Raw genomic sequence first — 121,896 nt, 5'->3', positions numbered from 1 at the left:
CATATATATGTATACATGTATATATATGTATGTATGTATATATATATATATATATATATACATATATATGTATAATGTATATATATGTGTATGTATATATATATATACATATATATGTATACATGTATATATATGTATATATATATATATATATATATATATATATATATATATATATATATATATATATACACATACATATATAATAAACTGAACAATGGAGAACAAAAATGGTGAACACTGTTATGAATATAATTAAAAAAGCAATGAATGATGAAAGATTTATGTTGAAATCATTCTCATTATGTACAAACATGTTCAGCACCTTTCATATATTCTTTCAAAAATACAATAATTAATCCCACTCGACTATAAAATGATGAAACTTTATGCTCATCACTCATCATAGTTCTATCTTTACAACAAATGGCTAAAAGATGCAATAATGATATCCTTCTACAAAACATAACAGTTCATATATGTTAAATAAAACTTGATCCAATGCCTCATCATACCTCACATTCAAATTAAAACAAACACCATTTCCACATGGCACCATATGCATGCATAGGAAAATTCAATTTTACACAAGTAAATATAATTGATGATACATGAAATTCTTCACAATGAAGACAGTAGGCACATAGGAATTCTTGTTCTAGATAAAATTATATTTCACAAGAATGTGATAAATGATTTTTCAGATAATTTTCATGGGAATGTAGATGTATCTTAAGTTTGTTTTATAGGAATGTTTTTCAATATAAAAGAAGAAGTCAAGAGATATCAAACTTAATGGCAGTATTTTAAACCCGACAAAACAATATTTCTCCACTCGTACTATTATCACTCCAGTGATTTGAATTTTGGGTTTCCTTATTTTTTAACAATGCTACTTCAGTATTTTATTTCTTTATAATCCATGGTACTATTTCATACATTTCATTACTGATGGCATTTATTAGGGCTTATTAAAATGGACAGCTGGAATAAATCATAATAAAGGCTTGATCCAGAAGAGCACTTCATTGAATCCTAGCAGTAAATTCAATATTTTAAATAGCAAGAAAAGAGAGAAAATAAACACAATAATGACATAATTTAGACCACCAAAATACGCAACATGTTAATCAATCTGACCTCTCTGAGCTAGGACATTTAAAAGACACTTTTATGCGTATGGTTTGAGCGCATTTGAATTTTGTAAATAACTGCATTTCTGAAATATTCACGTGGCCATCCATCAGCGCCTTTTATATTTTTGTTTCATAGAATTCTTGAACGCATATTTTTTGTAGCAAAGGCACAGATGACCTTGTGAATATTTCACTAACAAATTTATTTTAAGTATTCACACGATCACAGGATGAGCTTTTAGAAATTGTTTAATTCTACACATTGATTAATGATCAGGGATGAAGTATGGCCATAAATTCATTCAGTTATAATTCACTCATTTTTTGGTTAAACCAAGTTGTATTTCATGTACCACGATGTTGAACAAGTGTGGATGAAGTGGGCTACCGTAATAAAAAGCAATGTCATTTATACCTGAATCATTTCTATTTTGGTGAAAACTATAAATTCCTTTCCCCTGTAATCATGCTTCTGTGCTATAAAATCAATTAAAAATAATTTATCGAACATTCATTAGCATTATTATTCCTGAGGCTGAAATTTCATACTGGGTCGACACCATTCTCTAAATAGTGTATTTAGTGCTGCACTAAAATGAAATGAAATTCTTAATTTATAAGTCATATTAACTTTCAATCTCATAGCTTGCTGCAGTGAAAATATCTCATTCTTCGAAATGAAGCACCATATTATGTGTTCCCTTGAAAGTGCATGCAATCAACAAATTAGGCTGGACTCGGGCATCATAAAGCAGTCCAGCGCTTGGACATTATCGTGTGGCCAAGACTTACACAATGCCACTGTGATGGCGAACAAGCCTTCATCCTAAGTAAAATAATGAAAAGAGGAGTTCAATCCAATTGCTGTGTTGTTTCAGTAAGCACCAGCAGCTTGGATTACTTACAAAGCAACACAACTATAAGGCATCAGTTGGATATGCCACGATCTAGTTTTTCAAGTTTTCATGGTGATTTTGAACTATCTGCTATCTCTGTCAGCACCAAAAAGAGGAAGAAGTCAATTTGTTAACTAATCTTCTTTCCTAATGTTTCCTTCTGATTTTTCGGGTACCAGATCTCTCTCCTCCTGGTAAAGGAGCCAGTGCCTGATGTGTGAATGTCAAAAGCCAAAGAGTTGGGCAACCTCTAACCTCTTATATCAAACCAACCTCGAGATTGACAACTGCAGTTGGTTGGTTACAGAGAAAATCATTTAAATATTTCTTCTGGCCTCATATTCCCTAACATTATTTGGAAATCTTTACAACCGGTTTGATAAATCAGATTACATTTTATTGCACATCTTTGGGGACTAAATTTCATAGATTCTTAAAGAGAGCCGTTTAAACAAAGAGTGAAGAAGTGTCGATGAAGCAATTCTTCAGGTTACATGTCTCACATACAATCCTTGGCAATGTGTGTCATGAGAATAAAGTAAAAATGTAATCATCTACAAGTGAAAAGACTAGAAATATTTGAAGCGATTGAAATGAAAAATAAATTGTGGAGAGAATAGTATGGACCACTGAGCCTAAATGTAACAACTCTGTGACGGGAAGTCAGTTTGGATTGTTTCGACATTGCAAGGACTCCGTTCTTATATCTTCCGATTAGGAAACGTATTTCTCTTTTCTACCACTTCTAACCACTTATATCCTATTCTTTACTGAGGTGTAACTTTCAAAAACTTCTAATCCTTAGCTCATTCCATCTTTGATTCATGGTCTCTTGGCATTTGTCAACCAGCAGAGAGCTCAGAAACGCCAATTTCATATTTTCAACTGAGTATCAGATCGTTTATCAAAAGCTTCAAACATCTGAACACACGATAAATATCAAGATTAACATAAAAAGAGACGTTTCAGGCGTGATATCAAGATTAACTAAAGCAAACCAAAGCGTCACTTTGATCAGAGAATTGCCAAATGGCTGTGCCGTTGGCAGTCATCTAAAAACTTAATCTTTCGTAAATCATATATTTTCATTACAACATTTACCTCCAAAAAGTAAAACTTTTCCCAGGCTGTAAATCACAACCTTAATTTAACATTATGTAATGAAGGATATTTCAATCTCGTTGAAGTTTTAATGTTCCACTTTGATTTATGTACCTTATTCCAAAAACTTGTAAGGCAAAAAAATGAAATAAATGTTAAAAAGTAAATTCTAAAAAAATTTAAAAACCTTGAGTGTGTCATCAATTTATTTCTTGTGTGGCAAATTAAACCAACCATCAAACTATCATCACCTATCAAACCAACCTTTGGGTTGATTTAATTTTTCAGCTCAAATTTTTTAATTGTTCATAAAAGCAATTTGATCACGCATGACTTCTACTTGATTTCATTGCCAATGAATGATAACAGTCACCTTCATACAGGCGTATGGGCTTTGGATAACCTGACGTATAGTCGTAAAAGTGGTCGTTTTACAAAAAATAAATGGCCACAATAAGTTGTTCAAACCTACGTACAACTATGCTAAGGGTATACATAGAGTTTCATGGGAAGACAAGTACTGAGGTTCTATTTTGAGGGTGTCCTTAGAGCTACCTTCATCCTACTTTCTGTCATGAACCAATTGATCCAATGGGTTATGCCATTAAACACCAATTCGTGAGTCCTAAGATCACATCCGGCCTTGGTCATGGATGTTGAGTTCGTATCACTCAGTTGAGTGACCTCATCAGAGTCACTGAAATAATATGATTACCAAGAATTTTGAACGACTTAAATTTCCAAATCAACAACAGTGTTTCTAAGCTAAATCACATTTTCTTAGTGGAACTCAAACACTAGGAAAATAAGTCTCGGAATGTGCCAAAGGAATTGAGTCCCTTTGTCGCCCACTGGAACTCTTCATCTATGCTTAATGATCATTAGCGATCATTTTATTTAATGCTGATGAATCAAAATTGAATCATGGCCTTGGGCAAAAAAATAGAAAATATCTCAATAGAACACACACTCACATTTTGAATTTTTCAATCTATCCAAATCGACCTATGATCAATCAATTACAACACTCAGTCACAGAAATTGTCAACACTGCTCATAATCACCTAAAAAGTTCCCCAGTGCCCAGCAATTCCAGCAAAAACTGATCCTTTTCAAAGGAATGAGGCCATCGCCATAATAAAGGAAATATTTTTCCAAAATAAGCATTTTTTTAGATTTCCTCCTGAGTAAATATATTATGAAATATGGAAAATACAATGTATTTTTGTACTGAAATCAGCATTGGGAACTTCACCAAGAAGAACATCAAGACACATTGAATTCAGTCAATGGCAATTCCTACTAACCTGCCTCAATCCTTTCACCAGATCTACACTCACCAAACTTCACATAAACTGTTCATTTACACATTTCCAGCAATACCTTTAGGCATTGACAGTGATTTAGTTCATTTCATTTTCTTCAAAAGACATTTTCTGATACAACCTACTGTATAAAAAGATCAGTATATTTTTCTTCCCTCAAGCTGATACTGAATTTCTCCAAGGGTTCTCTGCCTGAGCAGTCAAGAGCCATGAGGCCATCACAAGTGTGGTCTGCTCCCTTGCAACATCACATTTCTGAGAGCCATTGGGTACTTCAAATCAACAATGAAAACTCCTGTTTCACATCAATATGTCACCAGGGATATGCATCGGTTGACATCCATAGTACAAGTGAGAGTAACCATCCCTATATTATTATTTTCTAGCCAAATATCTGCTTACAAAAGAGACATTCTTTCACCAAAAACTATTCCTTAGTTCCATCTTTTGTAACTGATAACATAATTCCAAACGATGCCTGGGCATTCGAACATTTTATGGCCACTTGGTGATTTTCGCTCTCACATTTCACCTTATGCAAAGAAAATCTGTCATGGTTCGTGCATGAATGACGCTAGGTATTTTCTCTCCACTGATTTCGATGAAAATTGATTACATCCCGCTTAAATTAGCACCAAGCATAGGTTAACATTTTTGCTCCCAGCGCAAATCAGATGAGTGTTCCTAACACTTTGTTTTTTTATCACTGTGAGTGCCCCTACCAAGTGTTGTAAATATGGACGTAATGTGAGTCTACACTTTGACCTATTTTTTCCAGCAATGAAAACAGAAGAGCTCACACGTGGTGCACCTGAAGTCAATCCGTGACAATGGCAGACAAAAATAAAACCAGCAAGGGGTACAGTCAGAGAAAATGATTTTTCCGATGCGAATCTTGCACTTGAAGGCAGGGCAAACTGAAAAGATCATTTAGCACACCCACAAGCTGGCAGGCCTGAGACCTCCTTCTGGAAGCGCACCATCCAACGGCTGAGAGACTCAAACTTGCACAACGCCTCAATGCTTCAACTAACACACAATTCATCTAAGGAGCACTTTCAAAACAATTAACCAGCTGTTTTTACACCATTTGGGCAAAATCATAGAATAATAATGGAGAAGACAAATGATTATTAAATTAATATACTGGTGAACAGGAGAGACATTTTGTAATTCCTCATTCCCTTCAAATAGGAGGCAGAGTAAGGAATCCAACTAAAATTTCTTTCACAGCAATAACACAGAACCTGGGGACTAACAAAACCACACTTTGTGCACTACTGAAGACAGTTGATTCCATAAAAATATTGAACACACATTTTCAGTAAATGAAAATTTGAACATGGTGAGGATGAGAAACTGGATCAAGGGCAACACAAAACAAATGATTTTTACACACAAAGTGAAAAAGTATTGCTGATGGCACCTTTATGGGCATGTGGAAGACTCCCAAAAATGAATGAATAAATGTTTCCAAGCAGATCTCCACAAATAAACATCCACATCAAGGATTTTTCATAGGCACAATGAAAAAGTTTATCAACACATGAGAACAACAAATATACATCCTCATTAATATAATAGCCCATATACCATAGTATCACAAAAAACATTTTGGAAGCTTTACAACAATTGTAAAAATCACCAGTAACAAACCACCCACAGCCAGACTTTGTTCAGATCATCTCCCCAACAATACTCATCAAAGCACTCAGCACGATCAGCCAACAGTCAGCAGTACGCCCACATCAACTGGAACAACCACTTCATTCATTGCGGAGGATATTTTTTAGAAATGTGATTTCTGAGCAATTGTCAACTCTAATTTTGTATAAAATAATGTGTGGGTGCATTAGCATTTGTAAATGCAGAGCACAGCACTTCTCTATCCTATAGTCCTCCAAACATTTAACAAACCTAATTGGTGAATGAGCACTTACCACGCTTGCCTTCGGTCTTCCTTTTGGACGGATTTCAACAATTGGGGATTAATGGAACATTGGCATTAGTACCTTGTCCAGAGTCCATTTTCATCTCTTCTATAGTAGCGAGGGCGATTGTCAGGGAAGATTGTAACGGCTGGAAATGGATTGAGCTGAACATGTCGCAGAGTATCTCTCACCTACAAAAATAGAAAGTTTTTCGAAAAATGAAACACTAGTGCAAAGTGCAGGAGTGGCAAGTGCCTGTCCGTGTATGTAAACCCTGTCCTCCTTCATTAAAAGTAGGTGCTCTCGTCCATGAGAGAATGTCAAGGTGACTGTCAAAAGCTTCCATTGACAGAGAAGTCAAAAGCAGTTAATTTCAAAGAACCAAATGCCTTTCATGGTAAATACGCATTTATTTTGAAGAAAAGAAAATGCAGACCACTCTTCCATTTCAGAAGGTTATGTTGCAAGCAAACTGGCACGTCATATACATACATCCCATGCAACCTTTCGATCAGCAAGCCACCACAATAACGACAAAATTAATCTTCTGGACAAAAATATATTCCTCCTGAATGCATTAATTAATTCCATTTAGTCGTACAAACACCAGAGGTTTAGGTATAATTCCAAAATTCAAATCCTTAGTTTAATAAGTCATTGATTACTATGCATGTGCTAATACTCTGCCAATTCACTCACAACCAAAATGAAAAATTTTTTTAAAATTGAAATTTATATAATATAGCTGTTGATGAAAAAAGGTAACTGCAGGAATCTTCCCATTTATTCCCCTGCAAAAATTACTGGAGTTTAAAAATCTTGTACATTTGAAATTAGCATCTCAGAAACAGCTCGAGGGATAACTGGGATCAGGAGATGCAGAGCGGCAATGGGATGCAGAAGATGGTGATGGAGAGGAGGGAAGCGAGGAAGGGGGAGGAGATTAATGGACATGTCCTTTCCAATTTAGGGAGGTGGGAAGTATGCAAAGCTAAAGAATGAATTGTTGCAATGCATAGTGCATGGTTTCAGGATATTTTGCAACATGGTAGCCTGGGCTATGGACGGCATTAGTGTGCAGTGCCTGGGTACATTGAAAACCTAACCCAACTCGGTAGATTACTGCTGATAATAATTTACATCTGTAATCTCATTCTACATTGGTCGAAAATTAATTTTTCCGTACATCCCCATTATTTAACTAATTTTAGTGTTCCCAATGACACATTCCCAGTTTCATTACTTAATTCACAATCAGATATGATTTAGATGATAATAACTGGAAAGAACATTTTCAAAAGCCATGTTTTAATTCACCAGAAAAACCTAATGGTTGACTTCTTTGCATGAAGGTTGCTGCTGATGAAATTAAGTGGAAAAGCATAAATTTTGCAAGGAAACCTTGTACTTTCAATGCCCATACATACCTGAGACACAAAATGAGGAGGTTCAACATCTGGGGTAGTAGAGAGGGTCCGCAATATAAATTCATCAGTTTGCTGAAGCCAGAGGTCTACCCCCCTCATTGGTTCATAGTTGAATGGGCCTATTCTCAGGAGTCCCAAAGAACAATCGTATATATCCAAAATCTAAGAGAAAGTAAAGTAAAGGGTATAAGCTAGCAAAAGCGCAAAGTATGTGCAGCAACTTTCATTTCATCTGTCGTTGGCTGTTTAAATTCAATCAGCCCTTTTACCTGCCCAAAAAACAGGACTGGGCACACTCTTGAGAAATATTGCACAAAAATCAAATTTTTAGAAACTTTTATTCAAAGTGTAAATTATGGCTATTTTTATGCAGTTACAGTGACTCTTGTAAAATAATACCACAACATACACACAAATATTATTGGAAACTTTGAGGCATTTCGAACAGAGCCCCATTCCTTTTACACCAATGTTAGGTCATCTGTGGTCCTGCTTCGGAACTCAAAAGTGAGAAAGAATAGACCTAATAATTAGGGGTTTGAATCTTACCCAAGAATAACATTTTCTTTACCTCTAATTAAGTAAACAAGCAGAAATTTCATTAAAAACACAAAAATATATGTTTAACATTTAATCCAACAAATGTTGAAAGACAGTAAATCGATTATTTGGTTTAAGGTGAAATTGGAAAGCCACAGGGGTCTGAAAATATGATTTGATCCATTGAATTATTATAACTTGGTAGTGATTCATAACACTGTTATCCCATTAGTAAATATTTAGGCAGGAGTACTGTATTTCCTGGTCCATGAGATGCACTTCTTTCACTCCAAAATGCACCATAAAATCAGCCTGTGTCTTATGGGCTCGGGATATGTACACAGTAATGACTTTTACCTCTAAGTGCAAGCCGATTGGAGAGAGGGAGAAATACTTCCTATTTGGTATTCTCCCCTGTATCAGGCATAGAAAATTGATGCCTTGATTAAAAATTTCAATAATGTCACTGTTTTGATTCAGTAGCATGCAAGAGAGTTTTATTATTTCATTTAAAGTGCTTTCTAAAAAAATTCACAAATAAAACATGCATTTATACAACGTAGCACGTTTGGTGACATGGTAACTTAGTGTCAATTAAAATATACTAATGTTTTAATACCTGTAATTCACCAGCTACATATTTCATTACATGCTTATAGAAGTGGAAAATAATGTTTGACAAGGCAGTAGTGGTCCTTAAATATTATGAATACCTGCTGTCCTCCAGTGAGAAGTCTAGCATTCCTCAACTCCTGATCGGGCCCTTTGTCTGGAAAACTTGCAGGAAAAATTTCTCCAGTTTTCACAATAACACCTGTACAGAAAAAAACTTACAAGTAAGATCAGCAACTACACAAACCACACTTTGTACACTTGTTATTAGTGAGGTATTATGGTGCAGTCTTTATGATTTGCCAAGAGGTTTTGAGTCGGACAATTCACCAACTTAATTATTGTTTTGTAAAAATGAAAACGTTTGAAACCAGAGTAGCATTAAATCACCACAAAAGATGATATCTCAGGGTAAAAATACTAATGAGAAGCGACAGGTTCAAAGCCATTTTTTTTATATTCTCTGATCAATATATTAATCAATTCAGGCTGTTATACACAAGGCCAAGATTTGGAAATTTCAGGAATATTTTGTCTATGGGAATGCAAATATGATTTCTCACTTGGCAAAACCCAAGAATGAATTTGCATTTCTTTTGTTTAATAGCATAAAAACAAAGTGCATAAAAATTGGTCTCTTAAAAAAATAACACCTGCTTTAATAGAGGATCAAAGCACAAACAGCTCATTGGAGATAGGGCACTCAGTTCTCACAGATGCACGTATTTAATATTTCCAAGCATGACACAGACATTTTGATTGGTGCTCAAAATATCAATGATTTAATGAAATATTAAAACAGAGGAATTAAAGAGATTTCCAAAACTTGCATGCATCATATTAAGAAACGATTAACAATTTAATACACATTACCTTAAGCAACATCTGTAATTCCATTTCTTGTAATTAGTCTAATATTATTGCTTAACTCTATGCATTGTTTCAAGTTGGAACCATACACACTGGCTTCTCAGAGAGTCAGTGAAGATAACTAAGGATGTTATTTAAATAAGTAAGGGCTAATATTATGGCACAAGGTTAAACTTCTCAGCCAGCTAGTCATTAGATAAGTCAACAGACAATTCAATTCAAAAGACCATGTTATAACTATTTAATAAATGTTAAATACAAAAATGTGGGATATCAAATTCTTAGTTAAGGTCGTCAGCAGTGTCTTAGGTTCACATCTCATGCCACAGAACTTCCTCGGTTAATCTTGATGACTTAATGTGCATTTGAGGACTACAAAATATCAAGAAATTTCAAAATGAGCAAGAGTATAATTTTTTCCAATAAAATGCCATGATCATCTTTTAAGTGATTAAAAAACACTAATTTATAACACCAATAGAACGATAATATACATCATTTCCTAGAACACACTGATAAAGAAAACTGTGACTATGATTTGTCAAGAGGTTTTGAGGTAGGCAATTCATTACTTAAAGTAAAACACAAGTTTTCCCCCTGATATAATAAGCAACAGCTATTCACTCAATTTACACATTGTACATATTTAATGCTGATTACAAAAGTGATTTAATCTATTTTGTTGCTGAATAGCAACCTACGAGGGCGGTTCAATAAGTACCCGTGCTTGACGACAAAGGGCGTTCCTGAGGGAAGTTTATGTTACCATCGTGTGCTGCCATCTATCAAACATTGGTGAAACAAATTTCAGACTGAATTAAAGGTTAGTTTGGATTTGGCAGCCATTCGAGTAAGACGTGTTTCGTGGTTTTCGCTAAGATGGAAAAAGAGCAGTATCGTTCGGTAATTCGCTTTTTGTTTTTGGATGGGAAGAAATGCGAGGAGATAAAAGCAAAGTTGGATGCTGTTTATGGGGACACTTCGCCATCTATGACCACAGTTAGATATTGGTTCAGCGAATTTAAACGTGGGCGAACATCTGCTTTTGATGAGGAGCGACCAGGACGCCCGGCAGACGTGGTTACCAAGGAAATCATTCAAAAAGTCCACGCCATGATTCTCGCTAATCGACGAACGAAAGTGCGCGAAGCAGCAGAGGCCGTGAGGGGCGTGTCGACCGGAACGGCAATTAATATTTTACATGATAAGTTGGCGACGAAAAAATTGTCGGCCCGATGGGTGCCGCGATTGCTCACGGTGGACAAGCTGATCCGGAGTTTTACCCGCCAAACTATATGAACTACGTTATGAATTGCTGCCGCACCCCCCGTATTCACCCGATCTGGCTACCTTCGACTTTTTCTTATTCCCTAACATGAAGAAATGGCTCGCGGGAAAAAAAATGTAGCTCAAACAAGGAAGTTATCGCCGAGACAGAGGCGTATTTTGGAGAGTTCGACAAATACTATTTTTTGGAGGGGTTAAAAAATGGCCGGAACGTTGGGAGAAGTGCATCTTTCTAAAAGGGGACTATGTGGAAATATAGAAAAAATGTTTTTGAAAAAATGGTTTCTTCATTTCTAACATGGGTACTTATTGAACCGCCCTCGTATATATTTTATAACCCATCAATAAAAAAAATCCATTTAGAAATAATTATTGCAAAACAATGCACCAAGTTACAGGCAATAGAAAACCTACCAATATATTTTATAACCCATCAATAAAAAAACTATTTAGAAATAATTATTGCAAAACAGTGCACCAAGTTACAGGCAATATAAAAACATATTTCCCTCGGTTTATTGTGATGAATACATAAACTGGAATGCTTTTGAATCTTTTCATGAATTACATGGAAAAATCTTAAACATGATCTGATGCTCTGAGACACACAATAATTGCATCCAGACACAATAATTTTAAACATCAATGTTAATATTAAAAATTAGTTTTGACATTCAGCATTAATTTTCCTATGAATACATTACATCCAATTTCGGCAAAATATTTAGTTTTTGGAAAGATTTGGCCTTAGAATATCCAACTCCTTATTTTAGTATAGTCACATATAAAGGCTGTACATACAATACAATAATCATAAGAATTTACCAATGCCATATATAATGGGCCAATGTATGCCTCCTCTTATTGTTGTGTTCAATGAACAAACACAAGCTAAAGATAGGTCCACTTCCACCGGCTGCTTATGGAAGGCATCTGAAAAGAGGGTACAGCTTCATTAGCAGTAGTCTACCAGATTGAGTACGTTTTCAAAGGATACACTACATCTAAGCACTGACTAACATGACACAGAATACCCTTACAACTCATACTACATATTTTGGTAACTTATTATTTGATTCTACATACTTTCTACACATTTCCCTTAATTCTACCATAAATAACTATTCTTTACATTGCTTTCTCAGCATACTGCCCTCTATTAACATCTTCAGCATCCTTTCATTGCTTCCCAGTGCCTCCTCCTGCATCCACTTGTCTTGCTTATTTTTAACGTCTCCATAAAGCCGTTTTTCTTCCCCGACTATTCTCAGAATTTCATCGTCAGTTTTTCTTTCCATCCATTTTATTTTCTCCTTTCTTCTCCTCACGCACATACCTCAAAGGCCTCCAATCTACGCTTACCCTCCCACATCGATGACAAGTTTCTGAGCCATACAGAAATACTATACTAAAACTTCACTTGTCTTTTCATTAAATCTTTAATTTAGGTGCCCATCATTAACTTCTGTCTTTTTGCAAAGGCTCCTTTACCTAATATAATACTTATTTAAACTTGAGCCATTTAATGGAAAAATTGCCCTTTCTATTTCCCTTTGGTGTCATCATGCCTCAGATTACTCTTTCTCTTGGGCCAGGCAGCATGTGATACTAGAACAGTAAGGCCACAGGCATTCAATCGGGACAAAACACATCAAATAACCATGCTAATTGTTGCAATATGATGAAAATAACCATTTATCACAAATAAATAAACTCTGTGTAAGACATTTAAATGAAATCAAATCTTGAGACCGGATGAGATATGGAGATTTTTCTCATTAGAAGCAATTGTTTCAATATTCATTACTCATGTAATTTGAAAGAATAAGTAGCAATAAATAAATAAGACTAGCATAATCAATAGGCTCATAATGACTTTCCAAAAATATCTATCATCAGAGTCACATGAAAAAGTAACAATGTTCTAATTTACTGATCATTTGGATTCCGATATCTTTTCCTATTTATCGAAGCCACGACCAGTGTTGTGGCATCCAAAAGGGTAGGGCAATCAGCTACCAACCAAAGGTCCCACCACCAAAACCAAGGAGATGGCTTTGAACACGTAAAGCACAAAATCAGGAAATCTGATAAAACAAGCTATATGCTATTTTGGGGGGGTGGGGGGGAGAACTTCCTAGGAAATCACAGGTGTCACAGGGAAATGAACTATTACCCTCCCCCCTCCACTCTGAATTTCACATTTACAGTAGCATTCCTGCTCCTCCTAGGTTGAAGAATGTGATTTCATGTAATGATGGAAGCACTTATTCATTAAAATGTATCCATGCTTGTAGTTACATGCCAGAAATACAAAATCTTACACCGTATACTAAGAAGGGATTGGGAAGATTGAAATGCAATACAGTTCACCCAGTAGTTTACTGGTCGTGTGAAGATAAGAGCAAAACAATGTACTTCCTGACATGTTGAAACATAAATGGGTTGCATGAGAGCATATTTATGCTTCCTTTTTCAAGGGTACCAATGCAAAGCCCTCCTTAACACTAAGGGTAAAAATTACAATTGAAAATACTCTTAAGCTGTAGGTTGCCTCCCCTAATAGCTAGCAAAAAATAATGCTAGCTCTTTATCTCTAAATAAATTGAATATTAAAAATGATATGCTCACGCAAAATAGCAGCCAGGAGCTCCTCAGAGTAATTCCTTGGATCAGAGAAGCCACCAACCAGTGAGAGTGTTATCCTGCCTTCAGGGAAACCCACAGAGAGCTCCTGAATCTTGTGTAGCATTGCTGGAATGCCCTCTTCCATGCCCGTGCCATCCATGTGTGCCAAACATATGGCACCTGAACCTGAAACAAGAATTATTGTCACAGGGATAGATCTGAGTCAAACTTACCATTCAAGGGCTATTCAATACAATTTGGTTGCAGGCTGGCTATCCAATCAGCAGAAATAATAGGTACAAGGAAACTCGGTGAGACCCCATGACCCCCACCCTCCAACTCATGAACTGACTTCTTCCCCCTACGGCAAAAAAACCATTTGCACCTGGTCCATTTGGTATTTTTTTAAACTGATGCCAGAATGAAACCCAGGTTGTGAAATAAATAAAACTGTGTGAACACTAATTTTTACAGTGACATTTCACAATGAGGAAGTTTAAAAAAATTAAGTACAATACAAGTAAGTTTACCTAATGACATTGACCATTAAATATTTTGACTAGGTTCGGGTTGGACAATATTCTGGGAGACTTAAAATGATGCACGGCTGACTCAATGGACACCTGAACATCATAACTCAAACAACTTGGTTAGCCGACTAATACCTATAGGTGTACCACCTAATCTATTAAATCAATCAATTAAAACTCCTGAATAACCTCCCAAAATAACAAATGCTAACTGCTTCTTTAAGAACATCTTCCCTATTAAAACTTGGATTCTGCATTCCTAAATTTTGTGTCTTCCAGTTTAAGATTTACTCAGAAATCCCAAATTTCTAGTTTCTTATATAGCTATTTCTGGAGAGGTAGATATAAAAATAGCGGCCCCAGAGTAATTCCAGAGAATCACACCACCTCCAGACCTAACATGTGGCGAAGACACATTAGGGGCATCTGCAGACCTAAGTTAATGACATCTCTTACGTAAAATGAGTGGAAGACAATCTATCTTAATTCTACTATTAGGCATTTAAATATTAACAAAAATGTAAGTTTTCCATCAAGGATAATACAACATTGTTAATGGATTCAAAATGTAGTAAAACAAAGTAAATTCAGATTCAAATCAAACACTAAATAAAACAAAAATGAGCAATTGAAATTTAAATGCCAGAAGGAAGATTTGGATGCGAGACTTGAAAGAAAAAATTTGGATTTGATCAAATTTGGATTGAACCGATCCTTGTCAAAAAAGAATTAATATAATATTTAATTATTCAACACTCACCTGTATGCCTTAATACCATAACGATGCATATTGTGAAATCATCAGAACCGAAAATGGAAACGTTTTCTGAAATAAAAACCAATGATCTCAGTTAATTGAATATAAGTTGTAGTTTGTTATACTTTTGAAAGCAATAAAGCACCACAGTCACTCAGCATTTCACTCTTTTGCCAGTGATTTCACTAACTTGTAAAAGCTGAGCAGCCAAAGCTCTGTGTGCTTCAAAGGCTTAGTGCCTTCATTACTAACACCTATGCTAATAATGCACCTTACTCAGTCATCAAGAAAATAAAATGTAGCATTTCACTGTATGATAAATTAAAATAATCTTAATTTTAAGATCTAGTAACTCAATCATTTGAAATGGTAAAATTTAAAAAAAAACCACATTAAATCAATTAACATGCAATTCCTTTTAGAAACATATGTATTGTATAGAAATGAAATTATTGACTTGGTAATTCCACACACTTTATTCATGAACACGACCCAGGTTTCGACGTTGAAAGTCATCTCCAGGTGTTAGAAGCTTCTATGAGGACCACCTGGTGATGACGTTCAACGTCGAAACCTGGGTCGTGTTTTTTAAATTAAAATGTGTGGAATTACCAAGTCAATAATTTCATTTTGTTTCAATATCTTATGTAAATTCCATAAAGTTACACCGCAGACAATAATTTTTTAAAACTATGAGTTCTTATTGAAATTAAATTTATGCATACATTTTGAAATAAAAAAATGAGTTAAATTTTACACATATATTTAGCTAATATAGTGACTCATGCAAAGTTGAGAGTCTGAGAGGCCGTGAAAAATCTTTCAAATAAATGCTAAAATTAACATTCAAATCACTGCATATTACAAAGAGATCTTACTGTCATGTGGAAGGGTGATGACCATTTCCCTTTGCTTCAAATACAAGAGGCCAACAGGGCCAATTACTTTGACGGGCATTGAGAGGAATTGTGCTGCCGTTTCCTTGTACTCTGGGTGTGAGTCTAAGAGGGTGTGCGAGTCAATGGGGAGCTGACTTGGCTGGCCCCCATTTGGGTGATGGCTCGGGTGTGCCACACCACCAAGGCCATCCACGCCAGCCGAGTGGTGCTGTCAAGGCAAATTGGTAAATGACATCATACAGCCATTTAAAAAACACAGACTTAATAGCTACGCAAAAGAGCTATACCATCAACTGGAAAATATTCCCTTAGGATAACATCTAAGCTCATCCGTACATATTATGCATTGCTCTTAATTACATAAACCCAAGAGAGATGGATTATTACATAGATGAGCAACAGCCATTTGGGGCAACATGAATTCCTACACTTTCACTGTTTATGGGTTAGTTCAGGAGGAGATGAATAGATACAAATGAGTTGAGAAAAAAGGAAGGCAAAGCAAAGAGTTGAGAAAATATTGGAGGAAAATAAAACAAAAAAGGAGAAGGAACTGAAAGAGGTAGGTGGCCCCAAAAGAGCCCTATTGAAGAGATGGAAGAATTCATATTTCAACAAAATGAGGTTTTCCAACATTTGTAAACCATTTTCCAAATGATAACCTACATAATAATTTTTACAAGCTTACATAATAATATTACCTTTCATCAAAATAAAATTAGCTATGTTTACAACATTATTATGTTTCTTTACACCTTAAACCAAAAAAGTAATAAGTAATGCGCACACCCAAGATTCCACATAATTGAACTTACTGGTCATTATCATGGCAAGTTAAATGTTAGTTTTCAAAATTAAAAAGTAAATGTCACATATTAGTTAGCAGTAGTAGATAGTTCAGGACTGTGCATCAAAGTAAACTATTCCAAAATTGACATTCCTTTGAAAATATGGAGATGTTCCTTAGAATATAAGCTTCCACGGGTAATATTAATTGGTAAAATTAGTCTTACAGGTGACAATGTGCAAACATATTAAGATCAACAGCAAAAAGTTGTTGATATTAATACTTTTATGTTGTTTTACCGGGAATATTATTTTACCAAAGGGACAATCCATTATTTTTCAAGGCATTATTCCGCAAGTAACAGCCTTTCGAGTTAGTATAGCGGTGACTGTTGCCCCAGGATTATGGACATCCACGGAAGAAATACCCAAAGACATGAATCTTCAACTACATCACACCACGGAAGCGTACACCAGGACTTTTCTTAGCTTTCACACTTCTAAAGCATTAGAAAAGCAGTTGGGAAATTAATTTGCTGATTCAGTAATCTTTCCATAAAAATGGTAAATTAATCATAGAAATCGATTGTTTGCTGCTAACACCAGAAGTGCTAGAGAGATCATTTAGACTTTTTGCATTTCATCTCATCCCCCCCAATAACAATTCATAGCAACATTTGATATTGCATGTCTTTCAACGAATTCTAATCTCATACGCACAGTTTAAATCATTTTTTCTCAGTTTATGACCACGCAAAACATTTGCTGATGCACTTTAGAAAGTGCTAAAGAAATTATTTTGACTGCTTTCACCAATCATCCGATTGGTAAAAGCAGTCAAAATGATTTGGCATTTAAGAAATAAATGGACAAATTACCACAGTAACGATAACGCTGCATTGGGCCTCTTGGTTGTCAAGTAATCCAACAACCAGGCAGTGCAGTGAGAGTGCCAGCACATTTCCTACGAACATATCAAAATTTACACGCACCACACCATACTTCAATTTTATCAATAGGAAACAACACACAACAGAAGACTTCGTGATTTCCTGCACTGATATGTTAACCATGATTATCATGTGCATATTTTGAATAAGTCATGCAATTAAATGCAATATATGTCTTCATGGGCAGGACTTACGCAGTCACAAAGGCACAATCTTTTGAACTAATAAGACCCCAACATTTCATTTTCACTAATCTTCTTGGAAGCACTTGCCACGACATGCCCCACTTCTCTTGTTTCTCACATTACGTTCTAACACTAACGGAATTGCTACTTTTTTCTGGAGTAGGGATTCAGCATTCAAGGGCATTCGAACAACGCAACTAGTTTTAGCATTTCAGTTAATGGTTCGTTTCTTCAGAATTTTGACTGATTGGCTTCAGATTCTAAAATAAAGAAAGGAGCTTTGTAGATCCTTAACTCTGACCCTTGAGAAACACCTCCTTCGGACAGAAAAAACAAATTAATTTTTTTAACCATGATGTATACAAGAGGCTACCAGAGACCGGGTCAGTTCCAGCTTTGGCTTCAATAGCAATCGAATCAGTGCCATATTAATGGCTCCCCATCAATTTCCATGCCATTCAACTTCACACTTCCGGATTCATTGTTCACGAAACAATATAATTTTGAATAATTTTCTGCACAAACACTTTCAGGGACTTTACTGCACAAATCATTATCCACAAAAATTCACCTCTGACTCCAAAATAGTGTGTATATTCTATTGTGCCACTCACCCCATGCGTGTCAAGCTGTGTTTGGTGACCGAGCACTGGCCCATTGTGATCCAACGTCATTCCTAGAGTGGACCCACAAGCTGCCCCGAGGGTTGTGCCGTGGTGGAATGGGGAAGCGGGTGGAACCTGTGTGGGGTGCAGGTGGTGCGGGGGCGATGAAGAGGAAGACGAGGACGATGATGAAGGTAGGTTGCCACTGTTGGTTCCATTTTGCGCACCACCACTACTCGCATTTGAGTGGGCACCTTGACCCGGCAGGAGGCCATTAGTGCCCCCGGAATATCCTCCCAGCACCAAAACCATGGTGCTCTCAAGTATTTGGAAATCTACAGCAATTTCCTGAAAGAAATATGTGCTCATTTTAGTAATTACATCACGATGTGCTTTTGATGACATCATGTTCCAAAATACATGGCATCATGCTAAATTTACTCATTTTCAGCCACTGCCACTATAGCATGGAAATGCCTGCAGAAAGCATGGTGAATTTTAAGGTAGATGCAAATTAAAAGACAATATAATATCATCATAGTTAAATTTTACTTAGGACAGAGAGCACAGTTGTCCAACTCATGGCTTCCATTAATTGCCTCGTAATGCAATGCCTATCTAGTGCGACCTGTCCCGAACCACTCCGCTAACATTCTTCACAACATAACCGCGTAGAACTACCTTAAATGCCAATATTATGAGACTAAAGAAATTATATCTGTTCTCATTTTTAGTCAAAATATGTGAAGTCCATGTGAGCTATTCGGGGAGCATCTATTAACCTACTAACATCATTCCAAATGGTAAGTACGTAGTAGAGTAGGCTAATGCCGACACTGGGCTGCTCTCCACCCTTAATCCTTTCCTATCCTGATGGTGCAAATGCCCTTAGTTGTCCATAGCCTCCCCTGAAAACTAGTACCACTAATGGCACCGTGTCTAACAGAAATAACACAACAGTGAAGAGGAAACTATGTACACACTGGAGAAAATAAACTGTAACAAAATACCAGTAATGATTAAAAGAATCCTTCATCTATATCCAAGATGAATAAAATTCACTAAAAATAATGTTGTAATAGTATTTAATTACACTAAAACACTTGATTTTTTATGCAGGAAATCATGATCTCCATAAATTGACTGTTTTAGGAAAACACTTTTTTTTAATTTTCTACACGGACAGCATTCATCTGAATATTTGTAACGTGGCCTTAGCTCCCTCGTCCAAAATTATAACCGACTGATAACATTTCTTTCTATTTATCAAATCACTAATATTGTAGCAGGTTTTATTTTGTCCATACAACCTATTAGTGCAATTTTTTTATTTGTGCCACTGCTGGGGGTTAAACATATGAAAAACAGTTGACGCAGAGCATTAATAAAGAAAAATAATATTACTGAACAAAATCTATCAATACCACTATACAAGTCTTCTGTTGTAAAATACCATAACCATATATCAATTAAAAAAGTAACTTTCTAAAATAAGATACAGGTTAATGGTTTGAAGCCTGCCACTAACTCAATGACAGAATGGATGCTAGAACTCAAAAAAGCCTCATGGGTCCAAGTCAGCAGCAATGAGAGTCAGCCACATATGAAGTCATGTGATCTTTCCATCACTCATTAAATAAAAAAACACAACTCAAGAGACATTAATTAAACTTCACATGATTGAGCTATTATTCGTTTATGATGCTTTAAAGTTTACAATTATCCCATTTAAAATAATATAAGGATCAACAAAACCAGCTTTGACGCTTGGGGGTGATTTTCGTGCTCAACCGAGAAAATAATAGCCCCAAATCTCGCCAGTAAATTTTTGAATAAAAACACGAGGAATTTGGCGTTTATTGAATTGAATTGAGGGAATTCTCGATGGCAATGTGCAAATACCAAAACGCTAAATTGCTTCGGGATAGCAAAGAAAGAAAACTTCAGTGAACGGACGGACATAGAAGAAGCAATTGCGAGATGCGCACGACTGCCGAGGTCATTTCCGCCATCGAGGATAGGGCAATGATAGACAAGAGTGCGTGGTTAGGGCGAGGGGAGAAGAACTCGGGAGAGGTGGGTAGGTAACTCGACGCAGACGCTGTCGACGTATCGCACGTCTTCACACATTCATCGAACGGCCGGTGTGTTTGCTGTGATCTGCAAAATCTGCACACGAAAAGCGCATTAAATACAACAAATCAAATCCTGGATATTGAACCCGGAACCTCAGCTTTGAAGGCATACCGGTCACCGCACCAAATGAAATAATTTTGGGCCAAGAATACGCGACGCAACATCGCATTGGTTCCCGCTGCCAACTTATTCCGGCAAATGGAGAGAACTCACCCGACGAACTGATTCCGCAGAAGCGCCGACGGTTCGTTCGAGAGGGTAAGCGGCAGTGAAGGAGGCCTCGGTGGGGATTCGGCGGGCAGGCAATCCGAAGAATGGTTGGAAGAAAGGATGGAAGGCGGGGGCGGGTGATCCACGTCGCCGTTTGCCCGAATGTTATGTGGACGCGCGGCCCCGGAAAGGAATAAAGTATCGCACGAGAAGGACGCCGGAGGAGAAGGAGAGGGGGCAGGGAAGAGGAGCATCGTAGGAAAAAAAAGGAGAGACGCAGATATGAAGAGGCAGGGTTATCGGTTCCAGTCGGTGTCGAAGAAGCGTGGGAAGAGGGGTGGGATGACGGGGAGGGGCGGGCCAAGCAGTCGCGTCGAAGATAACGAGCTGCCCAAGAGATGCGATCGAGCTCCTCGGACGGCATCGGGGGCGCAATCACGGACCGAGAAAGCCAGCCAGCGATGAACAAGAAGCACAGAGCAATCCAAAAAGATCCAAATGGCAAGGCCGGATGGTGGGTACAACCTACCGTCCGGAACGGTATGCTATCCGGGGCCCCGATTTTGAAAAAGCAAACACTTATCAGTTGGTGTCAGACCTAAAAAGCATTCGAAACGACGTGTCAAATCTTTTCATTTATTGGAAGAGGGCAGGCAAAGGGGCATTTCCACGTGGGGCACCAAACTACCATGAGTAGGCCCGAAACAAGAGCCTTACCTAACCAGTTATTTCGAATACGTAACAAGACATTCAGAAAATTGGTTTATGGAGACCACGCTAAAGCGGACACTACACACTGTCCGCCTAGTTCATATCAACGCTTTCTAGGGTAATTTTGGAAAACGCTGGGAAACCGTTGTCGCTTGACACGAACGAATGGAAATCATTGTGATTGATCTTCGGCTGAGATTTGAGGGTACACTTAACGAGGAGGGAATTCGATGACAGGGAAGTTGAGCATGGCTTTACAAAAGAAAAGGAACTTTACTTTATAAAGAAAGGATCAAAAATTTAATATGGAGCATGGTTTTCGTGAGGCACGGAAACAAGTTCATTGAAGAAAAATGAGAGGCGCAGATTGAAGGCTTTTGAAATGTGGGAGTCGAGACGGATGGAAAAGGTGAAGTGGACAGAGAGAAAAACAAAAGAGGAGAGAGAGAGAGGTGATATCTGGGAGATATCCAATGGAGGCTTGGAAGATGGATGCAGAGAGTATTTAGATCGGCAGTGGGATGCTGAAGACCGATTAGAGTGAGGACGTGAGGCAAGCGAGGAAGGAAGTAGGCGGGATCGAAGAAGGGTTTAATTTGGTGTTATGTTTAGTTAGAAACAATCGTTGTTCAGTCAATTTCCATCCAAAACCTACCATCACAAGTGGAATATCAATTATGACAATGATGGATAGTTTTGGTTTAGGAGGGCGCCGAAGTGCGACACTCATTGCTAAAATGAGAAAGTTAATGCATAGGAATATGGAACATAATCAGGATGTCTTCGTTTAATATCCTGTTTGGAAATGGCGCTAGTAGAATAGAGATACACAAAGTAAATTAAATTACTACAGAATTTAATATTTTCACGGAAGTATAGCCGTCAAGTCAATATATGAACCAGACTGCACAAACACGGGAAGGGGATGGAAATTGGATATGGGCTACGATAAGACACCACAGTCCCATAGGGTTGCCTGTTATCGACAGTGCTTTCTCACTGAAGCGCTGAGAAGACGTCAGACGTGGGAGAGGAAGATGCAGGCAACATATTCGAGTCACATTTGTAGACGATGAAGCTCTGCATCAAGCTATCAGGCCGAGGTATTGCGGTCGTTGTCGGATGGTAACTCAAAGAACTGCGGGAGATTCCGCGACAATTACTTTAACAGAGCCATTCGCCATTATTCATTCAAATGCAGAAATGAAGGGCACGAGGACGCCAAATTCCAGCTTAATTGGTCAAAGCACTCGATCGGAAATCGAGAGATTCGGGTTCAAAACCCGAACAACGCGAATGACTTTAATACTTTAAAATTCTTGAATTCTATTCTAGAAGGCATTACAAAATCAGCGAAAGTAATAAAGGAGAGGGGAAGATAAATCATCAGAAAACAAAAGGAACAAGATTCTCAAGAAAAATGAGGGTTAATTTAAACATAAGGAAAAGGTAAGTGAAGGCAGGCATGGCGGGTAGAGCGTTGCGTGGATCCGGTCTTGGAAGGAAGAGGATGAGCGTAGATCGGGGGCTGGTGATGTGCAGGTAAGGAGAGCAATGGAGAGAATGTCGGACGGTGATGAGTAATGGAGGAGTGCTATGCGACGGCGACGGAGTGATACGAGGGCGGTTCAATAAGTATCCGTGCTTGACGACAAAGGGCGTTCCTGAGGAAAGTTTATGTTATCATCGTGTGCTGCCATCTATCAAACAACGGCGAAACAAATTTCAGACTGATTTAAAGGTTAGTTTGGATTTGGCAGCCATTCGAGTAAGACGTGTTTCGTGGTTTTCGCTAAGATGGAAAAAGAGCAGTATCGTTCGGTAATTCGCTTTTTGTTTTTGGAAGGGAAGAAATGCGAGGAGATAAAAGCAAAGTTGGATGCTGTTTATGGGGACACTTCGCCATCTATGACAACAGTTAGATATTTGTTCAACGAATTTAAACGTGGGCGAACAACTGCTTTTGATGAGGAGCGACCAGGACGCCCGGCAGACGTGGTTACCGAGGAAATCATTCAAAAAGCTCACGCCATGATTCTCGCTGATCGACGAACGAATGTGCGCGAAGTAGCAGAGGCCAGGGGAGGTGTGTCGACCGGAACGGCAATTAATATTTTACATGATAAGTTGGTGACGAAAAAATTGTCGGCCCGATGGGTGCCGCGACTGCTCACGATGGACAACAAGCTGATCCGGAATTGTTACCGCCAAACTGCATGAACGACGTTATGAATTGCTGCCACACCCCCCGTATTCACCCGATCTGGCTCCCTGCGAGTTTTTCTTATTCCCTAACATGAAGAAATGGCTCGCGGGAAAAAAATGTAGCTCAAACGAGGAAGTTATCGCCGAGACAGAGGCGTATTTTGGAGATTTCGACAAATCCTATTTTTTGGAGGGGTTAAAAAATGGCCGGAACGTTGTTAGAAGTGCATCTTTCTAAAAGGGGACTATGTTGAAATATAGAAAAAATGTTTTTGAAAAAATGGTTTCTTCATTTCTAACACGGGTACTTATTGAACCGCTCTCGTAGTTATAGATATGTAGATAGATATTGATTGATTGATTGAACCTGATTATATGACGTCTAAGCGTTGAATCTAGTAGTAAGAAACTAAAGAACAGTTGAAATATACATTGAGTTCTTCATTTTATGAACATGAACTTCCACAAAGTTGAGCCTGAGCCTAATTGAATAGCTAGATAGAGGTTGGGCGCAATTGGGACCTAATGGTCCCTTCCTTCATCAGTGACGGTGGTTGGGAGAAATTCGAACATACAGAATGAAGCGATAAGTACTTATAATGGGCGACTACTCGGTGAAATAGTTTTCCGATGCCGTCTTAAATCTATATAATCGGCAATCATAGGTGGTCAACTGATTAAAAATACGCCAAGGACCACCTCCAATCGCACGGATGTCCCTTAGCCTTGCACTACTGTCTCGTTGAGTTCTCCATACATTCTACCAGCCTTCATGCCGGCCAAAAGCCTACTTCTCCTTCCTCTTCCCTGCTAACCTAACCGTTATCCCCTCCGCATTATGGCCAGCTAACCTTTCAATACTTCCTCTCCCACCCAGTTATCCTGCCTTCTTCGAACTTTACCTATCGCCTCCCTCTCTTTTCCCCCGATTTGAAAAAAATTCGTCCTTTGTCTTCCTCTCGGTAAATTTCATTTTCTCGATATGCCTCCGTCTATAACTGTCATCAATGTCCAATAATTATTAAAAGTGTCGGCAACCATTTTTTTTCCCGACCTGACTGTACGATACGTCGCAGCTTGCTCGCACCGCGTACGCTCGTTGGTGAAGGGTTTGGCCTTCTACGCGCTCAAAGCGCCTTCGAGCGTTCGTCCACGCTAGATCGTGTTTTTAGTGGACCCCGGTCGAGTGACTCGGCGCAAGCGCAAAATGCCGCGAACGATTGAACAGCGGTACGCCATCAAATTTTGTGTAGGACTGTGCGAGAGAGTATGGAGGACGAGCCCCGCGCTAGACGGCCGTCAACGTCTGGAACCGACGGCAACGTGCAACGTCTGCGTGAAGTGCCCAATTCAGACCGTCGGTTAGGTGTGCACATGATCGCAAATAGTATTGAAATTGATGAGATGACAATGCACACACCGATATCACTGAAAATCTGGCGATGAGAAAGAACTGCGCTTAACTCGTCCCGAAGCCTCCCAGCCACACCTGCTTCAAGGTAACCGACTATCTGACGAATAACGACATCGCGACGATTCCCCAACCCCCATACAGTTCCGACTTGGCGCCAGTAGACTATGCCCTGTTCCCAAAGAAGAAATGCTCCCTCAAAGGACACCGCCATGGGACCCTAAGTGCCCTCAAGTGCAGGCGGGACCTTCCGGATTCCGCCTACCAGGGGGCCCTTCGAGTCGTGGAAAAGCCGCTGGCAAAAGCGTGTCGACGCTCAGAAGATGTACAGTTGAGAATTTTGAGGTGTTGTAGCCTTAAATATATGTCTATTCTCCCGGTACTTCTCATACAAACCTATTAGTTCTTTGCTGGAGAAAATATTTTCTTTAATGCTTCCAGTAATTAGCCCATTCCACTCTAACAATTATGAATTATTTGTGTACCAGCACAATAGCTTAGTTCTTCATTTATTAAAAATTCCATGGCATTCGGCATCCACACTTATTTTTGGTTGTTTTTTAATGATCACAAGATTCTTCATTAATTCATTTCACAACCTTTATTAAGTTGTTTACTTGTCATTAAATTTCAGAATTAACCCTTTCCTAAGCTACCGTTTCACATTAGAACAATGTAAAATAATCCTCATACTCATATCCTGGTATACCGCCGGATATAAAAATTATAGAGAATTTCCATTTGATTTTTCCCATGACCTCAAAATCATATTACGCACCGCAATCGAACTTGAGGAGATGGAAATTAATCTCCCAAGTTTTATCCTTATATTCAAGTAATCCTTGTCATCTTTAGTCCGCATACACGAGCTTACCCGCCGATAACATGTTTTGTTATCATAAGTTTCGACTGATCAGTTCTTGCGCGACAGAATATTTGAAATTTACGAATAAAAATGACTAATTTACGTCATAAACTACAGTTGAAAGACGAATGATCTTCACAATTAATTTCACTACTGAGATCGAAAAGCAAGCCGACCAATTACCCTAACATCAAAATTTGGGAAAATCCTGGAATGGCTGGTTAAGTTAAAATTGGAAGAATTAGTCCTAAACCGCTACGATTGAAAATAAATGGGTTTTCGCCATGAACCAAACACTAACGTGGTCACCAGCTGAGCAAGTAACCAAATTATGACCTCCAGAGAAAACTAAAACCATGTAGGGGTTTCCAGTACTGATTTTGAAAAGGCATTTCATTCCTTGTGGTGACAAATTCTACTTGTATTACAGCCAGTAAATACCCATTGTTTTTGATTGGCCCCCTTAGTTCGAAACTATTTACGCAATGGAATCGTAGCTGTGAAAACCGAAGGTCCTGAAACGATTAAGATATTAACCAAAGGAGCAACCCAGGGTTCCATACTAGGTCCGGCCATTTGAAACAATGGAATGAATGGGTTTTTTTCTGGATCAATCTACCGATTAACTGAGACAAAACCGCCAATGTGCCGATGACACTTCATTTATAACTCTTGCTAATAGCATATGGGAACTAGAAGAAAAAACTAATTGATGCAGGTAAACTCTTTCCTCGTGTTGATTCAGTAAAGTAAAACTAAGTTCACCTCCCCAAAAATTTGTTTTCTCCGGATTGTAAATTCTCTAAAAAGGAATCCAATAGTAAAAATATATGGCATATCCCTCAGAGGGATAAATGAATATAGAAATACTTGTGGATTGTCCTAGATGAACAACTATCGCTCAAGCAGAATGGTGCCCCAAGAGTGAATCAAAGTATGAGAGGTCCTTTTAGATAAGGCATAGACTCTGCCAAACTAACTAAGGCAGCCTGCAGAATTTGCATGCCATTAATTATAGCATTGGCCTGCAGATGTGCTGCTAGGTAAATGGGATGAAAAAGTGAAGGAACGATGTTTTCTTGCCCTAGTCAGGCCCCACCTAGAGTATGCTGCCAGTATATGGGATCCTCAAGAGATAAATTTGATTTTGGAATTGGATCGAGTTCAGTGGAGGGGGGCTGGATTTGTCAAAAATTGCTATGACCAACGCAGTAGCCTAACTACCTTGCTAGAAAATTTAGGCTGGGATTCCCTTACACAGCGGTGTTTACAATATAGATCAAACTTATTAAAAACATTTAAAGATGGGTCCTTTTCCGATGACATCAAGAACATAATTCGAACCCCAACGTATTAAGGGCGGAGGGATCATGGATATAAGATTAGAGAGATTGACTGCAAGTTCCTCCACTAGTCGGCTTGACATAATAAATATTAACCTACAAGATAGCAACTGCGCATGGTTATACTAGTATATAAATACATTTTTTTTTGCAGGTTCCCCCCACCTTTCCCCATCCATTTGAAAAACCCTAACCCCCTCATCCCTTACCCTTTCCTCCTGGTGCTGCACCCCCCGCCACACACCTTTTTAGTGGCTCGCAGGGTATCGATGTAGATGTAGATATATGCAGGTGAACTTTGGTGGAAATAGCAGAGTAGTCTTAAGGAAAATGTTCAAAGCCCAAAGGACTTGTTTAATACGTGTTACAAAACAGCTTTGCACAGTGCCTGCTCAGCACATTAATTCTGAGTGAATGAAAGACAAACTTAGAAATCCGAAATGGACATGTAGCATAGAATGCCTAGGCTTGGGAAATTGGAATAAACTGAAACAAAATGGAATAATTGCTATGAATATCTGACAGGAGGACTGAAACAAGAGCCTTATAGATAAAAAAAATGCCAAGAAATATTTCCATTAGTCAAGAATCCAGGTTGGATATCAGCATTCCTCTTTCCAGAGAAAGCACATAAGCCCTAACTGGACATGGAAATTTTGCCTAACACTTGAAAAAAGGGAGATAAAAGACTGCAGAGAAGAAGATAATCCAAAATAGGATAATATTCTGCTCAAAATATGACCAAATCAGACAGAATCTAGGCACAATTAACTAGACACACAGAAAATGGACAACATCTAAAATGTCTTTGCTATCGACCCTATGAATGAGCAAAATGAAAAGTACACACTTCAGCTTCCTGAACATGCTGAAATTGCTGCTCTACAAAGAAAACAAGTTACCCACTATCAGTCTCTATTCTGATAATTCAACTGCATCTTTCATAATTTGCTTTTCTTTGCAAATACTGGCCTATTACAGCAGGCTTGCGGACAAAACAGTTCTCATTATCTGTAACCCTTGGTGAATTGGCATTGCTACTAAAAAATATTTAACCTTATCCTTATTCTTTATCTGCGGTTATGAGATGGCCCGGTAGATAGAGCATTCCTTAATGACTGGAAGAACCACAGCCGAATCCCAGATGGCACATCTACATACATGTCTCGTTATTTCATTGTACCAAGTCCAGTTTTTCTGGATGCTTAGGGATACTGTAGGTGGCAAAGGAAATTAACCTCCAGGTTGATTACAGTTGTTTTGCCCCTAGTTTCTCCTCATATAATTATTTGTACGTCAATGATTACATTTGTCTTTAATGCATAGAATGACACCTTTTTTACCACCATAAAGTGTGTAAGCTTCATGAGGCAAATAGGCAACACATACAATAAATGATCAAACATCCTTGAATGTCTGTCAGATTAATCACATGGGAATTGCCAGTTATCCAGGTTTCTGCAAACTGTTGCCTCCAGGATGCCACAGCTGCTAACTGTTGCAGTTACCTCTTACAATTCAGATACATCCACTGCCATATTTTATTCTTCTAAACCATTCTTCATACCCCTCTCCTTCAAACACAATAATAGCTCATTACACTGCTCCTGAAACTATTACGGAGTGTTGGGATCATGAAGGTGTGGTGGTAATTCTACTGGCTTCCCACCCACAGGGCCTGTGTTCAAATCCTGGAGTCGGCAGATATTTTCCAGTGGTATCCTGATCCCTACTAGAGGTGCTTTGTGGAGAGCATTTTGAGTGAGTACGACATCTGTCGGATGGGACGTTAAACTGCAGACCACTTGGTGCCTTCTGACAAGAGTAGGATAACGCTGACGCCAGGTTTCTCTCCATCCTTCCTCCTTTCCCATCCATCCCTTCAAACACCAATGACCGCAGCAGTCTCCTCTAAATAGTCCTATCTATTACCAATACGGAACAATCATTTTCAGCACAAATTTTGAGGTTTTACTCAGTTTACACTATTTCCAAAATATATAAATAATTGATGCTATGCGTTTGCGTCAATCATGATATGGCGACGTACTGAGTCGAGTACTTGCCTCCTGGCATCAGTAACAGGGTTTCAATGCAGAAGGTTTCTGATGGCAACAAAAACGCAATGTGAGATTCTCACAAATATTCTTAATATAATTATTCATCTAAAAAATATTTATTCTTATTATTGAAAATAAAAAGTTTACTGATGACCTTAATACACAAAGCAATATTTTTATTTCCATGAACCACTGAGATAAAGCTTAGGTCTTATTTTCAATCTTCCCACTGCCAATAATAATAATCCTTGTGGCTGTTCTTTGTGACGTATTTTGCTACAGAGCACACCAGGAGGTGTGGCATAGATGTGCCATTGGCGTCATACATATAAGTTAACAAGGTATTGAACCAAGTGTCCCACACAGGAGGAGGATACGGACTGATACTTTATTTTTGGGAAGGATATTAGCCGCAGTAAACTCTGGATGTTCTCATGAAGCAAAAATAATCAAAAATGTGGAATATGGTCATGATATAAACGAATGCAGCATACATGACTTTACTTTTATTTTACAGGCGGTTAATTTGCCTTTTTTTTGGGAAAGGAAAGTATATATTTTCCATTTTTCTAGAATTTTTATGAAAGTGGATTCATAATTTTACAAGAACTCAGAACTATCTGATCAAGTGAACAGCAGAACATATTTTCCTCAGAAAACCAAAACATTCTCATAGCCAGAGAAAAAAAAACAAATGACTGGTGAAGGATGAATTTTAAAAAAGAATTGCTGACACACATTCATATTTGTCAAATGGCACTGATCAAAAGAATCCATTGTAGATGGCTAATGGCTTATTTATTGCACAGCAAAAGTAAGTAGTATTTCGCTTGCCTTAAAGGAAAATATGTAATTCCCAGGGCTAATGAATAGGGGGGGGGATGATAATTGGATTAGTGCATGGATAGCACTAATCCTATTATCACAAATATGTTTAATCAAAAAATTAAATACTATTGACAAATATTGATCTCCCTGGGAAACCATAACCGGCACAGGGAAAGGAACTGGCCCCCCTACCCTGATGTCTGAATTTCACATGCTGTCGGGCTTAGTACTGGGTGAACTCTGCCATTACCTACTAAACGGACCTTCGGTGTAATTCTTCCTTATGAACTAGACATTTAAATTAGTGTACCCCGAGGTTAAAATTTTATAACAGTGATTTTTGAAATATTATACACTGCGATCACATATAATTATATTGGATCAACTATGCGATGTATCTGCTTCATTTATATCACAGTGTTTTCAATTATATTTAAATTTGCTTTTTTTATATTTCTACTGAAATATATGTATGGTGATAAATGGGTAACTGCCTGCTCATGTACAGGGTGCGGAAACGTAACTTTCTTTTTTCAAATTAGGAAACATTTTGAAAAAGGAAGTTATGTTGCCACACCCTGTACAAAACTGTGGCATTGCATGTAACTAATATATAAATTTACTAATACTTACGAATTCTTTGATGCCCTGATGACTGAAGTCATTTGTAATACATAAATTTCTTAGTCTGGCATAAATTAGCAGAATTGTTTTATCAAATACGGAGCAATGCATAGCTATTGACCTAAAACACAACATTCTTCCCTTCTACAGTTGAATCCAAAGTCTTCAAATGACTCAATATGTCAATTATTAAAAGTTAAAGCAGTCGCCAAAATTTGTTTTATGATTACTTATTATTCATGGTTACTTTTGAGGAAAATTGAATTGCTAAATTTCATTCACTAAAACCCACAGCTCTTTATCAAAGGAGTCTCAATTTAGATTAGTAAAATACACATATTACCAAGTCAGGATCAAATTATTTAAGCAAATCTTTGTTCATAAATTGGCACCCCATGAGAATTCACCTGCCTTAAAATTTGCCATTTTATTAATTATAATCACTCAAATGAAAGAGTTTGTCAAGAATTTCACAAAAAAATATACATTAATCAAGAAATACCTGACTTTCACTCAGTGAAAACATCAGAGGCAAATCAAACTATCACATTTTGTAGGGTTTATGATGTTATTTCAATGGTAATTGTGATCAGATTTATAAATGCAAGTGAAGCGTTCATTATTTATTTCCCTATTCTAATGATTACAAAGTTAATTTGTTTTAGTTTTCAACAGCCAATAGTTATAGAATGATTCCAAGAAACAGCAACAAATTAACAATGGACAGAAAACTCTCCTGACTAGCTCCTTAATAATCTACACAAATTGATACCATGCCAGGCCTTCATGCTATTGCTACTGACCTGACTAACTGGATCAGTCAGCTTAGTTAGATGGGTGATTAAAGTAGTCACACATTTACTGTGACACCAATAATCAAAAAATAAATTATTTTTACAAAATATAATGAATACTCATAGAAATCTAAACATTAAAATCCACAGTTATCAACTTGAAATTTAGCTTGATAAGTGATGGTAGAGTTCACCCAACATTAGCCTGCCGGCATATGACATTCACTCATTAGCAGGGTATTAAGGGGGGCCAGTTCCTTTCCCAGAAAGATGTGGTGACTGAAAAATCATACAGCTTGGGTGAAGTTGATGGTGTCTAGGGGCATCACATGAGATCAAGTCAGGGCCCTATGGCCAATAGCCCAGCACTCTACCCAATGGACTACCACATCTCCCTAAATATTCAAAGAGCAAAATAAATATCAGAATCCAATCATTCACTTATTTTGAGCTTTTTTGTAAAATAACCACTCCTTTTTCATACTTTTTTGCTGGTAATGATTTGAGCCTGAAGCTCAGCTTATTAGTCATAAAATGTTGGCCAGAGGATTATCCATGGAAGTTTTTGTTTTAAGTGGAAGTAATGCATAACTCCAACAATACACTTTGTATTTCCATATTAACTATTCATTCAAACACTTTGGGTTTCAAGACATAGCGTCATCTTCAGGTCACCTCCTGTTGATGCTGCCCATTGAAACTTAGCCCTTTCGAATACATATTTAATGCGGAAATAAAAAGTGTATTCTAGGAGGATAGAAAATTTTAACAGTCCAAAAAAACCAGGAATTAGTATGACTTCAAAAAGAAGCTGCCATACTCAGTATTAATTACTCTCTGGGTAATGAGAGTAATTTTATTATCCACCACAGCAGAGGAAAATTCATGAATTGAGCAGATTTTAAGTTTTGATGGAATCCTTTTGCATTCACTTAACGTGGATAAATATTATTTTCATGCAAATTGAATGCATATAAATGAAGAAAAATGAACTTACTAACAATAAAAGAAACCACCACTGTTGACAGATGATGACCAGCTGCCTAGTGTCCACCACCACCAACCACCAAACATGCTGACCACGCACCTGCTACGCGCAAAAAATATATCATTAATATTGCTCACAACATTACAACTAAATTGATACGAAGGTGATAAAAAACAAGAAGAGAAATACACCATCAAACAACAAATTTGAAATTCAAATCCTTAATACTAATTTTTCAGTCATACATAAAATACAAGCATTCCATGTGACCTCATTCAAGATTTACCATAGACAGTTTGCCTTCTCTTGGTCTATCTAAGAAACTCATTGCTGCAATTAACTACAATAATACTAACTTCAGCTGCAGTTCAATTAGCAAAAAGATTTATGCTGGGCTCGTAATTGAGAAGAAAGAAGGGGAAAATGCATGGAACACTAACAAAATCCAATTCAAAAGGAAACAATATGGTTCTCTCCTCCTTTGCAATGCCCAGCCTTTCATTGCTTGTTCTCCTTTCCAGCTATGTCACCTCCTTCACACCCACATTTCAACAGATTCCACAATCAACACATCTAGTTTTATCTCTCGCTACATATTCTCTAATTTTCCTGTCCCCACATTGTCCTAATTTTTCAATTTCCTATTCTAACTGTTTCGGTCTTCTTCATTGTAAGGAGAACAATTTCACCATGCAAAGAAGCTTTCACGAAGAGGAGCGAGTTCATGACAGGGATGTTGAGGAAGAATGTTAAGAACAGGCTTGTCAAAACTTCCATATGGAGCATAGTTATGTACGGTGCGGAAACATGCTCATTGAAGCAGAATGATAGACGTTGATTGGAGGCTATATGTCTTTATTTGGGCAAAATTGAGGCCTAATGGTCCCTTCCTCCATGTAACTTAACATTGTTTTATATATATATATATATATATATATGTTATATTAGGTATAAAATTTATAATTACATGCATATATACACATTAATACATATAGACAGACACAAATTCATTATACAAAGATTTGCACATCGAAAAGAAAGGGAAAAAATATATACATACATCCATATATACTTACATATATAAATTACGGATACACCTACACATATACCCAAAGTAGATGACGGTGAAGAAAGAGCACAATTACACAAGGAAAGTCTAAGCAAAGAATGAGGTTTGTGGGAGAAGCTATAGGGAGCATGGCATAGCTCACCTAGTAAAAACCCACACAGGAAAACACCCACGAGGGAAAAGGGGGGGGGGGGTTGAAAAACCATTGAAAACCCTATCAATTAGAGGAAATGGACCGTAAGGAAAACAATTCAGGAGGTACTTGGTATGGTGATGGAGGAGAGAGGATTGTTGGGAGAAATCATAAGAAGACAGGACAAATGGATGAAGAGCATATTGAGCCACAGTGATATGGTGAAGACTGTGATAGAGGGGAGAATGTTAGACAAACGAGGAAAGGGGAGGAATATAATAGGGATTTAGGACGGGATGAATGGAGGAAGAAAGCATACAGAGATGAAGAAGGGCTTCATTGTAGAGTAGGAGGTACTTCGACCATTTTGGTCCAAAACCAAGTTGGATGATTTCGGAATTAATAAATTTTTAATTTTCCCACCAACTTGTTGTAACCAGGAGTCTCTAAAGCATGACTAAACTTAGACCCAGGGGTAATAAAGGCAGTTGAATACTCTATCCACTAAGCTATACAGACAAGAAAGTAACTAATGCCATTCAAATATTACCCTATGCCAATGCATGCTTTGTGTGGAAATGTGCATTTGGGATGGAATTATTTCTCAATGATGGTGAATGCATAAGTGACTAAATTAAGTAATCAATTTATTATTGGGTGCCCATTTAGAATAAACATGTATTTAAAAATCCCTAGTCATGCAAATGAGTATGGCTCAATAACATATAATTTAGAGCAGAATGATTTTTCACAAAACAGGAGAGCAGAAGGTACTCGATACGGACTTGGAATTGTTGTTCCTCGGCAAAGATTAAGTTTTGAAGACACAACCTCAATGAAGGCCAATATTTTTGAAAACAGGAATAGGGAATTACCTAAGTTGTGATGTCAGAACATCAGCATTATTGAGAAATGAATTTGGAGACCTTAATACACCTGCTTGTGCAAGAGTCTTGCAGCTCATAAGTACCAAAATATGTTTGGTCAGGGAAGAAATATCAACGTCACTTTTGGTAAAAGAAGGATGGGGCGTCACAGACTAGTATGTTATACTTTCAATCACAAACCAGAGAGTCCCAGGTTCAAGTCTAGTTGATTCCTTTAGATATTCGGTTTTGCCCGGGGTTTGTCATTTCCTACTAATAAGAACTTTCTAGGGGGGACACCGGCAGCAAAGGGAAAGAGAAGCACCTCAACAGAATGCATGAATTCCATGTGGCATTGCTCTTAGTGGCTGGTTACCTCTCTCCTCAACAATCCAAAAATAACCTGGGACCAATTCTCAAACCCACAAGACAGTTTACAAAGGCTAGTAATTTGCACACCCAGTCTGCTGATACTAATAACCAGTGCAACACTTTTTACAGCCTCCAATGCACACTTTGAGAGCATCTTAAAGTTTCATATTATTTTGAGGACTGTTTCCAGAGGAATTGTGAATATACTTGTAGCTCTGAGAAAGAGGCCCCTGGTTGAATACCGATACATATGTACATGGAGATCAGTTTGCCACGCATACGCACATGTATCCAGCGTACAGACCATCTAATTAGAAATATACATAGAAGTGTATCTGGTGGACTAATAAAATATTTTAAAAAGGGGGATTGGATAATATGATACGCGTGATCATATTTCAGCCTTCTTTGCGGGTCAAAGCGGAATAAAATAAAGAAAATTGAATGGTATTCACAAAAACATGATCAAGTCATACTTCTTAATATTTTCTCCACATTCAACTTATCCAAAGGCCCCATTCATATTTAAAAGTCCCTTCAATTTCTGGATGGCATTTTGTGACAGAGGTTCCCAGATTAAGAAAATTGGCATTATATTTTATGATTTATTTTGATAATTTAATAGGTGTAAAGAATTGTTACCGAATAAATGGCACTTCAGTGGCATTTTCATACCCACATTATTTAATTACTGATTACAATAATATATGAGAAAAATGATAAGATTAGTATAATAAATATAAGTATATATAAATAGATAAGTATTTGAAAGAAAAAGCCAAAAGAAAACATTTTTTACATTTAGTGTCAATCATGTTAAGACCTGTTTCTTGAAATCTGTTTTCACTGGCAACAATACATTGTACTAAAACCAAGGATTGGATTTTTGATAGGTGTGTGTACAGCACACCAAAGACTTGAGTCCTGATCTGGTATCGGTAAGTCACACTTCCGAATGCAGGGAGGGGTTACTTTCCTGACTTTGCTTCTAGTTCTACAGGAAGAACTGATACCCCCAAGTCCATACAACTTGGACAAAGCTGAGGATGCCCGGGGACATCACCCATAAACAAAACTGGAACCTCTAGCCACTAACTTCATTGCTCTATCCAGGGGAATACCACCGGTCTTATGTACTACATTTATTAGCTATCTCAATGGACCTTCTCGGCTCGGCATCTTAACCAGCTGCTCGAATAGCCAATCCACATGTGGAGGCTGCTAAATATGTAAAAGAACAATACACAAAAAAATTCCATTCCCTTCTTACACCTTTAACATTCAAGTCTATTTACATTAGGTAAATGGAAAAATTAAACTGAAACACATTAAAACAAATATTTTTGTGATTCTAATGGTAGTTGTTTGACACTTAAGCATTTTTTCGTCGAGAGTGAGATACATTGGGGCAAAAAAGGTACATTAGAATTATGCAGTAGGGAATGTTCATTCAATTACTTGCTGCGTTATCCGATGACAAATGGAAATCTTTTCGCCTACTAAACACCATACCCCATAGCTTTACATTCGTTGGAAGCGTCATTAATTTTAAATATGTAGAAAAAATGTGACCGATTTTAAAGTATTGCTCGTTCTTCCTTCAAGACTAAACTACGAAAAGTCATAAATCTTCTAATTCATAACCATACATAATCATGGCATTAAAAAAAAATAATTGCTTTCACTTTTTGCAGCTAAATAGGAAAACTTTCAACCGTATATTTAATAGTTGAACGATTATTCATGAAGCAGAATAAATTCTATTAATCTGACAACAAGAATTTAGTAATTTCTCTTCTAACGCCAATCACTTGCTGATAATTTCGGGACGGTTTGGAGGGGAATACACCGAAGAATCTATCCTATACTGCAATAAATCACTCTGTTGAACCAACCCATCAGCACCTTAACTTAAGGAATACTTCAGCTGAGAAATAAAAGTAAAATAAAATATGAAACGAAGGGTAACCACACTTCTTGTGGGAATGGAAGACTAAAACCTAAATAATATTCCATATTAAGTAATTGTATCCATTGTATTGGCAGAAACCTACAAATTTATCTTAAACTGTACGCCAAAATTAATCTTATCTAGTTTCAGATTTTCTTTATACACTCAGCTATTTTTTATTGTTCATCTAGGAAAACATTCCTCTTTTAAGAGTGGTGCCTAATTATTCAAATTAGGATGCTTGACCTTCACTGTTGATAGGACACAAGAATTACTACAACTTGTATCACATTCACAAATAAATAAATATACATATATACCGTCCTTTTATCACATTCACGTATCATTTACCATAACAGACTTCTATTTTCTCAGGATTAAGCGAGTTTCGAAGAAATAATGCGAACTATGTGACCCTTAAATAAAGAGCTAACATTAAAAAAAACCCTATTGTGAAAAATCAAACTTACCGCAGAATGACATATTCCTTTCGAATAATAACAATAGAAATATCATTACGTATCCCGTACTTCGAACTTATCCACCTCCGTCCACCGACAGAGGTCACAAAGCTCTGTTGTGCACTATGGCGACTAACAACATTAGTCAAGAAGTAAATAAACATCTAAAAAGTATAACTAACTTAATACCTTAAAGCAATGTTGCAATAATTATGCCGAAGCAGGTTTCTTTTTGGCAGAGAAAGAGCTTTTCAGAAGGATCGACGTGGGAGAAAAATCTATTTCCTATCCAACAGGTGTAATCACGAAATTGGCCATAGGCATTCCGTTCATGAAAGTTGAAGCCAACTTGCATTATGTAGTACGCCAACTTGTGTGCTGTGTTATTATAACAGCTGTTTTTCCGGTTTCATTTTTTTCCTTGAATTATCAGAAACAGATGAGGTGGCGGTTAACGCGTGCACCAACAACGAAACCGGGTTAAATTATTCTTAGTCGTTTATTTGTTCCTAATGTAGCCAGTCATTTTGAGAGGTGTTTTTATGGATATGGTGTGGAAACGTCAGTCAAAAAATCAGTGCGACATGTAGGAAGGTATCGAGGGTCGGCTCTTTTTGTTTATAACGCCAACAGGAAACTGCATTTCAAAATGGGTATAGGGCATATAATGACACTAGCCAATAGTATTATTGGAGTTAGTGTGTTAGCAATGCCATTTTGTTTCAAACAGGTAATACATTGACTGACATGCATCTGAAAATTTTCAATCAATCGCTTTTGCACGATAACAAAATTGTAATTCCTCACATTTTTCAATTGCAGTGTGGCATCATTCTATCAATATTAGTTTTATTGCTGAGTAGTATTATGACACGACTTGCCTGCCATTTTTTGCTTAAAGCAGCAGCTGCTGCCAGGAGGAGAAACTATGAATTCTTAGGTATTTATTTAAGCTGTAAATGAAAGAAATACTGCTGTTAAATTTATGATGTAGTTTCGATTTAATTCATTGACGACCCTTTATTTTCAGCATTCCACGCATTTGGCCCCAAAGGGAAACTAATGGTGGAACTGTGTATCATTGGATTTCTCTTTGGAACCTGTATTGCATTCTTCGTCGTAATGGGTGATCTCGGACCTGCCATTATATCCGAAGTTCTTGGAATTAACAAGTCACCGTCCATACGCTCTAGTGTTCTCATAGGTAATGATTTGGCAATATTTTTCCCCTTGTGACATTTCTTCGGGAGAAGGAAGTCGGCCCATTCTAGATACCATAAAGAATGAAAAGTATGGGCTTCTTTAAGTGTGATAATTGCTGTAAACCTTCAGTTCTGGTATTCCACTCTTAAAGAAACGACGATAAATATATTTGGCATAGATTAAAGGGTAATTCGTTTCAGGAAGAAAAGCATATAAATTAATTGTGAATAGAATTTCAGTGAAAGTTATGGTATGAATGCTGTTCACAAGTGTGCCTTCATATAATAAGAAATGAGTTGAACTGAAACAACAGATGTGGATGCATTTGTGATTACTTTAAAATATGTTACATGATATTTTCATCCTATGTTTATGATAATGAGGTCCTAAACTATGGGTTTGAAGATCCTTAGTTTGAACCCTGGTGATGACAAAATATTTACCTGTTGAATGCATCTGTTTCTGATTCTTCTTGAAAAAGAAAATGAGAAAAAAATGACTCTCAATAGCAAACTATTTCACATCGCAGGTAAGGGTTACAAGTTTCATCGGAATGCACTTCTGACTCTGATCAAGAGGATCAATTTGACATAAACTACTGTAACTGTGTGTGAGAGTCAAGTTCTCAAAATCAGCCGCAGTAGTACATTATGGCTTGGAAAGTAATATGGCTTTAGTCTCTCCAGAAGATTCAGCCTTGAATTCACAGATATGATACTTGTCACTGTATCCATGTGGCATCCTTCATGATATTCTTTCTGGTATCATATTCCTTGGGAAAATTAGAGCCATTGAATCTCCCTGTTCAGATAACAGGGATAGAATGCTGGTTAGGGACATGGACTGTGAGATTATTTAAATTGATTGGGAAGCTGGAAAAGGTAGTGATATGTAGGAAGGTTGGGGATAGACATACTATTGATCTACGGAATAAAGTGAGCTAGAGGATTGAGCATAGAATGCAAATGTAAAACAAACAAACCTATGGCTGTGAATTAAGAAATGTATTCAGGAGACCACCAAAAGATGATGGGAGTTGGCATCAAACCGAAGAAGGAATGAGGAAAAGAGTGAAGTCATGTTAACAGTGTGAGCAGGAGGAACATGAGGAAAGATCGCTGCAGCCGCAGATAGTAAAAATGTTGATGGCAGAAGTAGTGGAAGTGCTACTCTTGGGTAAGAGAGCATGCACCAGGTGACCATGGATGATGATGCACTGAAAGGAGTGGATGGAGGAGGAGAGAATACAAGGTATGAGGATGAGGAAGCCCTCTGCTATGAAGTCAAGCCATTCAAGAATCAAAGAAGAGTGGATTGAAAGTTTTCATGAAAAATTGATGGCAAAATGAGAAACACTGGCTCGTTGTGAAAAGTCTCATCAGTGGAAGAAGAACTGGGTGAATTGATGTCGGAGATTTGAATGGCAATTTGCAGATAAAAAATGAATACTGGCATGTGCTGTCAACACACCGGACAAAAATAGGAGTGCGTTAAGAATCAGTGATTATGTATTTGAGTGCGAGGCATCTGGAAGGAAGAAATTATTGAGTGACTTGGAGGTAAAGACAACAAGCTTGAAATGATGAAAGGCATCTCTCTCCCAACAATCTTCAATCACCAAATGTGATGATGGATTTATGCTTGATATGCAAAAAATATTGCAGTTCCACCCAAAGATGAAATTTTTGGGTTGAAACTGAGCAATAAACATTTTTGTGGCCTTTGGTATCAAGTTAAAAGGTAAAAGCTAAATTTGATTAGTATTATGGTTAAAGCATTGGATATTGATTTTAAAACTCTGCATTGTTATCGTTGAAACCCAGCCTTCCTTGTAGTATGTCTCTTGCCTCCCAGATGGGCAGTCTAATATTACATATTATGTTCCTTACATGCCCTCAATTCCTCTAATACATATTCATACTGGAGATTAGTTAGGACTTGAGGATCATTTGTCCATAAAGGTAAGTTTAATATACCATTTTGTGAGTTAGCATTAAATCAGCTGACTGATAAGAGGCAAAATAGTCTCCTCCTTAGGGTTTTTTTTCTAAATTCATTTGCAGTTCCTGACTTCTTCACATCCTTGTCTGTATATAATTGACCCATCACCTCTCATTATTACATGTATTTGTATGGTGTATATGGTTGTGCCAGTTATTGTGCTTTTGGTGAACTATCATTTCTGAGACATAGGAAAGAAAAACACCTACCGTTCAATACGAGTAAATAAGTAAGAGTAAAGTTTATTTGGCAGTGTTTTAATATTTGTGTGCAATGGCAGATTGCTTTTCTTTCGCATGCCATGAAGGAGTTCCTCCAAGTTACGCCATCCACAATCGGGTATACATTTATATAATTTCTGTAATTGCTCCCTCTCTCTTATTCATCCAAACTATTCTGTATTTATTTGAAATATTGCTTCATTTATTAGTCTGGCTGGCGTGTGCCATGGGAATCAAAAAAATAAAAACTAAAGATAATAATTTTTATGAATGTTAACCTGATGAAATAAGGGGCATGATGGTGGGTAGAGGCAGAAGGACCACATCAACTGAAAATTGGGTCTCAAGGTCACTCTGGGAACAACAATGCATTTGCACTTGCACTGCGGTATTTCACCTGGAAGTATTGATTGAATTGAGCCCTTACAGCTTGCAGTATTGAATAAATAAAATGACTCCAATAGCCATAAACAGTTAACCTTTCAAAACAAAGCACAAATGAGGTTAGTCGGCCAATGCCACAAGTCAAGAGGATGGGGTAGGGGTAAAAAAGGGAGGGGGCGAGAAAGGTGAACACGAAAACACATATTTCAGCCACAAGGTAGCCCTCTTCTAGCATTCTTTCACTCACATATCACTTATGGCATTAGACTTTGGGGGCATGCATCTGATATTAAGCTAATCTTTGTGATGCAGAAAAAGGCTACCTTATCTAATTCTTGTCCACTTGAACACTGTAGACCTCTCTTTTTAAATTTAAAAATTATGACTCTACAATTTATATATATTCTATTCATTAGTTCATGTAAAAGAAAATACGAGTATGTACTCCACTAGGGCTGACGTTCACAGCCATAACACCAGAGCCAAGTCTAATATGGATTTTCCATACTGTAGGCTTGATAGGACTTACAAAGTTGAAGGTCTACGTATCAAATTGTTTAATATGCTTCCAAAATCTGTAAAGTCATCGTGAAATGTAGTGTTCCGCAGGGTGCTGCGTGATTGGCTTACCTCCAATCCTTTATACTCAATAGAGGAGTATTATGAGCTCGACTTTACTAGCCTAAAATTATAAGGTCTAGCGTGAGTAGAATACTAGGTGTATGTATGCAAATATTTTCAAATAAGTATTTTATGTGATTGTATATTGTGCTCCATACTATATTATCTATGAACAACTGTATGTTCCTAAATGACGACATCTACCGTATGCGAATATGATTATAAGATGAATAAAGTGTATTATTATTATTAGCCCTCACTTCAACTTGTGTTGTGGTGATGATTCACCTTCAGTACGCTGAAGAGGGCTACTTTGTGGTCAAAATATGCATATAAGTATGCACCTTTCTCATTCCATCCCTTTTTTACCCTTTACCACATCCTCTGACTTGTGGCGTTAACCAACTAACCTCATTTGTGCTTTGTTTTGAAAGGTAAACTGTTTACGGCTATTGAAGTCATTTCATTCATTCACCTGGAAGTAATTGAAAAAAAATATTCCAATAGAGAAGGAAATACTCATTTTGCAAGCAATTAAGCACTCTGAAACTCTGCTTGAGAATTACAGATAATATGTGGTGGGACTATAAGATAAATGAAAACCCTGCTTACGAGCACCTCATTCAAAGCTAATGTGCGGAAACAATTCAGTAAATAGAAAAATGTTGCTTTTGATCGAATGGTGCTTATCCTAAGTTCAAGGAACTCAATAAAACATAAAATTTGTTAATTTCCTGTGTATTTCCACCATGTGGAAAGCCTTATGATGCCGAAAAAATTAAGTTTTATGGTGATTTTCTAAGTGCATTGTAAACTTTTCTCCTGATCAGGTTTGGCTTTGCTGGTTGTTTTACCCTTGGGACTTCTTCGAAATGTGGATAGCTTGAGCAGCTTGTGTACAGCGACCATTTTATTTTATTTCTTCCTTGTGCTCAAAGTGAGTAAATGATATTTACATTTTTTTGGTCATGTTTATTACTCCGTAGTGTTGCTCGGTAAATTTATGAGTTATCAGCTTATTGGCGATCAATCAACAGTGTATTCATCGGGTTGGCCACTAGGTTGAAAAAATCAGGTGAAGTCTGGAATTACTCAATTCATTCAAAATTATTCTGCAAAAATGGAAAAGAGAAACAAGTTTTTTTTTTAATTTGTGTGATTGATGGGGAATGTCATTCAATCGTTGGCCATTTTTCTTAACAACAGGATATTATGTATCAAGGTCAAATCTCCCCTTTGTGGAGAGTTCGTGGCACCCTCATGTACAATGAACTCTCAGATACTTGTGCCTCACTTTGGATCTTTGTCATTCTTAATACTGAGGATTTGAAATGAAAAAATTAAGATTTTAATTCTACATACACTTTACTAGGTTTCGGCATAGGACCTCATCATCAGGTCATGTCCTACGTTGAATTCTAGGTCGTCTTCTAAGTGAAGTGTGTGTATAATGACAAAGTTACTTCCTTTATTTCAATATGTTGGGGATATTCTATGAAGTTATGCCGTAGACACAAATTTCAGTCTGTAATGATGTGCACACAGTTTTTAACTTTGTGAATTGTCTGTTGTTTGCAGATGATATTAAAATTTACAATATATTCTATTGTTTCAGGCTTCACTTGGTGGAAGTATTTAATATCCATACTAAAAAGAAAGACTCGTACTTTTCCACAGATTTTATTATATGGTACAACGCGTTTCACCGACTTGCGGCATCATCAGGTACAAATTTGCAAAACAGACAGAGCAAGAATATATACCCTCAGGACAGAGTGGGGGCGGGGAGGGTTGGAAGGATTTGAGAGGGGTGGGGGCTCGCAGGTGCGTTGATGGATTGTTTTGACCATTTCCAGGCTAATTTCTCGGAGAGGAGTGGGGAGGGGTATGGGAATAATTGCTCATTACAAAGTGTCGTGTTGGGGTTTACCAAGTGCCTTCTAATCTCTAATTGCTCGAGAGCGTCCATTTTTAATCCCTTTGGGAGTGTGTGTAATATCTCTGGGACAAAGTCACTGCTGTGGTCGAATTCTAGTAAATGCTTGGCGAAGAGAGAGTTGTTATTCTGATTTTTGTGACACCTAGCGTGTTCCTTGACTCGTAACTTGATATTCCTGACCTTGATTCTGACCGACATGAACGATGTTGCAATCCTCGCATTTCAGTTTATAAATGCCTGATTTGAGAAGGCTATCCTGGGTGTCTTTTCCATTGGCTAGAAGTTTGGAGAGGGTTATGGGTGGGTAGAAGGCTGCTTTGAGTGAGGTGGGTAGGCAGTTGGAAATCCTATATGAAAAATCTCCCAGAAATGGGATCGAGCACCACTTAAGATCCTTAGATACTGCGGGCTGTGATACGAAAATGCTTTTTATGGCCATTGCTTTTTGTTTTTTCCGTAGTAATGTGTCAACTAGTTTGGGGTTGAATCCATTGTTGGTAGCTATATTAGTGATATTCACGAGTTCAATTTTGAAGTTTTTGGGGGAAAGGGGGATGTGTAGGAGGCGGTGGATCATGGAGTGGAGGGCTGCGTGTTTGTGAGAAAAGTGGTGTGCGGAAACGCGTTGTACCGTATAATAAAATCTGTGGAAAAGTACGAGTCTTTCTTTTTAGTAAAAAATTTACAATGTTATTTTTGATTCGTGTGATGTGGATCTACAAGTTAATATTAAAACTCTTTTCCTTTGAATGGTCTCTTTGTTAATATTGAAAGAAAATATTAATTTTTGTGTCGGGTACCAAATGCTGTACCATGCATGATTAATGGTTAAGTGCCTCTGGTGTCTGAAACTCCTCACACTTGAGATATTATTGGACATTCCCATGCACCACAATCACAAGACCATGTCAGACTTCATGTAATATTCTGCACTTGGATGCATAAGTTCCAGTCTTCTTTAACAAATAAATAGTGGACCAGTCAATATTGGTTCAGCGGGAACGGGAGGAAGAGAGGCAAGTGAAAATTTGTGGAAATAAGGCGATTCAGAGCAACTGTGCCAAATAGTATGAGGGAGAGGCACTGCCAAGGATGGCTCTTTGAATTAGGAAGGACTTGAGTGTAAATGGGCGAATGAGAAGAGAATGATATGTGAGGGATGCATTCCTGCTCTTCAGTTTGTTCTGGCAAACTCCTAGCAACCTTACGCAATTTAATCTGCCCATATGCTCTATTGTGTATGTGCATTAGACCAGAATCCTTACCTTTAACTTTTCAAATTTTTCTTGTATCAGTCAAGATCACCTTTTATAGTATATCACCTTTTGTATACAATTCTATTACTTGTGCATTGTTTTTATTTTTTGTGAAAAGATGATTCAATCTTAGGGTGTGTAGCAACTGAGAAGCAATATCCTGGGAATTCAGGAGCTGGGAAAAACTGGGAAGTTTTAGAAAAAATGGTGCATTCGCTACCTCCAATATAATAATTTCAATGGCACAGGAGCACAAGATGTGTTAATTGGGTGATTTCCTATTTTATTTGAAAATTAAAGTCCGGAGAGATTTTCAGGTCTCTCCTTAAAAAATTCAGGATATTGGTATTATTTGGTATTATACATATAATTACATATAATTGGTATTATACATATAGATAGAGATTGTTCAATAATTATGGTAGTTATTATTATCTCTCCTGCAAGGGGTACATTTAAGACATTTTTCCAGTATTATCTGATAAATAAATGCTATTTTAGTGTGGAAGAGTTTCTGAGGTTTTCGGAACACTGAAACAGCTGATTGTTTGTGCTATGACTTGTCCTATATTACTTTGTAAAGTCCTGGGACCAATAAATATTATTATTAGTATTGAGGGAAAAGAAAGCTGATTACATGGTTGTATTGCATGCACAACCTGTTGCTTACGTGAGCATTTTGGGGATTAAGTTCCCCAGGTTACATAATCATATGCAGTAATTCAATTATCCTCTGAGGAAAGTGCACTCTGTCCCAGAAAACTGTAAATTTAGCCCAGCATGCTGTACTAAACTGGAATGAATTTCAGATGCTTTAAAGTGATGGAAAACACTATTTTAGATCATGTTTTCTATTTCCATTTTTTATTTTTCAATTTTAGGTAGAGCCTCAATTAAAAACAGAAGGCTAGTTTAAAAGTTATATGCAAAGTCAGAGACATGGCCCTGGTGGTTGTTGAATTTATTTTCAGTTATTAGTATCTCTTGAAGGACCACACACCAAGTTCTGACCAGGTCATTCTATTATCCTATGTTTTGTATTTGTTTGAGTAAGCAGGGTGATTACATGAAAAGAATAAAAGAACATTCCTGTGTTGGTCAAACATTTTATGGAAGACAAATCACTAGAGGAGACTCAAAGAGAAACTTGATGTACTTTATGGTGAATCTACAAATTTGATTAGAATGGTTTATTAGTAGTCTCCAAATTTTTGGAGTGGTCATATGAACACTAAAGATGCAGAATGAACTGGATGCCATGATGTGGTCACTCCGTAAATCATTTATAGAATCCATGATACAGTATTGGGTGGTAGAAAAGTGAAAGCGTTTGAGATTACTAATGCTGTTGGCATCTGGAGTGAACTGGCATATAATACTTGGCCACGATATTAGGACATAAGAACACTATTCACAAGATGGGTCTTCTAATTTCTCACGGTTAACCAAAAAGGAAATTGTGTGACATGTCCAAAGGCTGGCTTGCCGCTGTTTCCACAAAAATCCACTGGACTTAAGTCATTGTTTCATCATCATGGGCAAAAAATGGATGCCCCGCTAAATGTCTGAAACCAAAATATAATGTAAGCAACAGGTTGGCAGTAGGGCATCAGGACCAAAGAAGGCAAAGACCGTTCCTTCAGTAGAGAAGGTTTTGTTGATTGATTTTTGGGATTCCCAATGAATAATATTCATTGACTATTTGGGAAAGGATCGAACTACTCAAAGATGCTATGGAATAGGAAAACTGCTGTGGGATGTATTATACAAAGTCCTGATTACTTGGTTTTACAAAAGTGAGAAAATCACATATCTTTGAATTATATGTTTTAGTTGCCTATATTATATTTCAATTAAGTCAAGAATTAGTATCAAATATGTGTTTCTTTCAGATTGTGGGCGAGGCAACAACTCACCTCCTGGCTGGTGATTGGCTGCAGTACGTGAATCTCTGGCGACCGGCTGGCATTTTACAATGCATTCCAATTTTTGCGATGGCTCTTTCCTGTCAAACGTGAGTGTATATCTCGACTAGGGCATTTGAAGCATTGCACTTTGTCTTGAGGACATTGGGTAAGAGTGGTCAGGAAACAAAAGGGTGCACTTATTAAGCATTTGTCTGGCAAATCATATAATATGGGTCTTCAGTTTAGAATCCTCTCTTGTTGGACATCTAAAGAAAATTGAAAAAGTATTACAATTAACGGCTACATTCGCTACGGGGAATTTCAAAAGAAAAGTGACCATGGTAAATAAGTTAGGCTGGGAGCCCCTAGAGATGAGAAAGACAAAACTGCATCTGGTGTGAGTGTACTGTACCTATACGGAAGAGAGAGCTTGGCTAGGTATTGTGGGAAGAATTATAAAACGTGGCTATTGAGGCAGGAAGGACAATAGACATAGCATGGAATTCCCAGACAAATTACGAATACATATACATCTACATAATACCCCGCAAGCCGCCGCAAGGGCATGTGGCGGGGGGGTGTTAGGTCACCAACCGTAAAAAGGAAAAATACCACATGCAAAAAAACAACACGGAAAATTACACCCACAGCAGCGCACACACTCATGCAAAAATCCCTTCATCCAATACTCATGCAAACACATATACCACAAAACAACTAAAAAACTGCACCCCATGATGCAGCACGAAAGCCATCCTACAACACGGAAGCCAGGACACAACGAGCAAGAAATTGAAACATCACTACCACATGAAAATGCACCACGAAACACTCTACCCCCAAAGAGTCTCTAAAGGGCCGGGAATGCGACCCAACGTTGCAGGTAGCAGGAATTTGCCCCCGCGGAGAGGGACGAGGGATTGAAAGGGAAACTTAAAAACAGATGAACAGAACATGAATGAGGTCATTCGGAAAGAATGTAGGGATACAATTGATTTTTAAATAGGAGTTTAGAGGAGTGGAGCTCACTGCCTGATAAAATATTAATACCAGTAAATAATGCTCATGTTTTAGAAGGTTTTTAGAAAACTTACAATTTAATGTATTTTCTCTGCAAATCCCTGGGTTGTTCATTTTTTCAAATTATTTCGGAAGATAGTTTTATTGCTTTGTGTATATTGTGTTTTGTGTGGATGTCATACTGAAATTATTGTTATTTTTTTCAATTTATTTATTAATCTCAATCTTTATTATGTGTAAATAAACTACAACTATCAACCCAAAGGTTGTTTTGATGGGTAAGGGTAGAGCTCATTTAGTGCTTAGGCCAACGGCACGTGAAATGCTGTCATTAGCGAGGAAACAAAGGGGGGGCAGCTCCTTTACCTGTGCCGTCTATGATTTCCCGGAAAGATAGGGTGCCCAAATCACACAGCAAGTCCCACAGACAAGTCACGCAGATTGGTTGAAGCTGAGGGTGCTTATGGGACTTGTCATTGCATATGACTTTTGAATCAAGAGATACTTTTTATCATTTATATTGAGGCCTTTAATGTTCCATGAGTCTTCTAAATGGAATTCAGTACATATGTATATCGTTTTCACTTGTTGTCATAAATGTAATGTTTAGGGAAATTTCAGGTAATACAGGCAATCGCATAATGGTGAAACCTCACTCTCATGTGTTTCCTTGATTTATGACATTTTTTTGAGTTCCTTGAATTTTTGTAAAATTTTGGAATTTCCCATAATTTAGAATTGCCATGAAGTAAGATGTTGGCTGGTGTGCCTTAACTCGTAGCGATGAACAAGCAAAACAATGGTCGCACAGATAATACGTATATAATCCTAAAATAGGTGTATTTGATTTCCCAAAGTACATATTTCTTCATTTGGTGGTCGTGCATTGAATTGTTATTAAAAATATGTAAGCCATACATTGTCATTGTTTCAGCTCAAGTTTTTTTAATGGAACAATTTCATAGGTACATGTATGTGCGATTGCCTTTGTATGTAATTGCTATATCTTATATGTGCATTAGAGACAAATCAGCCAAGAATACTTATTTAGAGACCAATGTGGTTATTGTTAAGTAGTTTAAAATAATCAATAAATATGTCGTGGGTTTGTTGGTGCTGATTTTTATAAGAATAAATTTGAAAATATTGTGGAACCTTGTACAATGAGCCTAATTCGTTCCTTAGATCTTTCTCATAAACTAAAACACTTGTATTGGGTAAAGCAGCATTTCATGTTTATATTAATATTAAGTATAATAATGCATCACATGCTGGGGAAAAATAAATTATGTACAAATTTTATTCAAAGAAAATTATGCATACAAGTACATTGTTTAGGATCATAGATCACCTTCTCTTCAATCATGGAATGAAACAACTGGGAATGTGAACATGATTTGTAAAAGCAGAAAAATCAAAATAAATAGTTTTATTATTTATAATACATTGCTAAATCCTTTTATTAGAAAGCTGTCCAGACACATTTGTTTTTGCTGATGCTTCAAAATTTTGTGAAAATGCAAATAATAAATTTCTGGTGTGCATCGCTCCTGCCTTGTTAGGGCGATGCCTTGTATGCATGGTGTGATGCACTAGAGTTCCCGTGACCACCACATCAAATGTAGCCTGCTGTTGTAGAGTTGACACTTCATGGAGGCTCATGAAGTTTTTGAATGGTAAATAAGGAGAGGTTTGATTTTCAAATTGCCCCATGCATTGGCATATAATAACAGTTTAGGATGGCCTTTCATTGGCTAGTGGCGAGGCAGTGCTTTTTCCTCTACTGTTATGTGCCCAAATATAGGTACCCTTTGGTGTCTTCTTCCAAAATAGACCTATCTCGTTACATTAAAAACCTATTGGGTAAGTTATCTCTTTGAATCTATGAGCTTCTTTAAGTCACTGATTAAGTTCTATGCTTCCATTGACTTGGAGCTAGCTGCTTCACCAAACTGGTTCTTCTGATTAACTTCTTGGACCATGCACAACTCCCCTTAAATACTTCTCTGGGCACCAATGATTCTGACATCCGTTTGCTGAGTTAGGAGTAAATCAATTACCCCTTCTTACAAATGATACTCCTGTCGCTTTGCAATTGCGTTTCCTTTATCCATACAAGAAGCGCCCTTTCAACATTTTTGAGAATAGATAAGTGTTGGCTAGATACTCTTGTCAATCTCTTTGAAGCATCTATCTCCTTAATCTTGTCATTGTAGAAAATGCAAATGGTTGATGTTGGTACTAAATCAGCCACACTTACATCTTTGTTCCCAATTTTCAATGATTTTACTTTTCATTTATATTATTTTTTATTTTTATTCCCTTATGACTATCTTCTGACAGATTTTTCTTCAGGGTCATTGTTAAAACTATGCTCAAAATATTATTGAACTTTGTACAAAAATCGCTAGCAGTGTGTTTGAGTACAAGTTTGGAAAAATATGTGATCACACAAGCGACGCTAAGATGATAATGGAACAAGTGCTGGAGACAAACTGTGGGAGCAGGCATGTAATGAATCTGGTGATTCCACTATCCTCACCACTCCCTATGCCAAAAGTTGCTCGTTTAGCGACCAATATCTTTCCTCGTTATGTGAATTAATCACTATTCCAGGTGCTGATTAAGCGAGGTTCCACTGTATGAAATGTACCTGCAAAAACGTGTGTTGAGGCAACTTTTATTTTGCTCATAGTTTATGACTTTGTTAATAGTTTTAAGGGTGCATCCAAAGCCTGTTTAAAGCTGGTGGAATAAAACTAATTAATCATAGTTAATTATCATTTTGAAAGTTAAAAAAAAGAAATGCTTTCATTTGCCAACAAATCTGAATTGTTCGCACCCAAAAATGAAAGCAGTTGCAAAATGGGTCCTCAAAAATTTGTCTGGGCTGATCTTGTGAGAAATTGCATGACAGAGGTGACTGAGATAAATCTAAGTTAGTTATCATTTATGTCAATAATTCTTTCTTTTGTTCTCATAGTTATAAAATTTACTCGTGAAAATTTATTTTATGATTCGCTGCACTCATTACATTCCTGCAAAAATGAATTAATTCAATAATAGATAAGTAACTGCTATGTAACACAAGAATTGGGTATCAAAGGAGTCAAGGTAAATGGAGAAGAACATAATGGAGAAGGGGACATGCTCCGGTTTGCAGATTACGTCGCAGTAGTGGAGGAAACGCAAGAGGACCTGCAAGCAACTCGAAGTGCTATGAATCAAGCATTGGGGGGAATACGTATAATACAAACATAAAATATAAACAAGAAGAAAACTAAAAACATAAACAAGAAGAAAACTAAAATCCTTGCGTGCGGAAGAGAGAAGCTGATTGCAGATATCGCCATTCGAGGGGTGAAACTAGAGCAAGTGAAGAATAGCCCAAGCAAAAAAGGCGTTCATTGAGAAGAGGCAATTACTATGCCCAAAGAACCCAAGGCTGAAAACAAGGAAGCAATTTGTGAGCACTTTTGTATAGAGCATGGCGCTCTATGGTTCGTAGACTTGGAATGGACCAGCTAAGAATAGAAGCCTTTGAAACATGGTGCTGGAGGAGAATGCTGAAGATTAAATGGACTCACAAAGTAACAAACGAGGAAGTATATAGGAGAGCAGGAGAGGATAGGACCATATGGAGAACTCTACGGCAAAGAAGAAATAGATGGATTGGGCAAACATTGAGGGACAATGGATTGATTATGAATATAATAGAAGGGAGACCAAGAGACCTGTACATAGGACAAATTCAGAAGGACTTAAAACAGAGAAAGTATCAAGGATTGAGGGAATTGACATTAAATAGAGTAGAATGGAGGGCTGCAGTGAATCCATCCTAGGATTGAAATACTGATGAACTACTATGCTGAAAGAGTTTATTTTGCCCAAAAATTATCAAAGCAGAGTGATTTTCAAAATATTATTTCTGTTCATTTCAAAAATTTGTGCACTCCCTAAAGAGTACCCTTCATCCCTTTGTGATGGTAAAAACTATTGTCTCCTCACTCAGAAACAAATCCAGTACTGGCCCAGATGAAATTCCTGGTAAAGTTGTTCATCATTGTTTTGAAGCCATAAAAGCACCCCTTTTATTTTTAATTAATGAATCTTTGATACAAGGGATTTTCCCATCCCAATTAAAAGAATCAAAAGTAGTGCCCATTTATAAAAACCATGGCTGTGTAAATGATTTGAATAACTACAGACCAATAGCCGTCCAAAATACATTTGCTAAAATATTCGAAAAAGCCATGTATATGCAAATAGCATCTTATCTCGAAAAAAACTTCCTACTTTCTAATTCTCAGCATGGATTTAGATCGGAAAGGTCTACCACAACTGCCATATGTCAGGCAATCGACAGCATACTTAATTCATTAGATGCTAAACGCAAAACTCTTGGAATGTTTTTTGACTTGTCAAAGGCTTTTGATAATGTAAACCACAATAGACTACTAATTAAACTCAATAGAATAGGAATTAGAGGAAGTCCTTTAAACTGGTTGAAGTCCTTTATTCATAATCGCACTCAAAAAGTAGTGTTATCAGTTGATGGGTCAAAATATTCATCCGAAGCATACCAAGTTAACAAAGGTGTTCCACAAGGCTCAACCCTTGGGCCACTCCTCTTTCTGATTTACATCAATGACCTACCTAACTGCTTACCAAATAATGATGGAATAATACCAGTGTTGTACGCTGACGACACTAATATAATAATATCAACACAAACATATCCCAGCCTTGTGGAAAAAGCTAAGTCTGTCACACTTGCTATAAACAAGTGGTGTACAGACAACCTTCTAGACTTAAATGTAAATAAAAGTAAAATAGTAAACTTTACACACAATAAGAACATATCAGATGATCTGCTGGTAAAAATCAATGACCTATCAATTGAGCGTGTGACAGAATGCAAATTTCTAGGTATTTCTCTATGTGCAAATATTTCTTGGGATACTCATGTAAAAGCCCTCCAACACAAGCTCAGTTCAACTTGCTACTTATTAAGACACCTGTATGAAACTACAAGTAAAACTGTACTACTCAATTTGTACTATGGGGAAATTTACTCAAATATAACCTACAGTATAATATTATGGGGATCAGCTGCTATTTCTCAAACCATCTTTAAAATGCAAAAGAAAGCTATTAGAATCATCGCCAGGAAACCTTACAATGCTCCATCAAGGCCTATTTTCCATGAATTAAATTTGCTACCACTCCCATGCATCTACATTATGTTTTTAATTCTATATATAAAAAATAACATCGGCAACTATTCTCTTAACTCTGCCTATCATCATCATTACACCAGAGGCAGGAATGACTTCCATTATGGGAATATAAGAACTAAAGCATTGAAATTAGGACCCAATGAAATGGGCATCAGATTATTTAACAAACTACCCAAAAGTATCAAGGATACACAGGGAACTGCCGTATTCAGGCATAAACTAAAAAGATATCTACAACGCAATATGTTTTACTCGGTTGATGAATATCTCAACAATATTCCCGACCAGTAAGTTCATACTTTTAGTTTCTAGCAATGGTAATGGTCTGATTCATGTTTGTGATCAATGATTTTTCTGAATTTGATATTGTATGTGCATGTTACAGCCGATGTTCATGGGTTTGTACCAAACACTTATGTAACTATGAGCATCTATTCTTTTATGTATCTTAACTGAGCCTGTGTCTTTGCTCCTCATTGACGTGCCTTATATCATGTACATACTTCACCCACCTGGTATTTTTGTATTGTGATCTCTGGGCAAATAAAAAGTAATAATAATAATAATAATAATAATGGTATGAGAGGTTGAACGTCTGATGAGTATCATTAGTCTAGCAGGAAAGTTAATTACAAAGCTTATTACTGTACACTTTGTAAACAGTTGATCAAAGTTCGAGAGGTGTTCTCAAGAGTATTCTTCAGCTCTTGCTTTTAGTGAGGCACTCTGTTCCCCTGTTGAGTGACCATGGTGTAAAAGGAATGATGGTGCTGATGGAGCCATGACTCTTCTCTAGCACTTCATTGAACAGCCATTGAGGAGAAGTACATACGAGGGTGGGCTGAAAGCAAATGCGCACATTCTTGTAGACCACAAACAAAATGACCTTCAGGAGCACTCCTGGTGGCATGTGGAAGTAACATTCCCCCTCAACATGCTTGTGCAGGTTTGAGGTCGTTTCATTTATCCAGTGTATTCTGAGAAGTGGAAGTATGGAGACGTGTCCTAGTGCTATGTCAACATGAGTTAAACAGCATGCTGTTATCGAATATCTGCCTTCACCTCATCATTCGAGGTGTACTGATAACCCATAAAATGTCTCTTGGGTTGAGGAAAAAGATATAAATTGCAACGTGCAAGATAGTGAGAATAAGGAAGGTTTTGTTTGTTCTCATCTGTGGTACGATGCTGCACCCATCGTGCACAGATTTTGCAGTATCCCAATTGTTCAATGATGAAGCTGACACGTTCCTTGGATATTCTAATATGGTTTGATATGCTTTTGAGTGATTTTCCGGTCATTTTGAATCCGATTCTCGATGAGTTTGCGATGTTAATCGTCTGCGGAAGTGATCGGACGTCCGCTGCGTGTTTCATCAACAATTATGGCTTTTCAAGGCTCAAAACCACAAAATTTGACCACCCATTAATTTGCAGTAGATCTGTCAACGGCATTGTCATCATAAGCAGCCTTTTAATGATGATGAATCTCAGTAGGAATCACTTTTTCAGCTGTTAAAAATTTGATAACAACACGTTGTTCAACTCGCGTTGACATAGCACTAGAACACGTCTCCATACTTCCGCTTCTCAAAATACATGTACACTGGATGAATGAAATGCTTTCAAACCTGCTCTTGCGTGTTGAGGGGGAATGTTACTTCCACGTGCCATCAGGAGTGCTTTTGGAGATCATTTTGATTGTGGTCTACGAGCATGTGTGCATTACTTTTCAGCCTACCCTCGTACCTATGTTCCATTGTTTGCCTCAGGGAAATGCAGTCCGTCGCGCTCTGAGACTTCTCGTAATATTTGCTAATTCCAAAAAATGCAAGTTTTGAGGCAATTAATACACAGGTAAATTGAAAACAAAACCAAGTGGATTTCTTTCCACTTAAGTATTTACTGTCCTAAATGGTGTAAATACTATACTAGCCCAATTTTGATGAATTATCAGTAGGGTTGCTATAGAGTTCTCAGGTTGCTGGCTCTTTGAATGGATGTGACTTTTGCTTGCAATCAAACTGAAAATTCTGTAATTTAGTTGTCATTCTTGCATTGTGATTTCCCCTGGACATTTTAGTTGCTCTTTCCTGTACACTGGCCGTGGTGGTGACAGAGTAACATACCTGCCAACCCAGAGGTTGCAGGTTCGATTCCCACCTAGGTGGGTTTCCCTTCACTTAGGGCTTGTGCATTAATAATTGTCGTCACTGTACATGGTTTGTATAAAATTTGTCGGAAAAATGCAGTTATTTCAGATATTTCTTCTGTTCAAAGTACATCCCTTGAGCATTGACACACTTTTGCCATCAGCTTTTCCACGCCTTGAAGGCTTCCTGGTAGGTGTATTCCATAAGGTCCTTCAGGGTATGCATGGAAGCTTCTTTGATGGCATTTAGTGTCCCATGGTGGTGTCCTTTGAGGGAAGATTTCACTTTTCGGAATAGGAAATAGTCTGCTGGTGCCAAGTCCAGACTCTGAGGGGGTTGGGAAATCATCGCGATTCTGTTGCAGAAGGTCTTTGCCAGCAGACTCTCAACTCTGCCCTTGGTCATCCGTCCGAAGACCTTAGGCATGAGTTACCACAGATCTTTCACATCGCCAAATTTTTAGTGATAATGGTGTGCTTTGTCATCTAATCAATGCAATATATTATCTGCTATCATGCTCGCCCTAAACCAACAGACTGAATTCAGCTTTTCACGCTCCTATCAGGAAAAAAATGTTATCGATACTTTTTATACAAATTTTGTGTATGCAATGTTTAGGAGTTGGATGGAAGAAGGAACTATGAAGTCTCATTCTTGCCCCAATAAAAAAAAAAGAAAATGGCATTAAATAAATACACCTGCTGCATAATTTATGGTTTCCGGCATAACTTAATGGAATTGATTCAGATTGGAAATGAGAAATAGTAACTTTGTGATTCCACTGAAAAAATTTTTCTGTTACTATTTTTCATTTCCAATACCTGCTGTGCTTAATTGTGTTCTTATTCCGTAATATATTTCAGCCAAGTGTTCGAGATTTATGAGACACTGCCAGATCCATCGCCGTCGAAGATGAATGAAGTCGTTCGTGCCGCAGTCAACATTTGCACGGGCGTCTACGTGTGCATGGGCTTCTTTGGCTATGTTGCTGTGTGTAGGCCGCCATCGTCTCCCGTGATTAGTGATGTGGGGCTTGACCCATCGCCAACCCTCACGGGAAATATCCTTATGTCCTTCCCTTCCTCCTTTACCATGCAGGCCATCAAATTATTTTTTGTTGCCTCTGTCGCCTGCAGTTTCCCCCTTGTCATATTTCCTTGCAGGGCAAGCCTACATTCTTTGTTGTTCCGCAGGGTAAGTCACTGAAAATATTCTTTTCTTCTGATTAGGTGATGCTTTTTTATATTGCAGAAAACTCTCAATTATCCATTTTGCAGATTATCCATGCTACTACTCTCTCTTCCCAGTGCCTCAAAATTTTAATAAAATTGCAATCATAAAGATAATCAAATGGTTTGAAATTTTTATATACATTTTGAAAAATTTAGAGTTGAAAATACCTTGGCGTTGTTAAAAGTTTTTATTTAATAAAATGAAAAGGTGTCAAAAGTATTAAATATTTTAATGTAAACATTTTTGTACTATTCGTTCTTTCCCATCAATCGTGTCCCTCCCATTCCTTAGCCCTGGGAATCCCATATTCTTCTATAAGGCAAGCAAAATACTACCGACCACTACCTATGCAATAAATGAGTCATCGACTATCTACACTGCATTATTTTAGTCGTTATTACAGCACAAATATGAATCCGTATCAGTGATCCTTATTTACCATTCTTCCTTTGCCAGTCATTTGTTATATTTCCTGGCTGCATGATTGGTTAAGTTTCCTGAGGAAAAGATGTTCTACTGCTCACTTGATGATATTTCTTATTGTTGTTCTTTTAAAACTAGAAATCCAACCAAATAAAAATAGAAAAAACTGTCCATTCCATAACTAAAGAAGGAAAATTACTCACAAGGAAAGAAAAAGGAGAGTCTCATATTCTACATTTATTTATATCACGACCATAATTTTTGTATATTTTGGCGATCCCATGTTTTTCAATCATGGTGCATCCATTAGCAAATGGATAATATTGAGAGTTTTCCTGATGAAACTTGATGATGACCTTGGATACATTCAATTACAAAGATAAATAGTGGCCCAAATGTTTGAGAGAGCCACTGTGATATTGGGTGAGCGTAGAGGGCTAAAAGAAAAACTTCGTAAGCACTTCATATGCGCTCTGTTTCATATACTGCTCTGAATTGAATCTAGACTATAAACTGTCTTTTCACCATGTCTACTCTATCACGTCCATCTCTGTATTTTTTTAATTTTCTTGCTAGTTTTATCAACTTTCCTGTTAACCAGAAGAATCGGGTCTTAAACAAGTGAGGAAGAGGTTCCCATCTGTCATATCATCATCATCTTGTACCTTATAGTTAATATTTAGTCTTATCCAGTTTTCAATCAATTAGCATTGGTTGGCAACAACCATCCACACATTGTCCTCTGCCACCCTCTTGAACGAATGCATCAGGCATTTATTAGGAGACAGCAAGAGCCCATAAAGAGCCACTGGGACTTACTGCACATTTTTTGTGAAATCATAGTGCTTAGTAGGATTCAAAAACATTGTTTGGTTGAATGGTTTCTCAGTTTTAGAAAGGACTTAAAATGTCATTTTTTGCTCATGATGTCAGGTGTTCCTTTTCCTCATTCTTATATTTTATTTCAAATAATGAAGTGGTGGATGAGAGGTATTGCCTTCTGCATTGGGAAGTTGTTGACTTGGCATTCAATTGCCAAGAGTGACGTAGTGTCTGGAGTTAGTTGAGTACAGTTTATATGTGTGGTATAGCGCATTAATAAAGGGCACTGTGATATGACCATCATACATAAATGAACATTGTTTTCATCACCAGCAAGTCACCTGCATTTCTCATTAATACCAAAATTAGGTATTGTTTTTTGAGTGAATTAAAGTGAAGAGGTAGTCAGTTGTAGTGTGAAAACCTCATCTGATAGTAGTCATTGACTCCATGAATACAGAATTGAAGACATAAATGCCATTCTATAGCATCTCGTGTTGTCACACTTTGCCAGTAATTAGTGAAGAATATCCAGGATAAAGTTTTCATGGCTTGCTCTGTTATTCACTTATTTTAGTTCGTTCAAAATATCTTTGTGACTGGCCCATTGTTAGATTTTGGAGACATTTGATCATAGCCACTGAGAAGGGAGGGGTCATCCCTGAGGTTGCTGTTTCGCTGTGACTGTAAGTAGCAATAGGTACATGTATTTCACAGTGTATGCATGGTTGGGTCAGACATTTCATGTTGCACTGAGCCAGCAGGCCAAAACCAAGATGTTTGCACCACAAATGCTGACTCGTCACTTTTACCAAATTGTTTGCATCCATTTCACCCATGTTGGATTTTCCTTTCTGTTTAATGTTTTTCTCCGCCATGAAGAGTGTCGGGTAATAATGTCTTAAACTTGGTCAGTGAACCCTGGGTCATTTGACATTCCAGACTTCTTGAACTCCCACACTTCACTAAATGATATATGTAAACTGTAATGTTGAGTTTCAAATCTTTTTATTCATCAAATCAAGGTCAGTATATATGTATTGTGTCTTTTGTCTTACCTAATAACAGTTTTCATGCATGTTGCCATTAAAATTGATTGCTATGGTCAGCTGACTTCACTTTCCTTGAGAAAGTACATGACCTGTATGCCTCCATGTAATAGTGAAAAATACAGGATCAATGAACACAGCAGCATTGCCATTGTGTCCTCCTGAGCCAAGAGCCAGGAGTGGGCTGGCACATTCTGGTGTTTCACTGTGTATCCGAGTATCAAACCTGTGCCGGCCATACATGGATGGGTTTGAAGCAGCCGTCTCCTTGTCAAAACAGGGATTTATAAATAGAACGACGAATTTAATATGGCTACAATGGACTGAGAATCTGCCATGAACAGTATTATGGACTTGTTACATTTTAAAATATTAAATAAAATGTATACCCAAACCCAATCCATGTATGGCTAAACTGTAAAATTTGGGCATACTTTGCAACACAATGGACAGGGATCTGAATGGAGACCCAGGATGGGGATCCAGGGGAAGCTGAATTTTCATGTTGTCCCTCAACACACCTACTGGTATTTGAATGTGTTTAGAAAACTTCTCAGTCACAAAGATGTGTACATTAAATGCACATTAATGGACAATTATGTGGTAAGAGGCATATTTAAAAATTAAGGGCCTTTTGGTCATAAAAAAATATTTATTAGAAAAGTTTTTATTTATGGTCACCTACCGACATTACTTGTCTACGTAATCACTGTTCACTTCCAAGTGCCTTTTGTGATTCTGCAGCAGCTTCTTTGAACTTTCAGCATAGAAGTTCCCTGCCTGAAAGTTAAACCATTGAGAACAGTGGTCTTGAGTTCCTTGTCATCCACAATCCATTTTTTTTCACCGATCCCCTGTAACAAGTTCAAGAAAAGGCAATGGGCGCTAGGTGCAAGGTTGGGACTGTAGGTTGGGGTCCAAAAATACTCGCTCACTCTTTTTCTTCTCTGAGCCAAGTTCTTTGCTCTTTGTATGCAATTGGTGATATCCCAGCTTTTCTGTAAGAATTGTGTATAACAGTGGTGCGCCCAACAAGACTAGGAATTTATCAACCAGAGCCCTAATCATCAAGCATCCATCAGAGAGCAATCCTTGATTCAGAACGATTTCATTGGTCTTGATGCTGGGCCTGCCACTCTTCATGGCGCACATTTGTGTGGCCATATTTGAAGGTTGGCACCATTGTCCAACCTTCCTTCACTCATTAATGTGGGCCCATAAACTGGGCGCAACTCTTGATGAATCTGGGCAGCTGATAACCCTTTTGCATTTTCAAATATCGAATCGCAGCACATGCACTTTGCGACCGTCAGAAGAAACAATTTTCGTGGACATTCACCGACGGGCAATTGAATCAAAACAATAACTTCAGTGGCTTTGGAATCAATTAATAGATCCTGCTGCATGCGTACAATATTTTCCTAAGCCGTCAATATTTGAAAATAAGGAAACAGCCCTTCCTTTTCAAATATGCCTCATATTTGGTTTGTGGTTTCATTTGTTTGAAGAAATAGCCTTCTTTGGCCACGCCTAATGAAAATCTTTCCCCTGCAACAGGCGCCACATCATGAAACGGGGATGGGAGTGAGTGGGGGTGGAGGGGGTTCGGTAGCGGCCTCCACGGCGAGCCTCCTGCCCCCAGGGGGCGGTGGGGGACAGGTCATTGAGCGCATTCCCGAGCGCCGCTTCCGGCTCCTCACGATCTCCCTGGTGGCTGGCTCCCTTGCCGTGGCGTTTGCACTCCCAGACATAGAGCTGGTGCTGGGTCTAGTTGGATCCTCCATTGGCACCATCACCTGCCTCCTCCTGCCCGCACTTTGCTTCCTCAAGGTGGCCCCCTCGCATCCCTACCGCCACACACACTGGGGGGGCGATAAGGGCGTCACAGCGGAGAGGCTCCTGGCTCAGGTGGGTCCATGTTTAAGGGCCATGGGCGGTGGTCGTTCCACGCCGCATACTTTCTATTTTCATGTTGAATGTTGCATTTTTTTAGTTATTCTAGTTTAAAATTTAATGGAGTTTTTCAAATTTCATGATAAAACTTTAAAAATAGGTTCTTTTTTTAGATAATCACTCCCTTTTTAGCATTTCTCTTGTACCCTGTTTATCAATATAACTACACTTTGTTGGTAAAGTTGATGTCTTTATTTTCTAGCTGTGGTACCTTTGATTAAAAAATGATGATACTGTAATGTATAAATATTGTTCATTTTGTATGAGAAGCAGTCAAAATTGTTGGTTAAAAGTGCTGTTTAGTTCCCCTTTTTAAGTCTGGAAGTAGTTTAAATTGACCACTGTGGTGAAGAGATGCCCTATATTGGATACAATCCTCTGCAAATCATGGAATTTCTTGTTTTGAATCTGGGAGGGGATGGGAAGGTGGGGGACATGCAGAAGAGTCCTCGTATGAGGAGTGAATGCTTCTGATGTGTGTCACGATGGCCACCAGGGGGGGGGAGGGGGGGGGGGACATTGCAAGCAGGCGATGCAGCCATCACCATCAGCTCCCTTTATTGCAATATTGAATGAGCTCTTGAACATTTCAGGTGATGATTGTTGTTGGGGCAGTCATTCTCATCCTTAGCACATATGCGAACCTGCATGCCGTGGACCAAGCTCGTGCAGAAGAGCCCATCACGCCACATCCGTTGCACATTCCCAAAATCCCTGCAGTTCTGCCTCCGGGGCAGTTGGCAGTCGGAGAGACCAACGTCATCATTCCAGTGGTGCTTCCCAAAGCTGTGCAAGGAATCGAAGTTCCAAAGATAGGTAATTCACTGCAGGACGTCATCACTCGCAAATGTGACTCTCATAAAGGCTGCATGCTTCTGTTATAGAAAAAGATTGGTCGAGTCCTATCCCATTTGAACAGTCTTCCGTCATGATACAAGCAATCCTTGGCTGATTATGATCACCTCTTCCATGGCACAGTATTGTGCAAGCAACTGCCAATGCCTGTCTGTGATGTGGTCAAGGAAATAACCTTGAGGATAGGAGGGAATGTGCTAATGTCTTTCAGCTCCTGGAAAGCTTCTTTTTCCAAGTAATTTTCCAATTATTATTTGTTTGGGTTTTCATGAAAAGGTGTTCACATTTTCCCAGCGTAGTATGTGTATGGGTTTCACATAAATCATCCTACTAGCGCAGCCTCCTCCATCTTACGCTTACTATGGTTTGACGATCTTACTGTTAGCAAGAAAATGATGTGCTGCTGGACTTAGACGATTTATAAGTTCATGTGCATTGCAAAATGTAACCTATAGCATTTAAATGTATTGCTATCATATTAATATTTTAATTTGTTACAATTATAAAAATGGCAATGGAATTATAAGCTCGACTAGCCCTAAAATTAGCGGTTTTATAAAACTTTATGAGGTTTGTAACTGATTCTAGAGAAAACTATGAAATCTAAAAAAAAAAATAAACCTATACTGAAAGTTTCAGAAATGGATTAGGATGCACATAAATGCAAATGTGCATTAATAAAATGCAGTTTTTTCATAAGAAAAAAATGTTCAAACATTAGATAGTCCCACAGTCCCGAATTGAAAATTAAAATCATGCTAACACATTTTAATGTATTAATAATTTTTCTTTGATCCTAATTTGACAAATGTGTTATTTTTTTAGTTTTTGATAATTTTGATTAGTGCCATATTGTATAACTATTCGTTGTCAGCTGCTCCAATGTAAACGAGACCAAAGGGAAAGATGCTTCTAAATTTGCACTTTCTTTAACAGTCCTCAACTGTTTCCTCTCTCATGCCAGCACAAATCAAGTCTCATTATTACCAGACTCTTTTAAGGTCTCATTTGAAATATGCATGTGATGTAAGGGTTCCGACTGAAAAAGGCCTCATATGGAAAATTGCAAAGTTTCAACTCAGTGAAGCTTGTTTTGTTAAAAATTGTCATGATAAAATGCAAAGCGTCACCAAAATGCTCATGGAGTTGAGGTGGGAATCATTGGCAGAGAGACGATTCAATGCAAGATTGAAATTATTAAATAAATTCAGATCCGCATGTTTCAGCACCGAGGTCTCGCAAATTATTCGCACTCCTACATACATTGGTCGCTTGGATCATGCATATGAAATTCGGGAAATAAATGCCAGAACTAGCAGACTCAAGGGCTCCTTCTTCCCACGGACAATGCGGGATAGTAACTGTAAGGTTATAGATAGCAAAAATGAGTACAGGGAATAATTAGTTTTATTCAAATGGATGAGAAAGATGGTCCCCAAGGTGCTGTTGGAAGACTGCTTGTGTGACAATCTTGCCTTGGACTTCTTGGACCAAAGTGAAAGTGGCCTGAATTCTTTAGAATAGGTGGTTACTGGTGATGAGATATGGGTCTCTGAGTACAACTTGAGTTTTGACCCCTTTGAGCACCATTTCACTTTCACAGCAGTCCTAGAGGTCCAAGGTAAGATTGTCATACAAGCAGCAGTCTGCCAACAGCACTTCGGGCTCTATCTGGGCATGTACCTCTCTCATTGGCCCATTCTTCTGTAAGAATGCAATGAATGCTCTGTAGTTTCCTGAATATCCTGAAGCTTGGGGTACAATCAGAATCGAGCATGCCTCTTTGAATGACGGCTTTATTCCTCATCGTCAAACTCCTCGTTACCCTTCGAGAACATCCTGTGTAAGCAGCAAACCATCACTTGGGACATTTCTCTATCTCCATAAGCATTCTTAACCATGGTTTCCTCAGTTTAACACAACAGTTTATCACAGATCATTGCTGCATGGAAAGTGGCTTAGTGAATTTGTGACGTGACCGTCAAACAGGGGTTTCAGTCTAGCAGCAATCCGCACACTGTATATGCCCACAGACAACTGACGTGGGTCACATTGCTTTCCCAAGATCTCCCCTCACCTTCCCCACCACAAATCACCCCACCCCAGCCATATGTATTGGTGGCAAAAAATCATTCTAATTATTTTTGGGACCGACCCAAATGTATGTATAACTGTGTAAATAGCAGACCCAAATGTATGTAATACTTTGTATCCTGACCATGCCATTAATATTTACAATTAGTCAGTACCTAGTCACTTACTTTCTGTTTGAACATAAGGGTGTTCATGTGGCCCTTTAAGTCGTAAAAAAAAAGTTAATTATATACCCTACTGCTAGTGGATTGTAGGCCATTGGCAGTGTCCTCTGTATGAAAAAAGATATATGAAGACCGCCTTGTTGCCTGGCACTTTAACCATGCACTTCTGAGGATAATAAAAAGCCATGGAGATTAGATTAAGCACAACACAGAAAATATGTTCTACAAGAAAAAGTTAAAATGACAAGACCTTTGAGCAATGAGCAACAAGGGGTGCAATGAGATTTTGTATTCAAGTCAATAGTTCTCTTTTGGATTTTAACTTTAGCCACTGCATGAGCACTCCAATAGCAGGATCCTAAATTTTCCTGGTGAAATTTTCACATTTTTATCTTCAATTTAAAAGTGACCAGAGTATTTTCAAGGCAATAAGCTTACCCATGATTAGATTGATGGGCTAATTATTTTGTCTAGTTGTTTAACAGTCTTACAAACAGTTTTTCATGAAAGTTATGTTTCAAGTCACTCATCTGTTGATGTCAATATTCGTAATTCAATTTAGAATCTAATCAAATAAAAATTTGAAAGCAGCTTCTCAAAATTGTCGTTTAAACAATCTTGATTATCTTCTTCTTCTGGAAAGCTGGTCTCTAAATCAAAATACTACTTCTTTTACTTCTGGGTTGATGTTAATAGTGACTCATTGTTTTTAAGCTTAAATTTTAAGAAACAATCTCAATCGTGGAAATATATTATGTTAATTGTGATAATTTAAAATCACTGGATGAAATTCCATACTTCTTTGTTGAAGTTTGGAGATTTGCCAATTGATTTTAATTAATCTTATGAATTTGTTGTCTCAGGTGTAACTTTATGGAATTTGCATAACATATTGAAATGAAATGAAATAATTTACTTTGTAATTCCAGACACTTTATTTAAAAAAAAAAAAAAACGACCCAGGTTTTGACATTGAATGTTATCCTCAATGTCATCGTAACCTGATGATGACATTCAACGTCGAAACCTGGGTCGTGTTTTTTTTTAAATAATGAGTGTGGAATTACAAAGTAAATTATTTCATTTCATTTCAATAATCTCATGAATGTTTGGTTTTGGGTGTTTGCTTACGCCAGCACATTTGGCATGCTTTCGTTACATTTCCAGTTGGTCACCTGGACAGTCCCGCCGATACAGTGAAGAAGTTGGCTGTCAATGACAAGAAAGATGGTGAGATTGTCAAGGTGGTGCCAGCAGAGAGTGTGCCCAAGGAATTGAAACCGGAGAAGCGCCAAGAGCCTCCCATCCCTGAAGCACCTGACCACAGCGTGAAGAAGAAGAACCCAAGTGGTGCTGAGGAGGCCCCCTTGAAGGCGATGAAGAATGAAGTGGAGGCACCCAAAGAGGCACCAGCAGTCCCACTGGTGGGCGGTGTGGGGAAGGAAGTAGGGGCCGCGGGAGGGAAGGATGCGGCACCAGCGGCCCCACTCCCGGGCGTGGCCAAGGAAGCAGCCGAGGTGCCGGACTCCGTGCACGGGGATGCCATAAAGAAGGAGGAAGAGGAGGTGGGCATTGAGGAGGGGGCGGCCAAGGGGGAGGAGGAGCGCCGGAAGAGGGAGGAAGAGGCCGAGGAGCAGAGGAAGAGGGCCGAGAAGGAGAGGAGGGAGAAGGAGCTACTGCAGAAGCTAGCGGACGACCGGAAGAAGCAGCAGGAGCAGATCAACATCCAGATGGAGATTCTGAAGAAACTGCAGGCACTGGAGGTCAAGAAACCAGAGCCGGAGAAGAAGACTGATGCCGAGAGCAAAGTCAAGGAGAATGTGGTTGGCGCGGATGAGCCAAAGAAGGTGGATGGCAGCAATCAGGCACTGGTGGTGAGTGCAGAGGTGAAGAAGGGTGATAAAGGGGAGAAGAGCGGGGTGAAGGAGCAAAGGGCGGCTGACAAAGGCCCAGGCATTGGGGGAGAAGGTGCACCATGGAAGAGTAACGGCATCCCAGGGCCATCCATCCTGAAGGCTAAGGAACCGAAGAAGACTGACCAAGCTAAAATCCAGGCCCTAGATGTGTCTCAGAGTGGTAGGAAAAAGGATCCATTGGCTGAGAAAACATCCGCCAAGGAAAGTGGTGGCAGAGCAGCACTTGCTAGTAATATGGATCCGTTACCAGTGAAGGAGGAAAGGAAGGTTGTCGGTGCCAATTTCAGTGGCATTAGCCAAATGAAAGCTGCTGTCCCAATGCCCCTTCTTCTCGTAGGGCAGCCGAATGGTATTTTGGGAAGAAATGAATTAAAAGCTAAAGAACGGGAGAAGAGGGAAGTGAGCTTGGAGGCTGTTGAGAAGGCTGTGTCCCAAGATGGCGCAATAGGGAGCGTGGTGAAGGAATGTGAAGGAGGCTGCTCTGAGGATGTGAAAGAATCAAGCAAGGTTAGTGACACAGTGGTGGTGGAGAGAGACAAGGGATATTCCAACTCGCAGGGAGAATGGGCCAGCAGTTTAAATGTTGGTGATGCAAGTACCAAAGATTTGCACAGGACGCAAGATGGGAAACAAGGCTCAGATGTAGGGAACGAAAAAGTGAGTGATGAAGAGAGTGTTCCTACAGGAGCCGGTGCGGCAGCCGTGGACAAGGTTAAGGAATTGAAGGGAGGTGTTGCGATTTGTCGAGATGAGGTGGTGTCCACTCGCTCTCCTCTGCTGTGCACATTGGGTGCTAAAGAGTCGGATAATTATCTTTCTCCCACCATAAAGGCACCATTAAGATTATCCGATCCTGTTGAAGGTAAAACCGCACCTGGAAACATTGAGACCAAAGTGAATGTAGACGGTGTGATGATGGAAGCCATGCCATTGAAACGAGACTTGAAATATATTCAAGAAGTTTTTGAGGACTCCAGTGATAAAGCTGAAGGTTAGTTCATAGGATTTATTTTTGAAGAGAAGGATGAGATGTGGTTATGTGAACAGAATAACAGGGTGAATTTGTATGTTATTTATTTGAGTGCTAGGTAAAAATTCAGAAATTCACCAGTGTTAATTTGCTTTTGTTTTTCCCTGGAATATTTTAGCTGCTGCAGTGACATATTCAGGGAGGCAGGTATTGTAAGATCCCAGTGTGGGATTTTGCTATCAAATAAATTTCCAACCAACTTTTTTACCAGTCGGTATATAGCCAGCTGCATTGCTGTAATTGAGGTCCTGCCAGTGACAGCATTCACTAAGTCTGAGTTATGAATGAATATACATAAATGTGGTTACACATTTAGATTAGGAGCGAATGTCCTGTATTAGACAGATGGCCTGCCTTTTGGCCCTTTTGTTTTTGTTGCATAAAAGAAAATTGGCATTTCACTTTAGCACAAAATATATAAATGTTCCATGAAACGAGTGAATATAATGTATGGATTAATGTTTTCCTGTCGAAAATCATGCCAGGTACTAGCTGGTAGTTTTGAATTTATGGTTGATTGTTTAAATGTTCCGCCTTTACCATGATGCGCATTCCAATTTGTGGAAGTCCAGCATTGATTAACGGAAGCGGTCATCAATCATTGTGGAAAGTTGGATACAAATGCATTCCTTCCCAGTTGATTTGGGCATTTAGCATAAATTATTAATTATATTAATCAATTGGTTTCTCTTACAAATGAAGAACAAACATGAACTCAATCCTCACCTAGTCATCACAATTTTTTTCTGGAAAAGGGTTATGTTTTAGTAGGATGGTGATCATCCCTCTTATCAAAAGAATATTTGAGTTTGTGTATGTTTAGGTTAAGATGAGATTTGAACACTTGAAGGATATTTTATGCAATATGATATATTTTTGCAATTACTCCTCAAGGATAATGGTAAAATGATGCTCCCTATTTTGTATAAAAAATGTTCCATTTATATAAATTCTAAAGAAAAAATATATTCTCAAAATAGTTATGTGTAGGGATGTGTGTCATTAGTAACTCACAGTTATATTTTTGGAAAGCACTATGATCATAATACGTTTTCATTTTCATTTAATATTAATTGTATTAGCTCCTAAAGGAAAAAAGTATTCTTGCAGAACTCTCTCTCTTAGAAAATTATTGGTATTATTTTTAAAGTTTGAAAAAGCACGTGTGTTATTTGGCTTTCCTTTCGGTTTCATTCTTGCACCAAGCTACCAATTTTGTCTTCCTACAGCCCTCCCTTCCTCTTTGTTATTGCATTTTATTCTATTTAACTCAAGTCAATGTCATTGTATGCAGGGTTTCAATAATATTTGTGCAAAATGGAACTTTTGACAAGGTTTGGAAAAGAAGAGCTTTGTTGTGGTGTTGCGGGATATTTACAATATTTTATCAAAATATTTATCTTCCTAAATATATTGTACATAATGCTTTTGTCTATTATACATTTTTATTTAAGTATAAAGTGTTGAAATTGATTGCAAAGGATGATCTCTACTTTTTGTGTTTTAAGGAATTGTGATTGCACTGTTGTGATGTTTCTCTTTCATCAAGTTTTCCCATGAATGTTTTAATTCCTACAAGAAACTATTGCACATTTGAATTCCTATTGTTTGCTGTGCACTGAGATTTCATTGGGATCCTTTACACTCTGAATAATGTTTTAATATTTAAAAATTCTTTGCTGATGTGTCTAATTTTGTGAGCACTGGTGCCACTCATTATTTGTAGTTGAAAGCAATTCTGCATTTCAATAAAGTTCATTTTTACTAATTGAAATACAGTTTAACAGAATATTTATGAATATCCGTCCTTTCAATATCATTTATTTCAGAGGGATGTCTCTACTGGCGAACATTTTAGTAAATTGTTTGTATTATTTAATTGATGCATTGTCATACTCTGTTTTCGTAATTATTGAAATTGATCTTATTCACACATATGATTTATCACAGTAAGGAGATGTTTAATCACATTTGTCGGCACTTCTTCTGAAATCTTCCTCCATGTCCTTCCTGCTGTGTGTCCTTGCCAGGGCCCGTGACGCAAGTTGCACCCCCCTCCCTCCTCCACCTTCTCCCGTCAAATGCCCTCCTAACAGACCACGCCCACTCTATGCCAATGTGAAAGGCAATCGTCTTTCAAACGCATTATGTCCTTCAATGAGAACTCTCTTCTTTCTGTTTTTGTTGGGAAATGCACCCCTCAGCTCTCCCCCTTCATTAATAATAATCATTTCATTAGTCAACTGTGCCTACGTGATTGATGGTTTCTGGCATAACTTTGTGGAATCAATTCATAATGGAAATGAAAAAATAATAACTTTGTGATTCCACAGAAAATTTATTTCGATGCCACTTGTGTTTTGACGTTCAAGGTCATCTTCAGGTAACAACTCTTACTGACATCCATCCATATATGAATACTACACTCAAGTAGGGGCGGGGAGGTGAGAAGCTGTAATACTCCTCTACTTCCCCCCACAGTCTCCCTGGAACTCTGAGATATGTAAAGGGCTTTGTGTTTATGTATATGAACAGCTTAAAGCCCACCCACTTTCCTCCACCATTAGGAGTGCTTCCCATAGGGGACCTCCTCCCACTTTCTGCCCTTCCCTCCTGCAATCATTGCGCAATTCCCTCCCCCACCCACTCTCCCGGACCTTCCCATCTCCCCGCCCCTACGTGATTGTACAAATCACCCTAGGAGACTTTAGAGAACCTGGATATACATTATGGTGAATCTGCATCTTTGATTATGATGACTTATTATTGGCCTCTGAATTTTTCAAGTCGCCATATGAGCACATCTGAGCTGAGCATTAAATTCCTCTTGTTGAACCTAAACAGGCAATAGTGGAGTCGACGCACTAATTAATAATGGGTTTCTCATTGGATGTTCGTGTAAGTAACAGCTAAGAGCCCTGTAAAATTAAAATGTATGGTGCACAAAAGTTGCATTTAGTTTGGGTAAAGAAGAATAGAATGTCCATGGCTATTTCGATCAATATAATGGGTACTATTGTGACAAAATAAGGACCAGTCAGAAACCAGAAGTAACTTACACCACTGATCACACAATTGTCACCTAATATACGTATGGGTTTGTTTGCCATGAATAAATTTTAAATATATTTGGTGGATATAGGCAATTACATGTATGCTTGTGGAGTGCTTGTGCTATAAATTGGAGAGATAGGGTGAAAAATGAGATGGTCATAAAAGAATATGGTTTAGATCCTCCAGTAAAAGATGAGTATGAAAGAATCATGTGACTATATGCTAATATATGCTTATTCATATGCAATGTATTTTTTTCAAAGCCATGAAAGTAATGAAATGGAGCTACTGTTTAAGGATATACAGCTAAATAACAATTGGGAAGGAGGCTAGTAAATGTAAAGCAGGCAAGGGAGATCATATAATTTGTACAAAAGGAAGTGGATGAAGCATATATTGTTGTAATCCGCATATATTAATGGAAATGTAAGGTATGAACTGGTACTCTCACAAGTGCATGCTGATTCTTACCATTCTTGTAAACTTTGACACCATTCAACTTGAACTTAACTGTCTGTGAATTCATTTTAATTTCTAGGTGACAAAATTTCTCTTGTTCTGTGGCCTGGTAGTTTTACAAACCAATCTATGATTATGGTGAATCATCTTCTGTGAAGGATTCACAATGTTCTCTTATTCTTCTTGCTGGTAATTGTGATTTTGCTCATTGTACTAAACTCTCCAATTGAAAACCTTCCAAATGAAATGGTTTTGGTGAATTCTACAAATGAGTGAATGGTGCTGGAAATGATTTACCACTGTCTCCTGTTTGAATCTTCTCACTCCCATACCACACCTTCTTCAGCCAAAGAGTAAGTATTAATGCTAGTAAATTAGCTCATACTTTGCTAAATTCCAAGGAAGAGTGGAAGATGCCACAACCGTAACTTTTAATGGAGTTATCCACTAATATGCATTTCAATGCAACAATGTCAGAGTGTTAAAATCATTCGCCTTGACTGGGATTTTCAGAGTGTAAGAGGAAGCCTTGATAGCTAAACTGGCTAAAGCACTCAGCCGGAAATCGAGGGATCATATTTTGCTGTCAATAAATTGTCTTAAAACCATAAAAGGTGAGACTACACAATGTGTCTGGCTACTTCTCTTTGTTTTTTTTATGTAGAGCATTATGGAATTGATTAGAAATAAAATCCTCTGCCTGGAAATGACATTGCAAGACCTGAAAAATACCATTCTTGTGTTCCCTGAACATTGGCATTTTAATCCTGTGTGTTTTTGATGTAATATCTTATTACAGTTGGAAGAATGTTACGTGGGGCTGAGTTTGATGGTGCAAAAAGTGGCTTCAAGAAGGACTATATCTGTGTTAACTGTTGAAAACCAATTTGATACTGTGCTGCCACAGTTCAAGCAGTTTAAAACAATTGTTTTGAATTTTATGCTGGTAGTCGCTCTGATATTTTTGTTTCTTTCTTTAGTGATGTTAATAGATCTGGTTATATGTGAAAACTTGACTGAATTATCCTTTGTTTGAATTTCAATGTTGTTATCATTAACAAATAACTTAGGAATTAATTAAATGAAGAATACAATGTATATTTCAATGTTGCGGCATCTCCCGCAGTTTCTTTGGAATACAATGTATCTTTCCACGTACAACTAGTTTCAATGCTCAAGCGTCATCATCGTATCGTAGCGTTGAAACTAGTTGTACGTGAATAAAGGACAGTGGAAAGATACATTGTATTCTTCATTTAATTAACATAAATTTCCACAAAGTTGAGCCGGGAACAATTGAACTTAAGAATTATTATTTTGTTAACCTTCTCACTGGTCTTGGCATATATATGTACAAATTGAGTAGTTTCAGGCATGATGTGATGGAATTTGAACATAATAAAGAAAAGATAGTAACAAAATACTGCTAGATAAGTTTAATAGTATAACTGGGTTTTGATATTTTACATCATCTACAGGTCCTGATCTGAAGATGATATAGTACATTGAAACACTGTCGTACTATTATACCTAAATAGTGGAAAATTGTTACTATCTTCTCTTTAGTATATAGTTAGTGTGGGCAGAGTACCCACTCATATGATTCTCAACTTTTCAGCATTATTATTATTTCTGATGTACCTGACTCTGGCCTACATTCCTTGATCATATACACTGCACCAAACCCTTTACTTTCATCAAAATTTACCATCAGCTTGCTTAAGTCTAGCCCAGTCATTGTTTCTAAATATATTTTTATCAGAGGTATCTCAAAAAGTTCTCAAATTCTATACATCATGAGATTTATTGTGCCCACAGTAGTGAATATAAGTATCCTGGTCTGATGGATCTTTACAAAAACTTGTAAAATTCAAAAGGAAGGTGGCAGCCCATAAAACCCAGGTATCCGAGTTTCACCCTCTCCGAGCATTGTTAAAGCTGCATGGAAAGTCACCTGGGCCAATACCTAAAGCTATAACAGAATTTCATATACCAACCTGTATGTGATTCAACTACGTATCAATATCAATTCCATCATTCATTGCAAATATATTCCAATCTCAGTTTTGTGAACCTCTTTCATTTCCTGACGCAAATTTAATTAATGACTGATCGATAAAATTATTGGCCGACGGCTGAATTGCAGTTTTTGGCGAGATATACAATGGGGTAGGTAGGGCATTATGCTTTATGAACAAGAAATAACCCGGAGAGGAAACATTGGGTACGGTAAACGCTGAAGGAAGATCAACGGAGAAATGATTAGGAAAACAGCCTATTGACAAAAGTATTATTGTAGAATGGAAAATAAAATGTGAACGCTGTGTATTGAAGAATGCAGAGGGAATTTAATTAAGTTTCAATAACTGACAAGAATGAAGGAACCGCAGCGGTCAGGATGACATTAGAGACATAATTGTTATGCCTTGTAAAACTGCCGAGTTCACTTAGCAGAGTGGGTCTAAGCTAAGATTTCCTCAAGTTCTCTATCTTGCGTAACGTTTGATGATTCGTCTTCCCGTTGTCCCCATCTCTAATAGTGACGGAATCTACTGACGTGGCGTTGACGGAGACGATGGTGACGGAGTCACGCAATCCGTGACGACATTGTGGGCGTTTCCGGTTCAGAGTGGTGTGATTCACGTAAACGTCGGCTTTATTTTGGGGATTTAAGGAGTCAAACACTCGAAGCTGGAAAGAAACGTGGTCGTTACACGACGGTGTTAATAGTGAAGGTGAGGCACATACTATGTTCCAGGTTATTCTAAAACTTTATTAATTGGAAACGATTTGCAAATTACTTGGCCTACCTACGTTTGCAGGTGGTGATTAAGTGCTTGGTTATTTTATCTTGTGGTATTCATCTGGCATTACTGGTGATTTGTCAAGGTAATTGATATACGCAATGGCAAAAGATTGTATCGAAGCTTAACCGAAATCTATGGCTCATGATGTGTTGGTATATTATTTATAAAGTGGAACTTAATTACCTTTCCAGCTTCAGTGCCAGTTAAACTGTTGTAATGCATCGTGTATTTTAAAGAAAATATATCAGATGCTCCTTGATCAGAAAATAGGATGTTAGCACAGGATAGTTCAAGGCATATTATATGTATCGCAATGAATGGTAATCATCTTGAGTGCAAAAGTAGTACACGCTCGAGTCCGTGTTGTGAAAATTAACGGTTTCATTGCGCAAGATTAATTACTCCGGAGTGTTACGGGCATTTAAATGACTCTGATATACTTATTGTTCTTAAGCAATTAATTACTTGTAAGTATTATCGGCTACAAGTAGAAATCATATTCAGCATATTTAAAGTAAGTCAGGCCATAGCTAATAAGTATAGTAACTAGGGAGTTAATGAGACAACTAACATTGGAAATTTCATGCTGCAAAATTGAAAACTCTGAGTAAAAGTTTGATAATAATATATTGTTAAGTTGTCTACGTTATGAAATGAAAAGTATGTTGTCCCTAATATATTTCATGAGACAGTAACTATAGTACTGATCCTCATTGTGCTGCTCAAGGTTGGTGAATGGATAACCATAAACTGATTAGGATAAAATTGATTTTTCCTGATCAGTTTATCACATCATTGATAATTTTTTATATTCAAAATTAGCAACAGTACATTCTATCTTTGCTCCTTGATTATCAATCAAAGCCATTTTTCGTAGTTAACTATTTTTCATGCAGCAATGAACAGACAGGAGACAGTATATGAATAATTCACGACTGCTTTTAATTTGTAGGGTTGTTTGTCGCAAATTTCATGGCAGTATGCTTCTTGAAATATCATATCGTGGTTAACCAGATATTTCCCACTTTAGTTAGAAATTTATTATGAACATATAAAAACGAAACGAAGTACAGTATTTCAATCAAATAATAGCTACTTTGCCCAATTAAATATCAAATATGGATGCTGTTTTTAGAGTATTCAATCGCTATTCAGTGTTATTGATTTCATTTATTTTATGAAATCTCATGAAGGTTTACCATTTGGGTAGTTTTATGAAGTGATTCTTTGTTTGTTTAAAGATGTGCATTTCTATCAGGACACCCACAAATACCTGCCATATTCGGGCCTGTCAGAGGGTTCCCATAGTTGTTCCCCAGATTTGCTTTTGGAGCCCTTTATTCCATGGCTTCACTCATAAGATCACAGCTGATTAAATAAATATAGGCCCCTTACTTCGGAATGCTGATTTTTAGATTGCTTGTTTAAGTAATTGAAAAATGAATACATATAATCAATTCAAGTTTCATTCTGTGGAATTAGTGAGAATTCGTGATGACTTAAGATCTTTTGAGATGTGATATAATGCTTAATTCCAGCACTGTGTATGTATACAGTATGCATATTGTAGGCCGTTCGTATGTTATAGAGTTTAAAGTAGTAAGATAAAATGAATGAATAAGGCCACCCTTTGAACACTTAGGACTTATTTAATCTCATAATAAATGAACCTATAATATGTAAATGTAAACCCTGTGCAAATGTGGTTGTGCCAACATAGTCATTGAAATCTGAAAAAGACTCAGAAATAGTCATTGAATACTTTATTTTGCTGACAACTGATTTGCAAAAATATGATTTTTAAAAGATGACATAGTTATTAACCATCACCTACTTAACAAGCATAATATTTTGCATGTTTTTTCTCTTCTGTGATATTTGCTCATTAATTTGAAAATATTTTACTTTAAGGTTAACCTCTGGACCAATCATGAGCTATCCACATCAGGTAAGAGCCACAAATTTGTGTTTGCTCTCATTCTAATGCCCATTAATTTTGAATGATGTAGCTTTCATTAATTTAATATTGTTATTTTGATAGTGCATGCGCATAATATATTTTACAACACTATGGCCAAATTATTTGACCCTAAAAATATGGCTTGATCTCTTAAAATTTTCAAACTTATATGTGTAATTTAAATGATATTTTCTGGTTGCTGGAATTAAATCTTGTTTAATTGTTTATGGTTTTATAAGTTGTATTCTTTTAAGTCTGTTCTAGCATGGCTCATCATAAGGTTTCTAGCCTGCTGGAGTATCCTTTTAATGAATATATGACAGAAATCTTGATTAGTTTCTCAGTATGGGGCTACCCATGTATTATGTCACTCCATTTTTGCTTTCACTCCACCTACTCTCTCGTGCCACTTAGGGACACATGTTCAATGCTATCCTCATTGTACAATCCATTTTGACCTGCTGTTCATCTCCTTCAATTTTTCATATTTGAATCACAATTCTCAACTCCACAGTGCAATACTTGGAAGAGGTACAACAGTATCCCATTTTTTGTCTGCCTTTTAAATTTAGCAAACTGTATGCATTTTTTGGGTGAATTGCCGAACCCTATAACTCCTGTCTCTTATTTATATATTTTAGCTCAATGCCTTTTAAAATATTGCTGAAGTTTACCATAATACAAAATTATAAGTGCAAAGGAAATGTACAAGTAAATAATAAATTTGTAAAAGTATAGTTCAGTCTAGTATATTATTTAAAATAGCCAAAATGCAACTTTGAGATATTGCGAAAGCTTTTAATTAAGTGTGCAGCCAAAGAAAACTACAATATTGTCATCGAGCGGTAAAAGTCATGGAATAAAAAATAACATTAATAATCGATGGGAGAGCAAATATCATTGTAATTAATAAATAGTGGAAAAGTCATCAGGTATTGTGAACATCTTATATAAGTGAGTCAGTAAGTTGGTCATTTTAATAAAATTTATGATAAAACTGAATTTCTTTTAGTTTGTCAATGATCACGGCAAACTCAAATACAATTCAATGCTTATACTTAATATTTTGGCTGTATTGGCATCTTTCCTAAATATCCATAGGTGAGCTAAATTAATAATTTTTACAGTGAAAATGAATGCTGATTAGGTCATAATTATGAGTTTGGCACCTTGGCAAAGTACAGTTTTTCAATAATTTGGGTAGAGTTTCCAGTGTCATGAAATATTGAAAGAAATGGAAATGGGTTGATTTTTATGTCCTGATGTTAAAGATAAATGATCAATAAGTTCATACCGAACTCCACCCCTCCCCTTGGGTTTGACATAATATGTGGACTTCCCCAAATTGGTATTTAAAGCATTTTCAATTCATGCAATTCGCTCTTGTCTTGTTATTTCTTTCTTGTATCTTTTGTTTAGTTGTATATTTATGAATTTCAAAGGATGCTTTTATGGAAATGAAAAAAGTTTCGCAAAATGTTGAAAGCTTAATGTTAACAGTCCAAATTATGAGGTTAAAGAACTGGTTTTAAGAAAAATGGACTTTTAAAAAAACGATATGAATGAGGAAGAAGCAAGAAAAACGATTCTAAAATATCCCTGTCTCACCCCTCCCTCCATTGCTAACAGAACTACCCTCAGAACCCAGGTGCTGGGCGGCCACAGTCTGATCCAATGCAAATGCCATATGGGCTCCATCCGCCAAGCGCGGCCATAGGATTCAACATGCCAGCACCAGCACCACCGTATCCAGCCAACACATTCTGGCCCTCTGCGGCTCCATACCCCACGGCAGGGTGTCCTATGCCACAGCAACCGATGGCACCGAACCCTATGCCCCCCTATCCTGGTTCACAAAGCACGTATCCATATTCGAATGCTCCTGGTGCGGGGCCGTATTCTAATGCCCCCCCTGTCGGTCCATATCCGAATGCTTCTTCTCCTGGGCCGTATCAGAATACCCTTTCTATGGGCCCTTTCCCAAATGCCTCGAACGTGGCCTCTAATCCGCTAGGCCCAACAATGGGATACACGTCGAGGATTAGCGATTGCCCTCCCATACGTCCTCCTTCTCCGAGCACCCATCCTGAGCATCACCAGTCAAAAGGCCATTATCCAGGTTATGCTGGGCCCACTAGCGGGCCTTCCCCCATTAATCCGAGTGTGTATCCTCTGGTGTCTGAATCATCGACTACCTTGCAACATTCTAGTCATGGAAGTGCACCAGCAAAATCTAATCGCCAGCCTGTCTCAGAGCACCACATCAAGGTAAAGAGGCTTGTATTATTGCTACATGACCTGTGACTGTTCACCTCTGTGATAATTAATGTTCCCTTTCAGCTAGCGAAGTGGAATATGTGATTGGGGTTAGCTATTACTTGACTGTCCCTGGTGTATTAAATGTACTTTAGAGCGGTCCAAGAATACAATATGTACATCAAAACTTCGCAGCTCTTTCCTTTTTTCAGTCTTTTTCTGGAAGAAATATTTTTAGAACCTAATCAATATTAATTGATATTTTAGGAGTGCATACGGCTGTTGCATCTTCAGAATGCAACGCACGTCTATGAGAGTTTTCAAAAGTAGTGGGGTTTTCAGAAAGCCAATGATAACTTTTATTTTTGACTCTCCATCTCGGTTCATTTTTTCCTGAGGTTGTAGTTGTAGGGAGTGTTAAATTTAGAATCGAGGCCAGTTTCTCTCTGGTCTGCAGTATAAAGAAAATGATAAATACTCAGTTTTCAAAAGATTTTGATTTAAATATAATGGTACTAATCTGGTTTCATAAAAAAAAGTGAAATATAATTATTTTTATTAGTTAATTTTGGTGATACAGATATGATAATTATTAATGGTTCATGGAGACATGGTAGTCAAGTGGGTAGAGCACTGGGCTGCTGACAGGACAGCCTAAGCTTGATCCCTAGGAATGGGTACCCTCTGCATGACCCAAGCTTTGTGATTTTTTGGGTATCAGATATTTCTGGGACATTTTTTTTTATTTATTTAACAACCAGCATTACAAGTAGGCGATAGCCTGGTGGTAATATTCTTGATTAAGAGTCATAAACAACTTAATCCATTCATTACACATTGAAACATACAAGGAAGTACATACGGGTTTATCACGTACATTTCTCACTCACACGTTACAGTTAATTATTTTAAGGAGAGCATACACCTCGTTTTAAATTTATTTAATGAAGAAGGGAAGGACTTAAAGATATCCTCAGGTAACTCATTCCATTCTTTTATTCCACGATTGAGGAAGGAGTTTTTTTTTATGTTTGTTTTGTGCTCTCTATGTTTTATTTTGAACTGATGGTCCTTCCGCCCAATGTAATTAGGTTTGTCTATTCTTTCTGACATCACAGGTGACAGGATAAACCAGCTTATAAACTAGCAAATAGACTTAAATGATGAATGTTATGTAAATCAAAATGAGTTTCATGCATAGATTTTGTCAGTATTACCTACAGAATATGAGTTAAAACTTTCGGGTCAGATTATGGCCTCCAGGGTACTGGCATATTCAAACAAATTGAAAGATTGCACCTAGAGAAAATGCCATAACATTTGAATGGGCTTTCCTAGCACAGGAGCATTATTAATTTAGAGGCATTACCTTGATATCAGGTTTTTGAGACTTTAATTTTGAAGTGAAAGTGAATCTGTCTTGGCATGTTAATATGCTAATAAATTAGAATTTTAGAAAAAAAAATAATTTTTAAAGTTTTGCATATTCTAGTCTTGTATATTTTGGACCCTTGCTTACATCATTTTTTGCTTTTGTTTGATTTCTTCGCTTGCAATAAGTCCACATGATACTCGCCGTTGATAGTTTTTCCTTTTTCAAGATATCCAATGAAAATTATCCCATGTGCATCCCGAAAAACCGACCCCATGACCTTGCCCTCAGATGAAACGGTCTTCCCTTCTTTGGAGGCAGTTCTCTCTTTTGAATCCATTGTTTCATTTGTTCTTTTGTCTCGGGTTTGAAGTAATGGACCCATGTTTCATCCATGGTTATGATATGGTGCAAAAATTCTGCTTTGCTGCTGTGAAACTTTGCTAAACACTCAATTGAAACATCTTCACGACACTGGTATTGCTTGAGTGTGAGCAAATGTGGCTCCCATCTTGCACACAGCTTTCTCATGTCCATATTTTCAGTAAAAATACAATGTACCGCAGTTTTTGAAATGCCTACTTTATCTGCTAGCTTGTGCACTTTCAGTCGACGATAATCCAGGACCTTTTTGTGGATTTTCTTCACCGTTACTGAAGTCGTCACCTCATTTGGTCGACCAATGCAATGCTCGTCTAGGCAGCTCGTACGGCTTCGGTTAAACTCTGCTACCCAATATTTTACTGTTGTAAACGAAGGAGCAGAATCACCCAGAGTAGAATCCAGTTCAGCTTGTATATTGGTTGGGCTGAGGCCTTTCAAATGAAAGTAGTTTATCAAATAACGATGACTAATTTTCTCCATTTTCACAAATTAACTGAAAATGACTCTCTATTGATGGCTTCCAAACAATTACAAAACAATTTGAAGTCTTCAAACTTGAAACATATGCTTTATAGATTGTGTACTTTCTAATAAAATGAGATTTTTCAAACAACTACTGCCATCTCTAGGTCAGGCTGGGTACTTCTGGGCCTTCCCATGTACCGCATTTTCCCATCGAAAACGTGCATGTTATTTATGCGAAAATTTTAAGATGATGGAAAAAATGACAATGTGAATTATGTAATGCAAATTGAAAAAATTCAAACATTTACATACCTATGTACACAACAGTTTAAAGATGATTGTCACTAAAATAAATTAGTCTGGAAGCATGCCTTTCTAATTGCATTCCATTTTATACACACATACGTACAGATGCATGGCATCTTTACACCTTCAAGCTAACTGCTAAATTCTGAGGGCGCGTTATGCATAAGGCGCGAGTTATCGATGGGAAAATATGATAATTCTCAAGCGCTAAAGGTTTTCTCTCATGCAATTTTCGTATGTAGTCCTCTTGTCATGCAATATAAGTATTTCAGCCCTGTGAAAGTCACCTCTACCTCTAGAAAAAACCATAACTTTTAACTGCTTCAAAAGCCTTTGCTGTCACAACACTGAGTGTGCCTGACCTGTTTGATGGGAGCCTGATACGGGAAATGACACTTGAGAACTTTTAGTCCGGGCAGGTCTTCGTTAAATTAGAATGTGCGAATCACCACTCTGAATTTTAATTCGTCAATGAATTTAGATGCCTTTCACCCCCATCACTACTGAATAAATGATTTAGAGATTTTCGGTTCTCTGCACTGCATCTGGAAAGTGGGGCGGCCATGTTTACACTAATGCTGTGCCATATTTTTGCATTTTGGTGTCATGCCGCCAGTAAGAGGTCACTCATAAAACCAAGGCTATTGCTGAGGGAAACCAAAGTTGGCATGGTGCTATGATGTTTCCATATTGTAGTGAAGTTTTAAGGCTTTCACCTGACTCACCACTGCATATATTCTTTGCATGCAAGTAGGAAAACTGTGTATGGCTTAGTACTTAGTATTTTGGAAATTAAGTGTTTGCCAATTAATGCGCCATAGTTTTGGACTTTTTTATTTACCTACTTCTTTAATTTTATTCATATATACTGTGTTACCCTTTGGTTCCCTATTCTTTCAAAAATTTTCAAAATGAAGGTTCTATTGGGAAAGTCATCTTTCATACTATGGAAACTTGGTCTGTTGTTGTCACTGTACCCATTTTCTGTTTTCTGGTGCCCAGGGGCTTGAACCAATGCAACAAATTTTGCCACCAAGGAAGTATATGCAGAATCTGATGCCTCCGCAGTCATTTTACCAGGCTGAAACTCCTTGCCCACGTGTAGTGAATTGAAATTCATTGTGTGAAAACTCACGTTATTGACAGAACTTACAGACAATACTAATTGGGTTTACAATAAGAGTGCTTTTGATGTTGATGTACATGTAGTGTGTTTCATGGACCTCTCTATTGAGAAAATGTCTGCTTGCGGGTTGTCGTATTGTCTATTTTACCATATCCCTTCGAAACTTCAAAATCTTATTTATGCTCAATATTTTCCATATTGAATGCCAAATAACAACTACTATACAGATTTATATTTTGCCGTAAATTTCGCTGCCTATTCTTGATTTAAGAACTCCTGCCTCACCTTGTGAAATGGATAATGCCATTAGCTAGTTATGCAATGAACAGCTTCTAACTGTATCGCAACAATGCTGGGTAAATTTACTCAAAATTTATGGTAATTACTTTGTCACCAATGGCAACATGGCAAGGAAATGTTTAAGAAACATCACAAGCCTTTTGGCAATTTGATTTTTATGGTAGAATTATGACAACAGGAAATGTAGTCATGATCTGCACTTGCAGTTTCAGCTTCGGCCATTACTTGGATGAAAATGTTTGAATGTAAAAATGCAGACAATTTACAACTTTTGTCTGAATCTAATATATTTTTCTGAATAATGGTTAATATTATCTATGCTCTTGATGTAACTGGATGATTTTGGGCAGAGATGAGTGCATTTAGAGATTGAAGTTGACAGGCAGACTCACATTTTGTGAAGATAGCATCTAGTTTGTTTATTTCAATGAGGTAAGAAAGCCTTAGCTTTGGGAAGTAGCCCCTGTCATTTTCTAGGTGATGGTATACCGTACGTATGAGCTGAAGGCATTAATTGTTAGTGCATCCTAGAAAGTTTAATGTGACCCTCTAAAGTCGTTGGTTGCATCCTCATTGCCACCAATCCATGGCCAAGACATTTCATTTGGAGCCATGGGAGTCGTTAAAGGCTTTGCTCACGGATATATACTTCCTCCTGCTGCCATATAGATGGTCAAACTTAAGCCCTAATAGTATGTCTGCTCTGCAAGTCATCAGCTTGTATTGGCTCCAGCCTCTAGTGAGGATTGATTTGTGACCAGGTTGGTTGCCAATCCAAAGTGAGAACGTGTGGAAACCCAGCGACTGCCAAAACTCACTTAATTGCTGATATTCAAGGTACATGCAAGATTTTTACCTAGTACATCACTCTTGTTGCTCACTCATTTGAGGGCATGGAACCAGGATGCCATACTAATCAGTGATTAAAATGGAGGAAATCATCTGCAGTGAAGAGGATTACATAACCTGATTCTGCCCTTTGACATTTGTATCCTCAAGGAAATGAGTGAAGCTTCTAAATGGGTCGCCCGTGCACTTAAGTAAACTGTGCACCAAATCAGGCTTTCTTCGTGTTTGAAAATAAAATAGTTTTCGTTTTCATTGTAAATGCAAGGGTTCACAAATTGCCGCGTTCAATTACGTGTCCGCAAGAATTATTTGTGCTCCATCAATCATTAAAATGCAACTCCAGTGAACACTTGATGAATTATGGTGCAGAGCTATAACGTCGTGGCGTAAATTTAGAAGTTAAATCTTACTGACTCTGTGGATATTGACTGATACATATGTCTTATTCTGTGATATTCTCTTGATACCATCTATGCACAATACTTATATTTATTCCTCCATTTTCACCAACTATAGTTGATTTTAAATGGGTAGTTTTTCTCTGGCTCTGTTGAAATTTAGGCTGTGAGTATCCTGTGCGTTGTTCTAAGATTGAAAATATTCCTGGGTTAGTTTGCAGTGCTGTACATATTTGCGTAAAAGTGATTGCTGTCGTGTATCAATTGAGAGAAGAAATCCAGAGTTAAAGACACCATCATCCCAATGACTTAATTTTGTCAACTGAATGCAAAAATGATGTGCTACTTTGTAATAGAGTAGCTCATAATCTTAAACATAATTGTTGAGTGAGCTAATATTCATATATATTATTCATTGAGATGAGCATTTTATTTTCCCTTTGGCAATATTCATGTATTTCAGTATTTATTTCCCCTTAAATCCCCACTTATTTTGTTGAGGATGTAAAATGAGTAGTGAAAACATTTGGGGTCCTTCATTTTCAGGATTATTATAATATACACTGCAGTTTAATAAATGTCAAGTTAAGGCAGCTGTAAAATATGTAGATATATTTTATATTGGCATGCCATGAATGATCATGAAAATGGAAATAAGTTACAGTAATCACAACCTTGAATCTAGTTTTTGTGGGCATATAGTCACAGTATTGAGATTCAAATAAGTAGAATGAAATATAATGTATAGTAAGGCTTGAATTGATTTGTTTTATTACAAGTCAGCATCTTACATCCAAGTGCATGGAAATTCATTTTCAAATACATGACATTTGTTACATTAATCAAATGCGGCATTAATTCAGTGTGGCGATTGTCGTTTTATACCTAATGCAATGCCAGGTGGGGGTGATGGTCCCTGTGCTGAGATCACATTTGGCTTTTTTGGCTTGAAATTTAATTTCCCTCAGTGCAAACCACCTAAGTATTTCTAAAATAATACTATTGCCTGAGGCAGAGAAAAACACCCACAACCAGTCAGTAGGCAGGCTCGCCTACCAAATCAGCCATTAATGAATATTAGCCCACGTATGCATATATATTAAATGTACGTTGAAAACTGCTTTCATTTCAAAAGTATCCATTTTCAATGAAATATGTCACTTGCTATTTTTTTTCTCTTTTGTAAATGTTAAAAGTAGAAGTGCTAGTTGATATGCATAGTCCATAACTGCAGGATTCTTGTAATTTGGTTGTGAGAACATTCTTCCTCCTTGATATGTCATTTTTGGTTCTCCATTGCACATATCTAAGGATCTCCTGCAGTGATCCTATGGTGTATGTTTCAAGCTATAGCATGGCTACCAATGTGTAAGTGTGCAATTCAATCCCAGGGCAAAGAAAAATATGTTTATGTGGTAGTTTGTATGTTGTGCCTATTTTTTGTGTCGTCTTTAGTCCTTTTTGGCTGTGGAAATCTCTTTTTCAATGTGAAATCTGGGCAATTGGCATGTAGAATTTAAGAATTCACCATATTTTCCTAGTTTTAAGTTCATGAGAGTCACTCAAGGATTTTCTATTCCAGCCTAATCCAACCATAGTGCCTGCGGCAGATTTCAACCCAAGAGCGGATGCTGAAGCATTGAGGAAAGCCATGAAGGGCTTTGGCACGGATGAGAAGGCAATAATTCATGTGCTGGCAAAGAAAAGTAATTTACAGAGGCAGGAAATTGCAAATCATTTCAAAACACTTTATGGAAAGGTTTGTTATTTATTTTCATACATATTTTTTATTTGTTGAGCACCTTACACTACAGAAATCACTTTAATCATTTCCCTGAATTTGGGTCTTAATGCAGTGAAAATAAATTTAATCCATGGTGTGAACAATTAGAGACAAGTTAGTTGTTTGTCCATTAGCAATGGATTGATTTGTTTCCATGAATAGATTGATGTTTAGCTCTTTACAGTTGTAATAGAAAACAAGAGATTGATCACTTCTAAATAAATTATCTCCTCATGGAATGTTATACGTATGATTTATGGGAAGTATTTTTACTACCACAAAGTACATGGGTGGTCTGAAAATTTTCCGACCTAACAAGGATACATGACATTTTTTCTGAAATTCTTTCAAATTTTTGAGGTCGGAAACTTTTCAGACCACCCTCGTATTATGCATAGAATGGTTTGTCCAATGTAAATAGCGGAGCACTCACAAGAAAAGAGTGGAGTGAATGAATTGCACTGTGGATTCCACCCTATTTTACATTTGAATTTAGATACTCATTTCAAAAGTTATGCATATATAACCTTAACCCATTAAAATGCTAATACAACTGCTATGGAAGTTACTAATATTACCATGATATAAGCAGGAGCATTAATATTATTCATTGTCTTTGTCAAAATATTTAAAAAAAACGAAAGCTGTCATAGATTCTTGCTGATTGTGAAAAATTTTAAATTACCTATGTATCTGCGTAACATTAAATTTTGAGAAAATGAGGAGGTAGAATTATTATGTTTCTGAGGCTGCTTTGCTTCATGTACTACTGGCTTTTGAATTTGGCATCACTTGTCGTGTACTGTGCATAGAGTGGCATCACTCTGTTGTTTTCAAAATGATGTTGCAGGATTTGATTAAAGATCTGAAGGGTGAGTTGAGTGGTCGCTTTGAAGATTTGGTGCTGGCCTGTGTGACACCACTACCACAGTTTTACGCCAAGGAACTCCATGATGCCATGTCTGGTGTCGGAACTGATGAAGCATGCTTGGTTGAAATCCTTGCCACTTCGTCCAATCACTACATTCAAGTCATACGCTCTACATACAGGGCTAGTGAGTGTATTTTTGTATTACTGCACTTTGTTTGCATGTATTGTATTACTGCAATAATTGCAATTTTTGGTTCTTATGATTTTAAATTACTTAAGTGATCATTTGTTTGTTTCTAGTGTTCATGAAAGATCTCGAGAATGACCTTGCTGGGGAGACGTCAGGTCACTTCAGGAGACTCTTAGTGTCCTTGTGCCAGGTATTTTATCCTTGCTACCTTCACTAATCAATACTTCCTGAAATATGTTGTAATTTGATTTAATTATTCTTTAACTGCTGCATTGAATTAGTGTGGTGCTTAGCATACTTGCAATCTAGGTTCTATTTTTGGAAAAATGGAAAAATTTTTACAAGGCGGTATGCATTATGAACCGAAATGCTGTATATGGAAGAACTTTGATTTCTAGGTTGGGAGCACTTAATTAACTTTCTTTGTGTGCTCATATTAATGCTGACAATTGGTTGGTGTTGGTATAATTTTCACTCAGAGCTGACTAGCTTCTTGCTTTTAAAATGTCGATGAAATGGATTCCTGTGACCATTTTATGTTTGATGAGTACATTTATATTTGTTTATTGTTCGTCAGGGGCGCCGCGATGAAAACCCTGTTGTGAATCCAGCCGTCTGTGCTGAAGATGCCCAGGCATTACTCAAAGCAGGTACGTAAACGTCTGCATCACTAGTGCAGACTCATTCTTTTACTATTTTGTTTGGTTTCTTTCCTTCAACTAATTTGTTTCAAGTTGGCTTGATTTAATAGTTGAATGTCAATTAAAGGTAGAATGTTTACCCCTGTATTTTCTTCTGCCAGTCACTTTAAAAAGCACAACTACCTGAAAGCTGGTTGCTACCTGCAATTATAGGGAAAATATTTAAGTTTGTTGGAGGAAATTCCTTCATCTCTGTGATCACCATGAGTAACGCTGATGAATTTGTTGCACCATCTCTATTTCATACGGTAAATACTTAATTGAAGATGTATCAATAATTTTTTGTGCTTATTTATCCCACGTGTCATGGTGGAGCTTTGTCCTTATTCCTCGGCAGGCATTGAATGGTTCAATTCAGGACTTTCATTTGAATCTTGATCAGTATATGCACACTAGTTGAAGAATAGATTTTCAATGATTCATTTACGTGTTAAACTTGAGTAAACGTGGCCTCTCAGAAAATGGATGTTAACTGATGTCGCCAGAAGACAAGTGGCCAGATAGCTAAAACTGGATTATTTGATTGATAATAATTTTGTGGTGGTTACTGAAAATTAAAAAAAAAAAAAAATCAAGCTACACTCAAATTGGAAAATCCAAAATTTATCAATGAGGTTGAAATAATTAATTCTAATACTAATGGAAAACCTAATGAGAAAGATGTTCTTCATGTTTGGTGCTACTTCTTGGAGAAGTTTTAGCTTATCTTCAGTCAAAATTTACCTTTCATCGACATGGTTCTCCATGGTTGATATCACAGCATTTGTCTTGGTACTGATAATACAAAATGCTTGTAATCTCATTACGTTGGTAACACGGCCACCTTAATTATCAAGAGAAAGAAAAAAAACATCATCATAAGTGTTTAGCTGATGACAGTAAAAATAAAATAGGTTGTTTATATGTTTGTGATAATTCCCTTTTAACTAAGTACATACTTAGACTACTTTGTACAACTCTGCATTTGAATGAAATATTTTAAAAGTGATTTTGACTCTTATATTTGAGATATTGTTTGTTAATGTTGATTTGCCTTAGGGTTGACTTCTTATCCGTGGAATAATTTGAATTTTGGTATTTCATCATACAAACATAGGAGATAATTAAATGCGACAATGGTAATAATTATTTGTGTAGTTCAGGAACAGGAATGAAGGAATAGATATGCTTAATAAGGAAAACACTCAAACGGGGCAAGTCCCAATAAGGAACGACTGTGTTAGTGAAATCACTGCACTCATGGACATAGTTTGACATTGTAAGTTCAAAGTACCTCGTCTTGGGTTAATGAGAGCACATGGCTATTGTATAATTACAAATTTACATTTCCAGTGAAGTTTAAAGGAATCCATGAAATGTTTCCAGTCAGATGCAGTAGAGTATATATTATTGATTATACTACCTATCATTATGAGTTTTCTTATATGTCCTTGATCCTATAAGGGAAAATTTAGAAAAGACTCAGAAATTGTAACTTGTTCATATTTTCAGAATTTTAATTCGTTTATGGTGCTCATTTATTTTGTACGAGTGCCCGTGTTAAAAGTTGAAATTGTGCCCTGGATATCTTCAGTTTGGAATCATCAAAATCTTTCCTGCAGCTCTTCACCCTGTTCTTTTCCTGTCAGAGTCTTCATTAATTTGCTAGAATAATTTGTATTTTTTGTTTCCTCCCATTACTTTTTTAAATTTATTTCTCCTTCAATTATTTCCAAAAAGGTAATTATTGTTTTTTTCCTTGTTTTCAGCATATTTCTGTCACTATTATTCACAGAAATATTTCATTGGTGATTCTATCCTTTAAATCTGTCTTAGCCATCATGAATTCAATGTATTCCCCTCTGTTGAAAAATTTACCTTTCTGCTGTTGTTGTCATCTGCCAGCATTGTCACAGAAGGCATACTTCCCAATCTCTGTATTAGCAGAGAGAGTCCTAACTTTTGCAAATACTGGACTTGCTGAAGCTCGACTCTTGATTGCAAGAGGATGAAGACTTTCGAAGAGAGTGGAAAGCAGTGGGATAGAAAGGTTGGAGGGAAAATAATTCTCCAATTGAGTATCAGGTTTGCACAGCAATTGGAATACTGGTTGAGTTAGGTCCGTCTGGGTGTTTTTGATTTTTATCTCATAATATATGTAGGGGGGAAGCGTATTTATTTGTGAGTGTAATTTGAAAAATGAAGTGTATTGTGTAATAATGATAAGTTTACTGTTGATGGAGCAGTGATAGTGGAATGAAACATTCCAATCGCTGCAAATATGTATTTCCACTTAAATAATGTGTTCTGTTCTCTTGGGCACAGGAGCCCTCAAATTGGGCACTGATGAATCGACGTTCAATGCCATCCTGGCCACTCGCAGCTTCCCCCATCTGCACCAGTTGATGGTGGACTACGCCCGCATTGCTGGGCACTCCCTGGATAAGGCCATCAAAAGCGAATTCTCCGGGGACATTGAGGAAGGACTGCTTGCCATTGGTCGGTGTTTATATGCATACTCGTGCATTTGTTTTGCGTATTAATGAAATAATTCAAATGAGTAGATTTTTATAGTTGTAATGCCTGAAGAACGTGAGTTCTAGCAACTCTCATTCCTTTTTAGTGTAAAGTTTGCAAAATATGATACCCTGCTTATATTCAAAGAGAATATTCTAGTGTACTGCATAGTCGGAATTTTGTGGTAATAACTCCCAGTTGCACAGTTGCCAACTGCTTACTTGTGATATGCTTGAATCAAAGATGTTTTGAAGTTAATTTGTTTCTAGATTTCTATAGTTTTGAAATCAATTCACTCCTGCACGACCAGGTTTGAATACTGTAAGGGGAATACAGTTTGTCCTCATTAGAAGAATTCTTTCACAGTGAAATCGGCTGCCAATCGTCCAGCTTTCTTTGCCGAGCGCCTCCACAAGGCCATGGCAGGCTTTGGAACCAAGGACAGGACGCTCATAAGAATCATTGTGACCCGCTCTGAAGTCGACTTGGCCGATATTAAGACAGAATTCCATCGAAGCTATGGCAAATCTCTGGAGGAATTTATCGCTGTAAGTTTTGAGCTTGTTATATTTTTTGTTGTAATTAGGATCACCATTTAAGTTGCATCAGCTATCCTGTATGATGATATTTTAGCAGACCTAAAAGTTTAATAGGGGTAAGATATAAATAAAATAGCTGGGTTAATTTGAGGCATTGTGTTCCAATCTTTGGTATAAGCAGAACATTTCTTTGTGTAGCAAATATTTCTTAATTCTGCACGGACAAAGTATGATGCATACACTTGTGCATGAGGTGGACATGTCTGGAAACCAGAACTTCACTAGAAATATCTAAGGGCACTCAAGCATGAGGAAAAATCAAGGTATTCTTGAGTTGCCCGGCGTACTGTTAAATAGCTCATGATACATGACATAATATTTAAATGGGCCCAAAGAACGAAATTTTAATGCTCAAGGTTTGTATAAAAAGTATTAGGAAAACTTTCGTAAAAGAGTAATTTGTTTCAGATATTGCTACAATGCCTCTCAATTCTTCAAAGTACATCCATTGGGCGTCGACATTTTTGCCAATGGCTTTTTCATGACTCGAAGGCTCCCTGGTTGGTGGATTCCGGAAGGTCCTTTAGGGTACTCGTGCCAACTTCGACTGCATTTTGGGTCCCTTGGTATGGTGTGCTTTGAGGGAGGTTTTCACTTTTATAGGGAATAGGAAATAGAAGTCTGCTGGTGCCAAGTCGGGACTGTATGGGAGTCAATGAATTGTCTTGATGCAGTTTTTTGTCTGGTCTCTCGGTTACCTTGGAGGAGGAGGCCTTCGGGATAAGTCAAGCGCAGATCTTTTGCATTGCCAAACTTCAGTGATTATGGTGTGCACTGTCATCTTATCAAAGCCCATGTGAAATGCAATCATGCACCATTAACAACGAACTGAGTTCTGCACTTAACACACATGTTGCGTGTTATCGTTGGTTCTTAATGTCAACGGCTGTCCAGCACGAGGCTCGTCCTCCACAATCTCTCGGGCATCTTTGAAGAACTTGTGCCTTAAAGAAACTGCTGTTTGTGACATGCTTCTATCCTTGACCACTTGGCAAATCATGGCCAACATCTCCCAAACCGATTCCCCTAGTTCGACTCAAAATTTGATGGTGTGCTGCTGGTCAATCATTGGCTACCTTTTGCACTTCCGCCTACTCCCTCAATTGGGATCCACTAAAAACATGACATAGCCTGAACGATTAATCGCAGGCTCTCGGTGGGTGTTGAAGGGCAGATCACCCAATGCTGAGCCTGAGCGGTGCGACGTACAGTCATCTCAGGAAAAATTGTTCCTGGAACGTTTTATAAAAAATGTTGTTGGCAATTTTTGAGTCATTAAAATACCCATTTATTGGCGATGCTCTTCATCCATGTCAAATACAGTGCCCAGCAGGAATCATGGGAGCATCGTGAGCTTGAATCTTAAATTTTACCTGCGCTTCACATCAAAGATTACATTTTTGGGAAATTGTCTGTAAATAGTTTAACCTTTTGCACTCTGCTGAAAGGCAGCTTCAGCTCACGGGATGTATTGGAAAACACTGGACAGACCAGTATTGCATGGGTCAAGACTTTTTCGACACAATTTACAGATGAGAAGTTCAAGCCTACTAAACTTGGATGTTCTCTCAGAACTCTCTATCGTGTCAAGCCACTGCAAACAGAAGCGTCCTAACAAAAAGGTGGTCAATGATCAAATGGTTTGTGCGTGACAGCATTGTAGATCCCCTTGAGTGTCAGCTGTAAGAATATGATTTCCTTCCTTGTAGTCTTTTGCAATATTAAATTTACACTAAATACTGTATGCTCTTCTAATTCATAAGCCAGTTTCTCCTTGTAAAACATAGGAAGTTTATTGATATCAACTGTGATATTGTAACTGCCTTCTTTATAACACAAAATAAAAACAGCCCTTTACATGGTATACCAATAGGGTTTTCTTGTATTACATCTTTGCCTAGCGAGGATAAGAGACATTATATAGCATTTATTTCTGCAGTAGAAAATAATGTGTACACATAATTTGTGGATATCATTGTAAGTATGTGCGAATAAATGGAAAAATATGCAATAGGGAAAAAAGAATGCTCGTAAAAAATATGTTGATGCCTCCACGTAAAATATTATTCAAAATAACAATCAATCAAAAAGCAACATCGCAATGGCTTGTGTACTACTGGCTTCCCACCCAGAGTGCCTGGGTTTAAATCCCAGAGGCTGCAGATATTTTTCAGTGGTATTCAAATCCCTGATTGAGGTGCTTTATGGAGAGTACTTTGAGTGAGTACGCCATCCGTTAAGCTGTGGACCCCTTGGTGCCTTTTGTAAAGAGTAAGCCAATGCCAACTCTGGGTTTCCCTCCACCCTTCCTCATCTCCCATCCACCCCTAATGGCACAAACGACCTCAGCTGTCGGTCTCCTCCCCTAATAACTACTTCTACTTCAAAACATGCTAATTTCAATGAAGAGCAAAGAAATATTTTCTTGCTTGAAACGATATCACAATAAAGAGGAAACATGAATTCAACAACAATTCAATGAAGTGTTACGGAATATTCCTACTTAAGTAAATTATTGTAAAAATAAAATAGAAATTTAGCGCATCAATTTGAGGGCAATAATTAATTCTATTCTATAAAGAGGTTGTATTATTTTTGATTGTAGTAATAATAATACATGAAGAAGTATGCAGCTGGGATTGTGTCTGGCATACCTTATGCCAGTACCACTGGGTGAAAAAAATTCATCATTGTGATGGCTTATCAATCGGAGGATGGGTTTTTAACGCCTCTCCAGGCATTCCAATTTCCTGCCTATGTTTCACTCCCTCACTACTCGTTGCACCTTTATTTAAATTTCTTGCTTCTCTTAGTTTATCCTTGGCCCTTCTCTGTAATTATTCCGATTTGCAATCAGCAAAAGATCATCAAATCAGTATTTCAATCCTAAGATTAGATTGATCTAGCCCTCCATTGCAGGTGCTTCTAGACTCTTTGACATCTTGTTCCATCAGATGTCATTGAAGACCTTCTCTAAGTCCTGAATGCCATTTACAACGAGTATTTTCAATGTGTAATACTTAATTTAGTGTGTGTTCTTCACGTCTATCTCTTACTGGTTTCTTCACTAGTGCACTTGTCCCATCACACTCTTCTCCAAGTCCTCTGGTAGTTTCACTCTGTCATAGCTGTCTTTCATTTAACCCAAGAAATCTTTATCTTCTGCTCTGATTATTTCTCCATTTATTTCATCAACTCCTGGTGCCTTGCTGTTCTTCGGGTCCTCTACAGGTTTGTCGAATTCGGTTCTTAGTATTTCCAAGGCTCTATCCATCTTCATCCAACATGATTTCTTTTTTGGCTAAGCCTCCTTCAATTGGCTGGGTCCATTGGTAGAGGGGACCAAGATGCTTGATGTCAGGTGCATTCCCCAAAGGCTTTAATCAGGGGGCCAGGGTCTATTCCCTGTTTCACCTATGCCTTCCCAGGAAGACCTGATACCCAAAAAATCACACGGCTTGGGTGGAACTGTGGGTGCCAAGAGGTGTGCTCGGGAATTGAACATGGGACCTCTGGTCATTAGCTCAGTGCTCAATCCACGAGACTTGCACACCCCCATGCATGCACATAGTCCCTGTAAACTGTGGTTACTTTTTGTTCTGGGATTTTAGGTTTTTGTAATTAAAAATTTTGTGTATATTATGTTCTTGAATTCATTAGAGTTTCATAAAATTGTCTATAATTGGATTTATGGTTTACTAACCCTTGTTCAATTGCTTTAGGTTTCTATGGTGTGTATTATTCAAATGTGCATGCGTGCTAGGGAAAATGTGCAAATGTAATCGGTCTAACCTCTTTGAGGACAGCTCTCGCTTAAGGACCACCTTGTAATTCATGTGCACCACTGCTGCTTGTTCGAAAGTGCGATATTCTGCTGAATGCATGCCTGCCTTTGGGTCTTACTCAGTAAAACCTTATTTTTATGGTTTTATGGTCTTGGTTTTTGGCCCCCAGGGCTTTTACTGAAATCATAGCACAAAGTAACAGTGGCAATCAATTAGGCCATCCCATGGGCTTTTTTGCCTCATTTGCAAGTGGTGTTGGTGCACTTTATCCTGCTCAGGGCAGCATGAGATCACACATTTCGGCCAAAGTGGTCTCAGTCATTGAGCAGTGGCATTTCATTCCTTTATTTGGAGCAACAGGAGGAAATGTTCTAGACATGTAACATCAGAGTTGTGTGTCGCCTAAAGTAATTGACATACTTTGTGAAATTGCAGGAAAATAGAATAGTTAATTTAGTGGAAGTGTTTGTTTTTGTGTTTATTTGACCTAGTGCATTTGGTCCCCTCCTCTGATTTGCTCTGCCTGTACATTTCAGGGAGACACCTCGGGAGACTACAAGAAGATGCTCTTGGCTATGGTTCAGTAATTCAGTGGCTCTCATCATGTGAAGTATCATATGCTCTTCCATATTTTAATCCATTTCCATGTGAAAGGAGCATAATTTATTAGGTTATTAGGAAATTTGTAGCACAACAGGACTGGTATTGCAAGATTAGTGTTAGGTTGGTTCTAAGAGTTTAATCTTTCAAAGCAACATGCAATTGTACAGGTTGAGTATCCATTGCATGCGTATACCAGAGATCTGAATTGATTCTGAATCTAGTATTTGGTGCTGCAGCACTGCCAGGAATGTGAGTGGGAATGGTGGGTGCCTTCCTTTGATTTGGTGCACAAAATGATACGATGCACCTTCAGATTAATCATGAGTTTTGTTGAAGTAACTTTGGATGGCGCTCGTATTAATGACATACAAAAGAGTAATACCATTGCAAATGTATTCAAGTTGCACGTACTGGAATGGCAGGTTGCATTGAGTTTTGAAATACTTTTATGATCAAAGAATAGAAATTAAACTATGTCAAAAGAGTTTCTCAAGAATTGATATATGTGCAAATTGCTCCTTTGAGAGCTGGTACTGATTTACAAAAAGCAAAGGTTGGAATTGTTTACTTAAATTACAATCAGTGCAAAATGTTGAGATTTTGTGCCAAAAAGGGCCTCAAGTGTCTATTTCTAATAATTGTCTTTTTTGTATCTAGCCCATGGATAGAGAAAAGACTGAAAAACTGATAAATGAAGTTACTCTTAAATTCTTGGAGAATGTGGAATGCTCTTTCTACTTTTCCATTGAGCATATAAGTTTTTCATATTGCATGATATAAGTGAAATATATAAATTTTGAAATGTCAATTTCTATTACTTTTGTTAGCTACTTCAATGCATGTATATTAATGTGCCATGTAATTAACATGGTTGTGCTTTTCTTGCCAAAACTATCTTGTACTTAAGTCCCTTTTGTCCCGTTGTTTTTTTTTTGAGATTAGAAGCTAGATTACTTTTTGTAAAGTTTTAAAAATTTCGTATATTTTATCGTAGTAGAAATCTCTTGTCCTTGTTAATGCATGAAACGTGAAATAAAAATTGCATGGCTAGTAGGAATGATGTAATTGTTTGTGTCATCCTGAAGTCATTGTTCATTTGAAATAATGTTTATATGACATCAATTGCACATAGTTTTTACTTGAATTTAATTTGAATATTAAGTTTTCAGCCAACCTAAATGTTGACCTTTTCTTGTTGTAATGAGACTCATTTGAATCCAGTCTTTGGTCCTCTTTTAAATGACTCGGGTTTTTTAAAAAATCTCTTCAGCATGTCCTTTGAGAGACTTAAACTTAAGGGGGGAATCTTTTTTCTAGGATTGATTAAAATCTTTCAAAATACTCACTTTAAGAAAAGTATTAAGTATTAATTACACCGCACATCACATTCTTATTTGGATCTTTATTTTTACAGTTTTCAGAAAGTATTTTTATACAGTTTTTATACATTTTAAACAAACACACTGGGCTTATCCTTTTAGTATTTATCTGCAATTAACTTCTCTTGCATATATTTCTTCCACTTGTGGGTGAGAGAAGTATGGGAAACGGAGATGTGATGAGGGAATTTGTATTGGTGTTGAAATAAATGCTAAAGGGAAGGAAATGATGTGTTTTCAAAGGAAATTTTTGGAAGAAGATATTCCAGGTAGTAAGTACTGGGTTTTTAACCTCGTATGGAATTGCGTGGACCCTTTTTTGTCTAGGGAAGCGAGAGAAGTTGGCTAGAAAAAGGAACCCATACTTGTTCTGACCCACTCCACCTGTCCAAAGGGAGTGAGTGATGTTATGATGCCTTGAGAGAATGGAGTAAGTCTATTCATGGCTGTGAAAAATTACTATCGTGCCTGATTTAACAAATCTTCCTGTCCAATGCATTCTTCACTCGTTGGGTTTCACATTTTGATATGACGTTCAGGCAACATTTGTAAATAAATGTTGTTTTTTCCGTTAAATTGTTTTCCAGGTAGAATTTTTCAATCTATATTCAATGAACTATAAAATTTTCCTATTGATGAAGCTCATTACGTATGAAATAACTCTATTTTTTATTAAACTGGATGTTAGGAGATCTGTTGTCTAACAAATGAAATGTTATTTGGTGCTTCATCAATTATTTTATCGCCTTAAGTGGATGAATGTATAGTTTCAGGGAATTACGAAAGAGAGACTAATGCCGAAATAGTTTATTTGTTTAATAACATTAGTGAATGGAGTGACTGTCCATTGAGAATTGATGAGATATTTTGAAATTTTCCAGGGTTCTGGAGAAAGCCTTAGTTTTATGATAAAGAGCAAATTTAATACATATAACCTGCCTAATTAAAGAGGAGTACTTTTCCTGTATACTTTTTTATCTTTGTCACATCTTCAAAGGTTAGGAGCTTTGTTAACAAATTGTGTTAAATTGGTTGCTGTAGTTTTGCCTTGTAGAATGTAAATTGCATATTGTAATGCCTTAGCTTGCTTTGCCCAATCTTTTTAACATTTATCTGTGCATGAGACGTAATATCCTGCTTAATGCAAACTTAAAATATAGAACAAAGAACTGTGGCAGATGCCACAACAGGAGCTTATAATGGAGTCATCCACTAATGTTTATCCCCAAAATTTTGGAGTGTAAGAGGATGCCTCGGTAGCTTAACTGACTAAAGCACTGGGCCACACATCTAGGGATCCAGGTTCGTGTCCCGGTCAAGGTGAATGATTTTTACACTTTGAAATTTCTGCATTTCAAGATGTACATAGTATTCCCTACTAGCTACAGCAGCCTTTATCAATGGTATACTTTAATAAATTTCGTGTCTACTTCTATGATAATACAGTTATGAAACAAAATCTCTCTAGTATGCTGTTTATATATGTAGGTCCATATACTTTCCTTTATTATCTGATGAAATGTTAACATATGTTCTTATATTGTTCATGTAAACTGTGCTCCCATTATTTATGAGAGCTGCCTTTCTCATATTCCTCAGGAAGGATAATAGAATGTGTTAATGGCAAATAATGGCCATGTCATGTGTTAAATATATATTGTCAGTGTAGTTGTGTTTTATAAGAAGTATTTTGGTGAAAGAATTCTTTGTAATTTACAAAGTATTATCTGGTGCTGGAAATGTTGCTGTCCTTTTGTGGTGGTAGTACTTAATGACTGATGTGGGGCGTGGTAAGGAGCAGATGATCGATTGACTTGTTGAAGTCCGTAAAGGTGCAATTTTTCGTGGTGTACGAGGCTGGGTGAGATCTGGTGGTGAAGCCACTTGACAGTGAAAATGATTTTGTTGCATGTTTATAAGATTTAATTGCTGATTGTGGAATAGTTCACAATTATATTGTATGTTATACGTGGTAGAATCTTACTAGTTTGAGGGGTTGCCTATCAGCTTGTGAATTACCTGTTTATGTCTTTTCACACTCTTTATTGTCGCCATAAATAGTTTTTTGTTATGAATTTGTTCTCTGTGAAATAAAATATTCAATAATAATTGCATTGACTAGTATTTTGGTAATTGTTCAGTTATTATTTGATCAACTTAGGTAGTATAGTCATTTAAGTTAGATTTTGAATCATCACAAACAAATATTTTAGCTTAGACTTGCCTACATATTGGGCTTCTTTGAGCCAGAACTCGTAATTCTCTAACAGTCCTTGCATCTCCAGTTTTTCTAACGATGCTCCCCAGTTAGAATCCCAATATTTGTGATGCAGAGTTTGATTGGTGCTGCCGAACTCTTGCTTGGCATGAGGAATCCTGAGGGAAACATTTGTTATGATTCGGTCCTTAACTCGTGGAACTCTTTCTCACACCAGTGAACTAGAGAGGTGTTTTCATTTGTGTGACAGGGGAAATTCCTTACTCCTGCTGACTTCAGAGGACATTTTTCTTGGATGCACAGCAAAAGTATATAAATAGTAAGTTAGAAAATATTAAATGGACCGTGAAAACATTGGTGATCATACCAGTAAAGAGCTGATTGTAAATGAGTGGTGTTTTGAATGCCCAAAAAAATAGGAGCTGGGTTCCTGGAGGGATGGATTGAAGATGGAAGAAGTATATATTCTTTAGATATATAGGGCCTAAACCCCAGGGCTAGCAAGGCAGCAGAAATGAAAGCTGCAAAAACTATGTAGTGGATGATTGTTTATGGTAGTGGCTCATTCACAAACACAGTTCATGGTTTCTACTTTAAGTCCCATCTTCCTGATGGCACATTTTCCACCACTGAAGAATGGCCGTGGCATTGATGGAAATGTTATAGCATTGGGAAAATAACTATTAGGAGTGAAGCAAAGTTTTCAGATAGTGGCAGTGCAGAAAAAAATTCTTAGTTAAAAACAATATGTATTATGATTATGTAACGACAATTGAAAAAATCCAAACATTTGCATACCAAGGTACACATTAATTTATAGAAGAGTTTTGCAAAAATAAATTAGTCTGGAAGCATGCTTTCTAATTGCATTCTATTTTATACAGATCTGCTACGGTTACAGTTATTTCATCTCATAAATCCATGAGAGAAAAAGAAACAATTTCTATGCTTTTTTTATCCTAATACGTAGTTCTTCTTTATTTTAATGCATAGTACGTCGTGTTATATGTAATGAAAATTGTACACGTACGTAAAAATAAATGATAGGATAGTTAGATCATTCAAATCCAAGAAATTTGTCACCTGAATAACAATTAAATGAATTAGGTGCATTTATTATCTCTCCAGGCACATCACAGAGTTCACTCTCCAAAGTTAATTCTTCTTCATCTTCTAGCACTGGCGTTGAAATATTGCCTGAAGCTTTTTCAAATACATTTTTTACACAAGTCCCTCTGACACCCTGCCAACTTTCCAGGATCCACCGGCTTATTTCTTCATAAGATACTCCTGTAATCCTTCCCGATTCTGTGTTGCCTTTCATACCAGACATTATCCACTTTTCCCAACTAAAAGGTAACTTTGACTTAAAAGATTTATTAATGGTTAAATCCAGGCAGCCTCACGATTTCCTTTTTCTTTCGCGAAATTGATGACTTCTATCTTAAACCTCGCTGTGTACGATTTTCTCCTCTGTGGGTAATTTTCTTGAGAATATTCTAAATTATAAAAGCTTAACTCAATTCAGGTTTGAAACAATCGCCATGTAGGCGGCACTTTCAAAGGACTTGGAGGGTGTATAGAACAGTGGAGCGCAGATACTAACAAAGCAAGTAAAGCAAACCAAAACAGGAAAATTCTATTTCATTCATTCTCTAATTTCTTTTATATTAAATTTGCTGAAAGTTAATTCATATAGCAAATAAAAGGGCACACAAACCTATGTCTCGTTTCGACCTACGAATCATAGTGAAAAAGCAATGAGGTGGCATATTGTGTTGGCTCGTAAATATTATTTTTTGATCCTTTTGTTGTTTGGGATTAAGTTCAATCACCTGGCTCTAATCGTCTGTATACGGTGGATATAGCCACAGGCAATTCTGATTCCATGTATTCATTGGCTGTTCCCATCTATTAGTGTGTGGATATAGATTGGTGCGCGGTATCTTTGTACAAATTCATGATAACTACAAAGTTCAGATTGTGCGTTATACATAAGGTGTGCGCTATCAATGGGAAAATATGGTACTTCCCACTGTTAAAGTCACCCATGGCAGAGGGAATATCCATGTAAACGGTCAAAGGTAACCTTTTCAATGTGAGATCCTCACGATTTTGCCTCCCAAAATCACAATAAATTTCCAAAATCATTTAAATCTACAGATTTCTTCACTACTTTCAAAAATAAAGTGTGCATTCTGATGCAAATCAAGTTTTATTATAGTGTGGATGAGTTATTTGATGAATAAGGTGAATCTTCAGTCCTTCATTATCTCTAACAATATTAATTATCTCCTTTGATTGTGTTTAATTTCCTATATTTTTCCCTTATGCATATTTATAACCCAATACTGGTGATTTTTATGCCTTTTAACCATTTTGAACAATGAAGCGGTATCTTTTCCATCTGGTTTACTGGCTAACTAACACGTGATCAGTGTAATGGTAGTTGACTGGTTAAGTAAAAATTGACGATAATATTAATAATCACAGCCTTTCTTAGTTTTTGAATGTGCTCCAGGTGACAACCCTTGAATGGAGTAAATAGTCACCTTGGCCATAGATAAAGAGACCTTCATTCCAGTCTTTTAATGCCGGGCCTAAGACTATTCATCTGTGTCGACCGTCTTTGTCTTCTCCACCTGGCTGGCTGGCGTGATATCAGAATGGTCATGCTGCCAGAAGGACATGTTGGAACAAGTTATTGTATTAGTTACCAAGGAGAATCTGCAAGACAAATGTCCATCTTGTTCATGAATGCATGAATTCTTCATCATCAGTTGCTCTGCCACATGGCATGTTCACTCATGGCTGACCTCCCATGTCTTCTCTTTGTTTCTTCATCTTAATCTTAACCATGTCCAACACCATGTATCTCTTCATCACCCCTTCGTATTCTAATCTCATCTGTCAACCAGACGCCTATCCTTACCATTGACTTTCTGCCTGATATACCAATCTTTTAATGTTTTTCTTTCCCTCCAATCAATCCCTGCTTTTTTAGAATCATCATTAATTTGTCCCATCTAACTCTATCGAAGACTTTCTCTAAATCAATTTTCATTACATGTGCTCTTTCTGTTCTTTACCCTGTTTCTTGTGCCAATTGCTCTCTACAGACCTTTGGCATCTCTTGCCGCAACACCTCATCTCAATCCATATTCTTCTCTTCCCATCACAATGTTTGGTCTCCCATGAAATCTTCCATTTATTGATTGTAAAACTGACTTGGTCACGTGTGGCGAATCATTCTGACTTCCTTGCATTTCTTGGCATTTCTATTCTTTTCTATGGGAACCGTTATAATTTCCTTGGATTCTTTAGTCCATCGTCCCTCTCTGTACATCTCATTACTCATTTTTATCACTCAGATCTCCTGGTTCATCGCTTCTTGCCTGGTCAAATCCCAGTGATGACACTCCCTTCGCCAACTCTATCTTATTCCATACTGTCTTCAATTTTTGAACGGACGGCGTGTCATGGTTACGCACCAGAGAGTAGGGGGAAAATGTATGTCCTGGGACAATACACGTGGTGGCCTACCTTCTAAAGGAAAGCAGTTTGCACCGTGACTTCTATCTCTCCGTTTCCGCATTGGAAATAACAAAAATTGCGTACATATTGTCTTTATTATTGACTTTTTCAGAAATTAACGCTTCGATACGATATAGCAGCTAGTTTTACGTAATAAAGGTTCTCATCACTTCTTTGATAGCACTTTAAATAAGCCCTTAAAAAATTAATTAAAGTTCTCAAGACCTAATTTTGAACACCCCGCTTATTCTCCTATACTTCCGCTTCACTATTCTATCTCATTCTATTCCGATTATTCGCAGTCTCTTTCTATTCGGAAATTGACATTTAAAGTGGGGGTCATGAAGAGAGATACAGAAGTAGGATTGAGTTAACCGAGAAACGCCCATCCTCACACCAAACTTCATCCCCTCCCTCGACCCTCCACTTCGGTATGAAAGCCCGACTGAAATCAGAGCTCCTCACCAGTCTGAGGCTAGCGCAGACTACCGGTCCGACTTTTCAACGTTTACAACGTTCAACGCTTTTATACGATGGAGCAGCTAATTTTACACATATGAGGTCCTTTACAGTTTTTTGATACGACCCATAGTTTCGAAAAGAAAAATGGTAATTTAAAATAATAAAAAATTATTTAAGCAATAGCTTTGTAAATTTTTACGATTAAACGACCATTCAAATTCGTATCATCATCAATTTAAATCCACATCAATTTGGCGTTACCGAAATTCCACAACAATAGCTGCAAATGGCCCGTATTGGAACCCACCTCTAAAGTTACACATTTTTAGTATAATGAGGTGGAGGACAAGGGAAAGGTCTCGCCAAGCGTTACCTAGTGGGATGGTTAGTACACGCCGATTCCTCACCCCAGCTTTTATTGTTTTTAACCTCGCATAGACTAGTTCATCCTGGTTCTCGGTCGAGAGCTGACCAACTACTGGCGCGGAGGACGACATAAAGTTCTCCGATACGTTCATACCGACGGTTGGAGCGAGACTGATTTCCAAAGTAAGAGCAAGTCATTAGAAATATCTCTACGTGATTGATGAAGTCCGCATGCGCGTAAAAATGATGTCCTTTGCCTGTTGATCGCCTGAAAGTAAAGATAACCGACCAATCGTAGGAAACACGAAATTTTCCATCGCTGGCTACAAATCCTTGAAATTCGATAATGACAGTCACCGTGATGTATGTCCGACTTACAAGTTTTTACACCAAATGCCAGGGGTTGAACTTACATCAAGACCTTTTAACTTACAGAGCTTTCATTCGTGCCAGAGGTTAAAAAGCCTTACATTCACACACAGGCTGACAATTTTTTTAGTCATCAGCCGAATCATACGCTATGAGTACCATCTCCAATTCAAGCCTCTGTATATCACAATTTGTGATATTATTTGCTAATTTATTTGCGAGAAAATGTTTTATTTTTTCACGACTATCCAAAAGCCTCTGGAGAAATAGATTTATCAGTTTTGAGAGTTGTATTAGAGCCCCCACTCATCACCAATCAAGTCGAAGGGGTTTTATTTTAAATTTCTTTTCACAACCAAATGTCTCTTCCCAAAGGAATTTGCATATGCCAATCAGGGTGACGTTAACATGCCTTTTTCTCCTTATAAAAGTACACATTTACAGTCTCTACCGAATCCAAGATGCTATCCCATTCACTTTGTGAAAATGTTACTTTTTTACCGTTAAATTGAACCACTGATTCAAAGTCACTTCCGTAACCAATGCACACGCTCTTCGTCTTTGCCTCGTTCAAATAGTACACTGAAGAAGTAAATTGTTCAAAAGTGGGGGCGGAGAGCTATTCGAATGTCCAGCAGGTCTCTTTCTCTTCACCGGTGGTGACTGGAGAACCGCATCCTCCGACGGCTGCACCACGACTGAAGTGTAGCGTTTATTAAAATAGCTTAAGAGTTCGGTGATGGAAGAGGGGATGAGGAACAGTCATCTGGGCAGGGCTCAACATCAGCCTTGCGGCGGTTGTATTGGAACCGCTGCGCCAGCGAGTGTGCGTTTCTGAGGGCACAAAAGCTACTGCCATATTTACGACAGGCATTGAGGCAGGAAAATGAGGGGAAGGTGCATTTCTCGGGAGGGCCAGCTTCTTCAGCATGGATCTGAACGTGATACCCGTGAGATTGGAGAGGAACTCGCACTCGAATTCGTTGAATGCATAAAGTGCAGTCGCTCCTTCGATGATGGCTTCCAAGGCCGGGTTTAGGTCGATGTATGAGATGAAGCCGTGCTCAAACGGTCTCCTCATTGCAAAAGCCATCCATAATTATATGCTTATGGTGAATGAATGAATGAATTGAATTGAATACAGCGGATCTTGAAATCGAAGCTTCTTTCCTGCAACCGTGAGCCTCCCGTGACGACGAGAGCTTCCCCAGAAAAGGCGATTGCTTTCCGAATCGGCGGCTGCCATCTCCGTCACTCCCCCCTTTGAAAAGCACACGGCCACGACGATCTGCATCCTTTGGCTTTCTCTTTCGTAATGGATGTTTTCCTCGCCAATTTGTCGTATTTATTCTGGAACAGTACCGTTGAGCCCTGGGGTGACATCTGGCACGACGTAGTCGGTTGAAGGTTTGACGGAACAGCTTCAAGGCTCGGCAGTCGTTGAGATGCGGAATGGTTTGGTGGAATTGGTTGAGGAATTAAACTAAGCTTCGCCCCTTTGATTTACTAACTGCGTATAAACAGCAATATTCCCCGCAAATGTCAGGATGAAAGCTTTGTATCTGAACGCGATTGTAATTGAAAACAAATGGTTTTAAAAACTGGCGTACGTTCGCCATGAAGGGAGGTAGACAATAAGAATAAAAATACTCGGCTGAATGATTTTCCAAGTATGTCCCCACCTAGTGAGAACCCGGTAAATTAGAAGGATCTAAATTAACTATGGTAACTCCATTTCGAGGTGATTAAGGTAACCTATCAGATGAATAGACTCAGTGGAATATATTAAATGGTCTTAATAACCTATCTTTTTACACGCTATCCATGACTAAAAGTTTGTGATAATTTTCCTGTCTTTATCTATTTCCAATGTAGCGTCATACTGCAAAAAGCAGACACGTGACTGTTTTTGTCAATTCTCCCTGAATTTAGCCTCTATTCTCACAACACCTCAATCTCCTAAACTTATATAATCCTCATCACCAGAATTGTCGGGGGTTAGATCAAAGACTAGCATGATAAAACCGTGTCCGAACATGTCGTACGTGATTTGATTACCTCTGTCAGCGTGCTTTATTCCAGTACCCGAAAATAATGTATCGTACGCACGTGCCCAATATTTTTCCGTAGAAATTACACTTCCGAAGGAATCTGAACACCGTTAAAACATTGAAAAATTCTCTAATGAATAATGAGATGAGGCAAACGGATTCCTCGTCCCACTGCCCGCATATGATTCATTATCTACCATTGCAAAAACGATTGTGTAAGGTATCCGTCCAACAATAGCATTATCGATATTAAGGGTTCGACCTCCGGCAAGTAGAGTAAAATTCTTTAGTTCAGTTCTTTTGTAAAGATATTTCCCATGTTTTCCACTTTGTAATATTTTACTATGCGCCACCAATATGGACGGATTGATTTCAAAATGTTGCACGTAAAGAGTAGCGTTGAGAATTTTCAAAACTATTTCCTCTCCCTCCATGAGATAGGAGGGAGGTGCAAGCATCAACCTAATTCCCATATCGACTCGATCCAGCAATAGTTGCGACTGATTGAACACGTCCACGTTCAATTTTCCGAATAGTTCCACATCGGCGCTATTGTTGAACCATGATTTTCGTTTCGCGTACCCTGCATTGGAAGAATCAGTCTTATCGAAATCATTTGCCGTATCAATTCCCAGCCTACATTACGCAGGTGTGTTCTGCTCGCATCGACCCCATAGTTCAACACGTTTTCGAAATAGCTCCTATAGTGGTAATTATCTTCGGAGGGTGTGACAAGAGTTCAATTGAAATATACATTACACTGTTCAAATAGAGAATGGAGGAGATTGTTGACGACTTCCGGCTGATTAGTATCACTCGGTAGAGTCAGTTAAATTCTTTTTAGTTTCACCTTAAGTCTCAGATAAACGCTATTCAAGTCTTTGTACGCATCTCCAGAATCTTTGATCAAAATTTCGATAACGGATCTATTATCCAACGAAGAGATGGGTTTATATGATACAAGTCTCTTCGAGAGAATGTTCGTCTGTATCGGGTGATTGGGTTGGAATATGTCCAGCGAACTCAGCATGTGCTCACTCATTATGAAAAAATATCACTCGGCGCTACCTTTCCTCGTTTCCGCCTTCTAGTCGAATAGTTTTTTTCTTACCACCAACGGGTTTTATTTTATTTAGCCTTGGACGTTTCACGAACCTCAATCGTCCACCAGTCATACATTCAACTTTTCCTTGGCCTTATGTTTCAAGTTCTGCCCCGCCTCGTTTATTCTACTGCGCAGTATATCCTTTACCGGTTTAGTCCCAAGGTCTGTGAGAGCTGCTGCTCCCGCACTCGCTGCTTCCTTACCCAAACTTTTCAGTCCACGGAATAGACGGTTCGAACAAACGCCACAGACCTAAGAGAAAACTTCCAATACCTCGTCTCTTTTGTACCCTGTACGAGGCTATACAACGATCCAAATCTCTCCTTCCACTTGCTTCGTATAATAACTGTGATATCGGTCCACCACCGATGCCATCTCGACGCTGAATGATAAACTAACGTGAATTAGTTCTTTTTTATGAAGTGTAACACTATTATAGAGCTTCTCTCGCCACTAGGAAAAGATATGGGCTCTCCGAGTTTATCACTCAGTAGAATTTCGATGCTTTCGATATCGTTCTTCTCAACGGGGAAATAATATATCGGATTGAATGTTTGATGTTCACCAATTTTAGTATTCAAGATGCGTATGCATCGACTGAGCGAATCGCCCACAAACTGCGGTTTGATTATATCAGTGTAGACATATGTTGGAAGAGGAGTGTGCTATGCTTCTTTTTGCCACACCGCTTTTGTTTATTGTATGGGCTTCTCTAGCATAATCAGTAATACTCTTGGGGGTGATGTATCAATGTTTTTACTAGTTATTTCCTTTATTTCCTCCGCTGCTAATATAAATATTACACCTGATATGTCTCTATGTATGTAATTTTTATTTGCCGTACTAAAATCTGACGGAGCAATAATAAATATATCACGAAACGAATTATACGTGCCCGGGAGTAAAGTATAAGTAACAGTTTTAGCAATAATTAACACGCTAGGTTCTATACGCTCACAAAATCCTGATACCTTTTCAGTTTATGGAAGATCACCCTTATCATTAAAGATTTCCGTTTGTACTGCTTTACGTTTCGCTTTATCTAGTTCAAGGATTGGTTTGACAAAGGCCTAACCTAGTGATTCAAATGTGCCAGTAGGTACCACAAAGAACGATCCATCTTTTAATTTGATTTTAGCCTCGCTAGGTGCATCCTGTGGTCCTCCTATTTCTCCGCGAACTAATCCATTTTCATTTCGCGTTCTATTTTCTTTAGAATACCTTCCTCTTCCTCCAAAGTTCCAGCATCTCCAATTTCCTCTCTAACTTCACGAGAAAGAATATGAATAGATGGAAGGGAAATTTCCGCCAGACCAACATACCAATCATCATTCGTCAAATCGATACGATGACTCAATTTTGTTTTATAGTTAGCTATCATATTTCTCGGAAAAAAATCCCTCAAACTGTCGTTAGGTAGTGTTAGATAAACTTCGTTCATAATGTACGCACGGAGGAGGAAGGAATCCAAGAATTAAATGAGGATGGGTATCCTTCCCACTTGACAAAGTATTCCAATTTAGGTCCATTCCCTTTACGTCTCAAAACTTTTTCTATCCTATATTCTGTCTCGGAGGAAATATTCACCTTGGCTAGTTCTTCCACATAGAAACTACCCTTTATGTCATCACCGCTAAGGTCCTTCAGTTTATATGTCGGTATTGACCTCGATCGTTCCACGTCTGTGATTTTGAATATCTCACCAGTATAGTTTGGAGGGTATCCTTTGGTAAATGGAATTCACTCCCTACCGATCCTAACAATCATTCGCGATGAATATAAACTTTTTGCTAGTAAGTGGTTTCCTCATGTGACTAGCGATTGAAAATGCATTTTTGCATTCACTTTGGAGGGTGCGATACCTGTGCTAGAATGAACCCTATTGTTATAACTACTAATGAGTTTTGGGAGCACATCGACATATTTGTAGGTTGCGTATTTCGTGAAATACTTGTACATTTTTTAATTTAGCGTGCGATTGAAACGTTCAACGAGGCTAGCCTTAATGTCCGGATTATTTGTGGTGCACAACTTAACTCGATTCAAGAGAAAGTTTTAAATTTACCATTGACAAATTCACCCCCTTTATCGCTCTGAATTTTCAATGGTTTTCGTTCGCGAAATATAACCTCAATTACCTCCTCCGGCCTCTTTGTTCTTAAAGATTTCGCCCACGCATAACGAGAGTATAGGTCTATTATAGTTATAATGTTACAGAACCCATTGTTGTATTTTTTCAAACTCAAATCATTCAAATCGCACTGCCAACACTCATCCATGTAGGTTACGTCATAGTGATTTCTGGGGAACCTTTTCCTCACCGGTTTGTGTCGTGTATATATGCCTCTTGAGATTCTATAGATTCGCGAATCACCGTGTCCCAATTTGGACCGTATGTTTTCAGTTTTCTTACGCGCTCGCTGTTTCTCGGAATTTTTCTTGGAGACGGTAACTTTTATTTTCTTTCTTGCGAAAGCTTTCGTTTTTTTCCCGTTGATGTGACGCTTTCCATCGTCCCTAGCCTTTCGTGTATGCGCCCCCATGTCGAGTCTAAATCTTTATTCAATCTTTTTACTCTGACTTTTTTTCAATGCGGGGATTTCCTCTCTCGTCAGCAACTCGTGACCTCGTTGGTGTTTCTGCCAAGGACTTGACTATTGGAACGTGTGCGGGGGAGTTTATGTCTGAGACGGCGTCAAGGTATTTATCGAGTATTCTTTTATACAAATGCCACTTATCAGTATCCTTTATACTTTTCTTAGCCAACACCTCTCATTTTCTTGTCCAATGTGCTCAACCTAGCCTTTACACGACTTCGATCAAAAACTTCCGGACTCACGACTAGCATCTTACGCAGGCTCATTCTCCCAGCTGGCTACCGATGACACCGCTTAAAATTGATCCCAGCAATAATGGTAAAATAACCACCTTTTTGTACGACCAGCGCACGTTTTTTTCTTCACACTCGCCTCCCGCACAGCCAACTTTCTCAACGTGTTACGATGCTTGGATAGTTTTTGTTTTAACCTATTATCTATCTTATGATTCCCGTTAAGTGTATTCAAACAACAATCGCAAATGCCTTTGATCAACTTGTCGTCCGAGGTTTTCACAATAGCTGTGCGAAGTTTTGGTTTTGCCGATTTTAAGACGTGAAGCAAAAGTTTATTGTTCTTCAATCTTTTCATCGTGTAGGGACATGTAAACTACAGTTGCCCCGTCTTTAGGGAATATTTTCGTTCTGAAACGAAACCTCTCGTCTGTGTCCTGGCCAATATCCAAAACCAAATAACCGAATGGCTGTTGCGTCACTTGTTTATATACCCTCTCCAATTTCCCCGATTTTCCGGATATACCTGCCTAGCCAAATGACCAAATTCCAACCTGTCTCTAGGATTTTTATAACCGACAATATAGTTGGAATTCAACGAAATATATCTCGCTTGTGGACTTTGATAAAATATATTCTGTGTAATTAAAACACAGAGACGTTAAAGTGAAGGCTTCCCCTGGTGATTAATGCTTTCGTTTTCTAGAGCTACTTATCTGTAAATTCTCGATATTCTAGATATCAATTGTTCCCCCTAGTAAAACAATGAAATCACTTCCAGTAAATTTTTCACCAATACCCTCACACCCATTAACCACATTTTTAAATTCAGCTCCTGGTTTCACCGAACAATCAAAACACAAATTTTGGTGTCCATTAATGCCATTTAGTATACCCGCTATACCTTGACCGTGACTGTCGGAGTAAATGGATACCTTCCTTTTTGTCGCGGGCCTCTTTCTTGTCCCTAATACCTTGAACATCCATCAACAACACAGTGAGATGAAAATGTGCAAAAAGTGAGACACGTGCTCAATTATGATTGACCCCGAAGTGTCAGGATGTTAGCAGAAGAATAAAATTGCCACAAATACACAGTGCATTGCATTATTAAAGAAGATGTAGCCAATTAGAAAGGTATGTGCCAAGATGGTCCCCAAGGTGCTGTCGGAAGACTGCAGCTTGTGTGACAATCTTGCCTTGGACCTCTTGGACCACACTGTTTAAGTGACCCGATATTTTTAGAATAGGTGGTTACTGTTGACGAGAAATGGGCACGTACTTCGTTGAGTACTTATGTCTTTGAGTACGACTCAAATAAACCTCTTTTAGTACCATTTTGGACCTCTGAATTATGACAAAGAGGCCATGACAAGGTGCCTGAGAATGGGTCCAGTTGATACCTGGAAGGAACTAACCTGTAATCAAAGCATCTATCGCTCCCGAGGTATTCTTTCAGAACTTCATCAGAGAAGGGCAGTGTCACTTTTAATCCGGTTTTCTGTTTACTGACGAAATAATGAGTTGAATATATTATTGTATAGCCTAGATAGAGTAGACTCTAACTTCGATAAGTTAATTTCAATTTTCATAAGCTTTCGAGAAGGTAAGCAATGAGCAAAAATGTATTTTATGATCGATATTTTAGGTAATTGGCCAATCATTCTGTAAGTAGGCTCTAATCTTCGGATTTCAATGTTTATTATCGTTAATTTTATGGGTTTTTAATACTTTACTTTTCTTTTTTACGGTATGTTTTGAAGTGTTGCGTGCGATAGAAATATGGACGGGTAGAAGTAGTAGGCGGGTTAGGGAATGACTCCCAAAACATTTGTCCTAATCCAAAATTCCCAATTGTTTCTTTTTACCAAAATATAAAACTCCCAATACAAATATATCTGCTAAAATACGTAACTCCCAAACAATGCAAAATGTTTTTTCTCCATGCATCTGCTGTTGTTGCATTTTATTGATTGTAGTTTGTTTATTCATTCATACCATAACCACGCAATGGACGAAATTGTTAAAGATTATCGCATACATTGACGATTTGACCGTTTTTGTGTTTACGAGGAAAATAAGGCGGGAACATTGTTTATTGGAGGTGTGGAGATCATCTCGCATGCAACGCTCGAGTGAACACAACCTCATCTGGTCCGGGAGTACAAATTAAAGATCATCCCTCTGAACAGTCGCATGCTCCTGATGGAGAAGCGAATAGTGCTTTGAAAGTAATCGTCTCCGTGAAGCTAAAAGCAGAAGAACATGAAGGAGCTCCGCCCGTATAAATCATGAAAACCCTTCAAGATGTTCCAGCTGGAGTTCTGTATCAACTTCCTGGTTCAACATTCCTCAGCCAACATTAATAAAATGATGCAGAGGCTGCGTTTAAGGGATCTTCCTGCTGCAGCACGTACGATAGAAGACTTGGGAGGGATACCGGTAAAATACTGACGACATTCTTGATTACTTACCAGGTATTGGTTCAATATTTGACTTTTTGAACTACTTAGTACGATAAATACTTGTTACAAAGAAATAGGAATTTTTCAATTTTGGGAAATTTTGTTATTTGGGAATTTTACCAGTTTAGGAGTAAGTGACCGTGAGTTTTGTATTGGCAGTTATGAAGTCCAATCGGGGTGGGGAAGCCGAGAGGTATTTGGACTTGGCCCTTTGGGAAGGGGGGGTGGGTGAAGGAAGGGGTGGTTTGGGTGCCGAAGACCGCGCGTACGACGACAAATGGACGGGCGATTCGAGGGGTGGCATGCTCAATGTCTGGAGGGAATGGGAAGGACAATTACGGAGTGGGGCACCCCTGCGAAGCCACGAGGGAAACTCGGCGACGATGCGGCGATACTGGCAGACCGCGCACTCGTCAGATCTTAAAGATAGCATTTCTCGCGATTTTTTTTAGGTATAATTGAACCGAAAGTAATAAGAAATGCCACACGTTCTTTAAGTTTGCAAATTTAACTAAAACCATATTGGAAAGAAAAGATTACCGATTGGATGAAGAAACGAAATTACATGAAGCGAAGTGTGCTGGCGCGATATTTTCTTTCCTCATGTTTCAATTATTTTGCGAAGTAATGAGTCCCTCTCTATCAAAATGTCGGTTATAGCAGAAAGAGAGAGAATTTGAGTTGAACTTTCTTTTTTTTTAATTTCTATATCATTTAAAGGAATAGTTAGACCCGTAATTCGTAACTTGAAGCTTAGTCGTTTGATTTTAGACTCACTTGACCGCTGGATTTTTTTCCAAAATCAAAATATTGGAAACGGTAAAAAATCTGTATTCTTAAAAAATGGTAATCTTGCTCTAACCTCTGCTAATCAAAAGTCAACCAATTATTATTCCTTCCTATTCACAGAGAAGAAAAGTTCAATATCGCTTATAATAATAAAATTCCCTTCGGTTGTGAATTTTTAGACATATTAATCGATCCCTTAACCTTTTAATTAAAGGAGTAACTATCGTGGGAACAGTAATTATAATTCAATATGATTGGCATCAAATTTATTTATATATAACATGGTTTTATTTCTTACATTTCACTATTTTTTCAAATGAGTCGATGACCCAATTGCAGTGGTCATCCTACGTTCGCTCAAGATCCCCAGAAACCCCTCCACATAAACCATATAATGTGACTGAAACTTCGGTGTGCTAATTAAAGTTGGAAGAAATTGGATGAACGTAAATATTTTCCTTGAAAAACAAATACTGTTTTCGTTCCGGTTGTTTCAAATGAAATGGCTGCCATTGTTGCCGAATTTCGCACCTCAAACTGCTCTTCGTCTCGATGAACACGTTGGATAATGTAAATATTTAATTCTCTTGAATTACCATCGAGGGAGAAGTTATGAATAACATTGTGCCTATCATTGCTGCATCTTTCTAATAAGAGCCTAGAGATGTGAAATTTGATGAAATTGAACGTCATTTCACGCGTAACGCATAGAACGCTTCAACAAATCTATGTACCGAAAACCAGGAAACGGAGTAATAAGGTCACAGCAGGCAAAAGAATGGTGGCGGAATATCTAGTGTCCGCCGTATCATACTTCACTGACTGAAGGACCAAAGAGAAGCATGAATCAAGTAGTCACACCTACGAAGTACGTAGCGATCTAATCACGATTTTTAATACTGATCAATTTTTATAACTCCACGCCATAGCACTTCAACATTTCGCCTCAGGGACGTATTTTGGGACCACTGGGTTTCTGAACATTTGGGTTTCTTACCAATAGATTCGAATATAAAAGACCCAATTCTGAGCGAATTTACAATGTACTTTCCTGAGTATGAAATGAGGAAAAAAACGCCTATTTGACAGCTATTTCTTCTTTTCAAATTATTATTTTCTTATTGAGATGTCCTAATATCTTTCATGTAGAAGAGAGGACATACGTGGTCTGTGCAATAAATGCGCGAGTTGGTGCAATCTGGCGGCAATGGCGCGGACTATAAGCCCCGCCCACTAGCGGCGCTAGTTGCCCGAGACCCAATGAGCCGTCTTTGCTTGGCGGATCGTCGAGCTGTGCGTATGGTGCCAGCTATGTCATAGTTTCTGTCGTCCTTGTTTTTACTGTTTGTCGAAAATGGAAATTGGCGCAATCAACATCAAGTTTTTTGGTGAAGTGCGGTAGAAATTTTCAAGAAATCACTAACATTTTGACAGCTGTTTACGGTGATAATACTCGGAAGAAAACATCCGTTTTCAAGTGGATTAAATCAAAACAAAAATCAAGAAAAAGCCGATTGGAAATCGAAGTCATGCTCCTGGTTTTCTTTGATGTCGAAGGTGTTGTTCATCATAAATATCTTTCTGAAGGACAATGCTGAGTTCGCCTTACGTTTGAGAGATCGCGTGCGTGATGTGCGACCAAATTTAACTCAAGGCGAGCGATGGATGGATCCTTCACCATGACAACGCACCTGCACATTCGGCAGTGATTGTTCGCCTGTGTCTGGCAAAAAATTCAATCACCATCCTTGATCATCCTCCTTCGCCAGATCTTGCCCCCAGCGACATTTTCCTATACCCAAAATGCAAAAATGTGATGAAAGGACATCACTGGGAAGATGTAGACACAATAAAGCAAGAAACGACGAGAAATCTAAAACGCCTTACTGCCGAGGACTTCCAAGGGTGTTTTAAAGAATGAAAAAGAAGATGGAATAAGTGTATATTAACGAATGGCGAGTACTTTGAAGGGAACAAAATCGTCAGCCATCTTTAAAACGCTAATTCCCCTTGAAAACCTGTTGCCTTCAGAGCAATATCACCGTACACCTTCAGAGCAGTATCACTCTATAATACTCCTGCCAGCATTTCAGTAATTTCTTGATAACTTTTACCGCATTTCACCAACAAACTTGATGTTGATTCGTTGTTTCGTGATTTCCTCAATTTAAATGTTCGACAAACAGTTAAAACAAGGACAATCGAAACTAAGATACCTGCCACCATACGCACAGCTCGACGATCAGCCAAGCACAGACGCTCATTGGGTGCAGGTAACTAGCGCCTCTAGTGGGTGGGGCTATAGTCCGCGTCATGGCCGCCAGATTGCACGAGTTCGCGCATTTATTGCCCGGTCGTCGTAATTCTTTACTTACATCTTGTTACCATTAGTCTACGCAATATCAAATGTGAAGATACTTGGACAATGCTCTTATTTTATTTGTGCAAAAGATCACAGTAATGATAACATGATATAAATTTAATTTTCATCTTAATTATGAATCTCTGCTGGATAGGCATTGCCAAAATACGATAAAACCAATAATTTGGCATTATTACCACAACTTTGAGAAGCTTTCAAAAGTTATACAGGGGATTTATTAAAAGTTTTTACTAACTTCTTGGAAAGGAAAGCCTATCATTTCGAAAAACAAAAATGCCACTTTAGCTACCTATTCCCATCAAACGCAATTACAACTATTCGTTTTAGGGTCTAAAGGTCTCAACCGTTGCTCCTCCTTGTGTTCAACACAGGGTTACGCGAAATCGTTTCCGGGTTGATGGTCCAATGGGTCAGAGCGGGCCTCAAATTTCGAAGATTGAGGTATTAAGTCGAAGGAAGCTATGAAATTCATACTGATGATCAGCATTAGACAGTAACACTATACCGTTTTAGAAAGAAATACTTTCACACAAAGCTAAACAACAATTTTGCCAAATGAACCTGTTCACCTGAATTGGCCCAGTTTGTCACCAATCAGTGATGGAATCCATTTCCTATAAGGAGCCTTAAAATTTTTGGGATACATCTTACAAGGATTTTTACTTCCGAAAGCCTTGGGGTACGACCTTCATTCGAAAGGCGAATCACTCTTCTTCGTTCTTAACGAGATAAACTACAACAGAAGCAATTTCTGTTGCGAGGGTTGCTATTTATATGTTGAGCATTGACAACACTAAGTGCTTTAGGCGCCATCTGATGCTTCCATCTGAGAGTTTGATCATTTAAACACAAACTGTCTTCAGAACATTTTTTCGTTTGATCATAACTCGTTTTATTTACAGTGATTCGAAAATTTTGATGGAGTTAACTGGTGAAATATTTCGTGCGATGATTTTTTACGATTTTCGACGTGGATTATCAAGACAGGAGTGCATCGATCGACTTACTTCCACTTTTGGCCATGAAGCCCCATCCTTTGCCGACGTGAAACGCTGGTATAGCGAATTCCATCATGGCCGCCGTTCGCTCGGCGACGAAAGTCGTGAAGGTCGTCCAAAATCAGTTATTGTGCCAGAAAACATTGATGTCGTGCAAGAGCTCGTGAAGGAAGATCGTCGTGTGACTAATCGTGATATTGAGGCATCCTTGGGGATTAGTATGAATAGCATCCATAAGATACTACATGAACATTTAGCTGTGAAATATATTTGTTCTTGTTGGATCCCGTATGATTTGAGAAAAGCTCAAAAAGATGCTCGTGCCCATTAGTGCAAAGAAATACTCAATAAATACAATCGCGGTGCATCAACAGTTCTGTATAACATCTAAACAGGTGAAAAATCTTGGATCTATGCGTATGATCTCGAAATGAAACAGCAATCCGCTGTATGGATCTTCCAAGACGAGCCAAATCCGACAAAAGTGATTCGTGTACGAAGCACATCGGAGCAAATGATCGCCGTTTCTTCGGAATAACTGGACATGTGGCAACCGTACCGTTTGAGCAAAGTAGAACCGTGAATGCGGAATGGTACTAGAGCATTTGTTTGCCAGAAGTGTTTGGTGAAATACGGAAAAAGAAGCGGCAACGAAGGATCAATCTTCATCATGACAAATGGGTCATCCTCCGTACAGCCCTGATTCAGCAGAAAATAACTTCTTTTTATTTCCGTTTATCAAGAAAAAATTGCGTGTCCAAAGTTTTTCGGCGCCTGAAGAAGCCGTCGATGCATTCAAAAACCATGTTTTGGATGTACCGCAATCGGAGAGGAAAAAGTGTTACGAAAATTGGTTCGAGCGCATGCAAAATTGTATTGATTATCATGGAGAATACTTCGAAAAACAATAAAGACATTTTCAACCATAAATTACTGCCTATTCATTAATGGGTTTAAAATATAAATAGCAACCCTCATACCACCCCAAATCACTGGGGCTTCACTGCTGGATATATGACCGAGAACTGTGCCACAGTGGATTATCACCCATTGGGTAGTGATAGCGCGCAATAAAAGATCTATTGTCGGTTTATAGGAAGGAATTTTGGCTGCGGTAGACTCCCTCAAAGTCAAAGTGATTCGAATTAACTAACCCTTAACTTCGAGAGCACTTACCGATTGCATTGGCTCCTTGTCCCTATTAACGGCCCCCTGCTTGCGTTTCAGGGGTCTGCTCTCTGGCCCGCAAACCCGTTGTGCGTGGAGGTTTCTGAAATCATGTGTCTGATAATAAAATACCGAGTCAGATTAAAGATATTTATTGTCATTTGATTTTTGAACTTGCCTTTATTCTACTTCATCAGTCACTCGCATCTAAGTCTGTGCGTGACCGACGCATTAAAACATCAAAAAACATTTGAACTACAATATTGACTACATGTTCCCTTCATCTGGGATTGCTGTTTACAGCCAAAGTATAAACATTAAAACATTTATTGTCATGGATTTTTTTTAAGTTCATAAATCTACTTGCATCATTAAAGACGTGACTGGGGAGGGGGTCACCACAAATACAAGCATGTTTTCCTTCTAAAATACGCTATGCAAAATGTACGTAGGTCAGCCTTATGCTTAATCAAAGTTGGTATTGATCTGGATGATCTAATTCAATCGATTGAAACATTTCCCCATTAAACACACAATTACTTAGTTTGGAATACACACTGGAAATCGAATCAGAAAGTGATCTACACCTTGACTACTGCATTTGTTCCTTTTACATTGTTCTCTCGTTTCACCTCTGTCGAATCCTTCGATGCTGCACACCAATGTCCATTGACGTCTTGCTGCTGCAAAAACTTCATCTCTTCATTCAAATTTCGATCCCTTTCACTACATGCTGCCTTCTGCAAATGCAATCTTACCCATATGTTTCTACGAAACGTATATAATTGAGAAAATACATGACTGTTATTTGTTTACAGTATACTTATTGTCTCGAGTTTCATCATTGGAAGATCAGAGTTCTGGTATTTGTCTACTTATTGTCTCGTTGGCAACATTGACTGTTTCTGACATGGAAAATTTTAAGATGCTAAATTAATTATATCTTTATATGTATAGGTATATATTAAAAAGATATATATTGTATATATGTATATACGAATGCATTTGTTAATGTTACTATTGACGCATTTCCATATTGTCGCCTGGTCGGCTGGTGTCCACAGCCGTTCGCGTGTACATATTCGCGATGACCAGTGGTGCTCAGAATGAGCGGGAATGCGCCGCCTAAACTGTACCGTTTACTACTGCTCTTCCCTCCATAGGATGGAGGGAATGGAAAGACATAGATACGCATAGATGCAGACTAATTTCAACCATTCACTACGTGTTGTCGGCTAAAGCTGCCTCCGCCCCTGGTGTGGGTCGGGAGCGCAGCACTACGCTCTGCTGGACTGCCGCAGGGCCGCTGGAGGTGCGGGCGACCCGGCGCCTCCCGTCGCCTCAGTCTGGCCGCTGCCGGCGTCGTTCCTCGCCGCCGCCGAGACGCTAGCCGCGGTAGCGCTGGTTCCTCCTCGGGGCGAACGCCAGCGTGGACGTCCCCGCCACCCTCGTGGGCTCCTCCATCAGGAGTGGGAGGTCGTAGCGCACCGCCACTTGTGACTGCGACTGCTCGGGCTCCTGTGTGAGTCGGGGGTGGAAAGGGAAAAAGAGAGGGGGGGGGTTTGAGCCAGGCCGTCTCCATCGGTCCATCGTGTCCTCCGGGGTGATCGCAATGTCTTGTTATCCCGGCCCCACCCTTATTGGCTCCATGACGAGGGATGATGGCAAGAGGAGGATGATTACGAAGCTGTACCCTTCCCCATCTTTCGAGTGCAAATTGTGACGATTTTGTTGTCATATTTCGCCCCTGTTGGACTTTGGCACGAGGAGTGAATGTGTTTGAGCGGGGGCTGTCCAGAAAGTAAAATCCGTTCACGTGGAGCGTGTAAAGTGGTGGGGGGAGCAGAATGTTTGCTCTGTTGACAGTAGGGCAGTACGCCTCGATTTGCTGTGTTTGAAAGGCCGGGCCGCTTGTCTTTTGTTAACAGTAGCTAATCAAACTGAACAATGCAATTGGAAATCCCGCCAAATATAAAATCCGTTCAGTGATTCGGTTTTTCTGGCAATAAACTTCAAAGCTGCTGAGATTCATGGAGGAAATTCGTGCCGTGCACCGACAAAGTGATGAGTGACAGTGCTCTGCGTAATTGGTGCTCTTAGTTTTAAGAGTGGACGGACAAATGTCTAAGAACTGGCCATCCATCAGTTCATCTGTCACGAGGCTAGGCCGACGGTCGGTCCTCGCCGTGAACATTGGTTCTGTTTGCTATTTTTAAACTGAGAATGCACCACTGCCTCACTCCACCTTAACTCATTCATTATTCTGTCCCCATAAACACATCATAAAGTTACCATATGAATTTCAATTGGGTTGTGTTAGTTTTTTCCCAGTAAAAACCTAATCACAGATCGCATTTCACAGATCACGGGATTTTCTATATGTAGTGCACATTTTAACAGTTTGCAACGTGAGCTTAACCACGGTCTGCTTACAATACGACAGCTGGTTGCGTGGACTGATTGTAGGGATGTTTAGACACCGCGATGGTGGCTCTAGCCCTATTACCCACCGCCACGCCAAACCGAAATGTAATTTACTTTCTGGTCAGCCCTCGCATGTTAGCAGTAGATGCCATCGCCCTCGACATATCTCAGAAGAGAACTTCAGTAAAAGCAGCCCAAATCAAGATTCGAGGAAGCCATGAGGCGAGGACGGGCGGTAGTTCACACGAGACTGTTCGTTCCATTGCTATCGCGTGGAATTGCCATTGCCCGCCCGTTGTTGTCACATTTCCCACGAACGCTGAGTCTGTTAAGGGACTTGCCATAGAAATCGAGTGCGATGGTGTCCACTGCTGCCACATTTCCACCATAAATGCTTATCGCCGCTCGAACCAAAGAACATGGCGTGTGAAATATGGCAACAAAGAACGCCTCCATCAGTATAAACGTACTTGTATAACGTAAGGTATCGTAATGCACGCCCTGAGGCTTGCTTTTCAAAGATCCATTCAAAAATTTACAACTAGTACGTAGCATTCTTATTTTAATCAACATTTTAAAGCACATAACTTTGTTTTTACGAATCAAATAATATCATTTTTGATAAGCGTCTATCATGTTTAAGGTGGTCCATTGGGATAACAAGACAGAGGACACCCTGAATGTGCTAAAATATATTTACTTTCTCAGTTGTCTTTGTAATGAGAATAATTTTTTTAGACTTTATCCAGCGAACAGTATTTTAACGTATTCCAACAAAAAAATTACTTTAAATTTTTATCAAATTAATTATAGTTTTCATGGAAAAACTTCGAGCAAATGCATTTCTTTATCCATTGAAAGATGTTAATGATTGTTCAATTGGAATACATTTTCTGCTTTTGCAACATCATGAGAAATGAAAATGATTTTTGCACTTGCTCTTAGACGACTAAAAATGAAAATGAACTCACCATTGATCCATTATCTGCTAAGTAATGCTAGAAAATAAACAACATACAAGGAAAAAGAACCATATCTGAGGTTAGAACCCTTTAGATAAGCGTCAATGTGTGACGCAGCAATCAATGCGTGGCTACCATTTGGCTGCTTTGACCCTAAGACGTCCCATGCTCGTCTGCCTTGATGTCAGACATCAAGTTACCGGGGGTCACCGCTAGGAGGTGAGCATTGGGACGTTTTTCGGAAGGAGAGGGTGTGTGAGGCCCGTCACTTCCATTAGACCCCCGTCTTGACCACCTCGGGCGGACGGCTTCCCACCCCGATGGCCCGGGATCGAGGTCCCGGAGTTGGCATCCCGGACTTGGTCGTACTCCGATCCCCATCCGTTGGAATGCCATGCGCGGAGAGCACTTGGTGAGGAGTATGCCGTCCGTCGGGCCGGACGTTAAACTGTTGACCCTTCGACGCCTTCCGTTAAGAGTAACCTTCATTTCTGACACCAGGTTTCTCTCTAGTCTTTCCCATTCCCTGATTATAATGCCTCTACCAAATTAACCGACAAATCCTTATGGCGCCAATGATCTCAGTCGCCCTCCTACGTAACCACTATGAATGTCGTCCATCAGAGAGATATCCCTTACATTTTAATGTTATTATATTTACAATTAATCATGCATATGCAATATCTCCAACACATATAAATGTGATTTAGGGATCCTTATTCTCGATATATGCCTTTATTATTATAACATTAGTGTCGGTGCATGACTTCTTTAACATTCGTTTATCAATAACAGCATAGAATTGCTAATGTTTTCAGCGAAACATACTATATACTACCTTGATCAAAAAGTTCCCGGAATACCCACCGTGTGGCGCTCCCATCGTTCCGATTTGAGTTCTGTTTTTTTTGTTAAATTGGTACATCTGTTGTTGATATTCCCTTTAAATCTTAGTGTCATAACTTGACATTTGCAAAAGTTACGTAGCCAAGAGTACATCTATCTCTGTGTGTGTTGGCGATTTTTTACAATTTCAGAAATGGATTTAAATTTGCAACAACGAACTTGTATTAAATTTTGCGTAAAAAACGGATTCAGTGGCGCACGGACGTTGGAAATGTTGGAAAAGTGTTTCGGCAACGATTCTCTAAAAAAACGGTCGTTTACCAGTGGCACGAGCGGTTCAGAAGTGGTCGTGAGTCAATCGAAGATGATGAACGCAGTGGCAGACCATCGACATCGAAAGTCGGTGAAAAAATTGATAAAGTAAAAGAAATGTTGGTCAATAACCGCAAATTAACCATCAGAGAAATAGCGGAGGACTTGAACATTGCCTATGGATCCGCCCAAGACATTGTGGTTAATGATTTGGGTTTCCGTCGTGTAGCAGCAAAGCTGGTGCCAAAAGACCTCAATTTCATGCAAAAAAGAGACCGTGTTGACGTCGCAAAAGACATGATTTGCGAGGCTGAATCCGATCCCACATTCATCAAAAGGATCATTACTGGAGACGAGACGTGGGTTTATGAGTACGACACGCAATCCAGACATCAGGCAAGTGAATGGCGTTCACCAAATGAGCCGAGACCAAAAAAACCACGTCGTTTTCAGTCAAAAAAGAAGGCAATGCTGACGGTTTTCATGGATTACAACGGTGTAGTGCATCATGAATTTTTGCCAGAAGGCCAGACAGTAAACAAAGAGTATTATTTGGGCGTTATGAGACGTTTGCGCGAAGCAATTCGCCGAAAGAGACCAGAAATGTGGGCAGAAAACTCGTGGATTTTGCACCATGATAACGCACCGTCGCACAGTGCTATCATTATTCGTAATTTTTTGACGAAAAATGCAACAAATACCATCCAACAGCCACCGAATTCACCTGATTTGGCTCCCTGTGACTTCTTTCTGTTCAATCGAGTTAAAAAACCATTACGGGGAACGCGTTTTAGCAGCCGAGAGGAAGTAATGGAAAAATCGCAGGAAGCACTGATGGACATACCGAAAACCGAATATAAAAAATGTTTCGAGGATTGGATCAAGCGCTGGCATAAGTGTGTTGCAGTCGATGGGGATTACTTTGAAGGGGACAATATAGATTTAGATGAATAAACTTGTATTTTTAATTTTCTGAATAAATTCCGGGAAATTTTTGATCAAGGTAGTATGTGGTGTTTTCCCGGCGAATGGTATGGATGAAGTTCCCTCAGGTTTTCAGCAGGGGAGGTAATCAGCGGTCAACATTTAGACGAGATAAGCTTTGAGGCAAGCTTGGAAACCCTTGCTCCAACACAACAAATAGAGAATCCGCGGAGAAACAGAGAAGGCAGGAGCGCTGACCAATCGCTGAATGTTTGACCACGGCAAGAGGATAACCATGGCAGAATCTCAACCCGACACTCGGAGCCCTGAGGACGCTGGCAGAGTTAACAGTCGAAATATTGTTCGCTGACTGCCTGACCTGGCTGGGAACCAGAGAGGACTTCATCCCCACCGCAAAACGACAGGACCGTCTTAGAGATCACCTAAACCGTTATTTTAATGTTATTACTATTATTGGGAATGTACCGGTAGGCATTGGATGGGCATACGCCAGTAACGGTACAGCGAAAATGCCCTTGTCTCTCCTAGCAAAAAAAAACCCCACGTCCAAC

General features: G+C 38.2%; 3 protein-coding genes across 7 annotated transcripts; 2 read left to right on the top strand and 1 right to left on the bottom strand.

Annotated features, from left to right (window-relative positions):
• Nucleotides 1–216: 216 nt before the first annotated feature.
• Ntan1 (N-terminal amidohydrolase 1) lies at nt 217–37,594 on the bottom strand. Of its 2 annotated transcripts, XM_071594704.1 has the most exons (10): nt 37,502–37,594; nt 32,650–32,739; nt 18,475–18,813; nt 15,919–16,147; nt 15,044–15,109; nt 13,757–13,939; nt 11,951–12,058; nt 9,070–9,170; nt 7,817–7,978; nt 217–6,580 (listed from the first exon to the last, which is right to left on the bottom strand). In XM_071594704.1, exons 3-10 carry the CDS (start codon nt 18,775–18,777, stop codon nt 6,464–6,466), a joined length of 1,269 nt encoding a protein of 422 aa, XP_071450805.1. In that variant the 5' UTR covers nt 18,778–18,813; nt 32,650–32,739; nt 37,502–37,594; the 3' UTR covers nt 217–6,463. The 2 variants fall into 2 exon arrangements, with proteins under 2 accessions (XP_071450805.1, XP_071450806.1); XM_071594705.1 differs by lacking the exons at nt 32,650–32,739; nt 37,502–37,594 and adding an exon at nt 20,815–20,870.
• Nucleotides 37,595–37,846: 252 nt separating this feature from the next.
• Nucleotides 37,847–68,771, top strand: LOC139696334 (putative sodium-coupled neutral amino acid transporter 10). The gene is made up of 9 exons (XM_071595093.1): nt 37,847–38,222; nt 38,315–38,432; nt 38,523–38,696; nt 42,753–42,859; nt 47,010–47,131; nt 56,301–56,631; nt 60,522–60,872; nt 61,511–61,733; nt 65,198–68,771. Exons 1-9 carry the CDS (start codon nt 38,142–38,144, stop codon nt 66,940–66,942), a joined length of 3,252 nt encoding a protein of 1,083 aa, XP_071451194.1. The 5' UTR covers nt 37,847–38,141; the 3' UTR covers nt 66,943–68,771.
• Nucleotides 68,772–73,098: 4,327 nt separating this feature from the next.
• Nucleotides 73,099–97,233, top strand: AnxB9 (Annexin B9). 4 transcript variants are annotated; one of them, XM_071594679.1, is made up of 11 exons: nt 73,099–73,224; nt 73,312–73,378; nt 75,208–75,244; nt 76,886–77,524; nt 84,295–84,471; nt 85,346–85,550; nt 85,667–85,746; nt 86,134–86,206; nt 88,562–88,735; nt 89,120–89,301; nt 93,674–97,233. In XM_071594679.1, exons 3-11 carry the CDS (start codon nt 75,227–75,229, stop codon nt 93,722–93,724), a joined length of 1,599 nt encoding a protein of 532 aa, XP_071450780.1. In that variant the 5' UTR covers nt 73,099–73,224; nt 73,312–73,378; nt 75,208–75,226; the 3' UTR covers nt 93,725–97,233. The 4 variants fall into 4 exon arrangements, with proteins under 4 accessions (XP_071450780.1, XP_071450773.1, XP_071450797.1 ...); XM_071594672.1 differs by lacking the exon at nt 73,312–73,378; XM_071594696.1 differs by lacking the exon at nt 76,886–77,524.
• The last annotated feature ends 24,663 nt before the right edge of the window (nt 97,234–121,896 follow it).

The sequence above is a fragment of the Hetaerina americana genome, unplaced genomic scaffold, assembly GCF_022747635.1.
Source record: "Hetaerina americana unplaced genomic scaffold, ioHetAmer1.1.p SCAF_1, whole genome shotgun sequence".
Lineage (NCBI taxonomy): Eukaryota > Metazoa > Arthropoda > Insecta > Odonata > Calopterygidae > Hetaerina > Hetaerina americana.
The sequence above is the reverse complement of the archived record's forward strand: the minus strand, read 5'-3'. Positions and strand labels throughout refer to the sequence as shown.

Coding starts and splice junctions, on each gene's coding strand:
- LOC139696334 (XM_071595093.1), top strand. CDS start 38,142: ATGGGTATAGGGCATATAATGACACTAGCCAATAGTATTATTGGAGTT. Junction 38,223..38,314: donor TGCCATTTTGTTTCAAACAG/GTAATACATTGA, acceptor TTTCAATTGCAG/TGTGGCATCATTCTATCAAT. Junction 42,860..47,009: donor ATTTCTTCCTTGTGCTCAAA/GTGAGTAAATGA, acceptor TGTTTCTTTCAG/ATTGTGGGCGAGGCAACAAC.
- AnxB9 (XM_071594672.1), top strand. Junction 86,207..88,561: donor CCAGGCATTACTCAAAGCAG/GTACGTAAACGT, acceptor TCTTGGGCACAG/GAGCCCTCAAATTGGGCACT. Junction 88,736..89,119: donor GGAAGGACTGCTTGCCATTG/GTCGGTGTTTAT, acceptor ATTCTTTCACAG/TGAAATCGGCTGCCAATCGT.
- Ntan1 (XM_071594704.1), bottom strand. CDS start 18,777: ATGGTTTTGGTGCTGGGAGGATATTCCGGGGGCACTAATGGCCTCCTG. Junction 7,979..9,069: donor TTCTCACTGGAGGACAGCAG/GTATTCATAATA, acceptor ACTTTCTCTTAG/ATTTTGGATATATACGATTG. Junction 6,581..7,816: donor CTCCTCATTTTGTGTCTCAG/GTATGTATGGGC, acceptor CTATTTTTGTAG/GTGAGAGATACTCTGCGACA.